General features: G+C 28.6%; 23 protein-coding genes across 34 annotated transcripts; 11 read left to right on the top strand and 12 right to left on the bottom strand.

The window, feature by feature from the left end:
* Positions 1-2424: 2424 nt before the first annotated feature.
* Positions 2425-7084, bottom strand: LOC119670276 (exportin-6). The gene is made up of 13 exons (XM_038080474.1): positions 6909-7084; positions 6491-6842; positions 6281-6437; positions 6053-6205; positions 5620-6002; positions 5366-5559; positions 4834-5240; positions 4612-4763; positions 4107-4489; positions 3882-4051; positions 3251-3460; positions 2751-3174; positions 2425-2645 (listed from the first exon to the last, which is right to left on the bottom strand). The coding sequence occupies exons 1-13, from the start codon at positions 6909-6911 to the stop codon at positions 2571-2573; spliced, it is 3063 nt and encodes a 1020-aa protein (XP_037936402.1). The 5' UTR covers positions 6912-7084; the 3' UTR covers positions 2425-2570.
* Positions 7085-8708: 1624 nt separating this feature from the next.
* LOC119670274 (ubiquitin carboxyl-terminal hydrolase 30 homolog) lies at positions 8709-11002 on the top strand. Of its 2 annotated transcripts, none has more exons than XM_038080472.1 (7): positions 8709-8811; positions 8932-9085; positions 9163-9893; positions 9964-10053; positions 10114-10437; positions 10496-10704; positions 10762-11002. In XM_038080472.1, exons 2-7 carry the CDS (start codon positions 9004-9006, stop codon positions 10871-10873), a joined length of 1548 nt encoding a protein of 515 aa, XP_037936400.1. In that variant the 5' UTR covers positions 8709-8811; positions 8932-9003; the 3' UTR covers positions 10874-11002. The 2 variants fall into 2 exon arrangements, with proteins under 2 accessions (XP_037936400.1, XP_037936401.1); XM_038080473.1 differs by having other exon boundaries at positions 8719-8737.
* Positions 11003-11270: 268 nt separating this feature from the next.
* Positions 11271-13303, bottom strand: LOC119670273 (cell cycle checkpoint protein RAD17). The gene is made up of 5 exons (XM_038080471.1): positions 13138-13303; positions 12506-13086; positions 12134-12447; positions 11797-11928; positions 11271-11724 (listed from the first exon to the last, which is right to left on the bottom strand). The coding sequence occupies exons 1-5, from the start codon at positions 13150-13152 to the stop codon at positions 11309-11311; spliced, it is 1458 nt and encodes a 485-aa protein (XP_037936399.1). The 5' UTR covers positions 13153-13303; the 3' UTR covers positions 11271-11308.
* Positions 13304-15029: 1726 nt separating this feature from the next.
* LOC119670272 (nuclear pore complex protein DDB_G0274915) lies at positions 15030-39932 on the top strand. 5 transcript variants are annotated; one of them, XM_038080466.1, is made up of 14 exons: positions 15031-16381; positions 16515-17303; positions 17377-17508; positions 17716-17757; positions 17821-17847; positions 34103-34507; positions 34572-36022; positions 36082-36300; positions 36360-36721; positions 36961-37355; positions 37616-37684; positions 38134-38494; positions 38592-38709; positions 38765-39932. In XM_038080466.1, exons 1-14 carry the CDS (start codon positions 15500-15502, stop codon positions 39837-39839), a joined length of 6327 nt encoding a protein of 2108 aa, XP_037936394.1. In that variant the 5' UTR covers positions 15031-15499; the 3' UTR covers positions 39840-39932. The 5 variants fall into 5 exon arrangements, with proteins under 5 accessions (XP_037936398.1, XP_037936394.1, XP_037936396.1 ...); XM_038080467.1 differs by having other exon boundaries at positions 15032-16381; positions 38592-38703; XM_038080470.1 differs by lacking the exon at positions 36082-36300 and having other exon boundaries at positions 15030-16381.
* Positions 39933-41317: 1385 nt separating this feature from the next.
* LOC119670703 (nucleic acid dioxygenase ALKBH1) lies at positions 41318-42542 on the bottom strand. The gene is made up of 3 exons (XM_038081087.1): positions 42388-42542; positions 41793-42331; positions 41318-41737 (listed from the first exon to the last, which is right to left on the bottom strand). Exons 1-3 carry the CDS (start codon positions 42478-42480, stop codon positions 41359-41361), a joined length of 1011 nt encoding a protein of 336 aa, XP_037937015.1. The 5' UTR covers positions 42481-42542; the 3' UTR covers positions 41318-41358.
* A 231-nt stretch (positions 42543-42773) lies between these two features.
* LOC119670692 (nuclear nucleic acid-binding protein C1D) lies at positions 42774-43403 on the top strand. Its single transcript, XM_038081075.1, has 2 exons — positions 42774-43079; positions 43138-43403. The coding sequence occupies exons 1-2, from the start codon at positions 42849-42851 to the stop codon at positions 43297-43299; spliced, it is 393 nt and encodes a 130-aa protein (XP_037937003.1). The 5' UTR covers positions 42774-42848; the 3' UTR covers positions 43300-43403.
* A 3265-nt stretch (positions 43404-46668) lies between these two features.
* LOC119670271 (glyceraldehyde-3-phosphate dehydrogenase 2) lies at positions 46669-47909 on the bottom strand. Its single transcript, XM_038080465.1, has one exon. It carries the CDS (start codon positions 47807-47809, stop codon positions 46811-46813), a length of 999 nt encoding a protein of 332 aa, XP_037936393.1. The 5' UTR covers positions 47810-47909; the 3' UTR covers positions 46669-46810.
* A 3944-nt stretch (positions 47910-51853) lies between these two features.
* On the bottom strand, positions 51854-65924 carry LOC119670268 (leucine-rich repeat flightless-interacting protein 2). Of its 4 annotated transcripts, none has more exons than XM_038080461.1 (7): positions 65396-65924; positions 65179-65305; positions 55843-56139; positions 55417-55780; positions 55200-55355; positions 54894-55078; positions 51854-51990 (listed from the first exon to the last, which is right to left on the bottom strand). In XM_038080461.1, the coding sequence occupies exons 2-7, from the start codon at positions 65263-65265 to the stop codon at positions 51880-51882; spliced, it is 1200 nt and encodes a 399-aa protein (XP_037936389.1). In that variant the 5' UTR covers positions 65266-65305; positions 65396-65924; the 3' UTR covers positions 51854-51879. The 4 variants fall into 4 exon arrangements, with proteins under 4 accessions (XP_037936389.1, XP_037936388.1, XP_037936386.1 ...); XM_038080460.1 differs by lacking the exons at positions 65179-65305; positions 65396-65924 and adding exons at positions 59303-59584; positions 59641-59766; XM_038080458.1 differs by lacking the exons at positions 65179-65305; positions 65396-65924 and adding an exon at positions 59303-59972.
* Positions 65925-66708: 784 nt separating this feature from the next.
* LOC119670270 (ras-related protein Rab-10-like) lies at positions 66709-68134 on the top strand. Of its 2 annotated transcripts, XM_038080463.1 has the most exons (5): positions 66709-66794; positions 66850-67018; positions 67365-67564; positions 67615-67704; positions 67766-68134. In XM_038080463.1, the coding sequence occupies exons 2-5, from the start codon at positions 66892-66894 to the stop codon at positions 67961-67963; spliced, it is 615 nt and encodes a 204-aa protein (XP_037936391.1). In that variant the 5' UTR covers positions 66709-66794; positions 66850-66891; the 3' UTR covers positions 67964-68134. The 2 variants fall into 2 exon arrangements, with proteins under 2 accessions (XP_037936391.1, XP_037936390.1); XM_038080462.1 differs by having other exon boundaries at positions 66750-67018.
* Positions 68135-68484: 350 nt separating this feature from the next.
* Positions 68485-70137, bottom strand: LOC119670267 (dolichyl-diphosphooligosaccharide--protein glycosyltransferase 48 kDa subunit). Its single transcript, XM_038080457.1, has 2 exons — positions 69871-70137; positions 68485-69808 (listed from the first exon to the last, which is right to left on the bottom strand). The coding sequence occupies exons 1-2, from the start codon at positions 70007-70009 to the stop codon at positions 68598-68600; spliced, it is 1350 nt and encodes a 449-aa protein (XP_037936385.1). The 5' UTR covers positions 70010-70137; the 3' UTR covers positions 68485-68597.
* Positions 70138-71093: 956 nt separating this feature from the next.
* Positions 71094-75949, top strand: LOC119670265 (splicing factor 3B subunit 1). The gene is made up of 6 exons (XM_038080455.1): positions 71094-71206; positions 71350-71621; positions 71683-71809; positions 71861-71940; positions 71997-72176; positions 72238-75949. Exons 1-6 carry the CDS (start codon positions 71179-71181, stop codon positions 75517-75519), a joined length of 3969 nt encoding a protein of 1322 aa, XP_037936383.1. The 5' UTR covers positions 71094-71178; the 3' UTR covers positions 75520-75949.
* On the bottom strand, positions 75942-77066 carry LOC119670266 (inositol polyphosphate multikinase). The gene has a single exon (XM_038080456.1). The coding sequence runs from the start codon at positions 76946-76948 to the stop codon at positions 76022-76024; it is 927 nt and encodes a 308-aa protein (XP_037936384.1). The 5' UTR covers positions 76949-77066; the 3' UTR covers positions 75942-76021.
* A 1181-nt stretch (positions 77067-78247) lies between these two features.
* LOC119670658 (probable nuclear transport factor 2) lies at positions 78248-79933 on the top strand. Of its 2 annotated transcripts, XR_005251724.1 has the most exons (5): positions 78248-78478; positions 78704-78775; positions 78833-78931; positions 79054-79301; positions 79771-79924. XR_005251724.1 is itself a non-coding variant. In XM_038081015.1 (4 exons), exons 1-4 carry the CDS (start codon positions 78371-78373, stop codon positions 79882-79884), a joined length of 393 nt encoding a protein of 130 aa, XP_037936943.1. In that variant the 5' UTR covers positions 78249-78370; the 3' UTR covers positions 79885-79933. The 2 variants fall into 2 exon arrangements, 1 of the variants encoding a protein (XP_037936943.1); XM_038081015.1 differs by lacking the exon at positions 79054-79301 and having other exon boundaries at positions 78249-78478; positions 79771-79933.
* A 1203-nt stretch (positions 79934-81136) lies between these two features.
* LOC119670264 lies at positions 81137-83623 on the bottom strand. Its single transcript, XM_038080454.1, has 4 exons — positions 83043-83623; positions 81868-82154; positions 81590-81812; positions 81137-81523 (listed from the first exon to the last, which is right to left on the bottom strand). Exons 1-4 carry the CDS (start codon positions 83535-83537, stop codon positions 81344-81346), a joined length of 1185 nt encoding a protein of 394 aa, XP_037936382.1. The 5' UTR covers positions 83538-83623; the 3' UTR covers positions 81137-81343.
* Positions 83624-87412: 3789 nt separating this feature from the next.
* Positions 87413-89507, bottom strand: LOC119670263 (WW domain-binding protein 11). The gene is made up of 7 exons (XM_038080453.1): positions 89314-89507; positions 89129-89254; positions 88951-89048; positions 88743-88892; positions 88560-88688; positions 87697-88502; positions 87413-87630 (listed from the first exon to the last, which is right to left on the bottom strand). The coding sequence occupies exons 1-7, from the start codon at positions 89375-89377 to the stop codon at positions 87441-87443; spliced, it is 1563 nt and encodes a 520-aa protein (XP_037936381.1). The 5' UTR covers positions 89378-89507; the 3' UTR covers positions 87413-87440.
* Positions 89508-90594: 1087 nt separating this feature from the next.
* LOC119670262 (putative uncharacterized protein DDB_G0282133) lies at positions 90595-94808 on the top strand. Its single transcript, XM_038080451.1, has 9 exons — positions 90595-90791; positions 90863-92674; positions 92750-93235; positions 93289-93579; positions 93643-93780; positions 93844-94036; positions 94096-94245; positions 94327-94434; positions 94491-94808. Exons 1-9 carry the CDS (start codon positions 90719-90721, stop codon positions 94747-94749), a joined length of 3510 nt encoding a protein of 1169 aa, XP_037936379.1. The 5' UTR covers positions 90595-90718; the 3' UTR covers positions 94750-94808.
* A 406-nt stretch (positions 94809-95214) lies between these two features.
* Positions 95215-96643, bottom strand: LOC119670261. Its single transcript, XM_038080450.1, has 4 exons — positions 96495-96643; positions 96202-96417; positions 95932-96147; positions 95215-95877 (listed from the first exon to the last, which is right to left on the bottom strand). Exons 1-4 carry the CDS (start codon positions 96567-96569, stop codon positions 95215-95217), a joined length of 1170 nt encoding a protein of 389 aa, XP_037936378.1. The 5' UTR covers positions 96570-96643.
* Positions 96644-96852: 209 nt separating this feature from the next.
* LOC119670260 (protein RFT1 homolog) lies at positions 96853-99386 on the top strand. Its single transcript, XM_038080449.1, has 7 exons — positions 96853-97120; positions 97178-97392; positions 97453-97960; positions 98202-98465; positions 98522-98904; positions 98958-99078; positions 99140-99386. The coding sequence occupies exons 1-7, from the start codon at positions 97061-97063 to the stop codon at positions 99275-99277; spliced, it is 1689 nt and encodes a 562-aa protein (XP_037936377.1). The 5' UTR covers positions 96853-97060; the 3' UTR covers positions 99278-99386.
* A 2908-nt stretch (positions 99387-102294) lies between these two features.
* LOC119670257 lies at positions 102295-104022 on the top strand. The gene is made up of 5 exons (XM_038080446.1): positions 102295-102393; positions 102579-102677; positions 102730-103027; positions 103094-103227; positions 103287-104022. The coding sequence occupies exons 2-5, from the start codon at positions 102579-102581 to the stop codon at positions 103926-103928; spliced, it is 1173 nt and encodes a 390-aa protein (XP_037936374.1). The 5' UTR covers positions 102295-102393; the 3' UTR covers positions 103929-104022.
* Positions 104023-104282: 260 nt separating this feature from the next.
* On the bottom strand, positions 104283-106118 carry LOC119670258 (UDP-N-acetylglucosamine transporter). Of its 2 annotated transcripts, XM_038080448.1 has the most exons (3): positions 105842-106118; positions 105666-105785; positions 104283-105252 (listed from the first exon to the last, which is right to left on the bottom strand). In XM_038080448.1, exons 1-3 carry the CDS (start codon positions 105852-105854, stop codon positions 104339-104341), a joined length of 1047 nt encoding a protein of 348 aa, XP_037936376.1. In that variant the 5' UTR covers positions 105855-106118; the 3' UTR covers positions 104283-104338. The 2 variants fall into 2 exon arrangements, with proteins under 2 accessions (XP_037936376.1, XP_037936375.1); XM_038080447.1 differs by lacking the exon at positions 105842-106118 and having other exon boundaries at positions 105666-105835.
* Positions 106119-107290: 1172 nt separating this feature from the next.
* Positions 107291-110304, top strand: LOC119670254 (activating signal cointegrator 1 complex subunit 2). Its single transcript, XM_038080443.1, has 7 exons — positions 107291-107463; positions 107516-107596; positions 107661-107818; positions 107874-108464; positions 108522-108686; positions 108755-108895; positions 109193-110304. Exons 1-7 carry the CDS (start codon positions 107434-107436, stop codon positions 110238-110240), a joined length of 2214 nt encoding a protein of 737 aa, XP_037936371.1. The 5' UTR covers positions 107291-107433; the 3' UTR covers positions 110241-110304.
* Positions 110305-111733: 1429 nt separating this feature from the next.
* Positions 111734-112782, bottom strand: LOC119670255 (farnesol dehydrogenase). Its single transcript, XM_038080444.1, has 3 exons — positions 112155-112782; positions 111953-112093; positions 111734-111888 (listed from the first exon to the last, which is right to left on the bottom strand). The coding sequence occupies exons 1-3, from the start codon at positions 112728-112730 to the stop codon at positions 111847-111849; spliced, it is 759 nt and encodes a 252-aa protein (XP_037936372.1). The 5' UTR covers positions 112731-112782; the 3' UTR covers positions 111734-111846.
* Positions 112783-112858: 76 nt separating this feature from the next.
* Positions 112859-114854, top strand: LOC119670256 (farnesol dehydrogenase). Its single transcript, XM_038080445.1, has 4 exons — positions 112859-113296; positions 113461-113663; positions 114452-114589; positions 114656-114854. The coding sequence occupies exons 1-4, from the start codon at positions 112924-112926 to the stop codon at positions 114695-114697; spliced, it is 756 nt and encodes a 251-aa protein (XP_037936373.1). The 5' UTR covers positions 112859-112923; the 3' UTR covers positions 114698-114854.
* Positions 114855-121543: the final 6689 nt, after the last annotated feature.

The following is a 121543-nucleotide window of genomic DNA, read 5'->3' as shown; positions in this document are numbered from 1 at the left end:
ATTTACACTTTACAAATAACACTTTATATATATGGATGATATATAAAGTGTTCTTCGTTGTAAAAATCCAGGTGCATAAAAGCATAAAGAAAATATCTTGTATCTTCAAAATTTTAACGTAAATATTCTTGAAACCATAAGCGCATATACGTACCTTTAAATATGTTTGCACACAGTCGTTTTTATTATATGTATTATCAGAAATATTTTTATATTAACTTACAGTTCTGAATAATGACATTACAAAAATAGGCATATATACAATGAAGAATGCGAATCATTATATAAAGTTGTTTTCTCTTATCGAAGCTTGTTTTAAACCGGCTTATATACACTATTTATTAAATATAAAATTCATTTTTTCAAGAGTCATAATCTGTGTCAACTAACATAGTTGATAACAAAATAATTAATAGTATTGAACCGAATATCATGAATATTAATGATTAATTTGATTTTTATTAGTTACAGTTTATTATTAGGCAGAAAATTGACTCTATAGTAGTTATTAAGCAATTATTATAAATCATAAATTACTAATGAAATTTTGAAAATTGCAGTTTTAAAAAAAGTGCTGTAACTTAAAAAAATTTTTAAAAGAACTAATAAAATTATATTTAAACCAAAAAATTTTACTATTAAGGAATTAACTAAATAACAAATGTTAAAAATGTAATAAAAACTATTTAAACGCGTCTTTTCGGCACCAAAAAATTATATACAAATATAATTCAAAACAAATGCTTTGAAAATAAATTAAAAACTAACTAAACTAATTCATTATATTAAAAATGTGATGATTTGGATAGTTTTAAGTATTAGAATTTTTTTATTGCGCTCAAGTTATACTGTGAATCTCCCTTAAACTTAAAACTTCAAATTATGCTAATTGTTAAATAAAAAAATTTATATTATTAATGGTTCAATGGTTGATGGTCGTTGGTAGTTGTTGTACAAAATTTTTTAAAATGTATGTATGTTAATAAAAAAACTAAACTTTTACATGTTTACGAAGAGAATGAAGTTACTCTACAGGGAATTACAAAGCTCTTTTAAAGAAAATATATTATATTGAATCTAATAAAATTAAATTCAGGATTCAAAAGAGTATACACATAAAATACACTGTTGGCTTTAATATTGTATACAATATATATATATTTAAATGTTTTGATACAAAGAAACACTTAATAAATTAAAAAAATAATATATTTATATATATATATTTCTTACTCAGCATACCGTTTATACATTTCATATAAATGCACATTCTCCACACAAATACATTGGTCATAAAAAAATTTTATATAGAAAAATGTTAGTGCATCTCAGGGTGTACAATGGTTTCTTAATAAAAGTGTATTGACATATGTTATAAAATTTTGATAATGTAAATTGTTTTTGTTTTTCTTTTTCTTTAACAGATATTTTTAATTGGAAAATATATAAAAAAAAATTCAAATCACTTTAGTCAAAGAGTTTGCATATTATATTTTTATATAGTTTTGGTTTCAATTATTATTTTTTTTTATATTTAAATATTTTTTTATTTTTTATTCTTTCCACTTACAAAAACAAAAAATTTACAATAATCAGTTTTAAACTAAATTGGTGATTTATTAGTGATACTGCTATATTATAAAACAAATTTTATAGTTTATCTAATATATTTTCATTTAGATGTTTTTGTTTTATCTTAATTTAATATTTTATCAAAATCGTTGCAAAAATTTGATTTTTCAGACCTTTACTTAGTTAAATATTAAAATATTTAAATGAAACTCTATTAACAAATTAATAAAAATGGTATATAAAATAGTGACTGACTTTATTACTTTTTTTTAATGCACAATTCACATTAAAAGATATATGGCAAATATTGATTAACAAAATCTTATACATACTTCATAATTTAAAAATCTAATTATATTGTTTTACAGTTCATTTTATTTTTATGCTAAACATAGTTAATATTCAGTCAAATCATTTGCCGAATCTCTTAAAATATATAAAAATACAGTTTATATTATGTTATGTCTTTATATGTCTCATATGGTAAAGTAATAAATAATTTTATTTGACGACGAATGATGCGAAAACATTTAACTTAAAATTGTAAGTTTTTTTTTTTTGTTTCTTTGCAAATTAAAAAGTAATATAAAATATAAAAACAATTTATACATAATTTAATATTTATGAAAAAAAATTGACGTTATATTTTAATTCGCACATCCATGTACTTGATATCATGAAACCAAATTTTTTAATTTCAGTGAATGAATACACTAAAGCTCTATTCAGTTCTTAATAATAATGTAATGAATATGAACTCACTTACGTTTATGAAAGTTAATAAACAAAAAAAAAAATACTTCAAAACAAGCTAAAATTAACTGAATTAAAATAAATAAAAACAAAAATCAATGTTGTTTAACAAATAAGCATACGTCTAAGTACCTTAAAAGCTAACGATTTCACGTTAGTTGAACATAGAATTACATTAAAATATACATAAAACTTATAAAAGCGCTTAAAATAACTTAAATCTCCTATGCTCGTAAAATGTAGCTTTATGTTTGCGTTAGATGTACACAATGCGCATCCTGTATCAATTGAGATAATTTTTGAGAAAACGTTGGAATGTCCTGTTACAATAAGTAAAAAAAAAGAATATATATAAAATATTTTGTAACAGTTTGTACAAAAATAATATGTTGTGTTATATGTATACAATAAAAACAAACACTTACGGTTGATAAACAAATTTCGTCTATTATTTTTGAATTAATCGGTAAACCAGCATTTGCAAAACTATCACGTAATTTTAAAGTATCAACTTGACCCATATTAAACAACGACGTTGCTAATAAATCAAAATGTAGTGGACCTTCAGCTGAAAGTAGGACCTTAATTAATGCAGTTTGGAACGAAGTCAAAAGATTATCTCTGAATAGTGCCTTTTGGTATAATCGCCATCGTTCGTTAACGCTATGTAGTGATTCTAAAATAATGCGTACTACATTCGGATCATTCCCAGTTAAAAGTATCTGACCATAAGCATTTAATATTGCTAGAAAGTGTTCTGGATGTAAGTTCCCAGTATTCATTTGTAGCGTATTTGCATTGTTATAAGCGTGTGATTTATAAAAGTACTGCCATTTATGTGTCAATATGCTAAAAATAAGAAAAGGTTTTAAATAAAATAAGAAATTAGAGAAAATTAACAAAAGAAAAAAATTATTGTACGTACCTGTTGAATAGATTGTACACTGTACTTGATATGTCCGAATTATCAGTTACATTATTTTCATGCTGGATCAATGGCAGTATATGTTCGATTGTAAAGTCTAAAATTGACGGCATCATCGACATTGAACCATTGCCATGTTGTTCAACAATCAATTGGAACATTTGCAAGATCTTCTCCACAACCACTAATCTACTTATATTTGAATGTTCCCTTAATTTGATACAATAAAAGAGTATACAATTATTTTTATTGAATTTTATAATTAACTATAAATTTAAATTCACAGACAAATTAATTTAAAGTCGATATTTTAAGAACTAGGCATAATGCTCCAAGTTTTTAGGTATAGTACCCTATAACTTGGAATTATGTCTTGGTTTTATAATGTATTGCAACCGGTATGTTTTACAAAAATCATTTTACATATATGATTACATATATGACATATATGATTCTTAATAATTCTAATTATTTCAAACAAATGAAAAATTTCAATTATAAATTAATATTTGGTTCAAACCTAATAAAATGGAAAGATTTATATTGTAAGAGAAATTCACACATTTTTTTAATGACGTTAATACGTTATAATTTTATGATTAAATTAAAATTTCTAAAATTTATAACTTACCGACTACTAACACCAATAAATAACGTTATCATATCTTTGATAAATTGCGTCCCTAGCTGTGTTTGTAATGTACGTAAAGTACTCAAACTAAATTCAGCAACACTAATCGCAACAGCATTACAGGTCGTTCCAAAATTATTGTAAATAATTAAAGCTTTTGTTATTAATGGCTGTAAATAAATTGTTGTTATACTAAAACTTTTATAGTATCAAAATATTAAATACCTTAAATGCAGTTGCTAACATATCTTTTGATATATTATTACAATCTTGAAAATATTCTATGACGATGCTAAATATACTTAATGAACTTAGGGTTATTGATGATATTTTTGATTCTGTATTTATTTCTAATTCAAGGAAATATTGAGCTAGACATTGAACATATTCTTGCAACAAAGCACAACGACGTGGAAAATCTTGTTGCTGATCATTAACTTCTTTCCATGGCAGCACAAGGTAGCTTATCAGGCTTATGTAAATATTGGCAATGACTTGCCTTGGCAGATGTGTTAGTTTCGAACCTGCTTGCATAATGTTTATAATTGTTGGTATCTCTAATAGAGTTTTTGGTCTTATCACAGTTGTAAGGCATAAAAGCAATTGACCTAATAATATAATAAAATATATGTTAATATCTTTATAAAATAAAATAATAAATTAAATTAAAGTTAACTAACAATAAATAAATGAACTTTAAAAATTAGTAACTGTTACGAATTGAACTTACTTGCTGCCATATAAATAATTGGCGATAGCAGTGAATTTGAGGGTAAAAAAATGCCACCAATTGTACCAAATAGATTATTAAGTATATCCCCTGTTCGCAATAAATTTGATACTGTTAAAATACTACGTATGGCCATTAAAACTTGAGCATATCTAAAGTAAATAAAAATTTAAGTAAGTAATTGTAAATGTATATATGCATTCTAAGAGTTACAATACTTACAAATAATCTAAATCAGTCTGAAATGTTGATCTATCCACATTTAAATTAGAAAGTTTATTACTTGATAAAAATTTTAAAATCGTTAATAGATTTTTTGTTAAAAGCTGTAAATTGTTGTTCATTTCAGAATTCATATCAGCGGAACCTAATAAAGGTGTTATTCTGACCACAGCCTGACACATTGTAGAGAAATCACGTAAACTTTCACTAAAACTTTGGCATTTTATTTTCCGCGTTAAGTCGACTGTTTTCCCACTATCGATATCATTTTCGATGGACAATAGGAAACCGTATGGTCTCGACCAATGTGTAAATGCTAAAACAAAACATTCACATGGGCGGGATTCACCAATGAGTGCAATAGTTTCTATTGCAGATGTGGAATACTGTTGCCATTCTGTTTGAACCTAAAAGTGAGAATTACATTATTATAAAAACTTTTAAGTAATGTTATAACATGTAAAAACAAAAATATATAAACAACAAGTGCTTTTATAAAAACAAAGTAAATGTAAATAAATAATATACATACATTGTCTTCTAAGTTTTCATTATCCAACAGTTCCAATTCCGCTTTATTATATTCAAATTGTATACGACACAAAATTTCCCCTATTAGTGAATTCATGATATCATTATATCGACATAGCTTTTTATTTAATACTAAGCCCTTTATAATTGGTGTCCATATTTCCAACTTTTCAGTAAAATCCAACGCGCCATTTCCTGTTTAATTAAAATTATTTTCACAATAAATGATATAGAATATGATATAAAGATACTAACTGGAAATTGTGCAGCAATACAAAGATTTTAGAAAAGGTTCCAAAATATCATTATCTTCTATCATCTTCGGCCAATATTTGATTGTGTATAAGCGTAACAGCTCTCTAAACTTATCTATATACATTTCACTTTGTAATTTCGTAGTATTGTGCTGCTCAAGCAACCCATTTATTCCAGTCATTAAGGTTTTTGTATGGGGTAATGATTTTTGCAAATATAGCAGTTCGTTTAAAACCGCTAAACCAGCTAGCGAAACAGATTGATGGTGCACTCTCCATTGTGATAAATCTAATATACTCATTAATAAATATTCCGAGATCAGATCGGTTGATATCCAGGAGACCAAATGTTGTACACATGTGAGTAACTCCAGAATTGAAGAACTATATGAAAATTTTAAAATTAAGAAAATGTATATTGAACCAATTTTTACCTTAATTGATTGTCGTTCGGCAGCGATGTAATTAATGTATAATCCAAAATGTTATTAGGTATGGAATGAATATTTTTTTCATTAACATGACAAACAGCAATTATTAAATACTTTGTGAGTAGATCCACCACATCGGGAATACACAGGGATATACTAATTTTTGTGCAGGGTAACATTTTACTCAATTTTAGTGTTGTTTCTTTTATAACATGTTAACAAATAGCTTACCAGGAATGAAAATAATTTTTTCGATCTGTTGAAATATTTTCTCTGTTATTCATTACTTCTTCCGATGTAGAACGCAACAGCGAAATGCCGAGAGGAAATTTTGTTTTTATTAATTCGATGCAGTTCATAATATAATTCGGGTGCTCGTCTGGAAACTCTGTTAAAACATTCGCATTTAATACATTTGATTATGAATCATATTTTACTTACCGTGTTTTCCCATTAGAGCAATAAGTTGTGCAAAAGTTTCTCGTTGCCTTCTGGGGCAGCTTAATGAAAAATTTATGTATGTATTCCATAGAGTTTCACGAAGTAATGTACGGTCACTAGTATGTAATTGATTCCAACGACGGGTTACTGTATGTTCCAGAGTTGATGTACAAAATACCCATAAAAACTGATTACTTTCAATAGAGGTTGCTACATGCAGACACAATTGCCAAGCTTCCGGCTGACACTTAAAATTTATCAATTGTGATTCTATTTCTCGCCTTCTTACGTTTGAGGTTGAATGTTGATAAAATTCGTCTAATAATGTTTGAACGAGCTGCAGAGAGGAAGACTAAAAATGGCTGTTAAAGAAGTTATCGCCAAAAACCCCACCCACCCCCTACTTTTATAACGTTACCATTTTTATATTATCGTTCCAATTTGTGTTTTGCTGTTATCACTTAAAATAATTTTGTATATGCTTTTCTTAATACATTTACATTAAATCTAAACTTTCCATAACTATTTCCTCATATGTTGTTCAACTGTTCTGCCATTCTGTTTTACTAAAAAAAAAAATATATTGCGAATATATATTCACCTCATATTTATCAAGTAAATTTATATAATCCAGGGTTGTTAAGCGATTCTTTTTATACCATTAAAAAAATTAATAAAAGAGAAAAAAATATTTTATAATATGTTTACACTGAAGAATTATCGAATATTAGTATATTAAGCATGATATAGACGATACTATATGTTTGCAGACCAAGTATGAGCATTGCTATACACTTTGGAACAAGGTGTAATTTTACCAAATACGTGTCTGCTGACCGAAATTTGGTATGCATACTTGACTATACACTATCATGCTTTAGTTTATTTATATATGGATTTTGTATGAAAAATGACTGCATATTTGTGAAGTAAACTACAATAGTCTAAAATAGTATAACATGTAACAGAGTTACACCATTGGTTTGATAATTAAAACTTTAAAAGTAGTCAAATTACGGGATCAATATCTTTTTCAGTCGTTTTTTAATAGTGGAAAATTATATATAAATGATATGTGCTTTGCATGATACTTAATCCTTTTTATTGACGAAAGACAGTGCAAAATTTTTATGTATTGAAGAGATGGAGTAAATTTGATAATCCAGCCTGCAAATAGTATATAGCAGCCCTGTTTATTTTTGTAGTATATAACACATTTTGAAAATTTAATATATTCACCACTGTAAAGGATCTACATATAGAAACAACTTAGTTTTTGTAACAGAACGGATCTATTTATATAGCTGATTTTGTTTCTATATTGGAGTTTATAGTATGTTTATACTATCACATTTTAAGGAATATACAGGCAAAATCCATTTAAAAATGTTGAAAATGAAAACGTATTTATCTTTTAATAGAATTTTGTTAGAGAATACTATCTTAAAACATTTACATGCAGCAATCTTATGTGCAAGTTTTGATAAAAGAAAAGTGAATCTAAAGTTGTATAGCACATTTCAAACAAAAAAACACAAAAAATATTTTTTTGAGATTTCCAGACTACTGGAAATCTCGAGAAGGCATACAGCAGGTGAAAAAGCCAAATAGCCCTTAATATGTGCTTGTATATTTCTTGTAGCTTAAAAAAAAAACAAATATAATCAATTTCACAGCAATATTTAGAATTGTAAATAGTCTAGGATTGCTACAGTTGGTGAGAAAATGTCGCCTAGTAGATATATTATTATTATATCTGTTGGATAAATTTATGAATATACATTCTATGATTATATCTTCTAGATGGTGATGCATGCACAACTGTACCATAATTAATAATAATAATATAAAAAATTTTTTAGAAATGGAGTTTAATTTTATATTATTTATTATTATAATAGGTTAAATTTAATATATTAATTCTTAACTCAAAATTATTTGTGATACTTTCAATTCTGTTTTATTTTGTAGTATTGTTAGCTAATTGAATTGTCGTAGTTAATTCTATATATACACTTATATTATTATCTATGTCATATATACATATAAATAGAGATTAGTGTATATCTATACTATTATGCATGGTATAGATTGTAGTTGGTATAAAAATACTGCTACTAATGTATATCAAGTTATTTTAATTTTTATAAAAAAATATAATTTCATTGGCAGCATGGTTTGTATCAATAATCACCGTTCCTTACTGCATTTCTTATAGATAATTTTTATGCACAAGTTCAATTGAAAGTAGGTGTAATTGTTGAATTAAATAGAGTTGTATTAATTTCAGGATGTTATTCTAAAAAATTAATAAGTATTATGTGTGTAAAGTATAACAAATATTATATTTTATTTATTCTAGGGACAATAATTTGTGTTCCTTTTGACCTAACCTTTTTATAAAATATTTCATTCTCATGTATACAAATTTTTTATTACAGTAATAGATCTATTCGTTTTGGCAGTACAGAATAATATAAAAAATGTAAAATAAAAAACACAGTTATAATAAAATGGAAGGCGAAAAAATATTGATGGCTGCTGGAGTTACAGTTGCTGCTGTAGTTGGTGCATTTGTTTTTTGGGGTCCATCAGGTATTTAAATGACTTTGAAGAGTACTAAGTACATATTTGTTAGAATATTCATATTAAATTACATTTTATATGTAAAGGTTCATCTAGATTACGACAAAGGCGTGGACAAATTGCTGGATTACACAATTTCGGACAAACCTGTTTTTTGAACACTTTACTTCAAGCGCTGGCCGCTTGTCCACAATTTATAGCATGGCTACAACTTTACAATGGCAATTCAACGGATCGTAAAAGTCTTAATTCTGCACTACTAAACACTTTAGAAATCATAAATGGTACACATTCTACTTTAAGAGGTGATCCTTATTCACCTGGTACAATTATTCGTGCTTTAAATGCGCTTGGTTGGGTCATTCCACAAGAGGAGCATGATGCACATGAACTATTTCATGTAATGTTAGCATCTCTGGAAGAGGAAGTCATGCATCCGAAAAAAGTTGGTTGCTTATCAGATGCTTTGCCTGATAAAGCACGTATTGGCGAACATACAAATCGCCCATCTAGTGCCATGCTTTCTGACTTCTTGAATACCGATTATGATGAATCGACAAGTCTTAATAGATTAGTAAGGTCAGAAGCACATACACCAGACTCTCCTGCTTCTGTATGTGAGCATGAAGTGCGTGGTAGTGGAAGAACTGCTTTGGATTCATTAGAAATGGAACTGTCGTCTTCTATTCACGAAGACGATGGTCTTACACACCGTAATCGATTCTCTCAATCGCAAGTTATGGAAGGACTTAATAAAAAAGTTTCGACATCCTGCAGGTCATTAGAAAGATTAAGTAGGGGTCCAGGCAGAGTTTCTGTAAGTAAAATATATATCAAATATAAAGTTATTGAAAAGTTGCACTAAATCTATATGTATTCCTTTGCAGATATGGAACGATCAGCTGCCTAATCAAATACCTCACCCATTTCAAGGAGCTATGGGCAATCAAATTGTTTGTAATGGCTGTGGATTTAAGGTGAAATATATAATTTTTATTTACATCTAAAGTTCTCATTAACTATTTTTAACATCTTAGTCTGCTGTTCGATATGATAAATTCGATAGTGTCACATTAAATCTCCCAACAAATAGTCGCGGTAGTTTAAGTTTGGGTCATTTACTTAGTGAATACATAACGTCTGAAGATCTTACCGATGTAAATTGCGAGTCTTGTAATGAAACAACAAATCATACCAAATCTATTACATTTGCAAAACTACCAGCTTGCATTTGTATACACATTGCACGTACCATTTGGCTACCAACTGGGCAAATTTGTAAACGTCAAGATTACGTACATTTTCCTGAAAGTTTATCTATGGCTCCATATAGTTTTGTACAACCGCATTTGAACAGCCAGGTTGTCTATTATTTTACAACTGCACATAATTATATAAATTATAATGTAATATTTTCAGGCTGGAACACCTTGGGGATCAACTCTTTCATTATTTTCATCAAGTTTACCAACAAACAACTTTGCTGGTTTTAATGAAAATATTGGAGCATTCGGCACAATGTTTCCTAGGAATTTATATAGACTTCTAGCTGTTGTAGTACATTCTGGAGAAGCAAACACTGGACATTTTGTTACTTATCGTCGCGGAGCATTAAGAAACGCTCATAGGTTTGTAATTCCTTTTTAATTAAAATGTATGTTTTATGATTACAGTTTCATTTTTAGATGGTTTTATACTTCCGATACGATAGTACGAGAAGTCACTATTGAAGAGGTTTTAAGTGTACCAGCTTATTTGTTATTTTATGATCGGAGTCCACAAAGACAAATGCGTTAACTTCCTCTTTCGTGCTTTTATTAAGATTAAGTATGCTTAATTAATTGTTATTTATATTTCTATTGTTACAAATAGAAATGAAAAAATTTTGAAAATTTGTTTGCAAATTATTATTCATTTTCAACTATTAATTTTATTAAAATAAAACGAATTAGTCAAGGCTGTGTTAATGTAGAAATTAAATTTTATCACTGAAAGATGCATTTGATTACTATTATTATATTTGTATACTTATAGATATTTGTATGTACATTAGTAATATGCCTTGACCGTAAACTTATTTTATAATTGTTTTGCTTTTGCATTTTCTAGTCGTTACACAATTTATTTAAATTAGATTAAAAAAATTTCACAGAACATTTTTATGAAACATTATATATATAGTGAATGTCGATTTTATTGTAATTGTTTCAATAAACCAATACATTAAACTGTTTAATTTTTACTTTGCAAGAATTTAATATAAGTGTGAAAATCAGTGGCATATAATGCCTTAGATATATATTTTATAGTTCCTAACATCTCACTTTGTTTATCATCTAAATGAAAAGGGGAATTATTTAATTTTTTTGCTCCTCGAATTGGCATCCATCCATTTGCAGGCGTACTATTTGCCACCATAACGCTACGAACACCAACGTTAACAGCAAGTTGAGCTAACGAAGTATCACGATATTCATTTACTATAACGTCTGCCAGGCTTATTCCATTTGTGGCTGTTACTAAATGGTCTATGCTCTTAAAATGTAAACAAAAATTTGCGTGTATAAAATCCAACATTTTCCTCGGATCAGTTGAAAAACATTCGGAAATTTCTTCAGGATTATGTAGAAGCTTTTGCTCATCAGTAACTATATTTAATATTATATAATTGCAAGATAAATTTAAAATTTAATGGTAAAAAATAATAATATAATACTTACATTTTGGATTAAAAACTCTTCCTAAAGCATGGAACATTGTGGTAGACTCATCTCGGCCTATAGACTTTAGCATATATTTTTTCTTTTTATTTTTATCATTTGAAATTTGCTGTGTAACTACGTTGGGGCTACCTACCATAAATTATAACAATTAAATTTTTATAATATTAAGATTTAATATATTATATGAGTATAATTCTTTATAATTTTCTTTATTTACATCTGTAATACACGCTATCTTATCATTAATTATTTATATACCACAAAGACTAATAAGGTCGTAACTGAATATTAATACATGATTAAAAATAAATTCGTAGAATTAAAAGTAACTTACCTTTTAGTGATGAAAAATGTAAATTTACTAGTGCATTACGTATATCACCTTGGGCAGATACAATAATTGAGTCTATCACAGTTTCACTGGGTACTTTATACTTATCCACAAATGGTATCTCTTTCATAATTTTACAAAATCTTTTCATCGCTTTTTTCATAAATGTTGCAGCAATTGGATTAAAATTTATATGATTTATGCTGAATTTAGATTTAATTTCATCTGAGAAAAGGTTATAGCTTATATTTAAACTTCGAGACTTTGAATCAGCTACAATAAATATAAGTGGAGATTTGCCATAACTTGAATATTGTCTACAAGATAATTGTATTTAATTAAAATGAACCAAAAATTTATCAACATTTATATTACTCTAAAATTGATACAAATGCTTCGGAGTTTGAAATTAAAACATTAGGAAAATCTTCTACCAATAACAATCTTTTATTAAATTGATCAGTTAGAGATTTATAACGCGAAGCACGTAATAAAAAATCCTTAAAAGCATCTAATTGAGATACTCCATATGTGTTGCCGTCTTCACAATAAAAGTCTTGATCGACTGGATTTATCCATTCGTGCAGTTGGTATTGATTTTTTTTACAAAGCACTTTTATTGCAGCTGTTTTTCCAGAACCAGTGGGTCCAGTAAGTAAACATATTTGTACGGGATTCTTTTTTTTAATTGTGCTGCAGAATTGTAGCCAATTTTGAATATCTGATATTTTATTTGCATGTACTGCTAAATCTTCGGAAGTATTAGGAGCGAAATGCTCAATCCAATTTGAAGAATTTAAAGCTGGAACTTTAACGTTTTCAGAACTTAACTGTTTCATAATTTGACTCTGATTAGGTGAATCATTTGAGTTTGCTTCTTTTTCTGCTGGCGGATGTTCAAAAGATTTTGACTTTTTGTTTACTACTTCACTAAATGCCGACTTAATCCATGTTTTCTGACAAAAAAATTATTGTAATAAAAAACAAATATAAAATAATCTACATACTTTTCGACCGCTCATAGCTCTGTTTAAAACATATATACATAAGTTTATTTTAACCCAATCAGCTATGAAAAATATATTTCTTTATTTACGACGAACTAGCCGCTCTTATATATTTTGCGCCCACTTGACACTTTTCAAATATCAGTGTTGCCAATTTTTATTAAGTATTAAGTATTATTAAGTATTGTATTAAGTATTAAATATATACTTTATTATTGTGCGATTGAAAATGTATAGTCGGATGCATATAAGAATTATTAACTATATAAATTATATAGTTTAATCGTTTTATATAAATAAATAATTATTTTGATTCATCATAATTAACATTTTAATTAATTTGCATTATTTTAACATATAGATTCACTAATGTTATTGAATGTGAACATTTATTTTGTTTTTTATAATATTTTTTTAGGTAAGGGCTATTTAAACAAATCACAATTGCTGATGTTTGCTTTTTATTCTAGTATTTTTTTTGTCGATTTTCCCATTCAGAGAATTATTAAGTAATAAAATAAAAACAATCACAATTTATTTTTTAAATTTATATTATATTTAACATCAATCAGATAAAATTGTTTATATAAACAAATATTGCAAAATTTAGTTCAAGTTATCGGATATGATACTAATCGAAAAATGTAAATAAATGTCATCTCTATAAATATAAGTAATAACGTTTTAATCGCATTTTAGCATGTTAAAATATTTATATATATCGAAAATTTTACATTAACATATTTTTTTTAAGATATGTCTGTGATATATATTTAATAACGTGGAAGTTATTGTAATAAAAATCTTTCATTTCGTATTTATTTTACCAAAAGAATATTCCTTCGTTGCCATATTTTCTATTTGTCTTTTTCTTAAAAATAAGTTCATACAAATATGTGATTAAAGTGTGAAAGACACAAATAGAGTACTTAAACGAAATAAATTAAAGTACAGAGTGTGTAGTTATAAAAAATAGTACTATTGCGACGAGGTAAAACAAGACAGATATATTTTAGATAAATATTGCAAAAGAGAAATGATAAAAAACAACCCATTTCTACATACTTTATAATAAATTATTTAATTTTTTTTAGTAATATAAACAATTAATATATATGTAAAATTATAAACAGCCCAAAATTTATTTTATGTAACTGACGCTACTTGTATATAATTATATGAAATCTATTTATTATATCAATGTTCCATCGAGTGTAAGCAAAATAAGCAGGGTGCACATCACAGTACTCAAGTAATTTTAGTTCATATAGTATAAATAGCTGTTTATATGTTCTTGAACAATTTATACTAAAAACGATTTAAAAATTAAATAAATACATACATTTTATCTGCACAATTTTTAAATTATTACGTTACAATATCATAAAATTAATTGTAATATTTTTCAGTTAAAGTTGTATATATGATTTATATAAGTTTAAAATTTTTTATCATGTTTTTGAGTATATTTTAAAATAAATAATAAATTAATTTTAAAATTTTGTAATATTTATTTGTAATTTCAATATTAACAATATATCCTAATCAATTAAGAAAAAATGTGTTATTGATATTGCAAATAAGTATAAATTCTATAAAAATCTTGTAAACTAATGATAATAGCTGAAATTTGTTCAAACATTGCGCCCGTAAATATTTTTACAATTTTCAACCTACTTCTCACACCGGCTTCCATGTTTTTGTCTATTCCATTACATATTATTATTGTGTAAGTGAAACAGCTATATAATTTTCGAAATAAATTAGAAAAAATAATTTTGTTTAAAACAAAAAGAGATAGTACGAAAAACATGTAGAAATACAAAAGTGGAATATCAAAGAAAATGAAAAATATTAATAAACCAAAAACCAACAAGACTAAACGAAAATTATGAATTTTCTGATATATCTTGTATAAAAGTTTTTAACTATTAAATATTTAATGTGAATATAAGTGAGATTTTTTATGTCGGAAAATATAGATACATCGATTAAATGTGTGAAAAAATAAATAAGGAATTAAGAACTTTTGACGAATTGGTCACAAGGCGATTGATCTGCCACAAGGAGAGCAGAGAAAAGCAAAAACTAAAAATGATGGAGGAGTGCTTCACAAATAAATTAAATAAAAAGTGAATTATAAGTGAAATAATTTAAAAATTAATATTATATATAAATATAAAAAAATTTATTAGTTGAAACGTGTTATGTTTGTTGTGTGCAACGTCGTAAAATTCATCGATTTTGCACTAGTGTATCAACAGCATTGCTTTATAGTTTAAAACTGCTAGTGAAATAATGGAACAATTAAAAAAAATGATTCTAGTATATTAGGAAGTCTTAGCTTCTTTTATAATAAATTATGGATTCACATGAATTAAAATCACCTGGATCACGTCCAATACATACACAATCTTCGTCACAGCAAGTAGTAAGTGAACATTTGAATCTTCCGCCTCCCACTCCACAGTTGAATATCAGTAATGGAACTCATTTGAGTATGCCTGTTAGTAGTTCAATGGTAGGAAGTGATAACAACAGCACGTTTTTCAATAATGCACAACACTCGCAACAATTACCTCCGCCACCAGCTACTGATTTTGATTCTGACACAGAACTTTCAATAGTTGCAGCTTCAGCGGCAGCAGCAGCAGCAGCAGCGGCGGCAGCTGCGGCTGTTACAGGTTCAACTGAATCAACGCAAACCAATGGTCACATTGGTGGTGGTGGTAATGGCGGTAGTAACAGCAACAATTTAAGCCTGAACGCTAAGCAGCAACGGCAGCAAAAACGACGCCGTGAACGTGCTCAGCGTCTGCAGGCAGAACGTGATAACCGCTGCACCACTACCACCACAGCCACTGGGCTGCTATATCACGCCAATAGCGCTGGAAGCATGGGCGAGGATAGCAACAATTCCAATGGAAACTTTACGAGTAGTAGTAATGGCAGCAATAATGTTTTACCTCCAACAGACAGTATTGCTTCATTACTTCTAAATCCTCCCCACTCTCCAGAATGCCATTCAGGTTTAATGGCTTCGCCAAGTGATAGTGAAGGTGAGTCACTTGATGAAGATCTTCTGTCTACATCATCATCGTCAACATTACTTCTGCCACGTGATAAACCTCCACCACGTCCTCCACCCCCTGTACGGAGGAAATTGCCACGTTCACCAGTGTTAGAAGAAGAAATAATTGACGGCTTTGCAATACTTGAATTTAAAACATACGAAGACTTAGAAGTGAGTATATTTTATAATATCAAAATTTTGCTTATTACACAAATTAATTACTCTAGATATATTTGGGTAGTTAATATATTAAATCCTTTCTATATTAAAACAAAAATAATTATTTTTATAATGAATTTTATAGTTTGCAATTAAGCTGGGACAAAAACGCAAAGAGAAACGTTTATCGGCACTGGAAGAACTGACATGCACATATAGCATTGAAGAGACTAAAATGCCAAAGATCATTGATACAGGCCAACCACATCCAATAAGAAATTTAGGTGGTCCCATTAACAATAATGTGAAAGAAAACAATGTACGTTTGGGAAATATGAACAATAGCAATACACCACAAGCGATGGAAACGGATTCAATTGGAATCAATTGGAAAAGCCAGTATAATAACAATAGTAATTTGACAAACTCAAATCAAAATACTAATATGAGCAGTAATGTTAATAATCATATAAGTAATTCAAATGCAACAATTACTAACCACAATGGCAGTTCTATTGTTGGATCTGTACCCATTGAAAATAATTTAAGTAAAAATGTAACTTTAACGGAAAATAATAGCACAAATAATGGTGATAACGGTAATACCGTCATGCAGTCAGTTGATATATGTAGAAGGCCAGGATCTACTAGTTCTTCCGCTCTAACAAGTAGTACAGAATGTTTAAACCCAACTGAAAATTCTATAAATGTTACTGGAATAGAAAATAATGTAACAAATTCTGTACCAGTTACAATTTCAAATGCATTACCGCAAGAACGAAATAGTTTAGGTATATCAAGTAATTCTCAACTGAATTCTATTAATTCAATTGTAGAAAGCATCCGACCTGTAATACCGGATACTGCAAAAAGCTCTAAAATAACTGCCATTGATACGATAGGCTCAAAGAACTTCGCTAGTTATGCAGTTAATGTAAGTCATCACATCGTTATTGAAGTATATCATAATATAATATAAATGTAAATTATTTATTTATTTTTTGTAGAAACCTAATACACAAGCACATGATGTTAAAATGAGCAACAGTGAAGCAATAGTACCAGATTTGAGAAATATAAATTCAGTCCCAGTGCAAAGTATACACCATAAGGATGAGTTAAAGGATCGTCTAACTGATGTAAGACAAAAATGTTTGATTTTTAATGATAATGGTTTTTAAATATTGAAATTAATTTCTAAATTACCTTTTTTAATCAAAAACAATTTATTATGTTCAAATGTAGTTAAAATGTAAACTATTTCAAATGTAAATATTATATATGAATTATTTTTTTTATTTATTTATTTATATTATTTGTAACAATATAATGTTTTTTAATTGCAGAGCGGTGTAAGATGTAGTACTGCGGGCAAAGGATTTAATATCGTACGTAATCGCTATTGTATTAAGCATGTATAAATATTACTAATTTTATATTAATTCTTACAGTGTGATAGTGGAAATGATGAGATTAAGGTATGTTTTACAAATAACTTATTTTTAAAATTATATTGAGGTATTTGGAAAAAAAGCTTTTATTACTTTTGACTCTTAGTTGAATATAATTACAATTATTGATGATTAGCTACTATTGAAGCTACTATTATAAAATGATACAAATTATGGATTACTTGGAGTACTTTTTATAATTTCATTGACTTTTTAATGAAGATAATATATGTGCTTAAAATTTGTATGATTTTTCAACTGTGCAATTTATTCTACTTCAATAATTTATAACATTTATTGAATGTTATAATGAATTAGCTTATTATTTTCTTTCAGTGTAGTTCACTAGTTAATTTTAAGTAAAAGTGCAGAAGTTGGACAGTTATATTCTTGACAAGTTTAAAAATAATGTTAATAAAATAGCAAAATCAGAATGAAAAGCAAATAAAAAAAGATTGAAGGTCGCAACAATGAAATATAAAATTACAAATGTTGAGTAAACTATTTTTTATATTTTTATATTTGTTTTTCATTTTCATAGTTCTGTTTCAGTATTACCAAACTTTGGGTTCAATATGCTTCAATGGATATTTTAATTATTTTTGTATTTTTCGTTTCGATAGTCTTGATTTAGTATTCGAAATACACCAATGGACGCGTAGTCACGCGTAGAAGTCCTCTGCCATGGTTGCTACAAGCAATTGCGATGGCGATGACAGTTTTCTTGCGTCGGAAAACTTGCTGAGTATGAATAAAATTTCAGCGTTTTTGTTGAATTTTTCAAGCATTAAACAAGTTCTGGTATAGCAATACATTACGCAAAGTATTAAAGCTATTGAACTAAAATACCTAAGTAGTTCATTATATGAAAATAATGTGTTTAACTAGTTCTTGAAACTAAACTAAATTGTCCAATTTTTCTGCATATGCAAAGTATAGGAAATCCTTGATTTCGACCGATCTTATATAATATATTTATAAATATGCAATATTTTACTAAAATTTTTAGCCATTTTAAGAATTTTACTGTTGCAAATGTTTGACATATGTGATTCCAATACCAAAATTAAAACACTCAAACATTCCAATTTTATATATAAACGTCAAATTTTTCGGTTCTGTATTGTATTGGGTTTTTACTAAATATTTGCTTTATTTAGCTATATTGTTTATTCAAGTTTATAATTCATAAAAAGTTCAGGTTTCAAGTCTACTTAATTTTTGAGTAATTAAATTCCAATAAATATTTAATATTTGAAACATATTTTTCTTTTTATTAGTACAACAAACTTATGGTTGTTTAAAAAATATATATATATAAACTTGAACTTAATTGAATACTTAAATTCTAAGTGTTTTTAAGAGTTATTACATATTAATATTTCCATTTTTAACTAATTAAAGAGAGGTGATAATGATAGCTTCAAGTAATTTATTGTTTACTACTGTAACATATTAATTTAATATATTAACTTTGAAATATATGAATATACATTGTAATATAATAGAATTTTAATTAAATTTTAAAGTAAAATAAATAAAAGTTTGTAAAAATCGAGGCCATAAATTTTATTAGCATAACAATAAAAATCAACCATTTGCTTTTAATTGAATTTCGTTATTCAATATAGTTCTATAAGAATAAAATAAATTAAATATAAAACATATTAATATGACATCTTATAATCTTCCGTCTCTGTCTGCAAGGAGATAAGAATTCTTGTCACATTTTTTACGGCATCGCCTGTGATCTAAGCTCCCATTCCAGACATTCTGACTTTCTCTCGAAATGCCAGTTGTCACAGCTTTTACTACAACGTCACAGCTTCATTTTACTTGGAGTTTATTGAGTCTCCATTTAATATATTTTTAGCAGTTTAAAGATATCTTGTTTGACCGATATAGCTGTATACTTTAGCCTGTATACTTTACCCTGAATTGTATTTAAATTCACTATCAAAAATTTTATATTCTGACCATTTTTAAACAGATTTGTTAGATATATGCAATCTCTCTACCATAAAATACAATGTCTTATGTATGTAAAGATAACTTAATAATAAATGAACGCTGGAAATTATATAGTAGAAAAGTATTAAAGTAACTTCATAAAAATCGCAGTAGAATTTATTCCTTTTCATAAGCAAATCGACAGCTGAAGCATTATTTTTGTTTATTAGTTATATCGTTTAATGTAGATATATCAGTTATTAATGTAGTGTTACTAGTGGTTCACTATTGATCAGTAAACTATCTTAGGTGACTCAACAGTTTCTTCAATAAGTCTAGCCACAGATATGAGAAAGACTAAAAACTATTTTACATCAACTTTGTCACTTGTACATTGTAGATTAAACAATGAAATAGTTTCTGGAGGATATTAGTCAGCTTTAAGACCTAACTTTGAAGGGTATATTAAGTTTTATCCAAGGTTTAAAATGAGTGCCAAGTGCTGTGACTTTTAAATGTGGACACCATGGGATAACAGACCATAGTTAATTCATACTATCGCCGTTATAACTTAATAATTTTGATTTTATTTGGCGGTGCAGTATATATGAATATATTAATTAGTAACAAAAAATTGTAAGTCGTCATATAATATGACTTTTGACTTTTGAATATGACTTTTAAACCTTTTCAGTTTTCAGTGTAGTTTGACCAAATTTAATAAATTTATAAATTAATAAATAAATTTCAAGTATTTTAGTTTCAATTTTATATGTTGGTCCAATATATATATATGAATTTGGAAAAGAATTAGTCGAAGAATTTCTTATTTCATTAAATTATAAGTATATGTGCCATGAAAATGCCAAATTCACATTATATATTTTAAGTATTTAATTAACGAAGATAGTTATATTAAAATATTTCTTAAAGTTATTTCAGTAAAAGAATCTTTGGAGGTCTATTATTTTGCTCCACTGAGACCTCAAATCTGTTTTGTAAATCTAATTTGCACTAGCTTATAAAAAATATATATTTAATCAAAATAATTTGAATCTTACATAATGTATTTTACTGGGATTTTCTTTTTTGAGACTTTCATATTTTTATTCTATAGAATTTATTAATTAAATGAGAGATTATCTTTTAAAAAAATGAGGTCTTTTATATTAAAATATTTGCAACAGAAATTTTTTTTCGTTATTTCTCTCGGTGCTATTAGTTGACTATGTCGCGGTTTTGGTGCTGCTAGTATGCACTTTGACTTTATATTATTTTATTGTGTACATTTGAGCAAAATTAACTGTTTGTGTAATTAAAGTGAATTTAGTTTACTTTATACTAGATATAAATTCAGTTTGAAAGTACATTTCGTAAGCAGTGTAATATTTTCAATGTACGACTACAGATAAATGACGTTGAGATTTTTTTAACATTCTTACAATTTTAGAATTATTTTTATATCTACAAATTAGTATGCTAATAGTATGCTATATTTCATAAATATTTTGTTGAAGTTTTCGTTTGCTGCTAAAGTGTATTCAAATAAAAACACTATGCAGCGTAAGGAAACATATAAATTTTTCGTATAATTGCCTAATATTTCTTTTATGTAGCTTTCCATATTAAGCTAGTCTTTTTTTGCTATTCTAAGAAAACGTATCTCAAGTATTTTAGCTAGCCACTTATCAAAGCACTATTATATACTCTCCAAATACATACACAAACATTAAATGCCTATACATCTCAACGCTGTGTTTTGTGCTTATACAAGTACAGAGTGATCTCGGTAATATAAGCAAAGTCAAAAGAATATAATTGCATTGTTATGTTTATGTTTAAATTTTAAATACAACAGTTTTTCAGTATTATTTTGTTTCCTTTTAACAGTTACAAATATATTTCAAATAATATTAAGGAATATTTTTTTATGTCTACATCTATATTTAATATTTCGGTATGTCTACATCCGAAACTGTAAATCATTTTCAATAATTAATATATCGTCATCTGTATCTGTATTCTCAAGTTTGATTTTCAAAGATCCGTATCCTAATTTGTTATATGAATATATGCGTTATCATTTTTATATTAACGATCAAATTTGATTTTTCCCAAGAATTTACTAGGTAACCTAATATATAAATATTGATAAAGTTTGTTAATATTATTACAATACATAAGTTAACAATATGAAACAATTTGAGTACAAAATATTAAAAACAATCTTATTAGCAACCTCTGAAGTTTGTATTAAAATACTCGCAGCGTCATATGAAAACAAAATTATTTGCAAACTAGTATTCTCTAAAACTTTTTGGTTCTCTCATGTACAAAAATACATCCGTTATAGCTCTCAAAATTTCTAAGGTTCATTTGCTGATATTTGTTATACTTCTAGGCACTTTTTGACATCATCATTTGCAATAAAATTCGTATTTGCGAACTTATACCGGTTACATTTTAGCATCATTATCTCCAAACTAATACCGTTGACATCTCTAAAACTTTCTATCGTTTTGATGTTATTCATTTATTGCCAAATATTTTGAATATTATTCGAATAAAATCTTTAGTTGACCATACAGTTCTTTAACGATACTAAGTGATTCATAATATGTAGAGATAAATCTGTATTTATATTTTTTGCACAACTAATAATAATAATTTTAAAAAATTTATATTACCTTTAACATATGTTTTGTTAATTATTTTTTAATTGCTTGAAATTATTATTATTTGAAATTATCATTATTTATAACTGGAGTTACACTACCCAATTATATATTTGTAAATCTTTACTGATTATTTTAAAACAAATAATTTATTATTCATCTCAAGGTGTAATGTTTACTTTTTATTATTATTAATTATTCCATGGTGAAGAAAGCAATAAAGTAAATACTTTTATAATTTATCGCAAACCCTTTTTTTGCAAAACATTGATCATTATAAATCTTTCTAAAAAAGTTTCTGGTATCCGTACGATCCTTTGGCGTATGTGAATCTTAGTATTTTATGTTAAGATTACCGTAATAGTAATAATGTATAAATAACTGTCAAAATGTTAAAATTTATTCATACAGAGGATCAACAATTCTATTTATAAGTAAACATTAAGTTTATATTGATTGAATGAACTAATTTTGCATAATATTAAGTATATATACACCAGTTTTTATATATATAATATTTATGATAAAGGATGATATTGACCCCACCGAATTTTAAATTCTATTATATACTTTTATACTTATCTGTCTTATTGGTCCACTTATAAAACAGACTCTAATATTTGTTATAAGAAAATGTTTACATTATTAATTGAAATGAGCATAAATTAATTTAATTACTTACAATTAATTTTTTTTTAAAAATTTGTTTAGATTAGGAAATGTATTTGTCTCTTATAATTTATCACACTTAAGTGATCAATTGAAAAACTTTCCTTGTAAATAAAAATGAGTTAATATAAGTTTTTATATAATGTATTCTAAATATAATTATTATATTTACATTTTTTTATATTTTTTATTTTAAATAGTTTATAACATCATATCATATGTGGATAATTATAATTATATTCTATTTTATTTACTATTTATTGAAATGCATTTTATACACTATAAGAGTTGCACTATTATTAATACGCTTATTATGAGTAATTATGTTTATTATTATTCTTATTTTAAATGTTTTGTATGCTTTCTGCACTATGTTGATCTGTTTGCTAGTAAAAAAATTACATCTAAAGCTTAGTTTTTATATCTTCTAAACGAACTGATCATTAATCATCTACTTCTTTTTCAATACATCTTGTTTATCAATATTAATCCTTAATATTTTATCAACTCTGTTTGTTGCTGGATGAATTCTTCAAATTCCTAAACGTCCACTATGCTTTTAGGTTATACCGGCGATCTCAAGGGGATCCACTTAGGCCTATAGGTCCATTGTGCTACACTACTGTTTATTGCATACATTTTTCTTTACATTTTCTATCAATGAACTGTTTCTAGTATGATAACAATGTTATTTCTTTTGGGCCCTTTTTTTGTGTCAATAATACATATTTTCTTTTTCATTATTAAATATATTAACAAATTTCATTTGTGATTCTTCAATTTTTTCTAAAAGGTATAAAGACCTCAGTGATCAGTGTGCTGACGATGTTGACTCCCCCATCAAATTATCATTACTTGATTTTATAAAATCGAGACGTGCCATCGCTAAATATAAAGCATTTTTTTTTATATATTTTGATACACTACCGTCACCTATTGAGTACAAACATAGTCTGTGACCATCGTCCAATACCATCTATGCAATTATTTACGCTATATTAACAGATTTAAAAAAATTCGTTGAATTGTTTTCTATTGAGATACATTCAGATCGAGGTTTTGAAGTAGAGGTTTTTTTCGTGTAGCCTTTTTTATACTCTGTATATGGGCTAATATTGAAAATGAACAACTCCATTGTTTTTGCTTATGTCACATTTGTTGTTAATATATTTCGATATTTTTTGTTAAGTCAAAGGATTAAAAAATTAACATTTTTGATGTATTTTTTTATCAATTATTTTGATAACAGTATTACAACATATTACTTTGTAATCGACAAATGTTTTTTCTACGTTCAATTATTTTTAAATAAAATAATATAGTCACAAAAAAAAATAAATTTCGGTTTTTACTTATCTAAAAAACTGCGAATTTGAAATAATAAATCATAAACAAAAAAACTGAGTTTGAAATGTTTTTTAAGCGGGAGTTTTCTGTACATCATACATATTTTTTTATTTTGTTTTTTAAACCAGTCTCACATGTGGTAACTCAGCATTAAGTTTACTGAGTCGCCGCTTAAGACGTGTAAATTGCAAATCGAAAGGTAAATGAACGAAATAGTATACATTCCAACATACGTACAACATTCATAGCCCTGTTCGCAGACAGCAAGTATGGCAAATTTTTGACTATGCGATATGTGTTTATGGATAAGAATATTTTCTCTGAAATATCCTACATTCCAATGTAATACGAGAATTTTTGTTTTTTCTATTATATATAATTGCTGTATTAAATTGTAGAATATTGCTATACAACTTTTATTTTCATTAATAGATTAAGGAAAACTATGAACTCAAATTTATATTTATAAAAATTTTATTTTAGTATTATTTTTACCTAATATAGTCACCATAGATACCCAATGGGGCGGAACGTAGGGCTGAGACCGTAGAAAATATTTTACCTCTAACTAACCAAAACCATATATAAGTCATTTAGTTTTTTAAATAAAATTCAGCATTGTCCTTGTTCAAGAGAATCTTTCTTCTGTCCTAGAGTAAAGTAAGGAAGTTTCATCCCATGTCATACAGACGATATTTTGTCCCCTCAGACAAACCTGTGTATTTTATTGATATTGTAGCGCAGGTTTAAATCTCCCTTCAGGAAAACTGCCAGCAAATACAGTTTTGTTTAACTATTAATTAACTGTTATAAATATAATTATAAACATAATGAACAGACAAAGGTCTTTATTTCCTAGCTATTGTAATATCATAGAATGATGATTATAATCGTAATTATTAGCTTGTTAATGATTTTTAATAAAATTATTTTTATTATAATAATTGTATTATGTAAGTCTTACATCTTTGTGGTTAATGCTGCAAGTATTCACAAAAGTCCGGATAGAAACATCAGATTATTCATACTGTTAATAGAGTATAGTCTATCTATATTATTCCCGTTTAGAACTGTATTCATAGTTTTCCTTTTCAGTAAACATGTGCGATGCCACATATTTCTTAATAACGTTTAATAACCATTATTAATTGTAATAAGTTGTTCGAAAGCTCCAGTATGAAAATAGATTTTTTTGAAAGCCTTTTGTTTACCATTTCGATAGTTGACAGTATTATTACAATTCATTTGAACCTCCAAATTTGTTTTACTTTCAGAGTCAATACTCGTAGTATGTCATTGCTTATTTGTTCGGCATACATTTACTTCATGTTGCTACTCGTATTATGTTGAAAAGTAACAATAATCAAGTATACATAACGTTTGATCCCTTAAACTATTCGATTTTTAAGCTTATTGTGCGCTACAGAGTAACTTGGTTATATTTATCAATCTCAATATATAGTTTTAGTTTTTTCATTGTTTATGAAAGTTCATAAAGTTCCCAATTGCAGTACATTAAAAAGTTGATGTTTTACTTTTGTGCGCTATAGTCCAAAGTCCAACATGTGTATAGTAATATGGTAATCTAAGCACATAATAAAAAGTAATGTTTTCGAGCACTTTATTTAAAATAATTTGATAGAAAAAAATGAAGTATAAAAAAACAATCCGTAACTATTTGCAAGGATTTGATATATTTTGTTATATATAGACTTATACCTACTTTGATTAGAAAAAAAATAGAAATAATATAGTGCAATGTATAATTGTTTATGACAAATGCAAGTAAGATCAATGAGATTCTGTATGCATAAAAACTTTTCGCGAAAAGGTTCGATCGTAGAAATCCATGTTTGATATATTTGATAAATGCGGACCAAAAATAGCTGCTAAAAATAGTTTACAGAAAAGTTTAAAACATGTTCTCAAATAAAGTTAATTTAATCTGAAACTAAAAATTCAAAGTACAAAATTTCACTTCTTAAATCATTCACGCCAGTATAATATAGAATTTTTAAATATTTCATACATAAACTAGAACAAATTCAAACATTGATGAAGTAAATGACATAGTTCCTTCAAATATTATATAAGCTAAATAATATTAGCTGTGTCGAATATACCTTATAAGATATAAGATAAATCTTACAAACAGTAACGTAAGCATTATACATATATGTATATATATATATGTCCCTTCAATTCGGATATTGAAGAAATTTTGAAACATCTCATATTTCTGACTCACTTAAAAACGAGATTAGAATTGAGTAAAGGTATCACCATTGAGAGTATGAACTTCGTTCCTGATATTGGGGTGAACTATCTCTGCAAATTTTCTAAGTGATTTGTACGTTCATTAATTAGTTTTAAAGGATCCTTAACTGATATCACTATGGATTTTTCAGATTTATGTGTGGTCTCGTTCATTGACTTTTAATCGATATTGTTTACTGTAATAAATAACGTCTATTGTAAGAAATGTCATTTATTGTAATAAATGTCGTTTATTATGATAAATTTCGTTTATTTTAATAAATATCGTAATAAATACGTTGTTGTTTGTAAAACGTTTATTGTAATAAACATCATTTATTGTAGTAACTCCCACAATGCAATAAATTCGTTTATTATAATACATGACATTTATTATAATAAATTTTGTGTATATCAATAAATGCCGTTTATAGTGATATTGCAATTGTTTTGATAATTCAATAGCAAAATTAAAAGTGCTATTAGTAATCTGTAATTTTTTGATGATTGTAATAAATGCCATTTAATGCAACCAATGCGTCTATTACAATGTATATTTGCCATTTATTATAATAAATTTTGTTCAATTACAATAAATACCATTTATATTGATATTTCAATTTTTTTGAAATAATTAAATATCGTGATTATAATTTTTTAATTAAAAACTATTTTAAATTGTTAAATGTAAACAAATACCTGTCTATGTGGCAGGTATTCCGATACTTAAATAAATTTTAAATAATAGTTGTTCACCGATTATATGGAAACCACCGATAAGGCTGACCGGTTCAAAATTAAAATTAACGTAATAAGAGAAAAAAAAATAGGAGAGAAATGCTCCTGAAATTCATGCGCATGAGTAAAGAAATGCAATTCAACACAGCATTATTTACTTGCCAATACTTTTGTGCTTTTTTTCGACCCCCCCAAATAAAATTCATTCTTATTCAACAGCATATCATGAGATTATAGCTGCAGACAACATAGGAGTACAACTGACATTTCAATAATGAACATAGTATCAAGCAAATCAACAAGATTTTTAATACTCATTCGTATTGCTTGCCAGTACATAAACATGCTTATTCGCATCTTCTGCCACTCACATTGGTACGCATAAGCTTTGGGCAGCATCATCATTATCATTCTTGTAATTATCATTAACATTATTTTCATTATCATCATCAATATTGGTATATCATAAATTGTAATCATGTTTCATTCAAGTAGCTTTTACGATTTATTAAATTACGCGCATTATTACTATTACACAGTGACTATTAGCAGCATTACACTGACGTGAATGATGTGATGGAGCGGAGCGCTCAAGTTAAGCACTTGCATATTGTTGGCTCAAATTAACATATATAAATAAATATATACATACATATGTAAATATGTTTGTATGTATGTAAATATATTGTTGTTTCGTAGGTTTTTGCTTTTGCCATCAAAAATTCAGAGTTACTTTGCTTACTCAATAAAAGCTGTTCCCAATGAAAACTGTTTAATGGTTACAATAGGTTGTTAGAGGGGGTATATGGTTTCCGATGAGGTATGTGGAACGAAATATATGCACTTGTATATATGTATATGTAGCCTAAACTTGTTAGTATACGTGATGCACTGAAAGATGATACATTCTCTGGAAACGTAGCACGTATTTCTTTATTTATTTACTTATTGTGTTTTGTTTTTATTTTTTTTTACTTATTTTTTCTTGTAAATCTCTTTCTTCGCAGTGTAATCGTTTAAGCGTCTTGTTTTGTTTTTTTTTTTGCTTTAGCATTTCTATTTTTAAATTAAAAGCAATATGTACATTTCTATTTTAATGTTTGTCAGGGATGTGTAATTTACATGCGCTTTTGTATGCCATGTAATACCCCATGTTAATATGGCAGAGCGCGGGAGAGCACTCGTCGTGAGGGTAAAATTATATGCATTTGGTCATTTTTATTTTATGCATAATTATTAATTATTATTGTTTTAATGTAATAATTTATTTTATAAAGTTCAATTTAAAATTTTTTTAAACATCTTTGTTTTATTTATATAAAACAAATTAAATATATATATTTTTATTATATTATTATGTTTATATTCATATGTTGCAAAATTTAATATTATCAAAATAGTTAGTAAACATTTTGCACATTAACACAACACTACAGAGCACATAAAATATTTGGCAACAGAAATAAATAATCAAAATAAATAGTGCTGTGCAGTTGTTTTATAAACATAAAATCTCTCTCAGTTCATATATATATGTGTGTGTATGTGTGCAGTGCGAGTAACAACTTACCAACCAAACAGATATGGTGGATGTTTGTATGGTTGGTTGGTGGAATTGCACAGTACAATTAATTTGCGGTCTTTTGTGCTCTGAGCAAAAATCAGCAGCTGTTTATTGTTTATTTTTTGTGCTTTTTGTTGTTTTTTTTTCTGATTGGGTCTGGTCTGATGCGCGCTTGTTGAGTATTTTGACGATTTACACAGGTTAGAGCGCTTTAAGACGTTGTGGAGAGTGGAAGAATGAAAGCGCGTAGCGTGTGCTAGAATTAGTAGTTATTATTGTGTTGTCGTTGTCGTCGTCGTCATAGTCGCCGTATCCGTGTCCGTGTTTTTTTTTTTCATTTTTGTTATATGCTTCTTATATTGTTTTGCAATATTTTTCATATTGCAATTGTTTTTGAGTACCGAAAGTTATGAGATTGTATGCATTTAGACAATTCAAAATGTACCAGACTACTAGTAATTTATTACAAACACACATATATATATTTATATATAACTATAGTAAACTAGTAGTAGCAACAGAATAAACGTTTGCCGGAATCGTTTTTAGCAAATATTTGCATAAATACGCGTTTTGAATATCGAAACAAATCTGTTCACTCAGCCAGCCGCCCAACACCTCCTCCTGCTGCTCTTAATGTAGATTTTAAAAAGTTGTGCTGGCCTGTTTTGTTGTGTTGTGTTGTGTTATGTGTGCAGTGCATTGTAGTGTCAGAGGCATAGGTAGAGTGGCAGTGGCAGTGGCAGTATAAAGAGACGAAACCGAAGAATTTCGTTTTGCAAATTGTAGCGATTTTTGTCATCAGAAACGCTTTTAATTTTGCTTATATTTTTGTTGTTGTTGCTGTTGTTGTGTTCATCCGATGTCGATATAGTAACGTTGTCATTTAGTTTTACGGACAGTAGATTGGTCGCTGAATAGTCAGTCGTTTTATTTGTTACCGAACGAAGTGTGGTGCATATGTACATTTGCTTCTTTTTACTATGTCGTCGCGTGTGTGTTTGGTATATATATATATACGTATATAATTTTGTAGTCGTTGAATGTATACTCACTCACTCGTATGTGGATTATTGCCAAAATGTAATGCCTCGACACACTCAATCAATTAGACTTAATTTATAAGCGTAAGGATTACAGTGTTAATTACGTGTAGTGTAAGCTGGCTCATTGACCGTTTCGTCGTATCGTGTACGAAGAACATATTTATACTCATACAACAATAAACATACATATAAATATATGTATGGTATTTAAATGCATATAAGGAATTTTTTTGTTGTTGCTGTTGTTGTTGTTTTATTTATATCTTTACCGAACTGTACCATCTGATAGACAATTTTCTGTGTGCAAATGTACGACGACGTCCACGTCCACGTCCTCTGCGTAATCGTTTTTAATTAAGTGCTTTGCAATGTACAGTGATTATGTGCGCTTACAGTAAAAGTAAAGTAAAGTAAAATAAAAAGGTGGTCGACGACACCAAACCATCACTAAGGCCGCGCCCAGTCGTCGCGAAACTTTATTTTTGTGTTTCTTACAATTGCACCCCTCCTTCAAGTGCATGCCAGCCGCCTGCCAAACTGCTGCCATTGATATGGCTGTGCACCGCTGTTTGACGTTATTTTATTTTGTTACTTACGATACGATATTATGCTGTGTGCCGTGCATGTTGGTCTGTTGAATAATTTTGTGTGTAGTGTTGCATTCTAGCGAGAAGCAGCAATGCATTTACCAGCAACAGCACCAGTACCAACCAGCACTAGTATTAGCAGCAGTTGAAGGAAACTCATACTTAAATTGTGCTTGTGCTCATATACAAACATATATAACACACATATATATTTTTCGACTCTGGTATGAGCATAAAATTTGCAATCAAAATTAAATATTTTACGTGAAAATCTTACTGACGATGAAACATTGACGATGGCAGCTTTCACTTTTAAAACAACCCAAAGCAGAGAGCAACACAAATACTAATTTAAATATTTCATTACTACTTACTTATCGCATTAATCGTACAGTAAATGTGAAAACAAAAACAACAACAAAGAAAAAAAAACTCACTCACTCACTTGTGTATTAATGTAATAATGATGATGTGTTTTTAACGTGTGATGTACTAATTATAATTTTAAAAACAAATAAATATGCCACACAATGTGCAAGAAGAAAATACTTCGGGTATGCCGCCCCCCCTCGACTTGTGATAAAACGTAATATTACTATTGTTGTTGTATATAAACAACTCCACACTGTGATGTTTTTGTTAAACAAAAAAAAAACAAAATTTTATAAAACTGCAATTTAATATTATTTTTGCCATATTATTAATTAATAAAAAATAAAAAAAAAATATTTCTGCTTAACAACGATTTATTTAAAAAAATTTACCAATTAAAAACAAAATTTTTAATTTTGGTTAATAAAAACAACAAATGTGAATAATTTACGTGTAAAACTTAAAACCCAAGAATGTGGACAAAACTTTTACAATTTCACATAAAAAACTCTACGCAATAAAATTAAGTCCCTAATCTCATAATAGTTTGTTTACTTATTGTTTTCCGTGTTTTCGATTATATTTCGAAAACCAACGGAACATCGTGCGTATCGAGCAAAATAGCAATTATAGTACGCGTAGAGACCTCTAGTGGCAACGCGCAGGATGGTGCTGCCGCGGAGCCAAATACTGAAAAAATCACTGCAACTTCAAGTTCAATCCAAACGACTTTATCGTCAACAGTTTGTGCTGCAGAACAAAAACCAACGGAATGCAACTCCTCTTCTCAGGTACTAAATATAACAAATAGAAAAGAAGAAAATTCGAAATTTTTCTTCCTTTATTAATTTATTAATATATCAAAGTGATATTTAAAATACAATCAATTTAAAAAATATATTTTATTGCCACAAATATTTTGATTGTAGTCTATAGTCACCCTTAAGATGTCTATAGGTTATGGTCGAAATATTGGTGATATTAAAATATATTTCTTTAAATAATTTAAAAAGTTGTGTTTTCCATAAAAACAATTAAGCTTGTAATAAAAAAATCTGGGCTCCGAACTGATAACCGAAAGAAAACTATATATTGAGCAAAGTGAAATGCGGAAAATCAGAGCTCCGAACTGATAACCGAAAGAAAACTATATTTTGACCAAAGTGAAATTCGGAACCGAACGGATATAATTTTTGATAACTTAATCTAAACGAAAGCTTTTAATAATATAAAAAAAAATAAAGGCTTCGAAAGGCAACTAAACCGATAAACAAAAGAAACTATATTTTTGCCGAAGTGAAATCCAGAACTAAACGAATATACTTTTTTATAACTTAACCTAAACGTAAGGTTTAAATACTATATAAAAAAATTAGGGCTTCGAACTGCAACTAAACCAATAACCAAACGAAACTATATTTTTGCCGAAGTGCAATCAAGAACCGAATCGATATAAATAATTTTTTCCTTTATTGAAACAAAAAAATGATCAGTTTAAAGATCTTAACAATACAATAGATTAATGTCTTGATAGTTAGATATCAAGTGCATCAGTCTTAAGAAAATTTTCCAAAACCTAAAGCCATGTAAAAAATACATTAAATAAATAATTAGACATCTTCTGTGACACTAGCTTTCGAAAGTGTTCTATATTTTAATGGATCCATACTTTTATAGATATGTGCAAAATAAAATGAAATAAATAATTTAAAATTCAAAATGTATTCTGTGGCACTGTGACATTATTTTCAAAATTTTTTAATAAAATATTTCAAAGAAAATAAGTAAATGACTTGACATTAAAGACATCCTTTGCGGCATTAACTGAAAATAGTGATCTATATCTGAATGGACGTGTGTGAAATATAATGAAATAAATAATTTAAAATTGAAGGTGTCTTCTGTAACACTGTAAAATTACTTTCAAAAATTAAATATCTTGTGTGACACTAATTACAAAAATTTTATATATTCTTGCGCAATCAAAATATAGTACACTACCATAATTTATTATTGTTATTATGAACATCAAAAAAATATAATTTAAATTATCAAATATAAGTGGTTAGGTTAGGTTATACCGGCGATCCCTAGAGAATCTACTTAGGCCTATTGGCTCATTGTGTTAACGTATGTAGAGGAAAACTCATGTTTTAATAAATGTAATTATATTGGGTTTTGTTTTGGAATCTGAGGTTATTGTTTATTGTGAGCAAGTTAATATACATTTTTTTTCAGCAAATTGATTATTTATTATTTGAATCTGAACATCTTAACTGTATTACTTTGTTACTTTCTAATAAGTTGTAATTAGTACATAAGGCTAACGATTTTTTTTTCTGATCCTTAATGTTTGAAAATTTCTTAAAGTTTTTCTTCTCAGTTGTATCTGAAACTAATATCTAAATATATATTTTTATAAGTATATATAGAAACCAAAAGCTTAAGAACTAGTTTAAAAATAATATAGTTGCAGAAAAAATGAATTTGGATGTTGAGGCACTATGCAGGTTAGGAACTTGTTTACAGTGCAAAAAATCTGTAAGCAATGCATCTCTTATTCTCTATTTTTTTTATTTTCTTATTAATTTATTGTTTTTGATGTAGCTTATACAGACGATTTTATGTTTGGATATATAATAATAGTTACTATTTCAATATATTATATATAAATAATGGGTTTAATAGAATTTTTTTACGAATATACCGTTCTTCCATTAAACGTTAAGTCTAAACAAGAGACGGCAACTAAACTTTTATTAAGACACTTTTGTAACAGAGAATATAAAGATGTAAACTGCAGTTCTGCAATGTTTTTACCATTCAATATATAAGGCGGAAGTAGTATTTATGCTTACCAGAAAGAGAAATGCTGTGGCTCATATAAAGCGTCTTATTGACGAAAATAAAATTTTTAAAATAATGATATTAAAATTAACTTAATCAAAATATACGAAAGGTAGAAATTTATTATTAAAATGATAAATTACATACATTTCGGTTTTAGATATTTTATATGTTTATTAGGTTTTTTTTTTGTTTGTTAATATTACTAATTTTTGGATGCTTCTATTTTAGGGCTCTGAAAAGTTAGGACCTATTGTTTTTCCTTCAACCCCTACTCAACATATTTCAAATGCAACTCCAAGTCCAACAACGCCTCGAAAATCTTCTGACTATCCACAACAAGCGGGTTCAAATTCCTCAGTGCAAAGTAATGAATCATTTTCAAATTCTTCTATTGGACCTTCTATTGGATCAATATCAGTTGCTGGTGTGTCGGTTAAAGAAAATGTGGTGCAAGGCAATAATAATCAAATTGGCGCAGTTACTGCTCCGGTTACTCAACAGAGTCAAACTTTCACACCACCAACAGCAACGGTTACATCAGCAGAGAAACCGCCATTGGGACCAACAATACAACAAACACCTGCAGTCGCTGTACAACCAAACAATCTTCCAATATATTCACCAGCAACACAGGTACTTTTTTCGTGTATATATTTCAACAAAACAAGCTTAATTAAATAAAAATCCATTTATACAGGTTTCAAACGATCCTAGAAGTTCAATTAAATCGCCAGCGTTATCTCAGCCAAATGATAATTACGGATCAAAAATACCTAGTTCGAATGCTGGTCATTTTATTTCGTCACCTAATGCACCAATTCATGTTAAAAATTTACTGCCAACGAGTACATCTAATCCTCAAGTTGGTATTGGAACAATATTGCCTACAACTTCTGCACAAGGTGGTATTGTTGGGTTCAGTGGTAAATTACCACCACCTTCAGCACAACCTGCACCACCACCAAGTAATTATACTACAGCACCAATAATTACTTCTTCGCAAAAACCAAGTGAACCTCCTTCACCAACGACGGACTCAAATAAAACAGGGCCTAGCCCGACTGTAGTAAATGGATACCTTCCTTCTTTTGCGCCAACAAACGCACAAAATATAAACAATGCACGTATTTCTCCACATACGCATGCACAACCGGTTGCATCTGTAACAAGTATTTCTGCGACTCCTACGCTAACAACAGCATCAACATTAGCTTCCGCACCAAAAATTGCTTCTAATACTGCTTCTTCAGTAGCTAGTAATAATGTTACTACTTCTGCTGGCCATAATTTCTCTCAAGGAATTCCTAATGCTCCTGGTGTAGGTACACCTCCAACTGGAGTTTTAAGCGGTGGTTTGCCGCCAAACGGTATTTCTCCATTATTAATACATTCGTCTCCCTATCGACCACCATATGCAAATTATGCATTATATACACCTTACAATAATCTTCAATATGGACCTTATCTTCCTCCAGCAGTGCCATCACCCAGTGCATCTCCGCGTACAATAGATACACGCACAAATCGAGAGTCTACTATGGTATCAGTCACAAAATCAGCAGGAATGCGACCTTTAACTCCAGTTAGTACAACTGCAACTACAGCTATAGCAGCAAATGCGAATGTTCCTTCCAGCACTCCTACATCGACAACAGGCTCAGCACCACATATGATGCATCATATACCATACGGCGTTGGACCACATGTACCTCCAGCACCACCACAAACATCAGTGACCGTTGGAATGCAAGGACCTAGTCCTATAAGCCATAGTCATAATAGCAGTGCAATTAATTCATCGGGTGCAATGCCTGCTGTTGCCACAACTTTAAGTAACAGTATTCCACCTCCATCATTAAATAGAGAACCGCAATTACTTCCACCTCCACAATCCCACATGGTCCCCCAACCACACCAACCACACCTACCACCTCCTCCAATTCCGTCAGCGCATTCTGGACCACATATGACTTCAATGTCACATATACTATCTCACCCACAACACACAATGCTACGTGGTGCTTCTCCTAGTACTGCCAGTAACAACAACAGTGGAGGGATTCCAGGTTCTGTTTCGTCGTCTGTGATTCAAAGGGTAATATCTCCTAAAAGTGAAAGTCCGAATAAAGAACGGGATCCTAACTTTAGGTAATGTAAAAATACAATAGATATGTAATATATTAACCTTAAAATCGATAATACTATAGCATGTCACGACCATCATCTGCTAATACTCATAGTGGTCCTGTACCTACTCCATATATTAGCATAGCAAATACCATAGGAACAAATTTACCAGCAGCTTTTAGTACGGTTTCATCTTTACATCCTTCGCAATCTCTTCCAGCAACAACGTTTGCAACTTCTCATTCAGTATCATCTAATCCTAGTCTACCCTACCCTTCAAAACCATCTCATTGGCCTAGGTAATATATTATTTTATTATATTTTTAATAATTTTTGTAATTATTATTTTATATATTAGTTCATCCGGGCAAATAACAACGCCAACGATGACTGCTACTTCTTCCAGTGTTGCACCGCGGCCAACTCCGCCTTCGCCAATTAACAATTCGACTGTAGCAGCAACAGTGTCACATTCGGTTTCTCCTCAAACAACACATTCCATAAGCACCGCACCGTCTTTTCAGCCACCATTTTTCGCTACACCATTACCGCATCCTCAAACTGCTGCGCCGACAGCTAGTAATTCTGCTGCAATTACACCAACAGCACCTGCATCTTCGTCAATGACAACAGCAGCAAGTACAACACCAGTTACTGTAGCTTCTACACCAACAGCTCCTCATCCATTTTCTGCAGAATCTCTTTTTCAACCAAGTAAAAGTAAGTCCCGTGACAATCATTAATCATTAGTTAATTTTTCAAAATAAATTTAAAATAGGTTTTTTATTGAAAAAATCTAAGATATGACACGATAAAAGTAGAAAAATATTAAGCACATGTTATGAAACATATATCTATATGCGTAAATTAAGATTTTAAAATATACAGTATAATTATATTTTAGTATTATTATAAATTAAAAATATAGAGAAATATTAAAACACATTTATTTATAATAGACGACCAAGCAGATTTATTGCGTCGAGAATTGGACAGCCGGTTTTTGGATCGTTCTGGTTTAGCAGTTCCTCCTCCAACTCCTCAATCAACATACCTACGTCAGGAGCTACATCATCATCAACATCAACATACTCATTTACATCAGCACCAACAATTGCTGCCATCTGCAATACCTGCAGCGATTCCAACAGCTCCACCTGCACCCGCGCCAATATTTGCACCTCCTTTATTTAAGGACATTCCTAAAATAGCTGCTGTAGAATCGCCATTTTACCGAACTGGAATAGGTTTACCTGTGTATTCAGGCTATAATCCCGCTAGTTTACTACATCCTGGTCTAGGAGGTCCAACTCCTTTTATGCCTCCTAACCATTTAACTTCATTTGCTCCAAAAGTAAGTATTTAACTAATAAGACTAAAGCACATTTACAAAATATTTACAAATACAAATTCACATAAATTCATATTTTCTATAAGGTGTTCATTCCCTATTGTCTAAAAGTTACCAATTGAATCCTTTTACACTTTTTTCCTTTTCATGTTAATTTTCATCATATATCACGTATTGTTTTACATTAAAACAAAAAAAAAAATAAATGTAAATATATATAATCACAACCAATTACACAAACAACCAACAAACCAATCATCCAGCCGTTACCATCATCGCCCTCTACCAATCCACCAACGAATCTTGATTCCTCTAAGTCGACTAAATTTACGGTACGTTGCCGCCATTTTTTTTCTTCAAATTCTTTTAAATTAATTAAAGTAATTTCGTTTGAATTAAATTAAAATTTTATTATATAGAATATTTTGAAACGTAGATCAATATTATTTATACATATTTTGTATTATTAAAATTATTTTCTACAATCAGGATGTAAAGAGTAATCAACTATCCCAGAGTAGAATTTACCTATTTCTTTAATTTTTACATTTTTAACGTTAGAAAACTCTTGTAGCAGTCATTTCCTTTTTGACACGATCATTTATTAATCTCTTATTTTTGTAATATTATTTTTATTATTTTAACATTTTAAAACCATTAACTGTTATACCTCATCACATGTTTTGTATTTAGCAATATATACAATTTATTTATTATATATTAACATACATATTAAGTAAATTAATTTTAATGTAATATGGTACAAATTAATTTTAATTAGAAAACGGGACGATGGAACGCAATGCATGTGCGTATTGCGTGGGAGATCTACTATCATCAAAATAAACAAAATCCTGATAAGCATGGTGGTGTATCGGCGCCTGGTCCTAGCAGTAGTATCAGTGGTTCTCAAAGTAGTGTACCATCAGTTTTAAGTAGTGGACCAACGCCACCTGCAACACCATCTATGAGTATTAAGGCATCCCCGTCATTATCGTTAAGTAGTGCTTCACCTCATATGTTACATCGGCCAGGAGAAATTCCATCTGCTGCAGCTTATGCAAGCGCATTACCTGGACGATCACCGTTTGAAGCTTCACCATTGTCAACAAGTTTTATTGGAGCACCACCAAGTCATATTGGTAAGACTCTTAAATATATTAACGTATACTTCGAGCAAGATTTAATAAAATTTATTATTAAAATTATATGGTGATTTGTTTTTTAAAATATTTTTAGGGACAGCAGTTTCACCGTTTGGTCGCTATGTAGGTCCATTTGGATTTGCTGGTCTATCACATTTTGGACGAGAAATACCCCTTGGAGGAACATTGCATGACCCGTGGAGAAGGTTAGCGTAAGAAATTTATAATAAAATTTCATCAAGAATTTATAAATGTATTTTTTTACAGTGCATTGCAACGTAGTGTACCTTATCATCCAGCTACTGGTTCACCAGGTTGGCCTATGAAGCCTGATGTAGCGTTAGATAATGCTCGACGAGAAGCTGAAGAACGTGAACGTGAAAGGGAAATGAGAGAACGAGAACAACGTGAACGTGAAAGGCAGCGAAGAGAACGTGAAGAGCGTGAACGTAAAGAAAAGGAAGAAAAATTAAAACGTGAGCAGCAGGAACGAGAACGAGAAAGGGAGAGAGAACGTGAACGTAAAGAACGCGAACGCCGTGAAATGGAAAGACGAGAATTAGAACGAGAAAGACTGTTACAGCAACAAAGAATTAATGAAAGTAATAAAATATCTCAAGCTGCTGCAGTTGCTGCAATGAATGTTATGCCACGTGATAGATCACCATTAAGAAATGATTTAAGCATCACCGGAGGTGAGATACGAATAAAAGAGGAACACCCGCGAACGAAAGAAGAACAAGATGCCATGATGATGCGAGCTACAGCAGCAGATCCACGATATCATTCTTCGTTAGCGGCTGCGCAAGCTAGTGCCGCAGCGCATCATGCATCATTTTTGGCTAGCAGACATGGTCCACATGTTCCCCCTCCACCACCACATCTTTCACGTACAATGATGCCTCCTTCTTTAGGTGGTCCACCTTTAACACATTTTGGACCACCTGCACCACCAGGCTGGCCCATGGATCCTTATCGTGACCCATATGGACCAATGTTGCGGTACAATCCATTAATGGAAGTAGCTTTACGACATGATGAAGAGAGGCATAAAGCTGCTATGAGCATGTATGCTGTTCAATCGGCAGCACATCTTAGAGGAAAGGAGCCAAGTCCCATTCCTCCGCCTTCAGTTGGTCCATTAGGTCCTCCTCATCATCGTATAGCACCATCACCGTTAACAGTACCACAGTCATCAATGAGTGGGAAACCTCCATCTTTAGGTGGTATGCCACCACATCCAATGGCTGTTGATGTGTTACATACAACAAAAAAAGAAGACCCAACATTAACAGGACTTGGTGTTGGCTCAACACCATCACCTGCTGCTTCGGGTCGATGATAAATGTCGCTGGCGAAAATGTAATGAATTATTTTATTTTCTTATATTTATACATTCTTATCAAGCTTTCTTTATCATTTTTGTTTATAATGTATAAATATAAAAAACTCATTATAACATGTAGAAATTTTTTACGAAAATATTTTAATCGTAACTTCTCATTTTGTATTATACTTATTTATTTATAAAGAAAAGCAAAAAAAAAACTTATTTAAATATGAATCTAAGTGTAAATTAATTTTAAGACAAAATTACCCATACGATCAACAATTTCATTTTGTTGATCAATTATGTGTAAAATTATTTAGAAATAAAAATCTTGTAAGTGCACTTGCACTGTCTTATGTATATCGAAATCGTTTTGCAAATTCTTAAATGATTTAAAAAAAGATATGCAACAAACTATTTGCAATTATTTGTATGTTTAATACGTAAATATTTAATGTATTCTTATACATAAAAATTATATATATTTATAAATAATTTTAGTATATAGGGCATACATAATTAGAGCATTTGTATTATTTGTATAATGATGGTAGAAAACTACAAAATATATATATATATATAATATAAATAATATATATCTTCACGTATATATATATATTATATATTATGTATATATATATATCTTATATATATAAATATATAAAAAATTATTTCTTAATATTAATATATCTAAATATTACGTTTAAGTAGCTTTACGTTATTTATAAAAAACGCATATTATGTATTTAATTGATAATGAATAAAATAGAAACATTGCTAATAACTCAAAGCTTCTGTTCTAATTTTTGCTTTATATTTAGTTTACTGAGAATCTGAGAAAGAAGTGCAATAATTTCAATAAGGAGACCACAAATATTGCTAAACACAAATCTTTCTTGTAAAGTAGTGTATCAAGCAGATAAAAAGTCTTGAGGAAGTCAGCATATATAGGTAATTTACTTTTGCGTAACTGGCTTTGTAAATAATCATATAAGAAGTCAATTTAGTATCAGTCAAGAAAAATCATTTCACGACCCTTTATATTTTCCTATAATCCCATATTTAAGAATAGAATAATTACGCTTATTACTTTAGAATTTTTAATGAAGAGGACTAGTGTAGTAACAGATTATATGCCAACAATGTGCAAAATCGTATGATAGTCATATACACAAGTGACATTCAGACGATTCGCAAAGTGATCAGTCTTATAGTAATATTGCTGACGGCTTATTGTCGGTTAGCAAACCGTGTAGGGGATTGGATATATTTTCTTTAATAATACTTTTCAATTGGTATTGGACTTTCTTTTTAGAGCATTTTAGTCAATTACGGAATCATCCCTTAACATTAATGGTTCGAAATTAATGATTAGAAATTTTCCGGGATTAATATTACAGAATAATAAGCCAACAGATCAACAGAATCTCCGTATAAATTTAACCTAAACTATATTTGAAACAACTAAAAACTCTAGTAAATTTCATCAGTCTAAATAATTTATTATGTATTTTTAAAACCAAATTAAAGTTCAACTTAAGCCCATAGAACCTTCGTTTAAAACTTGTCGCACATTTATATTTATCCGTGAATCATTTAAATAATTTCTATATGGCATCCAAAATGTTTCATCAATAACTTTCTCAAATAAAGTTGCATTTATATTCCATTCTGTAGGGTCTAATAAAAAATCGGTTTTCACTTTTTTCCCATTTGGTAAGTAAGCACAATTTGGAGCTATATTTTCATTCCAAGGTTCTTTTTGAGTTTTCATTATACGTGGAACCGCATGGTAACAAAGTCTAGCCTCTTGCGACATAATCAATAGGTCGCCGCTTTGAAGAAAAATAGCAGATGGTTTCTCTTCTATTGATTTACCGCCAATTAAAAATATTGCTGTTTGCCCAAAACTAAAATAAAATTAAATATTTTAATGTTGTTTCATTTTTCTATGAAATAACCTACCTTAAAGAAAATAAAGGGGCAGTAAGGTTTTGCTCTGAATGATCAGTATGTCCTGATAATGTTGTTCCAATAGGATAATAATTTACAATGGCTGCTTCTGCATTAAACTTTTCGAAATCCAAAACTTTTGCAAAGAAAGAACATAATTGCCCTAAATCAGTTGGAAATGTACCACGCATATTTTCATTGTATACTTTAGTATTCCAATCATGATGATATCCCAATGTGGCCCAACGTAAACCTATTTTCATTCGTCTTGCTTCATTTTTATCTTCGCACTTTTGTAGTTCTGTCCACCAATCCTCTATAACTGGCTGTGAAAATAACTTATCATTTAAGTTTACTACATTTGGATGATGTGGAAAATCTTTTAAAGAACGAGCAATCCAATATCTTTGACCATGTGCTGTGAACGCGTTACGAACTATAATTAGACCGGGATGATTTGGAAGATTAAAACATCGCCATGTATGTAGAGGTTGCAAACCAGGTGGCAATTTGCCTAAAGTTTGACAATTATTTAAAATTAACTCATTTACCTATCTTAAAGCCAAAATTAGTGACTATTATAAAAGCAATCAGTAGATACACTTACCGTTTGATCTGACTCAGACTCAAAATCTATAACATCCTTAAAATCCGGCACTGTCCATTTACTTTTATAATATTTAAATCTCTCTCTGAACATTGTCACATTTTACTACCTTTTTATTAAATAATAAATAGCGCAGTGTTGTGTAACGAAGTAAATTTATGATGGATTATATTTACATTTATAATATATTGATATATTTTATAAATACTGCTTATAAATATGCTTTTAAAATGAAAAAGCAGTTTTTAAAAATGAATCAATCAATCATTTAATTAATATTATATAATTCAGATTTCATATATGCATGTTTAAAATAATAAAATATTTTTTCCGAACAATTTTCTATACAAAAACAGCTGATTTTAAAAACGCAGTGGTTTCCAATATAATATAACAACAAGAAATAATATTTAGGGTGAGGAATTTTTAGTAAAAGCCAAAAGAAAATAAAAATATTAGCAATGGATGAGAACGAAATGGACATGGATGAAGATGTTATTGCTATGGAAAATTTAGAGGAACTAAAAGAAGCATTAAAAAATATTGAAAGTACTTTGCCAGAAATCCTCGAGTACAAGAGTAATGATAAAATTTCATTAGAGGAGAAAATTAAAATTGATAATTACTTGCTATATGCTGTGAACTCCTTATTTTTTATATATCTTAAACTACAGGGTTTGAGTTCTGAAAAAGTAAGATACAAAAAATGCATGACAATTTTATTAGCAATTAACATATATTTAATTTTAGTATGATGTCAAATTTGAGCTAACCCGCGTAAAGGAGACTCTAGTACGAGAGAAACAAATACATGACCACAAAACTATACGTCCAGTCCTGGATAAAGGAGCTGCAAAACGTTTCATTAAACATGGACTAAAAATACCTCGAATACCGGAAAAGAAAAAATAATTCTTTATTATTTTCATTTTAATTAAGCATTTATTTAAGAGTGTATATTTATTTTAATAAATTGATAACAATATTACCAATGGCTAATGACGCAGATAAAAGAATATACAAAAAAGTGTTATAATTAAAAGTTTTTTACATGAATTAAAGAAAACTAGTTTTCCATGTTATTAGTTCTAAGATAACCATTTATATAATAATAACGCAAATTTACAATAAATGTTTTACATCTTTAGATTGACTTGTACTATTGTATCTTTTTATACAGTAATATTGTTGTATTAACATTAACTTTCTATTAATGCTAGTTTAGTTCATAGTTCGAAATAAAATCTTATCTCCGTAATAAATGCGTAATTCATGTAAATAAAACACCTACAAATGATGGTGTTAAATTATGATAAGATAAATATTAAATATAATATAATTCACCAAAATAACTCATTCAATATTATGGAAACACAAGTTTCACTGTTATTAAAATATGTTGTAGTTATAGCAATGTCCCACAAGACATATGTATATAGGCGGATGTTATATTTTTATAAATTATTTTTCTAACCTAGGATTATAGTTGCAAATTTCTTTCATATTTTCAGTAAATGATAGAATTCATGCACATGTATTGATTGGAGTTGATTACTAAATGGTGCCATACTATTTAGTAGGGGTCACTTGTGAGTGTACATAATTTAAGATAACAATCTGCTTGTTTTCGAGTTGGTACAATTCAGTTACTTCAGCTGAACGAAAATAAAAGCTCAATTATTTGCGATTAGGATTAGCTTAATAATTAGTAAATTAATAAAAATTAATCAATTATGATATGTGCATAACAAGCTTAAAAAAAGTTTACTTAATGATGAAATTATCATTTATTATCTAGCCGCCTTAAAATCAACACATGTAGAAGTGACCCACAGTGATATATCAATCAAATGTGATGAGGGTGATAGCTTATGTGATGCTCCCTATCAAAGAACTCCGGTGAAAGTTTTGAACTATATATTGCAATGACAAGGTTTGCTAATCCAAAACTTTCAAAAAAATATACAACGAGATAGATTTATTACTAAATCTACAAAGTGTCGAATGGTTAATGTATTCCTCTATGGCGCGTTTTCATAATTTTGCAAGATGGTTTAATTTATTAGTATATGAAACATGTATATTATTTACACAAAGAAATTATTAATAATTAAATCACACGATTGAATTCCACATCAACTAAACAAAAAATATCATTTATTATACGATATAATCATACATGTATGTATGTAGTAAGTATTGGCTGTTTTAATATTTATTTTAATTGTGAATTTAATTATTTATAAATTGTATAATAAAATAACTATGACGGTTACATTTTGCATATTAAACAGATTTTTTAGCGTTAAAATGTTTATAAAAAAGTGGATGCGCAAATTTTTTACGTATATAGACACATGAGCATGTATGTATGTCAGAATGTATATACATTTGTACGTTTAGTATATTTACATAGGTTAAAGTTTCGCTATAAAAACAGTTTTAACTACTGGGTTAATGATTCATTTGGTAATAATACCAATAATATGTAATTTTACATTGTAGTGGTGAAATTGTTAAAATATATTATTATCGTATTAATATATGACTTTGGTTAAAATACCATCGATTTAAGATGTGTCAATCATTATTCATTTGTGTACACTCCACAATTAGGTTATAAATAAATTTTGTATTATTAAAATTATATCTAAAATTTTGAAATGTTTTTCTATCTTTATTTTTTGTATGTATATATATATGTTTATGTAAAGTTGTTTTTTTTTGAGTCTACAGGGTGTGCAGTATGCAAACTTAGTTATATGTGCATATATATATATATGTATATGTATATATATATTTTAACTTACATTTTCTGTTCTTATTGTTGCCACAGTCTTGGGGAGGTACCTACAATATACGGTTTCACTTTCAACTCTATTTACTGGATTCTAAAGGTCAAGTTGTACAAATACTAAAGAACTACTACGTAAGTCGAAAACTGAACCGGATTTCGGTTCAGCACAGTACAGTTCTTTTCTTGTTTATTAAAACGCATTCCCTTTTTGGATGTAAAAAATTGCTATAATAAAAGTAAAAACCTTAAAAATAGTTTATTAAATGTTTTTTTTTATTGAATTAATAAAATGATTTTAATCATGACAAAAATCTTGCTTGTAATAAAGAAAACCTATAAAGTATTAATCTGAAATTGAAGTGAATACCGAAAGTAACCAATATTTGGACTGAACCGTAAACTGGAAGCGAACCGTTATATGAACATATATTATTAATATTGAAGCCAGAGTGAAAAAGTATTATATTCGTAGTTCAGACTATAACAGTCCGAAATATAGATATACTGTTTGTACTTTTGTTGTAGTTTTAAGGCAAGCCTGTAGCCAGAAATTAACTTAGGAACAGTTCTAGATAATTTATTTAAAATATTTACCTTATTAAACAGTCAAGATGCATTATTAATGGTTATACATTTGTTCTAAGATTTAGACCATTCATTACTTTTGGAAAGTGTGTGGTAGGGGAGAGTTTAGGCGTGTTCCACTCCCTAGCTAAATACTAGTTTAAAGAGTAAACGACAACTTTCTGTTTCGCTTCTAACTCCGTCTACTTGTTTTTAGATTTGAAGAACTGCAAATATCCATAACATTAGATATATACAACTATTTTTGGTTCTAAATAATCTCAAATGTTCTATTCAACTGTTCTTACATATAACCTTAAAGAGCGCTCACAATTGCTTATTTTATCAGTTTCAAGAGCTCCAACTTTTTGTAATAGGAATGGAGAATCGCAATTACTGCTGCTTTCAGAATTTTAAAACTATATTTAATTTTGAAGAATTGACAATTTCTCAAAATAGGTTCTACAATGTAGTCGATGAAAAATCGATACACATTTACTTTATACTGTTACAAATATAGATTCTCTGCATAGGTAATTTTATTTTTTCTCCCACCTAATTAATAATGCCCATTTATTAATAAATAAAAAAATTGTTTATGTTTTAAGCTACACATATATTTTATTTTATTATTAATTAACAACAATTAACGCATTTTGTAATTTCATTCAAACGAAATTTAAAGCCAATTATAATTTCAATAGTTTTATATGTATGTATTTAGTATATATATTACTGCTTCGTTAACAAATAGAAGTGTTTGCGTAATATATATTTTTATTGTACTTCACTATACAATATAATAGCTTCTGTTGTGTTTTGTGAAATTACATAATATCAAGATTCTATATCTAAAGTGTGCTTTTCTCCTTTACGCAGTGGCACGAAAATGTAATACATTTTAAATAAATTCAAATGGATTTTAATTAATATTTTAAATTTTTTATTTTTGTTTGATAATATAATTTAATAATAGAACAGGAGAGGGTGAAGAGTCCTTAAATGCTACAGCTCCTGTCTGTGCGTCCTCTAATAATTTAAGTTGTATGTTATAACAAGTATTTAGTCCTTGCTTTGCATGTATTTGATTAAATCAATAACACGGTTGGAGTAACCAAATTCGTTATCATACCAGGAAATGAGTTTAACGAAATTATCGTTAAGAGAAATACCAGCTTTTGCATCAAACACTGATGAGTGAGTATCACTAATGAAATCTGAAGATACAACTTCTTCTTCAGTGTAATCAAGAATGCCCTTGAGAGGACCGTTAGCAGCTTCACGCACCTTTTGCTTAATGGCATCATATGATGCAGCCTTGCCCAAACGAACAGTTAAATCTACAACTGATACATTAGCAGTTGGTACACGGAAAGCCATGCCAGTAAGTTTGCCATTGAGGGCTGGAATGACTTTGCCTACAGCCTTGGCAGCGCCAGTAGATGCAGGGATGATATTTTGTGCTGCACCACGTCCATCACGCCATAATTTGCCAGATGGGCCATCGACAGTTTTTTGGGTGGCTGTGGTAGCATGTACAGTGGTCATGAGACCTTCAACAATTTCGAAATTGTCATGAATAACTTTAGCTAATGGAGCAAGACAATTTGTTGTGCATGATGCATTAGAGACAACTTTCATGTCTGGGCTATAAGCGTCCAAGTTGACACCGCATACGAACATTGGTGCATCAGCAGATGGTGCAGAAATAATAACCTTCTTGGCACCGCCCTTAAAGTGAGCACCAGCCTTATCGGTTGTGGTGAAAACACCAGTAGATTCTACAATATATTCAGCTCCAGCGCTAGCCCAGTTAATATTAGCGGGGTCGCGTTCGCTGAAAACTTTGATCTTTTGACCATTAACTACTAAAGCTCCATCTTCAGCAGATACGGTGCCCTTGAAACGACCGTGAGTAGAGTCGTATTTGAAGAGATAAACCATGTAGTTTACATCAATGAAGGGATCATTGACTGCTACAACGGAAGCTCCGGCAGAAACAGCAGCACGGAGAACCAAGCGTCCGATACGACCAAAACCATTAATACCGATTTTAGACATTTTATTTTCACTTTTTTAATTAAACTTTTACTTTCAGAAAATCTTTAGAAGCAATAAGCACTCCGTTCAGCTCTCTCACAAGAAAACGACTGAGTCGAGTGAATACCTGCAAATTTAATATACGGTACTTGTTTCTTGTTGTCAATGTCAGTTGAAGGGCATTCTCATTAATATAGTGCTTTCATAAAAAATTTGCAAAATTTTTGTTTAATGATAGTAGCTAAAAAGAGATGAATAGCTTTTAAGCTCTTTGTGGCAAGCAGTATTACCATCATGTGATAAAATAAAAATTAACGGGATAATCGAACAGTATTTTGTTTTCAATATAGTTTATTAAACATTTGAACTTAACTAAAAAATAAATAATTTAAAAAATATTTGTTAAAATTAAACAATAAATATGACAGTGTCTATAATATGTTTGTATAAAGTTAATAAATTGCTTGAATTTTAGTGTTCCTTTTATTGTGTAAATTTTGAACTATTGTTTCTGTTTTAATAACAGATGGCGCTTATTGTACTTAAATGGTTGTGAACTTAAATATTTTAAAGTTTAAATATAACTTTTGTTAATAAATAATTATATTTTTATTATCATAATTGTATTTGCAAAACTGTATAATTATGGTTATCGAAGAACTACTTCATCAAGATTTTAATTAAATTTTTATTATACTTATTAGTAACTATAAGATTATTATTGTGCAAGCATTCATTTTTTTTATGAAGAACACTATATGTGTGTATAAAGAACCATCTCTTTTCTAAAAATTAAATAGGTAGTAATTTAATAACTTGATGTCGCTAATTTTTATGTATTTCAATTAAAAAGAAATTTTTTTTTGTTTTTTAAATAACTGAATATATTTACATGGTTCTTTTTGTACAGCTAATCGTTACCATACTACTCTGAAACATGGCCCTACTGCTCCATTGTACATCTCCTTGCTATTTGAAATATCAAACAAATGATGATATTTATACAACAGTCATCCAACAACGTGAGTTGTTACATGCATTTTTCGCCACATATACAAAGTGCTCTATGCTGGAAACAGAACCACGAGAGTCGTTCTTGAGCTATGCTTATTATTTTGGCAGCGCCATCTAATGAATGTTACAATAGTAACATAATGATAACAGCAGAGGCATATCTCCTTGCCATCTATTATCTTGATTTAGGGTCAACTGAGGTTAGCTACCCAAATTTTGACTAAGTTATTTAAGCTTTTTGAGTTCAGCGTGAGTAAATAACACTAGAAATTTAAGAATAATATTATAAATTAACTTTATATACATAAAATATATATGAGTATATATTATATATACATACATACGCAAACATATCAGTTTTGATGCCTTTATCGCAAAAACCTATAACGAAATAATTAAGCTTAATATAAAATCGAGAAACTAAAAATAAAATTATGAACATAAATTACGCAAGTTCTACAAAATTTACAAATAATCTATTACACTATGTTATTATGAATATAAAAATAAATATGTATATAAATATATATTAAGATGGTTTTTTAAAGCTTATTGTGCCAAAAACCAAATGCGTAGAAGTACAGAAACGAAATAAGTGATTAATGTCGACTTTGTTAAATCAAATAATAAATTTCTTTTTATTATATATGTAGGTAAAAATCTCTTCGAGAGACTCACACTACTTCAGGCTTATGCTAAAACAAATTAATTTTAAGGTCACTCTATGCAAAGTCAAAGCTTTTGAGATTTATCTTAGCGGAAAGTTGATTGTATATTTAAAAGAATTGTGAAATTATAAAGTTTAAATAATAAGCAAATCACTAAATTTTATATAATTTTGCAAATTTTAGCTAAAATTTGTGCTAATAACATTTATAGCAGTGGTTGGGTCTGCGTACCGAAGCTCACACCTATCCACTCATTCTGTCTCTTCTCTCAAACAACAGTCCCTATTCTTACTCTTCCATCACCGGCTATTAAAAACTACCTCATGTATTCGTATTTGTAATTCATTCATGTTTCCTGCTAGATAAATCTCCGCGGGCTACAAGGTTTCATTGTTCTACACAGATGATAGTGCTAACAGGGACAACACCAGTTGCTGTTGCAGCCCATGGAGGTCTGCTGGTATAGTTCCTTTTGGAGTATTGAATGGTACATGCTCGTCGACCAGAGGCTCCGTGATATAGACATAGCAGCTCTTGGAATAGTTGGGCAATACCAGTAGGTCTCTTTGGGTTATAAAAATAAAATAACATTTAGATACATATATCCTATAATTATTGATATTTCTTGCTGAACAGATCCCTTTGGGTTACGAAATCAGCGTAATCTCTTAAACTGGCTAAATTTTTTAAAGTAATTATTCCATACATGATAAAGCATTTCTAATAAAAAAGTATATTAAAATATAATTTATTTCAAACGCCTGTTTTAATAAATTCAATATTATTTTAATTCTATTGTATATAATATGTTAATTTAAACTTCAAAAAATTTTACCTCGACTAGACTCACGCTTTAAGTATGTTTTTTTAAAATTTATTTTATATTATCTTCTGCTTTTAATTTTTTCGTTTTTGTTGGAAATGCTTTTTTCAACTTTTTGATGCTGTCAGTTGGTACTTTGGCTTTATTATTATGTATATTTCAGCTAAGATGAGCAGTATTTCCCTGCGTGTGTTAAATGAAAGGATACTTACCTACTTACTGCAATTCTTCTCTCCTAGTGGAACATAGGGCCTCATGAATGAAAGAATACACTCCGTTATTAATATGAATTCATAATTTAGTAAAACAAGTCATATATTAAATGTGACATTATCAATGTATAACTTAATTGTTTAATATTATCATGATGATTATTATTTTTATCTATATAAACTACATCGAATTTAATTCAAATAGTAAAAAGCATTAAAAGAAAGAATCATATTAATTAAGTGGGAAGTGTTATTTTATTATTTTAATTATTTTGATTTATTTTTTGCATATACCATTTTTATTAAGTAGAACCCTAATTAATCTCATTATTTTAAGGTGAATCGATTGAAACACCAAGCACTTGGATAACACAATTGCAACAAAAAACGATAAATGCTTGTTTATATAATTTGATGTATTTTTCGTCTTCAACTTTTTAGCTAAATTTTCTGATTTCTCTATTGATGTATATAGACAATATATAAATATTTTGTTCATTTGGCAAGATGATTAAATTTAGCAAAATTTAAAAAAAATTCTAATTTATATTTTAAGTACTTTACATACAATTTTTTGTTATCGCTTCCTAATGATAATTATTTTTGTTTTTTAAATAGTAAATAAATAGCATATCATTAAATATTTTTTTCATAATATATTATTAATAGGCTTATTGTTAGTAAACATAAAACAAACTGTTTATTAAAATAATTACAATTTATAATCGCAAATGAAAACAAAATAATGTTACATGAATATATATATATATAAATAAGTATATATATACTAATTTATGTATAAAATAATACAGAGTAAAATTGATAACATACTAATCGACTTAGTATAAGCTATGTATTTCTAATACAATACAAGTTTACTACGCCTTCGTTACACATCAAACAATTCAATTTTAGGTATATTCTGTATTTTGTGTATGTAAGGGAGGAGTGTGTTTGTTAATTGTTTTTGTTATACTAGCGTATACGAATTACATTATTTTTACAATTCTTTCGCTATAATTTTTTTAAAATTCATTTAAGATGTGATATTAAATATATGAATATTAAAAATATATAATACATAAAACATAATTCATATATATATATTATATATTTTCAATTCATTTGTAATATTTTGCTAAGTATGCAGGCTTTAGCTTAAATTCAAGTGTCGTTCGGTGTATTTATATGACCATTTTTATAAGGAGTATTAATATTATCATTTTTAGAATTATGCTGTTTCTTGATAGTCTCCGTTTCCATTGAATCCTCTTTAACATTAGCCTTTTTAACGTTACTGTTACCATTCCCTCTATTCATATAGATTGAATTGCAATACTTTGAATCATTCAACGATGACATTGTTGTCGACGGTCAAAGGTCTTTCAATAACGCGCTCTTAGCATTCTTTAATTTATCTAGTCTTTTTAATAAATGATTATTTGATGTTTCAAGTTCTTCAAGACGTTCCATAGCCTCACGATTCTGTAGAAAAAAGATTGCAATTAATTAATTTATTTATTAAAATATGATAACAAATCACAATTACATACTTTTATAAGCATAAGAGTCATTATATTTAAAAATAGTATAAGTTAATTTTTAACAAAGAGATTAAATACTCCTTTTTTGGAATGTATCACAACCTTCACAAAGACTTCTTTGTTTTAATAAAATTTAACAATTAAAAAAGTAATAAAATGTGAAATGACAACTTTTATATATATGCATCTCATTATTTGTTGGGTTTATAAGATATATATCCTTTTATACGAAGATATACACTTAAATGCTGTTTTAATTATAACTAGCTTTAACGGAATGCAGAGATTCCTAATCGCTGGATAGACTAGATCTAATCGTGATGTTTACACAAACAACCGAACCATTTGCTACGTGTAATATGACAATAAAACGGAGTGCAAGCGCTAATTGAATTAATAGAGAATTACCAGCTAAACTGACCGACAAACCATAACTTGTATTCAAATGCAAAACTATAGAAATATGATTTTTTGCATATCTTTTACACTACTATAAATTAAAAGGTATTTTAAGTATATAAGTTTGTAGAGTGCTGGAAGAGAGGTATGTACTCTCAACTAGAAAGAGATATATATTCTCAACGAGCAACTCAATACAAATCGCTTTTTGAATCCCCCACTGCCTGTTGTCTGTTCCTTAACGCAGTTTGTAAGTTTATTAAATAAAGCTTTGCAAACAGATATTATTCAGACCCAACTGAATTCAACAAATGCATTAAATTGGGTGAACATAATATGTTGAAAATGCGTTTATATATATTTAATTATGGATTTTATTATAAGCGTGGCCATATATATATATATATATATATATATTATACCCCTAAAACACTTTCTCTGTGAATGCCCGGTTTTTGTGTCCAGAAGAAATAGGTTTTTAGAAAGACACTTTTTTAACAGTTTAGCAGACTGTTCATCAGTTAATACGAATGACCTATTAAATTATCTAAATTTAACGAGATAGATTTAGGCTATACTCTTCTATATTAGGGGTTCTTGCGAGATATGTGGAAGAAAAACAAGGAAAAATCGCTAGTTGCGGTAAATAAAAGTTATCTGATGGTCTGCCATTGCAACCAATAAACTAACCAACACTCATATTCAAAATGATCTATTATTGTTGGTTTAAAATGCTCATGTCCGTACCTTCGTTTTTAGACTATCACAATTTTGAAGGCGTTTTAACATAGGTGTTACTTGGGACAAACTTTCAAGGGGCAACTGGATGTTTTACCACCTTATTAATCCCTCAGGCTACACAGGCTACAATTGACTTATATTATTTATAATGTAATGACTCATAAAAAACTATATAAAATGACTATATAAAAACATATACATAAATAATATATAAAAGTTTTTAAATATATATACAGTACATAAGAAATGAAAAACAAAATATATATTAGTATTTATTAATAATAAAAAAAATTAATTTTATATATCTATATACATTAAGTATATAAATATATAAAAAAAAAACGTTAAATATTTGTTAATGTGTTGGTTATGTTAGAGAGTACAATTGTGAAAATGGTGAAATAATGTTTTTAAAAAGTAAATTGTATAACATAACTAATAATATTGATATTGAGTGTGCCACACAAATGATGCTGTGATTAATAGATCCATTTTAACTACTTATATAAATAGATTTCTGTATTCGAAGTCTAAATCCATCAACTATTGCAACGGAGGAAACATCAATTTGGTTAAACATATAATACAAATTTATTTGCGGTTCACAACAATGAAGTATATACTCCACGACTCCAAATATGTAACCATTCGATTGTTGACAAGCCTCTGCCTAACATTTTCAAACAAAAATATTAAAGTTCTTTATCAGAAATTTACCCGTCCATTACTAATATGTGCCCAACAAGCTGCAGTTTTACATGAAGTAATAATGAAATAGTCTATCTATTAAATTATTTTATGACATAGACGAATTTAACCAATAGCACCGTTTTATTAAGGTAGAGATTATCCTAAACCCTGATACAACTTTATTTCCACCTCATTTTACTTTTCCTTACCCTATTCATTACCTTTTGAAATTATAGCTTTTATTTTCATTACTTCTAACATTGACAGTAAATATAAATGTTTGGTTAGGGTTTTCCGACAGGTTAAAATAAATAAACATTTAAAAATGTTCTATTGAAGAAAAATACTATCATAATTTCAAGAAAAGCTGCCTTGAATCAGCAGCAATATTATATTTGAATAGATGAAGGTGTGGTATCTGGTATTTAAAACTAATGTAAGGCTATGTACTGACGCAGAGCCATCATTTTTGTTATGAGGAAGTAGAAAGTGTAAGTTTATGGGTTACGTGACAGTTTTTTATTTAGTGTACTGTAATGTATAGTACCGTTTTTTAACTTAGCGTTTATCGTTACTGCAGCCCTGTGATAATACATAATTTTTATAAAGAAACTGCAATTTTAATTTGAAAAGGTATCTGTGTATCTGTTGTCCAGGATGAGATGTTTCTGTTTAAATTATTCAGTTTTTCATATTGCAAATCTAATCTCTAAAGTAAAACAATCATATCAAACTAAGTGCAACAAACACTTTTGTTAAAAATTGTTAGTTACTTAAATAAGAAAATTGATAAGTTTGCAAGCATTTTATACCATACGGTTAAGTAATATTGCATAAATATTTATATTTATATATATGAGTATAGTTGTGGGTACGTATATCTACTGGCAATGACACTCATCCCAATAGTTTACGATTAGATAATCCTGAATTAAATTAAAAAATTTCATTTGATCAAACGATTATTTTATAAGTGTATAAATAAAAAGTATATTATATAAATAAATAAATTACCTCTCTTTGTAATTTCCTTCTTTCAATTTTAAGTTCTGCTTCCGCTTTCTCTGCCGCTTCGGCTGTACTTTTATATCTTATTACTTGAGTTTCAGAGCGCGCTAAACTTGCTTGCAGACTAGCTATTTCCTGTTCCGCTTTTTGTAATTTATATTTACAGTCTGATATGATTTTATTAGCTTCCCCTAAAATGAAAAAATTTAATTTTAATTTTTTATATAAATAAAAAATTACAATTATTTCAAATAAGTTTTTTTTAATTTAAGTTTTCTTTTTTTTAATTAATCAAATTATCTCATAACTCACTTTGTGCCTCATAATCATCTTCGGAACCTAAGGGACCATTTGCAGAGCTACCACGACCTTTTCCTTGACTTTTATAAACTTCTAATTGTTCCTGTAATTGCTGTACTTCACTTATAAGCTGTTGTTTTTCTTCGCTAAATTTTTTAAGTCTAACGTCTATAATATTAAAAAGTATTTATTAGAATATATATTGATATACATATATATATATTCAAACCTAAGGACCCTTGAACTGAACCAAGTAGTTGAGCGTTCTCCGCACTGACTAGAGCACGTTTAGCATCGGTACCATCATCGTTTTCGACAGCAACTATAACTAAACCTTGTTCCGCAATTAATGTATCACGTTCGTTTAATTGGCCTTCAACAAGCCGAAGCTCTTCAGTAAGTTTTTCTAAATTTCGCTTTAATGTGTTGTAATCGCGTGACTTATCCTTAAATTCTCGCTGCAACTGAGCATAGGATTCTTCAACTTCCTCTAGTTTGTCTTTAAGCAGTTGAATTTGATAAGTTTGAGAAGCTCGTTCATTATCTAATTGAGCATTGGCTATCATTGCTTTTCTAAATCTCTCTTCAACATCCTTTTATTAAACAAAAATATAAACTTTATAATATTAAAAGTTATAATTATTAGTAAATATACCTTTAGTTCATGCCGTATATCTCTTAAACTGCGGCCTTCTTCTTCTAAAGAATCTTCACTACTGCGCCTCGAAGACATTGAGTTCCCACGCGTGCTGTTGAGTAAACTCATTGGGGATGCACCAATTCCTGACGTTAGTCGCGATCTTGATACAGGATCTATACCAGACGCTGTATGCATATCATATATACGATCTGCGTTTTGCTCTTGTTCTTTTTGTTGTCGTTCTAATTCACGCATACGTATTTCGCGCGCTTCTGCTCGAGCCTGTCTGCGGGCAGCCAATCGAGCCTCAGTCTAAAAAACATCAATTTCAGTAAGTTTAGTTTAATTTTAATCTAAGAAATAAGATTATGTTAGGAATCATTGATATATAATTTTGCATCCTATTTTTAAAAATGTTAAATAAATTACTATGAATATGAGTTCAGATATTTACTGTATTGGCGCAAGCCAATAAATTTTATGGATACTACCAAATTTGAATATCATATGTTGCCAATATATTACTAAAACTCAATATCTTGCTTAGATCCTCTCATAGATCATCTCCCAGATTTTTCTCGACATATTAAGAAAATGTTCAACGCGTCTTTATTCTTTTTTTTCCCCAATCATTAATGAACGAATTCATTAATGCGAATTAATGAACGGGTCGAAATAAGATATCATCGCACTGTATAATAGCAGGATCATATATAATAATGGTATATGAAAACAGTACTGATTGAAAATATATTAAACTTCAAAATCTGTAGCGTAGATGGTATTTATGATAAAAATGACGATCTTCGTATGCTTTGTTATATGGATAGTATTATGTACTACTACTTATAAATTACTACCAGCGCATTATTAGCAATTATGTTTGATATTGAAAAAAATAAAAGATATTGTTTCATGATATTAACGCCAGCCCACGCACTTTTTTTGCGATTTGGTAAAAATTGAGAGATCTTGACCGAGAACATTTAATGCACTTACACGAACAGTTCTGACAAATTATTATATTGGCAAATTAATCATGTTTCTGTTCTTTGCTAAATTTTCCTACTGTCGAAAAATTGTCCTCAAAATATTTTCTTGAAATGTATCTCAGTCAGTTTATTAATCACAAAAATCTGTAGAACTGCAACAAATAAATCACAGCTCTAACGGAAAAATAGCAGAGGTTGTCGAAAAATGTGAACTATATTTTAATAAATAAAAGTATAGAATTCGATAACAGGCAAAGCTCTTTCAACATGTTGCTTAATGAAAGCGATGTGAAGTAAATGTACAGAAATGTTAACAACAAACAATACTGTTAAAGCGTGAAAACAGAAAAATTCACCATGATTAAGTTTATTTATATAGCAGTCGTATATGCGTTAGGCTTGGTTAATAACGCTGCAAGTAGAATTGATAAAAATTTTAGATTTGAATAACGTAAAATAGCTGTACGTTGGCCTTATTAACATACAGTTCCACGACTCAAATTTGACAGGGTTTAATTCCTGATATTTTCAGTCCCGAAATTACAAAAATTACATACCAAAAATGAAATTATTAATATAATAATAAATCCTTAATGATATGTTTAAAAAAACCCGAAACGTCACATACATATATATGTTATTAAAAACAACGAAATAAAATATAAATAAAAAAAATTAATTATTTAAACAAATGATTTAAATATTTGTATCAAATATTATATAAGAAAAATAAATATCTGATTTTTTTAGTTACAAAAACAAAAATTTTAAACCAATGAATGTTTCATAAGACCACTAGTGATGGACAAATGATTATATCCGAAACAACTCCATGGTAAACTCAATAATTTACTTGATTAAATTTGACAGGATTTAATTCTGATTCTGATACTTGCATTACCAAAATTATATACGAAAATTAATAGAACCCCTGAGAAGGTGGTTAAATAAACGGGAAATTTCACGTATATATTTAAGTGCAAAAAAAAATTATTTACTTAAACACATAATTAAAATTTTTATACTATTTACTTCTTTTTAAAAACAAAAACAATAAAATATATAATGAATAATTAACTATAATTTAAAAAAAAAAATTTGTTTGAACCAATATATTTTTTCAATCACCACTGATTATGGATAATTGGCAATATCAAAAACAATTGTATGGTCGGTCCAGAATTTAATTGATTAAAATTTAAAAAATCGTTTGGATTTCCTTATTTTTATATACTTTTTTATTCAGAATAGATTTTTTGCCAAAGACAATGTGACAAGACAATAGATAATTTTGTCAAGACAATATGACAATTGAAATAAGCATTAATGTTTTGAATTAATATATATAGAATTTCAAGAAATAGTTTAGTTAATATATAAATATTGAAGAATTATTTTTGTTCTTAGCTTTTAAAAGTTTATTCTTATTTTTGATTTACAAGACGAAGGTTTTTTTTTAACTATTAAAACTTAAAATACCTATTAAAATAGGTTAGGTTAGGTGCGGTTATACCGGCGATCTCAAGTGATCCATTTAGGCTTATAGACCCATTGTTAAAACTTAAATTATGATTATTTTTGATTACTTTACTTTGTTTTTTGAAGGTACTTTGTTCAACTATTGATAATAATTCTTCCTCGAGGTAAAATAGGTTTAATAGTTTACATTAAACTACTGGTTTAAAAATTGTTTAACTACTACGATCAACAGAATGGCAGTAGCTATAAGGGCAATTTAAATTTTCCAGATTAAACGAATTATTTTTATATACCAATTTTTTTTTTGAAAATTTAAAATACAAAGCAAAGAAAATATGATAAAATATATGCAATTCGTAAATATAAGATTTATTGTTCTATGTAAACTAGAGGTCTAAATTATTTTAGTTTTATTAATTAATTCTAATATACGTATAAACATTCCATATTATTTTGAAATAATATCGGGATTATTTCAAGAAAATACGTGACAAAGTAAACAGAAAAACAACCTCGATTCAATTTAGCTTATCACCTCAAACCTCAAACTATTTTGTATCTTTTATCTTTGCATTTTTATACGAGTATGTATTTGAATTTGTAAATAGAAGCTCTCGCCGAATTATGTACCGCTAATTATGTACAACTCTTGATTTGAGCTTATAACGCGTTTGAGAGTTTTAAATTTGTTTTAGATTATGAGCATTTTAAAGAAACGTCATTTAAGCGTTTCGAATACATTTAAAGCAAATCAAAAGTAGGGAAGATGACGTCATATTGGCTTGGTAAATCTCACTCTTGCAGAGCTTAAAGCAAAGTATTTGAAAAACAAAAATAATTTAAGCAACGGTTTTACCGACTGATTAATAAGTGAGTAGACGCTTACTGCAGCTTATATACTCAAAAATAACGTGTTTAGGTTTCTTTATAGATTTGTGCAACAATGACTTTGAAAATTTTATAAATGATAAATTATTTTATAAATTGATCGTAGAATATCTTACAATATCGTTTGCTTCTCCCAAAAATTGTACTAATAACTCTTCGTCAGGATCAATGTCGTATTCATCGCAAAGATCATCATCTGCATTTTTATCGTTTTCGTTACTTTTATCACATGTAGTTTTGATTCTTCCTACACTGGCACAACTACCACTTTTCATGAGGTTACTTTGCGTGAATGAATCAGATTCTTTTTCTCCCACATCTACTATTTCTCTTGGTGTTATAGGGCAAAATGAGTCTACTGCAACTTCCGCTAGCGTTTCTTCATTTAGTTCTAGATTCTTAGGTATATTTTTGAGCTTATCGTTACTAATTGTAGGTTCAAATTTATAATTACTTTGTGACAAATTTTGTTCTTTACTGAATGCATCGACTTTCATATCAGTGCTCTTTGTATGGTTATCTTGAAAATGTTCGCAATTGTTATCAAGTGCAGTTGTGGTAGTCGATATAGAATTGGCAGTTAACGCGCAGACATGGTCTTTATTATCGTTATTGTCATCCAATAAATCACTATCACTAAAGTTAAACTCCTCGATGACTTCATCTTTTTCATTATTATTTAATTCTGCATTTTTGTTAAAATTTTTTGAATTTATTTCATTATTCGTAATAGCAAATTCTTGTTGATTTTGCACGTAAGTATCTGACATTTTTGTGTTAATTAAATAAACAAATGAGCAATTTAAAAAAATCTAATTGTAAATAAATTTTCAATATTTATTTTATTCTTTTTTTGACAATATTTTACATTTAAGCATAAATTGATATATATTATATTTTTAAGTGAATGAATTTCAATTTTTGTTTTTACAAAAATATTTAAATTGCCCGTCCCGCACTCAATGCGTAGAATAGTCTCAACGCTTACTCATTCCATTTACAACTAAAGATAGAAAGCAAAACTGCGAAGCTTAAGTTTTTAATAAAGAGAAGCGAAAACGACAAATTCGTTAAATAACAATTTTTGGCCGGTAAGCTTTATTTACTCTCAGGCACTACCTTTCAACATAAGAAGTGTGTTTTCTATACGTAAATATTCGTATCAATTATTTATTCAAAAATTATTTTTTTTTTAAATCAATAAACATTCCGGTTTTAACATTGAGAATGTCTATACAGAAGTTTTTATAGAAATTTTTTGAAATATTAATGAAAAAATTATTATTATTATTATTATTGAAAAAATTTATACAGATATTTATGAATTTAATATTACAAACCCACATAACCATGGTGTAAAATCTTGTGCTTGTAATGTACTTTGTATCTTTAGTGCTGTTAACTAGCACTTTAGGTGTTTTTTTTCTTTTTTTTACTATTTTGGTGATAAAAAGGTACTTGCAGACATTTTCCAAAGAAAAGTTTTGTAAAATAATGTATGTTTTATTTTTTGTACTTTTAGTGCTGTTAACTAAAAGCACTAACTAAAAGTAGTTAGAGCAACAAGGCGTAGAGGTAGACCGTGTCTCCGGTGGAGTGATCAAATTGAGGGAACATTAGCAGGACTTGATGTACGAAACTGGGAAAGGTGCGCACGCAGCAAAGGCGCCTGGAGAGATATACTGCGTTAGGCCGAAACCCGGTCCCAGGTTGTTATAGCAAAACAAAAAAAAAAGTGCTGTTAACTTACAGTATATATACAAAAATTTCTCTCGAAAATGTTTTGTGAAATATGGTATTTCCTTTTTTATATATGTTTAGTTTTGTACCAAAAGATTAATGCAAACATTTTCTATAGAAATATTTTTTAAATTTATTTTATTTTTAGTGTTATTAACTAGCACTTTGCCCGTTTTCTTCATAAACATTTTTTTTTTATTTTTTTTTTTTGATATTTCTGAGGTGAAAAGGTTTTTTAAGACTCTATTCACAGAAATATTTTGTTCCCAAAAACTATAATATTTTTAGTGCTATTAACTAACATGGCAATTTTTTTTATGAAATTATTTTTTTGCTATTTTGATGTTGATAAGTCTTATACCGTCATATTTCAAAGAATTTTCTTTACAAAATTATTTTTTGTGAAATTTTTAGTCATGTTAACTAGCACTTTAACTGTTGTTTTCATAAAATTATAGTAACTTTTTTTTTTTATAAAATGAAATATCTGCTTATATAAATCTATATGTTAAACACTGTCTGATTGCACTAAATAGAGGGAACTTAAATATTCTTAAATATTTGAAATATTTGCTTATATAAATCTATAAGTTAAGCACTGTCTGATTGCACTAAGCAGAGGGAACTTACATATTCTTACGTTGTGGGACGTTTGTAATATATGACCTAAATATTTTTACCGGAGTGAAAATCGAAATTAAACTGATAAATTTCTTTTAAATGAAAATTATGAAATATATTAATATTTCAAGTTCTTGAATATTGAGAGTGTTAACATATGCATTTGTTTTCAATTTTTTTTAATTTTTCAGTTTTTAAGTGCTGTTAGCAGGTACTTTCACTGACAAATAGTGCAGTGACTATTGAAAAGGGAACAACAATATTTTACAACTTTTCTAGTAAAATTTTTTTTTCTTCATTACTATCGTTTCACTGACTGTGACATGTACAAGCAATCGTTATTTGAGTAGCAAGCAAATTAATGGAACTAAGAAGAGATGAGTATTTGAATCTTAAAATAAGTTAAATCCTAAATTGGTAGTGGTTTCCCATGTGACGGTAATGATTTATGGATTAGGTTAAGTTTTTTATGCACTGCAAACAGATTGACCTATTTTGCACCTTCCCATGCCATAGTCAAAGACTTTTATTATTCTTAATAAATTAAAAAAAAAACTATTGCAAAAGCTAACTTTTGCCAATTTATGCATTATTATTATTGACTAGACGTGGGTATATAAAATTAATTTCAATAAATATTAACTATATTAAGAGTGAGCACAAACCCAAAAAACCACACCAAAGTCAATTAAAAATCAAGGTAATGTTGACTATTGTCTTCAGTTATCGTAATGAAGTGAATTGTACTCACTACAATGACAGAGAACAATGAAGAAAACGTATTAATGCAGTTCCAATAATCATTGAAAACAGTAAGATTAGTGGAAAGGCAAGACATGACTTTTGCATCATGTTACGCGCATCCGTACACAACTCTCTTTATACTCAGTTATTTGACCAAATAGTCGTTATTTTCTAAAATTAACATATGACAAAAGCACTTCTGATACTTGCAAGAAATGAATTTAAAGTAAATAATTGCTTAAATCTATCTTGTACCTATTACAAATGAAACACAACACATTAGTGATGTTTTATGCTAGTGTGTTACTCTTGATTTTGATATTGTTTTATTTATCATATGTACAGGAATATATTCTTTGGGTTACACGAATAGATTTGAGATTAGCAAGAATAGAAGAGAAAAAGACTGAATGCTTGCGCCTAAAAGTAAGTATAACAACTGTGTATAAAATCAATCATGTGATTGATGTGGCTTAAAAACTAAGTGACTTGTTGAGTAATGCAAATATATAAGTTATATGATTGTTTAGTCATGATTTTATTCATTTAGTCATTTTGATGTCACACTACATAATTGGTAGTGTGACAAATACCAGATTAGTGCGAACAAAATGCATATTTGAATTTTTTTGTTGAGTTTATATAAAAATGTTTTACCAAAATAAATACCTAATCAAAATTGTAACAACTGAATTACAGCAATTACATTATTTTATTTACTGTTATTTAGAAAATAAAACAAACTTTAAAGATGATACCAAATGATTTACGTTTGTGAATATTATATTATACTCTAAAAGTAGTACAATATATTTTATCAATTAATTTCATTTTTAAGAAAATTTTAATTAATATTATTTGATAAAAATTATATTATTTGATAATTAAATAAAATCAAATTAAATAAAACAAACATAGATGTATACATACGCAAATTTTAGGCGGCTTATCAGTCGTTATTTTGTTTATAACAAAAACAATATGAATTTTTGGAAATATTTTTACTAATACTACTAAATTTTAACACATGCATTTGAGTGAATAAATTTATGATTTTAAAACTTTATAATGTAACAAATATTTACTTTTGAGAGCAGAACTTACGATAGCAACATAATTTAAGGATTTTAGCTACAAAAAATATAGTAATATGTTCAGTTAATTTGGCTATGTTAGTCATTTTATTAAAAATATTTTTTTTAAATTTTGAAATTTATATATTTTTTCTATATTATTTTATCGTATTGAAATTTTTAGTCAACTTTATTTTTATATATAAATTATAGATGTCACTACCGATGAGTCTGAGGAAGTCCATCTTTCTACATAATAGACAACTATACATAAATTATAGATGCCACTACCGATGCGTCTGAGGAAGTGCATCTTTCTACATAATAGACAACCATTTAAGCTATAAGTATAGAGCTCATTGTATTACTATAGAAAGCACCTATGATCACGGATAGGTGATTGCAAGAAATTTTGGATTGAGATATCCATAACCACTGACATTATTGACAATACAGACAATATCTTAATGCACATATTGGGTATATCCAATAAATATCCACTGAAGTGAAAGTCTTTAGAACACTGATGCTTTCTTACGAGCTTGTGGCAACGACAGAATAGATGAACAAGATTTTCTACTTTGTTGTTTTTATTCGTTAAGCATTTCAACCGCTTAAATAGTGTACTATTCGTACAACTATTGCATTTGACAGCGAACATCAATCAAAACCAATTAGTAGTTTTGTTCTTATGTGACTGTAAAAGAGTTTACCATACGTTGAGGTTTTGTTAAGTGTCGAACGGCGCTTAGTCGTCGATAGGTACTAGTGGTTCCGGGACGTAGACCCGGCCGTTCTTGGAGCTTTTCTATGGGTTTTCTTTTTTCAGTCTGCTAATTAGAAATAGCCTATGTGTATAGTCAATTCAATAGAAACTGCGTGGATATCCATATCAATATGGTATTCAAGTATATGAATATTGGTTAAGAAATAAATTTACTATGCCACAAATGTATTTGTAGTTTTAAGGTTGTTAGCTTAAGTATAAAAATGTATTTACTAACATAAAACAATGTATTAACATAAAACAATTTATTATATTAATCAAATAACTAATAAGAATACACTTTTTTTAATTCTTAGTATTAAATTAATCTATACTACTGAATCAACCTATTTCATATTATAGTGACAAAAGTATTTCCTATTAGGGGAATACAGCTCGCATACCATTTTAGCTTGATTACAATATTCTCAACTTATAGATAATTTTTTTTGCAAAATTGATAAGTGTGCGATTGTTTGTTTTGGGAATTTTATTTAAAGTTCAACATTTTTAAATAGTTTTAAATGCATTGCCATCAAGTACGTTTATTGGTAGTTCGTAAATTTAATACAAAATTTAAGAATAAATATATCATTTAAATCGGTTTTATCAAGGTGAGAGTTTATCAATTATTTATAAATAGATATGTCCAATGACTAATCGTAGTTATTAAGTGAAATCAACTTGGTTTGTCATTATAATTTGGAAATTATCTTGAAATATAAATAATTTGAAGATCATAACAAACGAATTAAAAGTTCTAAAGACATCAGTGGCTATTATTGCAAAAATTTGAATCTCGAGGTAGTGAAAGTAAAAAATTAAAAGAAATTTTGCATATACTACACATTACTTAAAGTTTGTAAATGAAGTTGTGACACCAGATTTAAAATTTTGACAAACATTATATTACAATATACAATTAGTAAGTAAATTAATATTAATATTTTTAGCAATAATTTGACTCATACAATTGTTATTAAAATTCAAATTATTCAAAATTTCAAATTTAATGTTTTTGAAAGTATGCACTTATATTAAGATTTACCTCTTTTGCTATTTGATCCAATGCCTGGTCCTCAGCATTAACTTTAGCGCTACCCCGACGTCTTCCTACAGTGCTACTACTATCCATTTTACGAGTATTATTTTAGAATGATGATTTAATTTGAATGCTAAAGATATATAATCACGTATTAGATAGTGTAAATATTTTTTGAATAAAAATTTATAATATTAAATTTAATCAAAAAAAAATATCTTACCCTTATACGATCAATAACAAATGTGTGTGATTAATTTTTAATTCCTTATAGGGATAAGAAACTGTTTAGGTGGTTACATATAAAGTACGGGGGGCATCAAATAATTTTTTTATACATAAAACACTATGTAAAAATATACACACATATATACCGGCTAACAACGCATGCAGATGTAATTTTAGATAATTATTTTTATTTATATATTAAATTTTTGAACCAAATAATTATAAATAAAGGCACGCCAGTTATTATTGAATAGTAATAAGACAATGTAAATTTTTTGGGGCGCGGGGCGGAACCAAATTCTACTTTTTTTATATATCTTTAGTATATTCACATCATGGGCGGTTGTGTGGTTGGCAAATTTTAATCAGAGCCTATATTGTTTTGCACATATAGAAAAATTCGCAAATTCGCTTAAACCTTCTCACTTTTTCCGGATTTCATTGGATATTTTTTTATTTCTAATTCTTTGACACACATACAACTGAGGCAGAAAGCTAAAACCAAAGTGCTGCCAGTTTCATTATTTTTATTTTGACATTTCTAAGTGATGCCATCATTAGACAATTAAAAGAAATAGAGATGTGTAATGATATAAAACTGACCGAACAACCAAAATATATGTTTAACCTCGCATTTGGATTAATTGCAGATTTGTCATTTTGTTTACATTCTAAAAAAACCATAAATATATTTTTTTTAAAGATAACAATATTATACTCATATTATGCTCACAATCACATAGAAAATTGTCACAAAAATTGTATGCTCTTTCTCGTCATGACCATAAAGGAATGTAAACAAAACATATATTTATTTTGACTAACGTGACAAGAAGTTGAAACCCTCCAATAATCCAGAAATTATTAGAACGATTTTACAGTCGTGGCGTAAGTATCAGAATTGGAAGGATGAAGTAAGTCAGTAAAGTTTTGGTACAATAGGACTCTTCTGGCAGCAATAACGGCTGTTAAGCGATTTCACGACAGTTATGACTGTAAAATTGAATACAGCAACAAAATTATATTTGACCTAACCATCACTATCTACATTATACGGCCAATTGAAATGTGCTGACTATTTCATAAATTATATATGTCGAACATTTTAACAATACTATCTATATTAATGGAACACTTTAACTATACATGTCTCTATATTCATATTTTTCCAATAAATTTAAAAAATGATTAACTTAAAACGGTTAATTATTTTTATATGTTGAATTTAAGTGGTAAAAAATTGTAATACTAATAGCATTGTATGAATATGATTTTATGAAATCGCAACTAACTTAATGTCACCAATTTGTCTGACAATTGACATTAAGAACAAAGAGGAATTAAAAAAATATAAGGAATTATCATCTACATTTTTTTTGTTGCAATTGTGAAAAGTAGTTATTAATTCGAGATATAAATATTGATTTATTTTAAAATTACATTTATTAGTTTAAACAAATTACAAAATACACGAACGTCAACTTCGTAAAAATGGCCAAGAAGACTTACGATTTGCTTTTTAAACTGTTGCTTATTGGAGATTCGGGCGTTGGAAAAACTTGTATCTTATTCCGCTTTTCTGATGATGCATTCACCTCAACTTTTATATCCACAATTGGTATGTAAATGTTACATTATATTTAATTCACAATACTCAATAATAAGCAAATATTGAGTGTAATTCGAAAATTTACATGGGCGTGGCTATTTTAATACTTAATTCGTAGATTCATTAACTAAAATTTTGAATCTTATAACATAATTTAAAAACGGTTTATAAGTTGTGCACAGTGCGTTTAAAATGGTCGAACATAAATATAATTATCACTTCGCAATTAAGTATAATGTTATAATTAAATATAAAACAAAAAAATACAAAATATTACATAAACTTTTAATTTTTCGTATATACTAGAAAAACAAGCAAAACTTATTTTTTAAATAACACTATCATTATTTTTTAGGAATTGACTTTAAAATTAAAACAGTCGAATTAAGAGGAAAGAAAATAAAATTACAAATATGGGATACTGCCGGCCAAGAACGTTTTCACACAATAACAACATCATACTATCGTGGAGCGATGGGTATAATGCTAGTATATGACATAACAAACGAAAAAAGTTTTGAAAATATAGTGAAATGGCTTCGGAACATAGATGAGGTAAGTATTGATCTAATGATGTAAAATTGATTTATTGTTTTCTGCTTCAGCATGCGAATGAAGACGTTGAAAAAATGATATTAGGCAATAAATGCGATATGACAGATAAGCGCGTTGTCACAAAAGAACGTGGTGAAGCTGTAAGTTATTTGTAAAAAAATATTAATTCAACCTTTTAAAAATATTTGTTACAAAATACAGATTGCCCGTGAACATGGTATACGTTTTATGGAAACTTCCGCTAAGTCAAATATAAACATAGAACGCGCATTTTGCGAACTTGCCGAAGCGATTTTGGATAAAACATCTGGAAGAGAAGCAGCAGAAAATCCTGAACGTGTCGTAGTGGATCGTCGAAGCAATGAAAAAAATCCTGCTTACAAAAGTTGTTGCTCTTAAATCGAATAACAATTTAAAGAACAAACTTTTCAATTAAATTATTCATAAAACTCCTAACTATTGTAATACCTTCATATAAAATATTTGCATTTCTGTGGAAATTAAAAGTACATTATTTTACATCAATTTGTATATTCTATATTAATAATGAAAGTTCTTGAAAAAAAAACAAAATAGATTTGTACCAAAAAAAAAAAATAAATAAATAAATTTTGTATGTTTTTAGTGACAAAGTTTAAAATAAAATTTGCCAAGACCGCTTCTGTAAAGCAATTATTATTTCAAACATTACAAGACCTTTCGAATAGTTTTATAATTTCGCACAAACCTGTCAATATTATTAAACATTTATGTTCATAGCTTTAAAATTTATTCACAATTCTAATTTTTTCCTTTTGCATTCTATATATTTGATAGAGTAGTAGTTTCACGCCATTTAATGACATATACATCAATGTAAAAAAATTTTACTCTGCTTTGCGCTTTTCTCGTGATAAAAATATGAATGAAAAATAAATATGTTGGCATATGGAAAAACTTGTTTTATTAATTAAAAAGTTACAGTGGTTCTTAAATGTATGTTGAAGTTTTCTTGTGTAGAACTTTATATTGTATGTAACATAATTACATTAAATTACTGTGATTTCTTTTCATTTCCCTTCTCTTTAGAAACAACATTGTCTTCTTTGAAATGCAAAAAGACAAATGAGAAGATGAACACTCCTATCATCATTGAAAAAGCGCTAGTATAGTAAGGGAAAGCACTTGGTATAAAGCGCTCATATTGCGTATGTTCTAATGGCCGTACTGATACCTGTGTGGTATTGTATAGATGAGTAAAGCCAACACGATCATAATTAACTTTAAATTGATAAACACCATATACATCGGGAATCTTAAATTTAGCCTCATAACGACCACCATTAACTTGTTTTAAATTCGTTCGAACAAAAGGATCAATACGAACAAATTCTAATTGTACGTCGTTAGCTTTGAATGGCTGCCATTTGTCCAATACCAACTCTTCAATAGTTATTGTATAAACAACAGGATCTGTGATTGTATAAGCTTGTTCTGGAGGTTGTTGTTCGCCTTCTTTATGATGAGCTACAGATGTTACTCGTAGCCGTCCAACTTCACCAAATACCCATTTACTAATAGATATAGCCACATCTTGATTTCCTGATTGCTTGCTAGAACTATCTGTTCGCACATTTTGTACAGCTGAGGTAAAAGCTTTGTCGGAGAAGAAATGTAATGATCCCGAAAATACGACTCGAGCGTTATTACGTGCTTGTAAAGCTGCTATCAATAGTGTACCTTTTCCAATTGCATGGGGGTACTCCTTAATAGGTTTTTCGGGTTTATAACTATAAGCAGTGTTTTCAGCAGTCAATAACTGTAAAACTAGAGGATTTTCTTTGTCGGCGAGTAGCCCAGTACCATGATAAAGTAATGGTAGTGATTGCTTGTCATTAGAGTTGCTTCCAACAATATATGGTGAATTAATGAGATTTTTCGCAGAAGTTACGATTGTAGTATGATCACCATCATCAGATATATCATAGTTTAGATGATCGATAACTAAAGCACCTTCATCATCCAATTCAAATCCACATTCAGCTGCAAATTCTCGTAGTGCGTCACCAGATTGCTCACTACCTGCTGCGAGTACATTGCCGCCATCATCAATAAATTCAGTAAGCTTTTCTACATTAATATCGCCACCAAATTCTTCAACATTTGGAGCAAAAATGATTAAGTTCTTATAAAGATATTCTCCATACCGAGAAAGTAAAAGTCCAGAATCATCAGCTAATTTGTATGTTAACTTAAAACCACGATCTGAAAATATAAACTTTAGTTAAATTTTTCCACGTCATTGAAGGCGTATCGATATAATTTACCCTGCAGTGATTTGAAAAATATTGAATGTGTTTCGCGAATCGCTAAATTATCTAGTAAGACTAAAGTATCTCCATCAGAGCTTAAAATAGCATTACTATTCTTAAATAATAAGAATATTAAAACAAAGTATTTCCACATTTTAACCTACGCTTCCTACAAGATAATGAAAAATATTCATTGATACCGGTATCAGTGTTGCCATATTCTAATAATCAAATAAGTACTTGTTTGTTAAATTTATCGTTTAATATGCTATTATTCTTTGCTCAATCTGAAAGAAAAATATATTCTCGAATTATTAAGATTATATAAATTAATATTTACTAAATTATATTTAAATTTCTACAGTCTGAAAAATAAATGCTTTTGAAGTCTGGTAATAAAAATTACTTAAGTCAAAAGATAATTTAATGGTCAAATATATGATGCTAATTTTGTTTATTTATGAATTATGATATAGTTTTTTTTTTAGTTGAGAGAATTATAAAAGGTATTATCACATATTTTTAAATATTAATATATTAGTAATATTAGTAACTCTATGGAAACTCTTGTATACATTAATGCAGTTATGAATTCACTTCTTAGGGCCATGTTATGTCTCGGGCACGGCATGAGTACAATTGTTGTTGTTTTCAATGCAAATTTTAAATTTGAGAATGAGAGAAAAAACAATATGGCCGTTCAAACTCCGGCATGAGAGCCGGCGTATTTGTGCCGTGGCACTAAGGCAAAACAGTGTTGTTTAGTAATAAATTTCAAAATTTGCGCCTTTTAGGAGCAAATTACTACAATTCTAGTACGTTTTGGAGAAAAATGGCAGTAAGCAACACAGCAGCGATTTTTTATAAATCGCTAATAATATAATTATTACACTTTCCGATTTTAAAAAAACGCGTGAGAACTATTAACAATTATTATAAGATAATATAATAATAAATTAACATTATTACAGCTTCTATGAGTTTTTTCATACGAGTTATTTTTGGTGGCAAATTGAAAGTGAGCATATCTAAATTTCCTTTAAAATTTAGGCACAACCAAGAAGTAGTAAAAATACAAAATTGGCAATACTGATGTGACACTCTGCATAACATGCATTTTCGGCATAGCCTGAAAGAGCGTAATTTGCCGTGCCCGAGACACTCTGCATAACATGGCCCTTATAGATAGTTTTTCTATATTGATTAATATTTGTTAAAATATGGTAGTTCTAAATTCAAAATAATATTTTCAAAATGTGGCATCACTGATATATTCTGCGAGATTTTTGGTCGGAAGTTTTGTTATTAAATTTAATAATAAAAATGGAAAATATACCTCTAACTCATGAAGGTAATATATGTTTTTATAATAATTATTTATAAGAAGTGGTAACAAGATCGTGCATTACAAACATATTTCAGTTTGCACACAATTTTTAATTTCTTATGAGCATGTTTGCATTTCTAACAATACTTTAATTGATTTCTTTTTAGATATTGATGCACAAATAGCAGATATTCAAACAAAAAAAAAGGAAATTCAGAAAACTTCTAATAGCGGTGTCGGTTTATTAGACAGTGGTGGTTTTTTCGATACTGATTTATACGATGAATCAGGTGGTAAGGGCAAAAGCCGATATGAAGGCTATAACACTTCGATTGCGGCAAACGATGAAATTGATGAAGACGAGGATGAGGGATTTCCAGTTCCTCAGAAGCGTGTAACTTATACAGCACCTAATTCGATTTTAAAAGACGTTACTCAAGTAAGCTCTTTATTATCATTAAAATCACAATTTTACATAATATTGGTTAAATTTTTTTTAGGGTAGTGAAGATGTAGATCCGTTAGCTGATCGCCGGCGTCCAACCATTGCCGATCGAGAGGATGAATATAAGCAAAAGAGACGTCGGATTATTATTTCACCAGAACGTGCCGATCCGTTTGCAGATGGTAAGTTTTATAATACATATAATATTTGATATAATTAAAAATTTATTGTAGGTGGAAAAACACCTGACATTGGTACACGCACATATACTGATATCATGCGAGAACAAATGCTAAAAGGTGAAGAGAGTGAGGTATGTAATTGTATTAATTAAAGAAATACTCTATTCTATAGTTTCTTGTCTTGCAGTTACGTCGAAAAATAATAGAAAAATCTAAGGATGGCTCTCTTGTGAAATCTTCTAGTGCTGATATGGCAAGAGAAGGTACACGCAAACGTGGTCGATGGGATCAAACTGTTAGTGATAGCTTCGTACCCGCTAAAGTCGCTGCTACTCCTAGTAGTGCCGCAACACCGACTTGGGAGGATGTAAGTGTTTTTAAAATATATGCATATTCATAATTATCATTCGTATTTAAAACTATTTTAGAAAACTCCTGCAGATCATAGATGGGATGAAACACCTGGCCATAAAGGTAGTGAAACTCCTGGTGCTACTCCCGGGCTAGGAACTAGAATATGGGATGCCACACCAGCGCATGCTATGACACCAGGACACGAGACTCCAGGTCATGAAAAATCAGCTCGTCGAAATCGATGGGATGAAACACCAAAGACAGAACGTGAAACTCCAGGTCACAGCGGTTGGGCAGAAACTCCAAAACCTGACCGCAGTATTAGCGATAATATTGTTGTTGAATCAACGCCTGGGGCATCGAAGCGCAGATCTCGCTGGGATGAAACGCCATCAAATGCAACTCCTTCAATGACACCATCGGCTATGACCCCCAGTTTAACACCAAGTATGACTCCACACGCTACTCCAGGTCATGTTACTCCAATGTTAACTCCCGGTGGCACTACTCCAATAGGAGTAAAAGCAATGGCAATGGCAACACCAACACCTGGTGCTTTAGCCGCAATGACACCAGAGCAACTGCAAGCATATCGTTGGGAAAAGGAAATTGATGAACGTAACAGACCATTTACAGATGAAGAACTTGATCAAATGTTTCCACCTGGCTATAAAATTCTTCCTCCTCCTGTCGGCTATGTTCCACTTCGAACTCCAGGACGTAAACTTATGGCTACGCCAACTCCTATAGCAGGCACACCTGCCGGATTTTTCATTCAAGTTGAAGATAAAAATGCTAAATTTATGGATAATCAACCTAAAGGTCAAAATTTGCCATTTATGAAGCCTGAAGATGCACAATATTTTGATAAATTACTTGTGGATGTAGATGAAGATACATTGTCACCAGAGGAATTAAAAGAACGTAAAATCATGAAATTGTTATTAACCATAAAGAATGGTTCTCCGCCAATGAGGAAATCCGCTTTACGCCAAATTACTGATAAAGCACGTGAATTTGGAGCTGGTCCCTTATTTAATCAAATTTTACCATTACTTATGTCTCCAACATTAGAAGATCAGGAGCGTCATTTATTGGTTAAGGTTATTGACAGAGTACTCTATAAGTTAGACGATTTGGTGCGTCCATATGTACACAAAATTCTTGTCGTTATTGAACCTTTACTTATTGACGAAGATTATTACGCTAGAGTTGAAGGTCGTGAAATCATTTCAAATTTGGCAAAAGCTGCAGGATTAGCTACTATGATTTCAACTATGCGTCCAGATATAGACAATATTGATGAATATGTGCGTAATACTACAGCACGAGCATTTGCTGTTGTTGCATCGGCATTAGGTATCCCATCGTTGTTGCCGTTCTTAAAAGCAGTTTGTAAATCTAAAAAATCATGGCAAGCTCGTCACACAGGTATCAAGATTGTACAGCAAATAGCTATATTGATGGGCTGCGCAATTTTACCACATTTGAAGGCACTTGTCGAAATCATCGAGCATGGATTAGTTGATGAACAACAGAAGGTACGTACAATCACTGCTCTGGCTATTGCTGCCTTGGCTGAAGCAGCAACCCCATACGGTATTGAGTCATTTGATTCCGTTTTAAAACCGTTGTGGAAAGGTATACGTACACATCGCGGTAAAGGTTTGGCGGCGTTTTTAAAGGCTATTGGTTATTTGATACCATTGATGGATGCAGAATATGCAAATTACTACACACGTGAAGTAATGTTGATTCTTATCCGTGAATTTCAGTCACCTGATGAAGAAATGAAAAAGATTGTATTGAAAGTAGTAAAACAATGTTGTGCTACAGATGGTGTTGAGGCGCAATATATAAAAGAGGAAATATTACCTCACTTTTTCAAATTCTTTTGGAATCATCGTATGGCACTTGACCGTAGAAATTATCGGCAATTAGTAGATACGACTGTTGAAATTGCGAACAAAGTAGGTGCTTCAGAAATTATTAATCGTGTAGTAGATGATTTAAAGGATGAAAATGAACAATATAGAAAAATGGTTATGGAAACTATTGAAAAAATAATGGGTAATCTAGGTGCAGCTGATATTGATTCAAGATTGGAAGAACAGCTTATCGATGGAATTTTATATGCTTTCCAAGAACAAACTACTGAAGATGTTGTTATGCTGAATGGTTTTGGTACAATTGTAATTCAGTTGGGAAAACGCGTTAAACCGTACTTGCCACAGATATGTGGTACTATTCTTTGGCGTTTAAATAATAAATCCGCAAAAGTCCGTCAACAAGCAGCTGATTTGATATCCAGAATTGCTGTGGTCATGAAAACATGCCAAGAGGAGAAACTGATGGGCCATTTAGGCGTAGTATTATATGAATATTTAGGTGAAGAGTACCCAGAGGTCTTAGGAAGCATTTTAGGTGCATTAAAAGCAATAGTTAATGTTATTGGGATGATTAAAATGACACCACCAATTAAAGATTTGTTACCTCGTCTCACACCAATTCTTAAAAATCGTCATGAAAAAGTGCAAGAAAATTGTATCGATCTTGTTGGCCGTATTGCTGATCGTGGTCCAGAATATGTATCTGCACGTGAATGGATGCGTATATGTTTTGAATTGCTGGAGCTAGTAAAAGCACATAAGAAGGCTATACGGCGAGCTACAGTTAATACGTTTGGTTACATAGCAAAAGCTATTGGTCCACATGATGTATTGGCTACACTTTTAAACAATCTGAAAGTACAAGAAAGACAGAATCGCGTTTGTACAACTGTTGCCATTGCTATTGTTGCTGAAACTTGTCGACCATTTACCGTATTACCAGCGTTAATGAACGAATATCGTGTTCCAGAATTAAATGTTCAAAATGGTGTATTGAAATCACTTTCATTTTTATTTCAATACATTGGAGAAATGGGAAAAGATTATATATATGCCGTTTGCCCACTATTAGAGGATGCATTAATGGATAGAGATTTAGTACATCGACAAACAGCTTGTGCAGCTATAAAACATATGTCTTTGGGTGTTTATGGTTTTGGTTGCGAGGATGCTCTCATTCATTTGCTTAATTATGTATGGCCAAATATATTTGAAACCTCTCCACATTTAGTACAAGCGTTTATGGATGCTGTGGATGGTTTACGCGTTTCCCTGGGTCCAATAAAAATTCTACAATATTCACTTCAAGGATTATTTCATCCAGCACGCAAAGTACGGGATGTTTATTGGAAAATATATAACTCCCTTTATATTGGTGGACAAGATGCGTTAATTGCTGGGTATCCGCGTATAACAAATGATCCAAAAAATCAGTATGAGCGCTATGAACTAGACTATACTTTGTAAAAGAAAATATATGTATTACGAATATAATACAAATGTTTTCAAATAAATTATCAAAATGACAAACTATTTCTTAATTTCAACATAAGATGCAAGACAAATATAAATTATAAAAAAGTAAATTCATGTAAAGTAGTTTAGTTGCACTAGTAGTGCAAACTTAACCAGCAATGAAGCCCCGCGGAAAAATAAAATTGTCTTTTTTTAAAATTTATTTACCTAAAAAATTAAATGTAACTTAAAAATATATTTTGCACGTGTTTGAAGATGCGCAAAGATTAAGATAAAGCTTCTCATACCTTTTGTAAAGAACTATCGTTTTTACGGTGATCCGAAGTGAATCGTTACCATTACAGTTCTACGTGCTAGCTCAATGTGTTGCTATCAAAATATAAATTGCAAATAAAATAAGAATTGATTTTTGTTCAATTTATACACGTTTTTAATTTTATATTTTTGTTCTACAAAATAATTATAAAAATGGATACATGCCATTACGAATGTATTATTTCTGTTTTAATAAATCTTGGATCACAGCTATTAAATTTTGTAAACCAAATATGTAGTTTGTGTCTAAAGAAACTTGCTCTGTTGGGAATACATGAGCAAAATCAATCATCCTTACTTTAACCCATTTTTTTAAATCAGGTGTAACATTCTCTATTAAATTACCCGAGTTCCCCATTTGCGCATTTCCGTTTATGATTTTACAGTTGTGATCATGTTTCAAGCAAAGTTTCTGCAGCAAATCGAAATCATACACAATTAACAAGGAACTTGCATAGAAATTGTAAAATCTCTGTATTTGAAACCATTTTCGTATAACTTTTAGCTGATTGAGAATCTCTTGGACTAGTGGTATACAAACTGTATGCTGTGCATTTAAAAACAATGCTATAGAAGCACGAAACTCATTTGAATCTATATTCCTTCCATGTTCTCTGCCATATCGTAATACTTTATCGCTATTTGGTGTATATAATTGGAATCCGGGCAAACACAGACCAAGTGTTTGCTTGCATTTAATATATTTTTGTTCTTCATATTCTCTTTTTTGTGCTGTAGCAAGAGGATCCCATGTTCTTTTGCCAATCTTTATATCCATAATACATGGTTTTGACAAATTGTGTGTAAGATCTTCTAATTTAAAAAATGTGCATTTCCGTTGGTTTATCAAAAGTTCTACCTTAGAATAGAATTTTGGTACCAATGATTTTGCTTGTAATAATACTGGATCCTCTGTATTTTGTAGTGCATTATAGAAACTAAATTCTCTTTCTCCGCATTCTGGCTTTCCTGATGGTTTCAAAACACAACCTGTTCTCTCGTCCTTTATCATACCAAGTTTTTCTGGTTCTGCATTTTGAAATGTATGCCCCGCTACCTGTGTCTCAAATATTCGAAAGCCATCTGGAAGTTTTATTTGTTCCATAATTTTGCGTGCATTAGGATTACTATAGTTATTATTTTTAAAGTAACTTAATAGCCTTTCCACAGTGAAAATGTATTCATTGTTTTGTATTTAACCCGCTAAAGGCAAATTAATTTTGTTTTTGACCCCACGGCGAATATTATATTAATTTTTTATTCATTGCGATAAAAGTAATCACTTTTAAGCATTTTAATGGCTATTAAACTTTTTTTGAATTTAAAATTTATTATAAATAACTATTTCACTAATATCGGTCTGCTTTTTAAAGGGTGATGTTATTCGCCGCAATTAAACTAACTCCATTCACAATAAGCAATTATATGAAACTGCGAAAACCACAACTAAATGTGAACAAGGTAAGGATAAACAAAAATATGTGTTCTATTTAATTTAATGGAGGGAATTATATAGGTTCAATATAATTGTATTATATTCAGTTAGTTTTTATAAAGTACGTTTATAACAGAAAGCAAAATCCATACAAATATGGATAATTTTAAGTATAATCAAGATAATAAACTTCGCTATTACGATTTCTTGTAAAATTATAAAAGATCTTTGATATGAGCGGATATTATTTTTGTTTACAAAATGCTGCAATATATGACAAACTCTATCGTACAGGAATATTTAATAAACATTATTTTAGTCACTGCACAATTATATCACATGTAGCATACAATTGTAGTTTAAATATTAAAACTTCATAATATAATTCGTACAGCTAAAGTAAAATATGTGTTTATGTAATATGTATTTGTGAAAACACTTTTATGAGTTGAAATATTTATTAATTAACTGTCTGAAGCGATATGTGTGATCTAGTATGTCACAACATTGTGCGTTGCACATTGGATTTTTACAACTTCATAGTTTTTCACTGTATCCGTTTTGTTATAATTTTATAGAATAACAATAGAATATTAGTGTCCACAAGCTTATTATTTTCGTTATTTGAGTTGTAGTGTATATATATGTTTTCAATTTTGCTATTATTGTTAATTGCAAAATGATGTTCATATGATGAAATGTAATTATAATAATTATTTAAACAATTTTTTTATTGCATGTTTAACTCATGCTAAAATGTTAAATATCTTTTTTTATTTTCTGCAAATTAATTGGCACATATTTCACACTTTACCATTTTAGCACAAATTTCTTATATTATATAAAGATTGTAGAGAACCTCATTAATACATTTAAATGATGTATACTACCACATTAATCTATGTTTGAAATTTTATTAAATTGTGAATATTTCAAGTTGCAACTTTGACTGAACTTATCATTTTGCAACACTGCCACCGAATTCGCTAAAGCGCCGCGTTGAGACGAAGTATATGTTTGTCGGAATTTGCATTTTTTCTGAACATTTTTTTATTTTAATTTAAATTTTAACATTTTTAAATATAATTTACAATGGCGTTGAACCCACAATATGATGACATAGGAAAAGGTTTCGTCCAACAGTACTACGCTTTATTTGACGACCCGGTGCAACGTGCAAATGTAGTGAATTTTTATAGCGTGAGTATGCTGAGTGTTCTTTAATTAATTTTATAACATAAATAAGTTAAACAACTCTTCAAGTTTTTGCAAATTTATAAATAAAATCAGTTTCGAATATCTTATATTTGTCGCAAAGATTTTGGAAGCTTATTCTGTTAAATGTTAAGTAAATAACACCGCGCCCTTCTGCTTGAATTTTTTGTATATTAAAGTTAATCATAATTTCTATACATTTTCCCCTAGGCAACTGATTCATTTATGACTTTTGAGGGTGTTCAAATTCAAGGAGCTCCTAAAATTATGGAAAAACTATCTGTAAGGCTAATTACATATTTATAAATTAAAAAAAAATAATTATATTCTTTTTAATAGAGTTTGACGTTTCAAAAAATTACTAGAGTTATAACAGCTGTAGACTCCCAACCCACTTTTGATGGCGGTGTGCTTATTAATGTTTTAGGACGCCTACAGGTAATTTTAATTTTTATGTTTTATATATGTATTAATAATAATACGTGAAATTTTTCTATTATGTATACATTATATATTTTTTATTTTACTTTGAATTAAAATGCTGCTCACTGATTCATCAGACCGATGAGGATCAGCCACATGCATATATACAAACGTTTGTCCTTAAACCAATTGGCGCAAGCTTCTTCGTACAACATGATATTTTCAGATTATCATTACATGACGTATAACAAAATCTTTAGTTTGTTTTAAAACAAATTTCAGGGTAAAAGAAAATGCAATAGGAACTCGAAAATAAATTTTAAATATTAATAATGTATTCTGAAAATATCAAAGTAATGTGCAATCGAAGTAAAGGAAGTAGTTCGTACGTAGTTTTTGTTATTTGAATATTTAAAATAAGACTAACAAATTTTAGGAGAATTGCACGATTATTCCATAATTAATCTTAAACTTAGTTGACAAACTCGTTTATTCCGTTTTATTATTTTTTTTATAAAAAGAATAAAAGTAAATTAAGTTTTTAATATTTATTTTTACAAATATAACATCTATTAATGCGTATTTTAAATATATGCTATAGCTTAATATTTATTTAAAAGTTGATTTTTTAATTAATATGTATATAAATGATAAATTTTTCAAACATCATATAAATCACTATTTCTGAGTAAATAATCAGCATGTATGCATTTAGTCATTATAATTCATTGCTAATACTAATAGCTAAATTTCAATTTAGGTATCTGAGGCATCGAGTTAATTATGTATATATATATATATATTTATTTATTAAATAACATAAGAATTAATTTTTAAATGGTTTATCTTTTTAGTGTGATGAGGATCCTCCACATGCTTATTCACAGGTGTTCATATTAAAACCACTAGGAGGAACTTACTTTTGCGCACATGATATTTTCCGTTTAAATATTCACAACACAGCTTAAACATATAATAAGTGAAAATAACAATAATAAAAATATTAACTGATCATAATGATGCTTTTTATTTCACTTAACTTATTATTTTATATAATTTTATATACATATAAAAAATCATATGTAATTTGCGATTTATAATTAAAATTTTATTGTTCACTTAATTGTATTTAAAATGTCTTATTTGATAAATTATAACTATAAATACGTAAACATAAAACTTTTTAGGTTAACTTGAAAGGAAAATGAGGAGAGTTTCCACAGATTATTAAAACTTGGCTAAAAGAAGTGTTATTTTTAATAAGTGGAAACATTATTTTCTGGTAGCACCAGAAAAATCATTTTTTATATAATTTTGCATACAAATTTAAAAAGACGTACATCCCTTTTGATTTTAAATAATAATTATAATAGGTTTTGCATTACCATTTTACGGGTGTATCTATAACTCGATCATTTTAGTCCTCAAAGTCTATTTAGATGTAATGAAAATATTAGTCAAATTTGTTTTTAATCACATTAAAAAAATATATCCGTAATGCTTTTGGGAAAACTAGAATTCAAGACAACCGTTCTAAGTTTAACAAGGGGAGCCTTACCTTCTGAGTTTCTGTAAACAGATTAAAATATTCTGTATAGTTTGCATATACTTGTTAGTGTGCTTTATTTTAGTGAAGTTTTATTATTTATCTGTAACGATATTTTTAAAAATCAAAAAAGGTTCCTACTCGTACTTTAAGGCAACCACTTTACGCTATACATATCACACGTTCTGTTTAATATTTTTAAAACTAATATACTATTTTTTCATAAAAGTCGAAAATACAAATCTATGAATATTAGTTGAACAAAATGTTATCCATCTGTATGGATTTTTTTTTAACTATAAGTTTAGTGATAGATATACAGTAAACGAAAGCAAATAAATTCGATGCAAAAAAAAAAAAATTCACAACCACATTTGCAAAATTATTTTTGAAAGATTTAGTTTTGCATAAATTAAATATACACTTATTTTATATTATGACTGAAATGTAATTTATTCAAACTAAATTATATTTAATTTACATATTACATACATTTGGAATGTTTTTCTATTTTTTTATCATAATAGATAAGAAAACTAATATATAAAATTTTGATTTTTAAAATTATTGTAAAATTTTGAAACTTATGTTTTTAAAAGTAATGGTAAAACTAAGTTTAACTTTAACAATAAATATAAATTTTTAATATATAAATATATATACCTGCTAAATTACTGAAAACATCACAGAAACGGAATATTTAAGTACTTTAAATACATATTTAAAATAAATTAATTTAAAAATTGTCCACATACATATATGAAAATGAATACGGTTAACAAACCAAAATTTAATTAATACATAGTTATGTATATAATTTTTAAATATGGCTACATATTGAAATAGAGTTGGTTAAAAAATTTCTGTTTTTGTGTCATCGTCTAAGATCTTCTATATCTTATATTACGTGAGGATGGTAGACCCTTTAACGAACGCATTGCCATTGCGCGATTAAAATGTCTAAGAGTTTTTGGCTCATATTCGTTTCCATTACTAAGTTGTGTATTGCAGCTTTCGCCAAACAAAGCTGGAGAAAAGATAACTGCAAGCACTGCAAGAATCTGTATATAATGAGATATATATATATATATATGTATATTTGCAATGGTTGAGATTTTAGCATATACCAGTGCGATTATTATTATAACTGTATATATATTTAGCTGTAAATCAGGATGATTCTCTATTTCACGTAATGCTATAAGTATAGGCTCATGGTGAGGATTTAGTTGTAGGGCGTGACGAAAATGTAAAAGCGATTCTTGGAAATGTCCATACGCCCTAAATATTTCACCCAGCGTAAAATATTGTTCCCAACCAGATTGATCAAGTGGTTTGACATCTAAAGATCTAAATTGAAATAATATTACTTGTAACGTAAATGTGTGTATATGAATATTTTTACCTCCTTGTTAAATGTATAGCATCATCCAAATACTGTAAGTTGTATAATAATCGCGCTAAGTTTAATAGCACTTCTGAATTGTTTGGTGCCATTGCTAGAGCTCGACGAAAACATTCTATTGCTATACGAGCATTACCAACAATCCGCCAGTAGTTGCCAATTTGATTATATAATTGAACTGAGCGTGGCTTTTCGCGTTTGGCACGTTTCAGTTTTCGTTCTAAAACGGTGATATCGAAGTTCTTAAACGAATTTTCATCCTTCGATTTCAGAAACAAATAAGCAACCTAAATAATTAATTATATTATAAAAATTAGATTACAATAATTGTTTAATAGTATTTAGGTAAAATTTTTTTTTTAACTAAAATCTTACTATACTGCTCTCATAATCCTATATCCAACATTTAGAAACGATACCGCCATTTGAAACAGGACAAATGAGAATTGCAACTGCATAAATTTAAGCGAAAAGTAAATCATGAACAGGAACTGATTATATGGAGATTTCAATATTTTGGCATATATAAAATATATAAGCTTAGATTTGCAGGATATTTTATTTGATCCGATGTATTCGACCTATAAAACGCTTTATTTGGGGCAAAATGCAGGAAGTAGAAGAAGCACAAAACTAAAATGAATGGATAGATTTAAGTAAGATGCAATAGAGTAAGGACGTATATATTTCGAACATAAGGAATGGAAGTTAAAAGTGCAATATACAGAGACCTATTCAAACTTAACAACGTTAAGAAATAGTTTATAATTTTATTGTTAACTAGAAAAAAATTGTTCCTGTTTTGTGTTTTAGGTAACTCGAGTTAGTGAGTTCAAGCACTTATAATCCGTTATGTGTGCGAAAACCCGTATATCTACCAAACACTCATCTTTGTTGTTGTTTCATTTTAGTCTATTAAGTGCTGGAATTGAATGGGCAAACTTGTTTTTATCAATAAAACCTACATCGTTATTCCTTGTGCCTATACAGCCGCTTCATGGTGCCATATTGTTTTGTATAGCCAATTATTTGAGATTGAATGATGCACTCTCGGTAACTTCATATCATCAGAAATATTCTTATCAAAATTTTAAATGCAGCTATATTGATATAGTAGTAAATTTTTTAATGAACCAAAAGAAAATATCTCAGCGATTAAATTAGTAAATACTTACCTCTGCTTCTGGCGATGTTGGATGATTCTGTCGTTGTGCTACACCATTTAAATAATCATAATATGTAAAATTTACGGGTTTGCCACAGTCTAAAATTTTCTCTAATTCTAGTGCTCTTTCAGTAACTGAAGCAGTCTTATTATCAGCTTGTAGACTATCGTTTCTAATATTTTTATTTTGAGATTTTAAAGTCATCAACGACTCTAGACCTGTTTCAGGTGATAGGCGCACCCAACCGGTGTTGTCATTAATTAGGGTTGTTGCAATTATGTAAAAGATTTCATCATGTGGGTATGTGCTTGTAAAAATATCATTTGCAAATGGTTTACTAATAATATCATTACTGCTTTCTAAATATCTTGTGGAATCTTCTCGTCCAGTTTTTATTTTGCCGCTGTCTAGTTTCCATAGAGTTGAGGTACGTGAACTTGTTAACTCAAACTGCCAACATAATGCAGTTATGGCAATATATGCAAACACAATTGTTCGAATCATTGTAGCAAAAACAATGATAACGAAATCTTATATCCTTCTCAGGAATAACTCCTGTTCTTCACCATCGACAAGCTCCTTTGCTTTCAATGGCGTTTTTAATTTGGCATATAAAAGCAATTGCACCACCACAGTTGCATTTTATAAAACAGGATTGCTTACGTTTATGTCAATTGGTATCTATCTTCAAATCGAATGAAGCGGTTTGTATTCTAATTCCAAATAAAAAAATATTATAAACATTTATATAAGTGGATTGAGTATATCAATCAAATGTGTTTTTCTTTAGTATACTTTTTATTATGACTGCTCTGAACACTTTATTTTTACAATAAATCCTTACTCCTCCTTAGTCTTTACAAAGTTGGACTTAGGTCGTGTGCGAGTTAGGCTAAGTTGCGTTCTAAATGAGGGAAATTCTAAGTTGTGTCGATAATGTCTTGATGTGTCGATACGTGTTGATAAATGGCAAAATGTGTGCAGTGCAAAAAATCCCAAAAAATCTCCCATTTGGTTTAGCATCAACTTAGCCTAACTCGCACACGTCCTAAAATAACATTATATTCATATCTGGTGTTAAATAAATAAATAAATAAGTTAAGTTTAAATTAAATAAAATATTGTAATGTTTTTTTTCCATAGATGTACATATATTTATATACATATATTTATTTATTTGTGAGTTAACATAAAAATTAATTTTAAAGTCAACTAAGAATAAGAAACTGGACTGCTAGGTCCTTAGCTCTATTAATATACATATAAAAATATCCTTATTATGAAATGCTAATAAAACGAATATAAAAGTTCACTTTGCGAAAGCCTTAAAACATTATTTTCACAAAACTTTTAACAAGTTTTACTTATTATAAGTTTAAGTTTGTATTCTTTATTAGGAATGTGGAGTGGACGCTAAAATCTATCAAGTTCAAAATGACGAGGAAAGATGGTTTTATATTGCGAACTTGTGTTTTGTCTTTCAAGCTGAAGTGCTTGCTTGCAAAGAAACTACTCTGATTTCGAAAGTAAATTCACAAGATCAGAGGATTGTTATCCTTCTGGAAAGGAAGATGAACTGATAGTCAATAAATTATTGAGTATTATGTATCAATATCAGTATCAATATTAATATTTGAAATATAAATTTCAAATATTTGATAGTCAAGAGTATTAAATTAGATATTAGATATTTTTAATTCTTCTTCTTATTTGACACTACAGTCCAGTGTGAACCTTGAACTTCCTCATAGATATTTTTAATTACAATACGTATTGATTGAAAGACACAATTAATAATTTATTTATTTAAAACAAATCTTTTCAAAAGATTTCAAATATGAAAATTTTTATAAATAAATATACAACTCAATCATATATTACTCAATCAGAGTTAACCAAGCAAAATCTGGAGGATGCAGTTAACTGAAATTCCAAAAAAAATTTGAAGAAAAATCAAAACGATCTCATTGAAAAATAAACAAAAACATATTCTAATTCAATATTTAGAATTAGCAACACCTAAATAAAAGACTACGGTAAGCTGCGCAAAATCTTTAATTCTATAATATTTAATCTATAATTTAGAGAATAAAATAATAATTTTTATGTGTTGAACTACGATCGAATTGCAAAATGTGTGGTAATTTTGATATGACACTGGACGATATTATTGTCAAATAATTGGTATCCACTTTTACCAAATTTGCTGTAGATGAAGAGAGGAAGTCGAATAAGAAGGGATTGAGCTTTTTTTGTGCAAATAATCTACTATGTGCAAACTATTGAAGACAACGTATAAATTAGCCTCATCGACTAATTTTGTATATAAAAGTTGAGAAAATATATTTTCTCTATTTGTTGTTTTTAGAACTTTTCTTTAACATAACGACGGTTGCACATCAAGTGGGTGTCTATATTGAAATCTAAAATGATGAACTCAATTTGTAATAACTATAAGTAGTATAATAATTGTTATTTAAATGTGAGAAGAGTTAATTAATATATACAAATTTTTTTTGTATTTTTTAAATGTATTTATGTGTAGTACAGTATTATTGCTATAGCTAATAAAATGTCTGTATTTGAACTATTAGTATGTAACATATATACACAGATATACAGATCCAATTAAAATTCAACAAAATTAAAAAGTCTGTCTCGTAATATTTTCCTGTCTCATTTTCTTCAAATTAATGAAAATTTAAAACTATACTTGGGTATTTTATAGTGATCTTGAGAACAATACCTATGGAAATATATTTGCTGTAGTATTTTTTCAATTCAGTAAGAACAAAGGTGAATATAAATAAATAATATGATCATCATAATTTTCCAGTCATATATCACAATATTATTTAGATAATGTTGCTGTTATTAATAATTTGTTGAAATACTCTCCACAAAGTAAATGTCCACGAAAAAAGTTGTAAACAAATTCGTTTTAAACTAAAATTTGATTAAATTGATTTAATATATTTTTATTTTCCAGTTTTATTAGCTAATTTTATGTTAAGTTAGTCGGGTTAAAGATTCCTAACATAGGATGGTGTATTTTATTTCTGAACTTATTTTTAAGCAGTGAACGAAAATAAACTGTAAAGTACCAATCATAGTGTACTGTTTTATTTTTTTGTTAAAAAAACACTATACGAACAGTACACTAAATAAAGTCCGGAACACATCAACAAAATATTTAGTTTATTTTCTTAAACACATGAATGAAAAATTATTTTTAACTTTTTCTTATTTTTTAACCTGTCTCGTCTTCCACATAGAAATTAGTTAAATATTTTACCTAACACAAAAAGACACTCTTTGAGTATTCATGCACTTACCTTCAATTTAATTGTTTACTTTGACTTGCGTTTTTTTTATCAATTATTAGTTTGTGGACGACATTATTCATTTTTATTTATTTAATTCTACCTGATTTTAATAATTAGTTAGGAATAATTAGCACACTAATTGATATGAATTATTGAAATAAAAATAAAAAGTATTCCTATGAAATAATCTATATTTTATGATAGATTCTTTTTAGAAATTTTTTAAGATTCACATATTTTTTACAAAACATATTTCAAATAAAAACTTTATATTTTTTCCTTATATTAGTATTATTAATACAAATTACCTATCCGCAGTAAAATATTATATTATTCTTATGATTTTCTTTAAAGAACATGTTTGAAAACTTTATATTTTTGCTGCCTCTTATAAGTATTATTAATACAAATTATCTAACCGCAATAAAATATTATATTTATGTACATTATGTCTAATACATCATCAAATATATACATTAATAAATGCATATATATCATAATTGAGGAACATAAACAAAATACATGAAATACAAATGCAAACATTTTGTCTTCTTCTCGTACAAACGAAACAACAATGCATATTCAAAACATTTCCAAAACATTTTGCTCGATAGCAACTAAAGTACACTACCTTCGGAAAATTATCGCTACAAAGGTTCACTACTTCCGTGAAAAGGACACTAATGACAACATTAAAAATTTTACATGAGATGTCGGCAACGGTACACTATTTTAGTATTTCGAACATTTTCATTTTTAGTTTATTGTTTGTGGTTGCGTTCATGAATACAAACATAAATATTATTTTTAAAAAGTTATAAATATATGAATAAAAATTTTTACATTAAACAAAAGGTAGTTAACGCTGTTGACAAGTGTTGTAGGCATTGAATTAACATAAATAAATAAACAAGTACATAATATTGTATTTTAAATAAATATATTTAAAGTTTTTACATATCATCAAGTATTACTTTGTTGAAATAAAGTAACTAATATCATTACATTTAATTAATCTGAAAAATGTTAAAACTAAAAACTATACTACAGCGTAATAACATAAAAATAAATCTTAATATATTCAAAGGAGTCCTTGCATTTCATTCATAAATTGTAAGTAAGCATCGTCTTTAGTTGCAGCTTTATTAGCTTCGACAGAGGAGTTACTCGGTTCTTGAGTATATGTTTTCATACGATTTGGTTTTCTATTTTCTTCACGTTTCACTCGTAATGTAGAGGGCACAAAGCGAGTTACATCAGCACTCAGATTTCTAAATGGTATGGAAATGATATTGAAATTTATATCAAATTATTTAAATTAATTTTAAATATTTTACCTGATTTGTGGTTTTGCAGTTATAGTTGTTATTCCTTTGCTAATGTCTTTATGGTGAGGTATGTTTTTATGATGGTGTGGTATGCCTGGCGGTGGACCAGGTGGCATACGAATTCCCAAGCGAGGAGGTAGTCCCACACCACCAGGTCGAGGACCTGGAGGAGGGCCTGGAGGCATACGTATACCAAAGTTTGGAATTCCTCGGAGTGGCGGTGGACGAAACATCATCGGTGCTAAGTTTGGTACAGGAGGTATTGGAGGAGCTGGAATACCCAAATGTGCTGCAGGTCTGGGTATTGGGGGTAGTGGAATAGTAACCGGTATAGTGGAAACAGTATTTATAACGGATGGTGTGACCTTTTCTGGTTCATTTTTTAATTTCTTTGATGTATCATTATTATTTTCACTTCCTGAATCACTATTTTGACTATTAGTGTCAGATGAATTCTCAGATCGTTCTGAATGTTTATCATTTTCGTCTTCACTATCAGAATTATCCTTTTGTCCGCGCACAGCAGCTTCTCTTTCTTTTTCCTTCTTTTTATGCACATTTTCCATTTCCTTCATAAATTCGTCAATATTTTGACCTGATATAGCTAACATGCGTTGTTGTAATGAATTTGGTTTTGGAACAGATTTCACTTTAGAACTCTTTTGTCTGGGATTATATTCCTTGAGTACTACTTCATCATCTTCTGCATCCGTATCAAGTTCTTGCATACTAAAAAGATTTGGTGGTGGCCCGGCCGGTATACCTGGCGGTTCTTTCTTTTTAGTTTCTGTGTTTTTATCTACGGTCTTCTTTATCTAAATACATTAAAAATATAAATAATCAAAACATTTTTAATATTATGAAAAACTCACATCATTTTTTTTAATTGCCCCGGGCGGAGCACCAGGTGCAAATGGAGGCAAGGATAAAGCTGTGGGTGGAGGTGGAAGCCTATTTGCAGTAGGAAATATTATATTTCCTAAACTTCCAGCAGGTGGTGCCTATAAAAACTAAATTTAAGCAAAAAAACCATAAGATGAAATTAATATATTTACTTGTACAGCTGCAGGTAATGGAATTTCATCGATTTGTACACTTTGTGCGTGTTTTACACTTTCATAGTATTGTTGTTTTTTGAGACGTTTCTTTTCATATTCTACTTCCTTTCGTTTTAACTCTGCCCAATGTTCTGGCTCATCATTATGCTAAATAGTTAAATAGTAATGAATATTATGTTTATTATAAGTATATAAATTATCTCACGTAAAGCCTCATAACACGATCAAAAGTTTCCTTTAACTTTTTCCTTTTGTCTCGCAGTACCTTTTCATTTAGTGGGGAAGGTTGCATTACATTATATTCTAAAAGAAAAAATTGAAAATTTATAAAATTAAAGAAAAAAAAATGGACAATTTAAAATATACTAGAATCCAATTCGTACCCATTTCGTCAATTTTTTCCATTTCCTCTAATATTTGACCTGGATCCTTATTTTTTAGTACTGCAGCTCTTACCATTTGACGTTGGCGTTTATTTTTTTTAAGTTCTTTCTTACGAGCCTCTTTTCCTGTTTAATAAAAATCATTGTTATTAATATAAAAAAGTTATTTATTTGAAATAACTCACGTGCTTGGTCCGTAGGATTCATGTATTTACCACTCTTTGTGGTATTAATAGATCTCCGACCCATTTTTCCAAAATTAATTTAAACTGATAAAAAATTAAATTTCAGTATCACAATAGCCAGAATATTAGAAGGTAAAAATAAATTCAATTCATTTATTATATTCTTCCATAAACAAATGTATTTGTTTCTAGTTATGTTCTATTTAACTATTTAAGAAGAAAATTGTTGACATATATACCAAACATATTTTAGGCAGCCCATCTGTACAATTCACATATATTTTATATGACCTTCGAGCATACAGCCGGTCTTTATTTCAGGTAGCAATTATCAAGTTCAAAAAACAACTTTTAAAAGACGGACAACACTAATATTTCTGTGCGTTCCAATATAAAAAACTAAATAACAATACTGAATCTATTCAAGAACATTAGCATACAATTTTTATAATATGATATTCGAACATTTTCAAGCATATAGCTGTATACAACCATACTAAAACAAATGCTACAGTTAAAACGCTTCAAATTTTGAACAAATGCAAAAATATTCAAGTAGTAGTGTTAATACTTTCTAATATTACTGTTTCATACCACGCCAATATAAAAAACTTTAAAACTCTTAAATGCTTAATATTTTGAATGAAAACATTTGTAAGATGTATAGACAATTTAGAAAAGATATTTTGAAAACAGTTTTAATAAATATTGTAAATCTTTATAATTATTTTCATCAAAGTTCAGTTCTTTCAGTAATCTCCCATATAATCTACATAATAAATATTTTAATAAAGTGTTTTATTTAGAAAGCTTATGTTGTTTTTGATTGGTAAACTTTCGGTAACTCTTTAAATTGAGATTAACTTTAAACTTTTTGAAAAATATAAATATCTGTTAATACTATTACAAAAATACTTTATATTATGAAAAATATAAATGTCTATTAATACTAGTACAAAAAAATTAAATTAGTAAATCTATGTTGAATTCAGATTAATCAAACTAATAAAAACGCAAATATATTTATGCGTTGAGTTCTGATATGGTCGATAGCGTATATAGTTTTTTGTGTTTCCAAGTATAATTTTAATTTTTCACACGTTCCACTAAACCATTTCCGTAGTTTTGGTCAAAATTTTGCCAGCGCTGACAAATCTTTACTTTTCAGCATATACGAGTATTATACAAAATTCTAATTTATACAATTTTATAAAATTGGTAAAATGTGTGCACAACATCATTTTACAATCGATATTATTTTATGTTATCGATATATCTCAATTTTGTTAGATGCGGTTGTCAACATTGATATGCGCAACAAACATTCAAAAAAGGTTGTTTATGGTTTCGTGTTAAATATATTTGAGTCGAAAATTCGTAAAATTTACTAAAAATAATCATTGCAATGGATGAGGGTTTCAAATATCAATTAATAAAATCTGTTGATCCGACAAAAGTAAAAGTTCCGTTGAATGAAAGTATGTATACAACAATATTTTGAACGGTACATGCTAAAGCTGCGTGTATTTATTGTTTTTATTTATTTTAGAGTTCAATAAGTTGACTTTGTCTTCTAATAAAAAGAAAAAAGACGATTTGAGGGAAAATCAAAAGGAACAACTAATTGAAAAAAGAGAAAGTGCTAGTCGAAACTTGTTAAAAGAACTTTCTAATGCTGAAATCCCAAATGTAGATCCCAAAGATAGAGTATACATTAATCCAATATTAAGGAGCGATTCTAGTTCAAAAGATAGTAAAGACAATGAAACTGATATAAACGTTTCTGATGATCAAATTTTATCTGAACAAAAAAGTTTTGAACACCAAAACTATAATGAAATATTGGATCAAACTGAACAAATGGATCGTTTGCAGATAACTGAGGATTTCAGTTCAAATTGTTCAAGTGAAGATATATCTGAAAATTGTGATAAAAGTAGGAAGAAATATGTAGAAAAGAACGAAACAGAGCAAAATTTAGCTGTAAAGCAAATAAGTACCACTTCTCTTACTTCACAATTACAATTTAATGCTAATAATGCTTCTATATCAATTTCATCTTCAGACTCTGAAGAAGATTCAATTATATCAATATCTGATTCAGATTCAAATGACACAAAAAGTATGACTTTTGATTTTGATTTAATGACATCGGATATACCGAAAAGTGGACAGACCGAAAATGGTTTATTACCATGTACATTCAGTAATGATAAAGCGGATCGTGTAGAAGCATTCTTACACGATGTTTCTCAAGAATGTGAAAGAAATAAATGGATTCAACAACAGGACACTGTAGATAATATAACAGATTTATATCAATCATTTGAAAGTATTAAATTACATGATGGAAAGAATTTAGTAGATGCTGATACAGAATCTGTTACAACAGGAATTCTTACTGAAAATAATAATTCAAATACATTAAAAAGTAGTAAGAATTTAGTAGATGCTGATACAGAATCTGTTACAATAGGGATTATTACTGAAAATATAAATTCAAATACATTAAAAAGTAATAGTGTTGAAAAACTGGGTCAAGCTCATCGCTTAAAATTTGGAGATTTAAGAAGATCAGTAAGTCTCACAAATATAACTACCCAATCTAAAATGTTAGCAAATGATGATACAGTAATAAATACAGACGTTTCAAGTGAATCAATTTCAATGAAAGAAGTCAGCATTGGTAGTCATGATAATACTGTTAATTCCAGAGAAAACTCTCTACCTCCAGAGGAATCTATAATTATTTCTGAAACTTCAAATGAATTTGAAGATTCCAGTAAGTCAGAAAATTTTGAAACACCAGTTTTAAAAAATAATATTCAAAATGATAGTGAGGATTCTGATTTAGAAATTTCTCAAATAAAATTGGGTATAGGAAGTATAAATATATCTGCAAAAATAAATATAAAAATACACATACCTGAAGAAGAAACATCTGATGATAATAGTGAAGAAAGTATGGAAGAATGTAATAGCGACGAATTTAAAACAAAATCAAATGAACAACCTTTATCACTGCCTCAAGAGAATTCTGCATTAAATGAGTGTGTGCAGCAAAAACAGTACAAAAATAAAAATACGACCATAGTTGAAACTCGTTCACCTGAAGATAAATTCCTTACACATGCGGAAAAACTTCTAAACCAACTATATGGAAAATCATGGCAAACTCCAGATGTTATACATAAATTGAAGCAAACTAAAACCACTGAATCAAAGTCTTCCTTAAATAATGACGCCAATTCAGTTAATAAAGTCGATCAGATTAGTAGTTCTAAAGAAACCGAAGATCGGGGTTTTAAACATCAAGAAATTAAAATCGTTGAAGAAAGTATATTAGATGATTTTTCTATATGTAAGTTTTGTGTATATTACACATAATAAATGTGAATAATAAATGTAAATGTACATATGTTTTATACTTAAATAGTTAAGCGTAATATTGTGAAAACAAATTTGGATTCAACTCGTTTGGTAACTCCAAGGCAACAAAACATTCCAAAAAATGCTACATCAGAGCCTAGACGAAATAATAGAATTGATACTGTGCGACGGAATATTAAAGTACCACAAACAGAGAAGAAAGCTCCAGTTATGACAAAGAAAGGTCGGGTAATTAAAGAGAGATGGAGACAATTAGTAGATGAAGAAAGTGAAAGCGAGTATGACAATGCTTCTGATGATGAAGATGTTGACTATTCATTAGATAAGGAAAATTCAAATGATACTGATACTACTGATGATGAAAATGAGTTTGTAAATAAAAAACACATACATTCTAAAAGGATGAATCGTAAAGGAAAAGAAAACAATAAAACTGCACAAAGTTCTAAAGATAAAATAATTTATCTAGATTTAACACAACACGAAATAATTGTTCATGAAAATCCTCCAGATAGTCCACCTGCTAATCACGGTATATTATTATTTTTATATTTCATGCGTAGTTATAACGTTATTGAATTTCAGATGATGTCTTTAAAGAACGTTTGCAGAATATTTTACGAACATGTGCAAGTGTAGATAAACCAAAAATAGAAGGAACACCTAGTACTAAAACAAAACGTAAATTATTTACAGTCGAAGACGAGGATGTTATTGTACCACCTCCGGAATCTCCAAAAACTGAATCCAAATCTGACGAAAGTTGTATAAGCTTTAATGATCCTACAATGATTAAATACTTTAATAAGAAGTTGGAAGCTGTTAAAAATGGAACACCTTTGTTTTTTGCCACTCCCCCGCGTAATGTAAAAAAATGTAAGATATATACTTTCAATTAATAAAGCACAAAAAGTTACACAAATTATACTAAAAATCTAGGTACACCAAAATCTAATGCAACTCCAAAGTCTTTATTATATAATGAGAACAAAATACCTAAATCTTCAAAAAAAAATTACGAACAAGAAAAAATTTGTACATCTGATATAAAGTATGGGTTTTTAAAATCTTTAGATGGTACGAAAAAATTTATTTATTTTAATTTATTTTATATAATAAAAATTAATATTTTGCTTTTAGTGTGTGTAAGTAAAAAGTTTTGTGATCCTGATGCGTTATATTATCGTGATAATTATCGAATTCGAAAAGAAGAACTTGCAACTAAATTATATAAACTTTACAATGAGAAACTATTTTCAAATGAGCTAAACGTGCCAATAGTTTGGAATAAGAAATTATTAAACACCGCTGGTAGATGTTTAAATAAAAAAAAGTTTGTGAAATTAGTATTCCAATTAAAATAAATATGGTTTAATTAGGTTTACATTTTAGGTTTAACACGCGGAGCTCTGTTGTTGAATTAAGTGAAAAAGTTCTTACTAGTGCTGATCGACTACGGTGTACATTAATTCATGAACTGTGTCACGCTGCGACATGGGTTTTTAATGGAGAAGGTGGACATGGTGCTACTTGGAAAGAGTGGTAAGCATGAATTGTTTTTGCCATAAGCAAAACAAAAAAAAATAAGAAAGATTATAATTTTTTATATTTATAAAAATATAGGGCGCGTAAAGCGAATAGTGTGTTCCCAGAAATACCTAAAATTGGTGTGTGTCATCAATATGAAATTGAGTATAAGTATACATACAAATGTACTTTATGTGATGCGAAGTAAGTTAAAATAGTTTACAGTTTAATATATATTATTAAGTTTTGCTTTTATGAAGATCACATGCGCATTCGAAATCAAAAAAGGTTGAAAACATACGATGTTCTTATTGTCATGGTGCAATTGAAATCTTTCTTAACAAAAAGGATAAATTTGGTAATATAGTGCCTACTCCCGTAAAGACTCCCACTGGATTTGCAAAGTTTGTGCAAGAGAATTATAAACAGTATAAACAGCCACAATTAAAACATGCTGATATTATGAAATTGTTAAGTAACGAATTCGCAGCTTTAAAAGTGACCGGAAAAGCTAATTGATGTATTAGCATGTATATATTTGATAAATTTTACAACCTTTTAAATTTTGATTTATTTTTATACAATTTTAAAGTAATCATTTCATAATTAATTTTTATTTTTAGACAAAAATATTCTCAATTCGTAAATTTGATTATATTTTTCTATTTTATGAATATTGATATTTATATTATATTATTACAAATAATATTCTATTTGTGTAAAATTTTCTATTTGTGAAAAACAAAGTACTTTTATATATATATTTTTTGTAATTTTAATAAAGACACAACAAAAAATTAGTTTAAATGTTTAACTATGTATTTATAAATATCTTTATTACTTTTAATATAATTTCTTCCTTAAATTGCAAGAAACAGGTATTCTCAGAATTAAACAAAAATTGAAAAGAAAAAAATATTGCTTCTAAATAATTTTTACGGAAAACAGTTAAGATGTATTTATAAAAATATATACAATAAAGACTTAGTTTAACTGATCAAGTTCTAATAATAATTTGGATACTCTTTGTATGTTGTTATCCTCATTTAATAAAGATGTAGTATTCATTAATTGTTTATTAGAAAATATTTTTATAATTCCTTCGGTGTCAATTGATATCATTTTTGTAGGACTCATTTGTTTGATGTCCATATATGAAAATATAATAATTGAACGTTCAGGGCATCGATGTATTCCCCAGAGGGTATTTGGTAATTCAACTTCATATATATCATCGAAAAAACTTTGATATTGATCATTGTATGATTTGCTTGCTTCCGGTGAAAATTCCATTGAAGCCTTATCATCTTTATATGCAGTAAATGGAACTTTTGTAGTTTGCCGATTTAATTCTTCACTACAAGAATTTATACTATGGCTTTTTTTAAATTTCTTTGGTTTAATAATTGCTTCGCTTAGTTGTAATGCTTCAACATCATTATCATTTGCATATGATTCAAGTGTAACTTTCTCAGATTGATTTTTTAAGTCTGTTTCAGAAAATATGTCATCTTTTTTAGCGGATTCCTTTGGTATATTTGTTGCTTGATATGAAATTAAATATTCAACATTTACTATTTCAGGTTTATTGTTTATGGCATTATATGTAAAGTCTTTTTCTCGTGAATTCTCTCTTGAATTTATTTTCTGTAAAAAATACTTTTATTAAAATATTTCATTTAATCATGCGTAAAATTATACCTTTTGTGTAGGTATTGCGGCATACGGATGTTTATTATCAGTAATTGGGCTATTTACAGATTGCGGACTTAATTCTTTATTCTTAGAATTTGTAATGTCAAGGTTGTCTTTAGATGTCTTTAATGAATTATTCGATTTATTTGATGTAAAACTTTTATCATTTACGAAATTTTTTGTATTTTTTAAATGTTTTCTTGGCGCATATTTGAATTTTTCCTGAAAAATATTATATGTAAATGATTTGTTTTAAAATATATAATAATAACACACTAATTCATTTTCACTTGGAATATTCAGTGTAGGCACTGCATTCAGTTTAAGTCTTGGTCGTTCCCTTGGTATATGCAAAGTTTTCCCTTCAATTATATGATAAAAAGTATTTTGAACATCATCTGTATGAAAATGCAAGGAACAGACACGATCCGCTTCTGTCAGTGGCTTTACTTTTGGTAGTGAATGGATCCACTTTTCAAATAATTGTTTCTCCTATAAGTAATATTATATTAGGAATTAATATATTTTAAAGATTTGTGAATGATATATACATATATAAATAAAGTTACCTTCGGAACTTTAAACATAGTACGTTTCATTTGTTTACACTTCTTGTCGCATCCTGGTACAAAACAAGTTCTCATTTTATTTGCGCATATATATAATAAAATATAATTAGATGAATAAATATAGTGGGGGACGCTTTTATTTTTATTTATAAAATGATTTACCGGCGTTTACAACGAACTACAATTTATTAGATGTCGCAAATTTTGTATGCACAAGTGTGTCAGATAAAAGTTTGCCTGTATATTGAGAAGAGACCATTAAGATATTTACATGAAGCACGGCTGTTGTATATTAATATTATTTAATGTTATGAAATTATTTGAAAAGAATAAACATATTTGGTTTAGTAACAATTACTGAGTAAAATGCTATATCTAAACAAGCTAAATCAGCAGATGTTTTTGTTGCTTTATTTAGACAACCGCAATGTATTAGCGCCTGACATTTGTTTATCTCGATCAAGAATAATATTATTCCGAGCTAAAATGTAATATGTTATTGTTAACAAAAAAATTATATTAATATATAAGTTAAAGCTGTGAGGTTAAGATCTGGAACCGTAGAAATGGCTCGTAATATTTTACAGAGTAGTCTACTTAACGCTTGTTTCAGCATTGTTTTCCAAGTAATAATTTAATGTATTGATGAATCATAATTGTATTACCAACAATAATGTTTTTAGATATTTTGCCGAATTGTTACGTTTGGGATAAATGCCTTTATTGTACGTAATGTGGGCCGCGAAGTGCTGGGCATTATGAATGTTCGATTACTCTTACTCGAAAGCACATTACTATTTTTATCACGCGAAGCTATTAACCGTGCTGCGTTAAGTGCTACATCACAACAGAAAGAAAAATGTACTTGGCCACAATTGGTCAACCAAATGTGGCTTACGTAAGTATTAGAAATTTTATTATAAACAAATTTAAAACATATTTACTTTTTTTTATCTAGTGTCCCAATCTGTGTGCTACTTTGCATTCCATGCCTATATATTTGGACAGAACAATTGTCTGCCGTTGAAGAGCATTTTAGTGCCCAGTATAGATTTGGTTGCTATGCTGTTGCATTATCTTGCGTTATAGAGCTATGCGCGGAGTCAACAGTATTTGTATCACAAGTTTTTTGTTTTGTTAAATTGAAAATTGTATTAAATACTTTACACATTTTCGTTCGTTCTATTGTATTTTTATGGATTGTTTTGGATGATGGCAGTGTCGCAATTTATGCTTTTGCAATTGCTCAACTTGCTAGTGCTGTAACAATAATAATAGGACATTATGGGTTTTACTACTATTATATTAAAAGATTTAATAATTTAAAAAATATGGAAATTAAGATTAAAAATACTCAAACTACACAAATAAAAAGAAGTCAACTTGATATAATGCTCTTTGCAAATATGGAAGATTTTCCCTTTAAGAAAATAACTGAATTTTTACCTGGTGTTATGAAAAGCAAGGTGAGTATAATATTATTTATTTACTATTTATTATTATTATTGAATAATATATGTCCCCAAGCTCTATTTACTATTAAATAATATATAAAGTAAATAGGACTTTATAAATAGACTTTAGTAAATAGACTTTATATAAAAAAAAAATTAAATAAAAAATATTTATTTATTTATATTTATATTATTTATTTAATATATACATATATATGAACGACAAAATTTTGTTTTAATAATTTTATTACAGGATAAATTTCTTAATAGTGAATTGCAAGTCTTAACATTGAGTTTTGTGAAGCAAGGTGTATTGAAACAAATTTTAACAGAAGGAGAGAAATATGTTATGTCCATGAGTCCTGTATTAAGTTTTAGTGAACAAGCAACTTATGATGTTGTGAATAATTTGGGTAGCTTGGCAGCACGTTTTATTTTTCGGCCTATTGAGGAGAGTAGCTACTTTTATTTTACTCAAAGTATTTCGCGTGATATCAAATTGCACAAGCAGGATAAGGTATTATATATATAATATTTAATATATTTTATGAATAAAATATATAAAGAATGTAGCACAAAATCTTTCAAGTTGGGCAAGTTCTCAACAATCTTTCACTAGCCGTTACATCCATAGGCTTGTTAGCCTTGACGTTTGGACAAAGCTACTCTCGTACTGTTTTACTAATATATGGAGGAGCTGATTTCGTAAAAGGTGGCTTACCAGAAAATCTATTACAATGGCATTGCTTGGCGATTTGGTTTTTAGCTGTCAATGGTATCACTGAAGGATACATGTTTGCTACAAATACAAGCAAAGATATTGATAAATATAATTATCTTATGGCAATATTTTCAATAAGTTTTCTTGTATTGTCATACATTTTAACAACTATATTTGGTCCTGTGGGATTTATATTTGCTAATTGTATAAACATGTTAAGTCGCATTAGCTATAGGTAAATGTTTAAAATATACTTCAATCAAAATATTATAACCAAATTTTTTTCAGTACACATTTTATTTGGAAGCAATATAAACCTCTAAACATTAATCCTTTGAAAGGATTAATGCCGGGTAAATTTTTTGCTCTATCTTTAATACTTGCTGGTTTGTTATGCAAGTATTCCCTGGTAAGTAACTTCTGTTGTTTTCTTTTGATTATAATTTATTTTGATTAAATATCTTTTATAGAATAATGCTCAGTCTATGCTTCTACACGTAACTTTTGGATTTTTTGGAGTGCTATTCTGTTTAGCGGTTTGGTGTCTTGAAAACCGAGAATTGGTGAAGTTGGGTTGGAAATATGGCAGACGTATAAAAATAGAGTGAAAAGAAGTTAACTTTTGTTCTAAATTTGATTTGTTAATAAATAAATACATGGTTAAATCGAAATGTTTGGTTATTGGAATTTTTTAAATAATATAATATGAGTATTCACACCGAATTCGGTTATTTGGTAAAATTTTTGTTATATTGCCGAATAAAACATGTCATACGAAAAAGTTTATTGAATACTGGTGTCTAAATACATTTATATTAAGATACAGAATGAAAAGCTTACCAAAAATGATTTATTTTTAAATTGTTTTAAAATTAAATACAACTTTATAGGAATATAAAAATATATATTTTAAGTGCTTTGTAGAATTATATAATAATTCAAAAATTTATTATTATGATCATAATTATGATATTATTATCTTAATGCTATACGTGCTGCATCTTGTAACAAAAAGTGTAGGTCGTAAAGTTTAATTAATTTTATTTATTTAAAATAATTGAATAAGCATTTTTATCGGGGGCCCTCAATTCTTTATTGAAAAAAAAAATTTTTTATTACGGTTTATTTATTATTATACTCTTTATATGACTAAATAAATGGTACAATGTTTAGTAAATATTACTTATGTTTTATGGAAGCACATTTAGATTTTTAATTTTTTAAATAAGTTTTCAAATTGTTTACATAAACTTGTTTGCTATATATTATTATAAAGATAATCTTTTTTACAAAGTTAATGCAAATTTGCAGAAATCTTGTACACTAGTTTCGTGCTTTATTATTTGTTTAATATGATTATTTGTTCTTTAAAAAGAATAGTATTTGTAAGGCATTTTTAAAAGCAGAACTACGAAATAATATAGTATATATTTAAGAATTTAATAAGTTTTAGACAAAATTTAGTACAGACACGAATCGCACAGTTAAAATCGAATATTATCTATGTTGTTTTATTAAAAGTATTAAATATTATAATATATATATAAAATAAATTTAAAACTGCTAAATTATTCTTTTAATTTGAAAACTGTGAATTTGGTCAATAATATAATATCTTATGAAAGTTGATTCTTACTGAAGATCTCCGAAGAAGGTTACAACAGACATGACTTTATTATTGTCATACAAATGTCTTACAAAATTTATGATATATCGTGTGAATTGCACATGAAAAGTTCATAAAATTTCTCCAAAAATGCTTATGTTAACAGTGTTTATTATATTTTTGTCAATATTTATACGTTTCTTTTTTTTCGTGAATTTGTTACATTCAAACTAAATTCGATTGCATATACGGCAAGTTTTAATTTCTACACTTTTGCTTTTAAAACTGCAACGTTTTGCTCAAGTTGCGATGGTTCTATTCCTATCCTCATTTAATTTTCTTTCTTTCTTTCTACATTTTTTTGGCGCATCAAACTCATCAGTTCTCGTATTATTGAATTCCATTGGGACTTCGAAATCAACTTCTATTTTTAGGAGTTATTTCACCGATTTTTTCTGCACTCATTTCTATAACCTTTGGTATTGTTTTTTCTTCTTCTATAATTATTAGGTGTACCGGTATGAAATGAGCGTTTTTTGGTGAAAATAAAACACTAATTATTAATAGGAAAGTAAAAAACATTTTATTCAAAGTATTGGCCATTGCTTTCTACACATTTTGACCACCTTTCTGGCAGTTTGTGGATACCACGCCAAAAAAATTGTTCGTCTTTTAAAGCAAACCAACCAGATACCCAATTTTCGACCTCCTCGTAGGAATCAAAGTGCTGCTCAGCCAATGCGTGTCCCATCGATGAAAACAAATGGTAATCAGAAGGAGCCAAGTCTGGTGAATACGGCAGGTGGGGTAGCAGCTCCCAGCCAAGTGTTTTGATTGCATCCTGAACCCGTTTTGCTTTGTGTGCAGGTGCATTGTCATGGAGCATTACCTTGTCGTGTCTTCTGGCCCATTCTGGTCGTTTCTCGATCAATGCATGGTTTAAATTTATTATTTGTTGTTCGTAGCGACGAGCATTGACGGTTTCACCAGGTTTTAGGAGCTCGTGGTACACCACACCTTTCTGGTCCCACCAAACACACAGCATTGTCTTCTTGACGAATCGATCTGGTTTTGCAGACGATGTTGATGGTTGTCCCGGATTAACCCATGATTTTTTCCGTTTATGATTCTTAAAATAAAACCATTTTTTATCGCCAGTAACAATCCGATGCAAAACCAATTTTCTTTCGTGTCTTTTAAGCAAAATTTCACAAGTGTTTTTTCGCTTTTCCATCTGTGTTTCATTCAATTCATGTGGCACCCATTTTCCACACTTTTGGATCTTTCCCATAGCTTTTAAACGGTCAGAAATTGTTTGTTGTGCAACATTTAACATTTCTGCCATTTGCTTTTGACCCAACGTGTCATCTCCATCCAATATCGTTTGCAATTCGGCGTCTTCAAACTTTTTTGGCGGTCTTCCACGTTCTTCATTTCTTACATCAAAATCATTATTTCTGAACCGTTGAAACCATCTTTTGCATGTTGCTTCTGATAGAGCATGATCACCATATGCCTCGACAAGCATTCGATGTGACTCTGCACCACTTTTCTTCAAATGAAAACAAAGAATTAATGCTTTCCGCAAATCATCACTTTCTGGTACAAAATTCGACATTTTTAACACGATGAAAAAATATGATGTTGTCTGTTCAATGACTTGATGTATATTAAATATATTTCACACATGTCATAGCAAACAAACAAAAACAAATAAAGGCTCATTCACAACAAATGTTCCCTGTCGGAACATTTGTATTTTTACGCTCGCTTCATAAATGTACACCTGGTACATAATTTTTGTAAAATATACACAGTTAATATAATAATTTCAAATAAAATAATATTAGTATTTAACAAGAGATAATTGAATCAAGATTAGTTGCTTCTTATTAAACATTGTGTCAAGACGATGCTGTCAAGTTATGCCAACAAACATGTTGGATGTGGAAGTAGCTCATAATTTATTTATATATTTTTTGCTGTATGTCCATTTTAAAATGATCGATAACAATAGTTATCAGTTTAATGAAGCATATTTTGACAAGCCATTTGATTAACTGCGTTTGTGTTCTTTGAAAGAGTTGGTTAAGGACGCAAGTGTTTATCACATTCATTGTAAGTAAACTTATTACAATTTTATAGAATAAGTGAAAGTAAGTGACTTACATTAAATATTTATCTAACCTTAGAACTTATTTATTGTTATGGTAAGCTTTTTTAGTAAGATATGCTTGATTTGAACTTTGTATAAACAAGCATCACTTGTGGCGTTCAATTTTATCGTATACATTTTGTTTTAGATGAAGAAAGTCGCGCGTATGCGTCTTAATCCAGATGACAATGGAAATATTAACCATGGTATGGAGCAAGTTGGTGTACGAACAACTGGGCGTATAAAGGTTTGAAAAGTAATTACTTGAAAATTTAAGTTTGTTATTATTTTTACTTTAGAAACCGAAAGCAGTCTTTGATCCATCGGATAACTATTTGCCCCGCTCCCAGCGCGTTATTTCATCAAATTCGCTTTCTATTTCTATTGCATCTCAGTCTTCAGAACGTAACAAACCGTTCACACCACAACCAGTAAGCCGACGTCGCTATTCAACATTATCCGATATAACAATGGTCACAACACCAAGTGTAAATAGCGAAGAACAAGCATATCCGTGTTATATTTGTACAAAAAAGGAGTTTAAGCGCAGTCAAAACTATAAAAAAATGGTGTCATGTTTGTTGTGCGATAAAAAGGGTAATTCAAAAATTTAAATTTTATCTTATTAGAAAGTCGTCTAAAATATATATTGTATGTTTTTAGTTCATAAATTATGCTTAAAAATGGAATTTGAAGACTTTGATGTTGTTAGGAAAAAATTTAAGTGTGAAACATGCCGTACATGTGAGATCTGCGACAACCTCTCAGGGCGCGCAAGTACCAGCAGCACATCGAATGTAAGTAGAAACTCTAAAGATATATTTTTTATTATATTTAAAATTCATATTTTTTTAAGGATGATATTATGACATGTGCCAAATGTGTCAAATCATTTCATTCTTTGTGCCATGTACCTAATGTACGTTCCTTCGAGAAGTCTAAAACAAACTGGAGATGCAAGAAATGCGCGGTACCACTTATTGGTGAAAATTTGCTAAGTAACGCAAATATTAAAGATATTATTGGCAGTGAACCAAAAATATTAGCTGAACAAAAACCTGTAAAACCAGCACCACCAGCTAATGTCGAATCATGTGTAAAATCCATTAAAAATAATACTGGTGAAGATAAGAAGCCTATTATTCATAATGGTGTTAAGGTACATTCAGAAGCAATTGTCAAAAATGAGAAATCTAATGGTGACAAGCCCATAAAACCTGAAGAAAATATTAAATATAACGCAAATGATGTGTTGGATCTTCCAAATGTAAAAGGATGGACTGTCGAGCAAGTAGCAGATTATTTAACAAAGTATTTTCCAAAGGAAGCATCTGTATTTCGAGATCATGAAATCGATGGAGCGTCACTTTTATTACTAAAAAGAAGTGATGTTATCAAAAAATTGCCTTTAAAGTTGGGACCATCGTTGAGAATTTACAGTTTAATTTTGAAACTGCAAACAAAACAGAATGATCCCACCTTAGGGTGGAAATGTTAATTTTAAAAACGTATAAGTGTACGAAAAAATTTCTTTATTAAATATGATTACATATTACAAAATGTTCATTTTTACAAATAATAAAATATATTTTTATTAAATAAAATTATTTTATTTAATTTTTAAGTTTAAAAGGCAAAGCATTTATGTGTTTTTGTAAATACTAATGGAAGGTAATAAATAACTGACCATACATTTGTTTAAAATAATTTTACATAAAACATTACTCGGCACAGTATTTTTATTCGTTTAAACAAGATATTTACAATCAAGGGTTTTTTTTAATGAGGTTATAGACGTCTAATTATAAACCCTAAAAAAAGTGTATAAAGAATATGTAAAAAATAAAGCAAATAATAAAGTTTTGTTGTTTATTTTGTTATACTTTAGGAACTCGTATATGTAATGACCTATACTTTTGGCAATAATTTTTCTTCATCGGGATGTGGCATTTGAGATTGCATTGATTTAATACTTGTTGGAGATTTTTTTGGATCGTATCCATACAAAAATATGGATGCTATTACTAAAGCGGCACCTAAACTAAAACGTAGTGTTAAATTAAAATCGAATATATAAATTGAAGCTATGCAGGAAATGATTATTGCTAGAGAAGTAGCAAATCCTTTTAATATATTATCAGCATATTTTACTACAACAGCTACAATAAGTCCACCACCCGCTTGTAAGAGCACTAAGTACCAAATAAATATATCATAACCAAAGAAAAAACCATTTGATAATATTTTGTTGGCGTCATTAACAAAACATGTTATTGTTCCGAAAGGTATGCTTAAAAGACTCAATTGCACATTACGCATCCACACAGAGACATCGGCGCCTTTTAAAATTTTCTCAAAATAAATACCAGCAAATCCAGAAAGGAAACAGGCACCAATTGCTGCCCATAAGCCAAGCAAGCGATTTTGCTCTGGACCAGATGTTTCAGTTATTTTTGTCGTTTCGCCAACAGTTTGTGCTAACTGTACCAGTATGATGCCAGCAACAAGCAGCAATAATGCACCCCACTGTGTAGTCAAGAGTTTCCGACGAAGTATCACAACTGCAAACATTGCAGTAGTAAGAATTTTTAACTGATATGTTACTTGATAAGTAGCTGCATCTAAGTGTGAAGCAGAAACATATAATAAATTATTTTGTACAATATACACTAAAGATGGAACGCAAACTTTGAGTGTATCAACAGGATTAGATATAATTGTTTTATGCAAAGCGCGAATAAACTTTTGTGCATCTTTTCCTTCTTCATTGAACACAAGTACGAGGCAAGTTATTAACTTGACTATTTCAGACATTAGCACAGCTGCAAAAAAAAAACAAAAAGATTTTTTTATTTATATATTATATATGTGTATGTATATGTGTAAATAAAAGTTTTTATGTTAAGTACTGGCAGTTAATAGATTGATTTTCTGCCAAAGTTAAAAACTACACATACATATTTTAGTTTTTTTTTTTGATAAAAATTTTTATCTTTCGAAGAAAATTTTGTCATACAAATAAATTACAGGAAATATACATTTAATATATAACTTTAATCAAAAAGATTTCAATATCAAGTGATATACTTTTAAGTTACAAATTTTAGATTTGAAATAATTTTAATTTTGTATAAAATTTTTATTATGTTAAGTAAATATATAAGATTTTTTATTTTTAAATAAAAATATGTAGATGCAGATATAATAAATTCGGAAGGAATTAGTATAAACTTACCCGTTGAACTAAGAAATATTTCACCTGGACGTGTTCTCGCATAACGCATACTAAGTCCAAGGATGGCATTTTGAAGTGTTAATGTGACCAGGCTTATGTATTTCAGAGAGTTTACATTCACTAAAAAGACAATAACATTCATAAAACATAAACAAAAACCGGCAAGTGCATCTTACTGTGTATATTCATTATTATATTATGTAGAACTAATTTATTTTTGATTTTTAACAATTATATCTTTAAGCTTTTATATTAATATAATGCTAATAAAACTATTATCAGTGCGGTGCTAGTTTCCGCCAACATCACGATCTGAGCACTCCACGTAAACAGATTTAGTTTGTATGAAAACAATCAAAAATGATAAATAAAGAAAATGAATGAGCTTACAAAGCAAACAAGCCGAAAAGCTACAAATACAAAACAAACATGAATTAGATGAAACAGTTTAATACTTTTTTATCATATTAAATTGAGATATGCAAAATTTTTATTTGCATGTTATTTAATACATAATATCATTTAAAGTATAAGTAACAACTAAAGTTTCAATTAGACACATTAAATAAATTATTAATTTTTTATAAATTCTTTTATAAATCGGAAACTTTGAGAGTTTCATTGATGGTAAAACAAATATTTATTCTATCATACAAGTATTGTTTGAACATGTTCAAAATTTTCTAAAAACGGAAGCTTAGAGATGTATCAATAATAAATAACATTTTTTATTTATTCAGTTGTCTTAGAATGTTATGTTACTATAGAAAAAAAATCATATAAATTCGTTTCAATCACATTGAACAAAGCTAACACATTTGGTGCTTTTTATGTACACGAACTAAATTTATTTGATTTGATAAAGTTTATTTATGTTAAGTTTATTTATTCTTAAAATATATTAAATAACCGTCAATAGCATCAAATAATTTTAAAATGCTTTTTAATAACACACATAAGTAGACATTTTAAGGTGCATCCACAACAAAGCGAACGCTTGCGAAAGAAGAAACATTCGCAAGTTATTGTACCTGCAAAAGTGCGTTAGTTCGCAAGCGTTCGCTTTGGTGTGGATGTACCTTTATATATATGTACCTTTATAACGACTATTCACAACGTTGCAAGTAAATATAGCTTTATTTTTTAGATATTTAACTTTAAAGTTGGGATTTTTATGTAGAAGCTACCAACAACAAGTAGATGCGCCATCTGGTGCATTTTTGTGTTCGACACAATTTGGATAATTAATATACAAATTACATACATTAGTTGGTGTTAGATAGCGTATATAGTTTTTTTAATAATGTAATCAATGTAAAAAGTCTACTACTTTAAAATTCGATAGCTCGGAAGGTAAATTATATTGAAAAAATAATTTAAATTACTAAAATCCGTTGCTAATTGTGTATACTCGGAATCGTGATTGATACTGCAATGAGTACTGACCAAAATACAAGTTATTTAATTTTATTTAAAATTGGAAAAAATGATATTAGAAAAAATACAAAGATATAAATAATTATAATGATATATATTTTCTATAATATGATGTGCATATTATATAAAATGGTAAATATATTTATATATCATATAAATAATTAAGTATTGGTATATCAAACATTGCTTTACATGTTGGCATCTCATACATTAGTATGCTTTGTCTCTGCACATCTAAGTCATTACTCTATGCTGATGTCATACGGATTGTGAAATGTTTAATTTCTGTTTCAAATGTTCAGCACGCTGCAAATTTATAAAATAAAGAAATATGCCACCTCAAGTGGAAGGTGATTTTACTGTAAGTATTTACTAGTCATTTAAATATAAACAATAACAATTAACAAATATAGAACCCAGAAGGAAAACCTTTGAATCAATTGTGCTTTGAAATAAAGAATACCGATGGTGATAAGAAATTTATACCAGCTTTAGTAAGTAATTCGTTTTAAATTAATATATATGATATTATTTTGAATGCATTGTTGCTTTCCATAGGATGAATTTTGGGCATCTGAAGAATTTTCATCTAACTATGTTAGTTTAGTTCAACCAAATGGTGATATAAAAAAGGACGTTTCACTCGAGGAATGGAAGTATCATGCAGAGTGCTTCCGAGAAGATATGAAATTTCTATTAACCTGTGAACATCATAAGTATGTGTATGCATTTCATACATTGAATAAATTGTTTAATATATTTATATTGTAGATTTTGGTCATATATGGTATATAAAAAAGATGCATTAAATGCAATTCTACAATTCTTACAAAAAGCAACACCATTTTATATTGATTTCAAGAAGGACGAAGCAAACGATAACATCGAATTGTATGAAGAAAACTTGAGTTTAGTAGTGCGAATTATATATAGAATTTTAACTAACAAAGAATCTGATAAGTACTGGATAACAAATGAAGTTCATAGCGATCTTATTTATAAGAATTTTTTGATATCAGTGCCAATGTTATTTGATCTTTTAATTGCAATTGGAAATGCAGATCTAGACAATGTAGATTTATTAAGAAATATATTTAAACAATTAATAGAAATACAGCCTAAATATAAATTGGACATTGTAGAAGCACTTAGGTATTTTAGTAATGCTTTTCAAAGCATTCAAACGCAAACAGAAAATGAAGGATTTGATGGCGCTGGTGGAGGAGAGCTTGACGAGGGAACCGAAACACCATATGATGATGTAGTGTTGTATACCTTAGATTGTGCATATTCACTAAGTGTCTTACTTGAGGTATACCCTGAAGCCCGACAATTTTGCTACGAACACAAACTTGGACAAAGGTATATTATAAAGAAATCAAAAGTAAATTTGCACTTTTAACGTTTCACCTTTTTTAGCATTGCACACTTTTACGACAATACCATTCCTTATCTTTATAAAAATATTTTTTTAATCAATGAGGCAGCAAAGAGTTTAAATTGGTTGAATCAAGCACGTTTAGAGTATTTGAAGGCATTTCGTAGCATTTCCTATGCATTTGTGGAGAGTGTGCTGATTAATCCGTAATAATACAAAAAAATATTAATTGTGCAAAACGTATATTTTAAAATCAACTATTTGCGTATTTTAGAAATGACAGTCTTTCCCCGTCCGAAAATTTTATTGCTCTTTTAACTGAATGTTTAGCGGAACAAATGTTTGTGGTGGACTATCAACGAGAGTACCCAGTTGAATTAGATGTGGACATATTAAAACAGGCTTGCAAAGACTTGTAAGTTTATGATATAAATTTCAAAATAAATAACTTTATAATATTTAATTCATTGAAAAAATGTATATTGGTATATCGAAAATATATATCAATTTATATTATCATTTATAGTAAATATAATAAGATAAAATAATTTTATTACTGATTCGTTATAAAAATATAAGATATATATATATTATTTTATGATATTTATATAATATATTATCAAATTCAAAACTTATATATTGTCCACTATATAACAATTATTTAAATTTTTTTATATTGTTCATTTTATTTAATTTTATCTTAATTTGGTAGAGATGATTTTAAAGCATCATTTGTGGTTAAAGGCTATAAGAAAGAAGCTGAATCTAGTTCTATTCCAACTATAGGAACAAACGCAACTTATGCTCAAATTCAAAATACTGTATCAGACAATAATTATGATGCTAGTAAAAACTTAAGCTTAAATCAAAAAGTAACTGAATCTGTTCAAAACGTTAAAAATGTTGAAAAAACAGTTGCACGTGATATTGATCTTGAGGTTACAGCTGTGCTAGATGTACTGCCAGATTTAGATGCGGGATTCATTCGAGTGTTATTATCACGATATGATAAAAGTGAAGATGTCATAGCAGCGGTCTTAGAAGGAAATCTACCTCCAGATTTAGCAAGTGTTAGTACCGCGGAACCAATTATTCCGCCAGATCCACAAGATAAGTTGTATGAACAAACTGGTATCAAACATTTTAACGTATTTGATGGTGATCCATATGATGTATTAACACAAGATAATCCAAAATGTATTATAAAACAAGGCAAAGGATTTCCAAATGCTCCAAAGAATGTTGGTCAGTTACTGGACGATAAAAGTGGATTGGAACAGATAAGACATCGATATCAAGAGTTCACCTTGGTTGAAGAAGGGCCAACCGATGAGTATAATGATGAATATGATGATAGTTATGAAGCTTTACTCGAAGGTGAATCACGCCTTATTAAATCAAATGAATTAAGAGCTGGCTTAGCTAATATTCAAGATGATTCAGAAAGTGATGATTCGGAAACTGAGGAAGATTCTTCAAATAAAGAAACGACAATCGATCAGAATAAATCAAAGAACTTTTGTGAAAATCCGGAAGTTATACGAGCTCGTTATGAAGCACAAAGACAAGCTAAATGGAATAAAAAAGGCTCAACACCTGCACAAAATACACATAATGTTGTTGGTGCAGCAAAGGGGCAGGGACAGGATAAAGAAACGTTGCGCAATCGAAATAAGAAAGAAGTTAATAAATCATCTCGAGCGAATCATAATAGAAAATCAGGTGCTGCATTTAAGAGAAGTAGAGGCATGGTACCATAAATATATAAATAAAATTTATAATGTAGATAAATTAAATTTGTTATATTGTATAAAAATTGACTGTGTTTATACTATAAAGTAAATATTTAAATTACAAAGCAAAGAATTTAAAAATAAATATTCATTCTGATAATAAAAGAACAAAAGTTTGAATGTCACTACATGAAAATAGAGACTTCTTAAAGTCAAGTCTCATGTCACCATGAAAGTAGATATTGCGTTTAAGGATGCAAAGTTTTTGAAGTACGAAACCTTACTAAAATCTGTAATCAATAGGGGGTGGTGTTTTCAGAACTATCGAATTAACATTTGAAGTATCTGACATAGCTGTCGACTGAGGAGATTTATAATGCAAGAAACATAAAAGGAATTACAAGATATGAACACAAAGGCAAGGATATGAATTAGGTTGCAAATACGTAAAAAGAATATGGGTTGTTTAGGATAAGTAATAAATGTAGGCGTGTGGGATTTAATGGAAACTAGATAGCATCGATGTAGAGAAACTTTTCCACTTCAATGGATTGGCAGTCAAAATGGAATATATTATCCGTTGCCTCAACTATTTTTAAAGTGAAGGTGAGAGATTCTTGTCGTTCTGACACCAAATCTAGAGATACTGTGTTTCTTGATATATATCGAGTGCGTAAAAATAATAATTTTTTTAATGACATGTAAATATTAGTTGAGAAAACAATGTATTTGCATTATAATTTATTATTTTTAAAACTTTGAATATAAGTGTTTATATGAATATGAATATGAATATGAATATGAATATGAATATGAATATGAATATGAATATGAATATGAATATGAATATGAATATGAATCTGAATATGAATATGACTATGAATATGAATATGAATATGAATATGAATATGAATATGAATATGAATATGAATATGAATATGAATATGAATATGAATATGAATATGAATATGAATATGAATATGAATATGAATATGAATATGAATATGAATATGAATATGAATATGAATATGAATATGAATATGAATATGAATATGAATATGAATATGAATATGAATATGAATATGAATATGAATATGAATATGAATATGAATATGAATATGAATATGAATGTGAATATGAATATGAATATGAATATGAATATGAATATGAATAGAATATGAATATGAATATGAATATGAATATGAATATGAATATGAATATGAATATGAATATGAATATGAATATGAATATGAATATGAATATGAATATGATATGAATATGAATATGAATATGAATATGAATATGAATATGAATATGAATATGAATATGAATATGAATATGAATATGAATATGAATATGATTATTCAATAGGAATATGAATAAGAATATTCAATAAGAATATGAATGTGAATATGAAAATATGAATACGAATATGAAAATGTGAATATGAAAATATGAATATGAAAATATGAATATGATTATGATTATGTATATGAATACAAGCATATACGATCAAATTATTTTAACGATTGTCGATTTTTAAAAATTAAGGCGTAATCCTTCCATTAGAAATGAAGTTTAAATATTTCGTTTTACATAACTCCAAAATCTATATTGATTACGATGATTTGTTTTAAAATTTTTCATCCATGGGTTTTATAGTTACATTTTGCACCTATAAAAATTATTTAATATTTATGGGTAATAATATATTTAAAATTAAATAAGTTTTTTCTTGCCTGCACATTCGGAGGTGTATTTAATATCCATAACATAGTTTCAGCCACATCGGATGAACGCAGCATTGGACAATTGCCTTTAACTATGGATTGTATATTGGGTGGTAGTATATCAGTGTCCACTATGCCGGGGCTTATAGTCTACATAAAAATTGTGTTAACGTATAAATATGAATATACATGTATTATAATATTGACTTACGGATATTCGCACTTTTGTATTGTCACGTTGAAATTCTTGTCTATATATCTCATTCATTGCTCGTAGTGCAAATTTAGTAGCAGGATATATATTAAGTGATGGTAATTGGGGACCTAAGTTCGGTACTTGAAGTCCTGCCACGCTATTTATTATAATCACATGTCCAGAGGCATTTCGCTCTTTCATTGATTCAAATGATTCGCGAGTACAGTAAACAGTACCCATTATGTTAGTATCAACAGTTTGTCGTATTTCTTTGGTATTATCAGTTTGGCTCAACTGAGTTGTAGCAATTATGCCAGCATTATTTATTAAAATATCGACTCCACCAAATTTATCCTTAACACTTTTAAAGGCCTCCAAAACACTTTCTTCAACTGAAACATCACATTTTATGGCATGCAAATTACTTTTTGTTGATTCCGGTAGTTCTTCTTTTAGATTTATTATACGATCCTGGCGCCTTGCTAAGCCCACAACAGTCAGTCCAGCTTGCACAAGCGCTTGAGCACAAGCTGCTCCTATACCATTACTAGCACCGGTCACAACAGCTACTTTGTTTTTCCAACGCTGCATTTTAAATAATGTGCACTACCTTGTAGTGCCAATTAAAAACTGTGTGTACTAAAGGCGGAAGTCGAACAAGTGCAGTTACAATCGATAGATTAAATTAATGTCGTTGCCCTATAAAACACATTAAACTGACAGACAGCAGCCATAAAAACTTGGGTTTTTTCGATTTGGTCAAAGCACTCAGTTTTCATTTGCAATGAATCGTTGGCAAAACAAATTGGCTGTAGTTACTGGTTCAAGTAGCGGAATAGGAGCAGCCTGCACTAGAGCATTAGTTGCAGCAGGATTGCGTGTAGTTGGCCTTGCAAGAAGAGAGGCTAAACTGAAAGAAGTTAAGCAAAATTTACCAAAGGAACAACAATCTCGATTTATACCACATCGTTGTGATGTTTCTAAGGAAAATGAAGTAGTTTCAACTTTTGAATGGATTAAAAAAAATGTTGGTACACCTAGTGTCTTATTGAATAATGCGGGAATCACGCGTGAAACACAATTAGTAGCTCTAGGAAATACTGAGAAAATCCGAGAGGTGATTGATACAAACGTCATGGGTGTGTTGTGGTGTACGCGTAAGTATTCAATGGCATTAGTGGTGTTCACGATATAATCAAGTAAATGAATTTTGCTGATATCGCTTTGTTACGGTGTTATTGATCTCGTTACTCGAAATCGTGAATACCATTATTGATTTAGTCAATGATAAAGATATCTTATAACTAATGGTTTTGTTAAGGGGAAGCATTTCATCAAATGCACAAATCTGGTGACGAAGGACATATTTTAATAATAAATAGTATTGCTGGACAACAAGTTCTCAATTTTATTGATGTATTGCCTTCATTCAATATATATCCAGCTACCAAATTTGCTATTACCGCCATGACTGAAACTTATAGACAAGAATTTCAATTATATAAAAGCAAAGTACGCATAACGGTAAGTAGAGATATACACATATAAATAAATTAATTACGAGTTAATAGTTATAATCATGTACATATATTATCATTTTGGTAAAGCTATTAAACACCTAAATTAGAAATAAGTTTGCTATGAAACTTTATGTTAAATATTCTATACACATATACATCTGTGCATATGTGATATGTTTAGTATAGAATAGGACCTTAGGTTCTTCGTGAAGTGGACAAAGTACAACTGTAATAAGTGCTGTAATATAAGACTGCAATAGAAGTTCTCGGAACAGTAGTTCAAAACTTTGGAGCTGATAAAAACCAGGCAGTCAAAAATGACATGTCTAGAAGCCAAATAGAGATGATGATTCTTTATACATTTCTTATATATGATATCTTTATATTGCTATTAGTCCTGTTTTAATATTTGTATTTTATTGGTAAGACCCTATGGGAGAAGGACATCAAAAGTAAGTAAGTAATTACGAAATGGAATAAAATTTAAGTTCTAAACTGACAAAATTGTATGGAATAGTGTGTATATTTTTAATATTATATAATAGATAATAGACTCTCAAAGAATCACCTACCTTTGAAAAACTTTGCCAATTAAATGATAACATAACTTACCGATTATATTCTGTATTAGTTCTTAACTTTTTTTTGTTTATAATTTTATTCTTCTGTGTGCTTTTTCGTGTTTAGCTCTATTTTCTAGGTATTGCTAGGTATATGAAAAATCCTTTTAAATCAAACTGCGTACTTAATGAAAATTTTAATTAAAATATTTCTTTAATATTCTATTTTTAGGGAATATGTCCTGGTGCTGTAAATACAAATATTTTTCCACAAGAAATACAATTTTTTGTTAAGGATATGGCACGGTTGGAACCGGAAAATATAGCGGATGCTGTTTTGTATGCATTACGTTCTCCAGCAAATGTACAGGTATTAATTTTATAGAAAATATGTTTAAAAAAAATTTTATATTTACAAACCGAATTTTTCTTATAGATACATGAAATAACTCTTAAGCCAATGGGAGAAATGTTTTAGATAGAGTTTCCTAAACATAGTTATATACATATGAGTACATAAAAAATTCATGTACGCAATTTTGAATGGAAAGTATATCTTAAACCAAAAGAATTTAGACCAAAAGAATATGTATGCGAAATAGAATAAAAAATAAAAATTTATTTATTCGGATACAAAATCAAAACTAATTAAGTTGTTTTAATTTAATAAATACTTATAATAAAAATTATAATACCTATTAATAAATCCAGGCATAAATTTTCGATCTAACGCCTCTAAAACAACTGCTGTAGAAAGTGTTGACTTTCCGCGTTTGATAGTAAGATTACCTGTTATTGGATAGATAGTCATAAAGTGTGTGAAGACTTGAAGTTCCATTTAATTGGAAAAAGTGCACTGTTCATCATCATATTATATATGAAGGTATGAGTTTAACTGGCTTCAAGTTGAATTTTGAGAAAAGGTGGTAGAACCAATTGTTTTTATCAATCGGAATACTAATGTAATCAATATATCCCTAAATAGAACTGAAAGGAGTTACAATGGAATTGTGATTATAATCACTAGTCTTCCACTTTAAAGTAGCTTTAATTCTTAAAGCTAAGGTTGCCACATGTTGTGTAATTATGAGATCAAGCAGCACTAAATGAAGGATTTTGTCTAACAAAATAAATGAATTTAGTGCACAACTAATAAACTATTCCATAAAAACTATAGTAAAATCAGTCGTATATCTTCCAATTGTCATACAAGTATATTTATTATATATTTGTACATTTAAAGACTAATATAAGTATGAATTTATTTGCTCATATATAGATTCAGCGTATTTAAGTTCAAAACTACCTTATTGTTCTACAGACCACTTCACAATTAATTATCGTAGGTTCATAGCTAAAATATGCATACATATGTATGCATATATATAAACGGTAACTGAATATACTTGCATAGAAAAAAAAACTACAATTATTACTAAAGTCCTTTATTGTTATTGTTTTATTCTAATATTAAATATGATAACATTTTGTTGACAAAATACTTTTACGATAAGCAACTTTCCGTTGCATTGAATATTGTTTTTTTAAGAAACGGAGTAAACAAAATGCCGCTATTTTATTTTTTCTAAAATCATTCAATGCTGTGTTTTTTTTTTCTAAAATCATTTAATGCTGCGTAAACAACCAGTTATGGATTTGAGCTTGAGCCGAACGTTTCAGTTGAATTCTAAAATAAATTTTGTGCTAAAAAAGTATTTACAAATAAAATAATTGATTTTATAATAATTTATTGATTAAAACAAATCATATATAATGAAAATAAATTACTTGATCGTGTGAATTTAATTTTATAACAATTTGATTTTTGTTATTTAAAGGCTTTTTGAAAACTTTTAAATAAACAAGCCTGTCCGTTTTTATTATTTTTCTTATTTTATATACATACATATACAACTTTTTTTACTTAAATTTATAAGTTCATATATTAAATCAATATATAAAACATATATAAATATAAAACTAAAAAACAGTTCTTTTGTTAAAAATTTACAAAAAAGTATTTATAATTTATTGTTTTAATGACCAACATTTTTATATAATATTTTTATTTTTGAAACGGGCTAATTGATCTATTGTTCAAATAATACATATTTTAAAAATAATTTAAATGTATTAAAAATGATAAACAAAAAAGTTTTTGTATAAGTTATATATTAAAGTTAATTATTTTAAATGATTTGCAATTGCTGCTAAATTTTCCTACTGGGTATTTTTAAGTCGATTTGTACTTAACATAAGCTTGCCTTAAATCAAAAATTAAAAATGATCAATTTTTACAAAAAGTTATCTGCTTAAAGCAGAAAGATTAGCAACAATTTCCTTTGCCTATGAAAACCGCCATAAAAACAACAATTTTAAATGAATGTTCTGTTCTTATTTGCTTTAACAGAATTGTTTTCTTTTCTGTTAATAACATAATAAAAAAATATATGGCATCAAGAAAGTGTGGATTGTGTTGATTTGTTAAAGCAAATTGCTGTTGCGAACCTCTTGATACATAAAAGCTCATAAAATATAAAAGCGACTTGCAACATCTTATAGCATTATTTATAATTTTTGCTTAAATCAAAAATAATATATTATTTTTGCTTAAACTGAAGCAATGTTATCTTCTATAGTATTTAGTATTTTTGCTATAGTGTTTTTGTATAAGAGAATAAACAAAATAAGAGTTACTCTCTCAAACTGAATTTGAAGAAGTGCGCGTATGGACTTTTTAAATCATCAAGCAACGGAGAGAGATTTTATAAGTTGGAGAAAATGTAAGAAACTGAACTTCTGCAATGTTTGTAATCAATATTGCAACTCGCCGCTTTGCTTTAAGCCATGGCTCGTTGGTTGAAGTTTGACTAAATGCCAATTCAGTTCGTTGTGAGCTTTAGTGTCAGTCGGTGGTGTGTTTTTTTTTTTAATAGAAATATGAGCAATTGCCGCAAGTTGTATTTTTTTATCCAAATTGCATTACAGTTTTAGCGCGTAAAATCATTTTATTTTAAAAAAATATTTTTCATTTATTCTTTTTGCTCCGTTTATAAACGATTTTGTTTTAAAAATGTGTAATGTGAGACAAAGTAATATGTGCATCCAACCAACAAAGTAATGCAAACAATAAATTAAAAAAGTAAAAAAGCAATAAGTTCTGTAAGTCATTAAAACGTCAACCAAACAATTTGGCTATAAAAAGTAACAAATAATAAATAAAAAATTTTAAATGCAATTAAAAAAATATTTGTGAATATACAAAAATATTTTCTGGTAGTGCATTTCGAAAATTTTGTAGCGTGTGACAGTTACTGTGGCGTTACCAGAAGACGGAATCAGCGGAATTAAAACGAAATTTAAAGTGAATTTATGTCGTCTTAAAGTGCATTTCAAAAAATTTTTTTTTAAACTCAATACGTGTTTAAATCAAGTAATAAAAAGTTTAATATAATGTGTATTGTTTTTTAATTTGATATATTGCCAAAATAATACCGATATAAATTTTATTTTAACTAAATAAAAATATTTCATATTTTTGGATTATAATTAAATAATTTCGAAATCTACAAATATGTCGGATATATATTATTGCAGCAATAATAAGGTAAGGTTGAAACATTAATTCATAAATATTATTTTATAATTTTTATTTTATTTTATAATTATTGTATATAATTTTTGATTGAATAATTTCCATGTTGTGGTTGTTGTTGGCTTTTTAAGATGTAAGCCGTCCTTGGTCGCGACCAGAGACCACCACCAGATAATTTAATTAGTAGCTTGCTGTCGCCAATTGGTCGTACCGTGTCCCTTTATAACGTTAAAACCTAGTCCTTTCTTAAATATAATGCTTTTTTTTGTGTAAAATAAAATGAAATACAAATTAGGGATTCAATAAGTGTATAGTGTTTAAGAATAGAATATAGATTTAGGAGTAGTTAATTTTGTTTTATATATATAACGAAAATAATATTTTAAATTTAAATAAAATAATTTAAATAATAAATTTTAATTTTAATTGTTCATAAAAATGTTTAACAAGCGTGAGGATTTTCCTCAGTATATTGAAAACGCACAAAATTACTTATATTGATACGAAAACAAAAATAATAAGTATTAATAATAATATTATTATTAATAATATTATTTTATTATTAATGTAATAATAATTATCATATAATAATAATTAATAATGATTATTAATAATAATAATATTATTGAACAATTTATGTACATCATGACACTTTTGAAATATAAGTTGATTTGCTTTAGTAAGTGACGTTAACAGTTTCAATGTGGCTTTAATAAAAGAAAATTTTGTGGATGATTTTTTATTATATATTTCATTTTTACTTTAATGGTTTTTAAAGATATTTAAGTGATAATTTGACCTATAGTGCCCTTTAAAAATTCCTAATGCTTTTTAAACTATTTTTACTTCGTTACACACAATCCTTAAACCGCTATAACTTGCATTCTCCATAAGCTATTTCGATTGTGATAGCACTGGTAGATGTCTTTTTTTTTCTCCTCTTTTTTCTGTATGTGTGAAAAGAAATAAGCTCTTTTCAATCCACAGAACGGTTCTGGACCTACCAGTAGCGATTCGGAACTCATATGTTCCATATTTGATTCTTTTGGCGAACGACATTCAGTTTTTCATAGCACGCTGTCACCAATCTTGATAAAATGTGTTGTTAAAGGCACTCAAAATCAGTTACGTTAGCTATTCTATGGTCCTTTTTATGATTTAAAAGTATTAAGTATTGATATTGTTAGGTTATTAATAGCTGAAGATATTACATTTTTTAACACTCACAATATGTCTCTTCCTCTCTGTTTGTATATTAGAATTCAAATATTAGCGATCATATAAAAACAATACAGTGGTGCCACATTCCTGTGTCTAAAATTAAATATATATTATTCAAACATAAGTACGTATAATATGTATATATTTTTACTTATCAGAATATATTGTTGACAATTTCATTGAAACGTATTTTATGGTGTCCTGCATTTCAAGTTGAAGCAAAGACGATTATTCGATTATAAAGAAACTTTAAGCCTGATAGACAATAAGGTAGCTTTGTATATCTCTCAGGAGTTGATTAGTACCAGGATTTTCTACTATGGCTATGTGTATATTTGGTTTAAGGGTTATGTTATGCAGAGTGTCATGGGGTCGTCAAAATTTAAATTATTGTTGTTTTTAATGCAAATTATAAAATTGAGAATGAGAGAAGAAACAATATATCGGTTTAAATTTGGCTATGAAAGCCGAGGCTATCTATGTGTCTTTTCTTAGCCAAAGCAGTGTTGTTCAGTAATAAATGCCACCATTTGTGTCTTTTAGAAGAAAATTATTACAATTTGTGTGACACTCTACATAACATGAATTTTCGTCAAAGCTCATAAGAGACAATTTTGATGAGCCCATGATATTCTACATAATATGGCCCTAATTTCGTTTTTTTTTCTATTAACGATAGTCGATGACTACATGTATGCAATTAGATATTATTTAATGAATAGATAAAAAATAGATACTTTTTAAATTGAAACTACTGTTATAACATCTGTTTAAATAATTTTTTATTTTAATTTTATTTTTAATAACATGTATAATACTCAAGCTATTAGTTGTTACCAAAAAAATTAATAAACCTTTTTTTTTTGAAAATTGATGACAAATTTAATCGGTTCTTCACATAATTGAAAAAGCAAGAAATGTGTTACGGTATCATTTGACTTAAACATTTTTGTTAATCGTTATTTCGTAATATATTATTTAAGAAAAAAAAACGAAAAAGATATTTATTAATCATTATTTATTGTATCTGTTGTTTGGTTATTATAAATTTCACTTCTCTGAAACGTTGATAGTCTTTTGGTACTCAGACTCAGACAATGTTAGAAACTTTGGTGACTACCGCAGCAACAGCAGCGGCAGTGAAAGTGCACCTATTAAAAAGTTGATTTGGTGGGGTTTAGTCAAATTTAAATAAAAAAAAACAAAATTTTAAGTTAAATATTTTTTTATGCTGGAAAAATATTGTACCTGATTTACATATAAAAGGAAAAAAAGAAAATGAATATAATATAATATTTATCTTCTTTGTTTATATGGAAAACCTGGGGTTCCTATGAGAATTTGAAAACAAAACTCACAAAAAATAACAAATGAACAATAAAATTGTTACTACAAATTTGTTTGGAGTGCATTAATAAAAACTTTTCGAAATATACATAATGGTAGAAATAAATTTAAAAAATAATAATAATATTTGTATATTAAATTTAAAAATATTTTTTTTTTACTCAGATCAACAAAAGCTCGCATTTAAGTGATTATTTAAAATGTAACAGTAAAAATAAAACCAAATTTTTCTGCTACTGACGACGCGGTAAAAGTGAAGAAAAAACAGTTTGTTTTTGAAATGAAAGTAAAAATACTATTAATCATAAAAAATTTTCAATTTTAATGTTCATTTTTGTTTAAATTAAATTGTAATTATCATATAACCATAATAGAAAATTGAAATTGTCTCCTTGTGTAAAAGTACACATTTGGTAGAAATTTTTTTAATGGTAGAAATTTATAAACCATCCCATCCATGTCCATTTAGAGAGGTAGATAAAGCTATTTGGTCATGACCACGCATACACCTGACACATCTGTACCAGATTAGCGACGGATTTGAGACGGTAAATGTAGTTAATAATGGCCAGCTTCAGTTAAGACATATGTGTGATATATGTCAATAGCGTATTTTAAGCTTGACCTTTAAACTGCTAGAATGGTAAGAATTTTACATTCCTAGTAGTTTCTCCTAAATCAAAATTTTAGGAGAGTTAGATAATAACTGAAGAGATATTTCTGAGTTTATAAAATTTTTTTCCTTTGACAAGTAGATAGAGCAGGATGGGCGTAATTATGCATAAACCTAATAGATCTGTAGCAATACTAGATTACAGTCCGAATGTCATACATTACTGAAGTCATATATGTTTCATTATCAAATCTTAAAATCTACCTTAAAATTGCTAGCCTCATATCGTTTAAGTTGGATTTTTGAGAGAACTAGATAGAATAGACGTTCCTGAGTTTCTGTTTCCTTGAACTTTTTACATTTGTTACGGTTAATTAGTTGTACTTTATTAATTAAAATTCAAATTATTTATATACGATATACTCTAATCCGTCTTTTACTGCATATTATATTTAACTTATTTTATATGAACTGAGAGTGCCGGGTTAAAATGCTGATAAACATACAGTTCTTCGATCGAATAGTAACAGAGATATGGTAAAATTATC

Source organism: Teleopsis dalmanni, chromosome 1 (assembly GCF_002237135.1).
Source record: "Teleopsis dalmanni isolate 2A chromosome 1, ASM223713v2, whole genome shotgun sequence".
NCBI classification, from domain to species: Eukaryota; Metazoa; Arthropoda; class Insecta; order Diptera; family Diopsidae; genus Teleopsis; species Teleopsis dalmanni.
This window is presented reverse-complemented; position numbering and strand designations above follow the sequence as displayed.

Bases quoted from the DNA above. Each gene is read 5' to 3' on its own strand.
- LOC119670267 (XM_038080457.1), bottom strand. From the start codon at position 70,009: ATGTGGAAATACTTTGTTTTAATATTCTTATTATTTAAGAATAGTAAT. The intron at 69,809-69,870 runs GTAAATTATATC...TTATATTTTCAG, and splicing joins ATTTTTCAAATCACTGCAGG to ATCGTGGTTTTAAGTTAACA.
- LOC119670264 (XM_038080454.1), bottom strand. From the start codon at position 83,537: ATGATTCGAACAATTGTGTTTGCATATATTGCCATAACTGCATTATGT. The intron at 82,155-83,042 runs GTAAGTATTTAC...TTAATTATTTAG, and splicing joins CAACATCGCCAGAAGCAGAG to GTTGCTTATTTGTTTCTGAA. The intron at 81,524-81,589 runs GTATATGCTAAA...CATTATATACAG, and splicing joins TTATAATAATAATCGCACTG to ATTCTTGCAGTGCTTGCAGT.
- LOC119670273 (XM_038080471.1), bottom strand. The intron at 11,929-12,133 runs GTAAGTTACTTT...AATTTATGGTAG, and splicing joins ACATTTTTCATCACTAAAAG to GTAGCCCCAACGTAGTTACA. The intron at 11,725-11,796 runs GTAAGTATTATA...TATTAAATATAG, and splicing joins AAGAGTTTTTAATCCAAAAT to TTACTGATGAGCAAAAGCTT.
- LOC119670658 (XM_038081015.1), top strand. From the start codon at position 78,371: ATGGCGTTGAACCCACAATATGATGACATAGGAAAAGGTTTCGTCCAA. The intron at 78,479-78,703 runs GTGAGTATGCTG...ATTTTCCCCTAG, and splicing joins ATGTAGTGAATTTTTATAGC to GCAACTGATTCATTTATGAC. The intron at 78,932-79,770 runs GTAATTTTAATT...TTATCTTTTTAG, and splicing joins ATGTTTTAGGACGCCTACAG to TGTGATGAGGATCCTCCACA.
- LOC119670262 (XM_038080451.1), top strand. From the start codon at position 90,719: ATGGATGAGGGTTTCAAATATCAATTAATAAAATCTGTTGATCCGACA. The intron at 92,675-92,749 runs GTAAGTTTTGTG...ATACTTAAATAG, and splicing joins ATTAGATGATTTTTCTATAT to TTAAGCGTAATATTGTGAAA. The intron at 94,246-94,326 runs GTAAGCATGAAT...ATAAAAATATAG, and splicing joins GGTGCTACTTGGAAAGAGTG to GGCGCGTAAAGCGAATAGTG.
- LOC119670265 (XM_038080455.1), top strand. From the start codon at position 71,179: ATGGAAAATATACCTCTAACTCATGAAG. The intron at 71,207-71,349 runs GTAATATATGTT...ATTTCTTTTTAG, and splicing joins TATACCTCTAACTCATGAAG to ATATTGATGCACAAATAGCA. The intron at 71,810-71,860 runs GTAAGTTTTATA...AATTTATTGTAG, and splicing joins TGCCGATCCGTTTGCAGATG to GTGGAAAAACACCTGACATT.
- LOC119670260 (XM_038080449.1), top strand. From the start codon at position 97,061: ATGGCTCGTAATATTTTACAGAGTAGTCTACTTAACGCTTGTTTCAGC. The intron at 97,121-97,177 runs GTAATAATTTAA...TAATGTTTTTAG, and splicing joins GTTTCAGCATTGTTTTCCAA to ATATTTTGCCGAATTGTTAC. The intron at 98,466-98,521 runs GTATTATATATA...TAAAGAATGTAG, and splicing joins AATTGCACAAGCAGGATAAG to CACAAAATCTTTCAAGTTGG.
- LOC119670270 (XM_038080463.1), top strand. From the start codon at position 66,892: ATGGCCAAGAAGACTTACGATTTGCTTTTTAAACTGTTGCTTATTGGA. The intron at 67,565-67,614 runs GTAAGTATTGAT...TTTCTGCTTCAG, and splicing joins GGCTTCGGAACATAGATGAG to CATGCGAATGAAGACGTTGA. The intron at 67,705-67,765 runs GTAAGTTATTTG...TACAAAATACAG, and splicing joins CAAAAGAACGTGGTGAAGCT to ATTGCCCGTGAACATGGTAT.
- LOC119670254 (XM_038080443.1), top strand. From the start codon at position 107,434: ATGCCACCTCAAGTGGAAGGTGATTTTACT. The intron at 107,464-107,515 runs GTAAGTATTTAC...TAACAAATATAG, and splicing joins AAGTGGAAGGTGATTTTACT to AACCCAGAAGGAAAACCTTT. The intron at 108,687-108,754 runs GTAATAATACAA...TGCGTATTTTAG, and splicing joins GAGAGTGTGCTGATTAATCC to AAATGACAGTCTTTCCCCGT.
- LOC119670692 (XM_038081075.1), top strand. From the start codon at position 42,849: ATGGATGAGAACGAAATGGACATGGATGAAGATGTTATTGCTATGGAA. The intron at 43,080-43,137 runs GTAAGATACAAA...ATTTAATTTTAG, and splicing joins AGGGTTTGAGTTCTGAAAAA to TATGATGTCAAATTTGAGCT.
- LOC119670258 (XM_038080447.1), bottom strand. From the start codon at position 105,807: ATGAATGTTATTGTCTTTTTAGTGAATGTAAACTCTCTGAAATACATA. The intron at 105,253-105,665 runs GTAAGTTTATAC...TTTTTTTTGCAG, and splicing joins AATATTTCTTAGTTCAACGG to CTGTGCTAATGTCTGAAATA.
- LOC119670263 (XM_038080453.1), bottom strand. From the start codon at position 89,377: ATGGGTCGGAGATCTATTAATACCACAAAGAGTGGTAAATACATGAAT. The intron at 89,255-89,313 runs GTGAGTTATTTC...TTTATTAAACAG, and splicing joins GAATCCTACGGACCAAGCAC to GAAAAGAGGCTCGTAAGAAA. The intron at 88,503-88,559 runs GTGAGTTTTTCA...TAATGTATTTAG, and splicing joins GGGCAATTAAAAAAAATGAT to ATAAAGAAGACCGTAGATAA.
- LOC119670256 (XM_038080445.1), top strand. From the start codon at position 112,924: ATGAATCGTTGGCAAAACAAATTGGCTGTAGTTACTGGTTCAAGTAGC. The intron at 113,297-113,460 runs GTAAGTATTCAA...GGTTTTGTTAAG, and splicing joins GGGTGTGTTGTGGTGTACGC to GGGAAGCATTTCATCAAATG. The intron at 113,664-114,451 runs GTAAGTAGAGAT...TTCTATTTTTAG, and splicing joins AAAGCAAAGTACGCATAACG to GGAATATGTCCTGGTGCTGT.
- LOC119670261 (XM_038080450.1), bottom strand. From the start codon at position 96,569: ATGAGAACTTGTTTTGTACCAGGATGCGACAAGAAGTGTAAACAAATG. The intron at 96,418-96,494 runs GTAACTTTATTT...TATTACTTATAG, and splicing joins CTATGTTTAAAGTTCCGAAG to GAGAAACAATTATTTGAAAA. The intron at 96,148-96,201 runs GTGTGTTATTAT...AATATTTTTCAG, and splicing joins TTCCAAGTGAAAATGAATTA to GAAAAATTCAAATATGCGCC.
- LOC119670274 (XM_038080472.1), top strand. From the start codon at position 9,004: ATGGAAGGCGAAAAAATATTGATGGCTGCTGGAGTTACAGTTGCTGCT. The intron at 10,438-10,495 runs GTTGTCTATTAT...TAATATTTTCAG, and splicing joins AACCGCATTTGAACAGCCAG to GCTGGAACACCTTGGGGATC. The intron at 10,705-10,761 runs GTTTGTAATTCC...TTTCATTTTTAG, and splicing joins GCATTAAGAAACGCTCATAG to ATGGTTTTATACTTCCGATA.
- LOC119670271 (XM_038080465.1), bottom strand. From the start codon at position 47,809: ATGTCTAAAATCGGTATTAATGGTTTTGGTCGTATCGGACGCTTGGTT.
- LOC119670272 (XM_038080466.1), top strand. From the start codon at position 15,500: ATGGATTCACATGAATTAAAATCACCTGGATCACGTCCAATACATACA. The intron at 36,301-36,359 runs GTAATATATTAT...TTTATATATTAG, and splicing joins AAACCATCTCATTGGCCTAG to TTCATCCGGGCAAATAACAA. The intron at 37,356-37,615 runs GTAAGTATTTAA...CCAATCATCCAG, and splicing joins TAACTTCATTTGCTCCAAAA to CCGTTACCATCATCGCCCTC.
- LOC119670268 (XM_038080458.1), bottom strand. From the start codon at position 59,956: ATGTCAGATACTTACGTGCAAAATCAACAAGAATTTGCTATTACGAAT. The intron at 55,781-55,842 runs GTATATTTACTA...GTTTAATAAAAG, and splicing joins ATATACGGCATGAACTAAAG to GATGTTGAAGAGAGATTTAG. The intron at 55,079-55,199 runs GTGAGTTATGAG...TTTTCATTTTAG, and splicing joins AGATGATTATGAGGCACAAA to GGGAAGCTAATAAAATCATA.
- LOC119670266 (XM_038080456.1), bottom strand. From the start codon at position 76,948: ATGGAACAAATAAAACTTCCAGATGGCTTTCGAATATTTGAGACACAG.
- LOC119670255 (XM_038080444.1), bottom strand. From the start codon at position 112,730: ATGCAGCGTTGGAAAAACAAAGTAGCTGTTGTGACCGGTGCTAGTAAT. The intron at 112,094-112,154 runs GTAAGTCAATAT...ATTTTTATGTAG, and splicing joins ATACAAAAGTGCGAATATCC to ACTATAAGCCCCGGCATAGT. The intron at 111,889-111,952 runs GCAAGAAAAAAC...TAATTTTTATAG, and splicing joins ATACACCTCCGAATGTGCAG to GTGCAAAATGTAACTATAAA.
- LOC119670276 (XM_038080474.1), bottom strand. The intron at 6,003-6,052 runs GTAAAAATTGGT...ATTTTCATATAG, and splicing joins CCGAACGACAATCAATTAAG to TTCTTCAATTCTGGAGTTAC. The intron at 5,560-5,619 runs GTTAGTATCTTT...TTAATTAAACAG, and splicing joins GTATTGCTGCACAATTTCCA to GAAATGGCGCGTTGGATTTT.
- LOC119670257 (XM_038080446.1), top strand. From the start codon at position 102,579: ATGAAGAAAGTCGCGCGTATGCGTCTTAATCCAGATGACAATGGAAAT. The intron at 103,028-103,093 runs GTAATTCAAAAA...GTATGTTTTTAG, and splicing joins TTTGTTGTGCGATAAAAAGG to TTCATAAATTATGCTTAAAA. The intron at 103,228-103,286 runs GTAAGTAGAAAC...TATTTTTTTAAG, and splicing joins GTACCAGCAGCACATCGAAT to GATGATATTATGACATGTGC.
- LOC119670703 (XM_038081087.1), bottom strand. From the start codon at position 42,480: ATGTTCAGAGAGAGATTTAAATATTATAAAAGTAAATGGACAGTGCCG. The intron at 42,332-42,387 runs GTAAGTGTATCT...GCTTTAAGATAG, and splicing joins AGTCTGAGTCAGATCAAACG to GTAAATGAGTTAATTTTAAA. The intron at 41,738-41,792 runs GTAGGTTATTTC...ATTTTATTTTAG, and splicing joins GCCCCTTTATTTTCTTTAAG to TTTTGGGCAAACAGCAATAT.